This window comes from Saimiri boliviensis, chromosome 14 (genome assembly GCF_048565385.1).
Source record: "Saimiri boliviensis isolate mSaiBol1 chromosome 14, mSaiBol1.pri, whole genome shotgun sequence".
Classification (NCBI taxonomy): domain Eukaryota; kingdom Metazoa; phylum Chordata; class Mammalia; order Primates; family Cebidae; genus Saimiri; species Saimiri boliviensis.
The window spans coordinates 79,406,993-79,551,171 of record NC_133462.1 but is presented as its reverse complement, the minus strand read 5'-3'; the positions used below and the strand labels follow the sequence as shown (position 1 = coordinate 79,551,171).

General features: G+C 46.1%; 1 protein-coding gene across 1 annotated transcript; it reads left to right on the top strand.

Moving 5' to 3' along the window:
* Positions 1-50,494: 50,494 nt before the first annotated feature.
* PGBD5 (piggyBac transposable element derived 5) lies at positions 50,495-143,690 on the top strand. The gene is made up of 7 exons (XM_039464321.2): positions 50,495-50,882; positions 105,237-105,664; positions 110,025-110,159; positions 126,561-126,741; positions 130,873-131,070; positions 139,937-140,042; positions 141,710-143,690. The coding sequence occupies exons 1-7, from the start codon at positions 50,552-50,554 to the stop codon at positions 141,903-141,905; spliced, it is 1,575 nt and encodes a 524-aa protein (XP_039320255.1). The 5' UTR covers positions 50,495-50,551; the 3' UTR covers positions 141,906-143,690.
* Positions 143,691-144,179: the final 489 nt, after the last annotated feature.

Sequence of the window (144,179 nt, the reverse complement as noted above, 5' to 3'; positions counted from 1 at the left end):
ACACATGTATGCACACACACACTGTATTAGTGTGCTAGGGCTGCCATAATGAAGCCCAGCGGGCTACGTGGCTTAGACCAAAGAATTGACTCTCGGATTCTGGAGGCTGGAAGTCTGAGGTCAAGGTGTCACAGGATTGGCTTCCCCTGAGGCCCCTGTGCTTGTCTGGTAGGTGGCCAGCTCCTCCATGTGTCCTCACACGGTCTTCCCTCTGTGTGCGTCTGTGTCCACAGTTCATCTTATAAGAATACCAGTCATATTGGATGAAGGCCTATCCAAATGACCTCATTTTAACTTAATTACCACTTGAAGGACATTATCTGTGAATACAGTCACACTCTCCAGTACTAGGAGTTAGGACTTCAGCATACGAATTTTATTCAGCCTGTCACACACACACATACACATGCTCACACACACACATACACATTCACTTTCACACACACGCACACACACACACACACACACACACACACAGAACTTCTTTCCTCCAGGATTTTGATACGGCTGACCCCATGGGGAAAAAAGCAATTTCCAACCTCCAGCTTCTCTGCAGCATTACTTTAGTGTATACTCAGGGGGTTGCAAAATTGCTCCTGACCTCCGTTAAACTCAGAACCTAGCTCTGGTTCTTGACAGGCTATTTTTATGTTTTCTGCCGTTGTGAGTCTAAGATCCTGAAGAACAGGGCAGGGCAGCTGTGAGCTGTGCCACCTGGGTCTAGGGCAGTATCTCTCACAGAAAGGCCTGGGCTGCCTGTCTCGGGATCGCCACAGATGCGTGTCAGAAATGCATTGTGAATGTTCCCAATATAAAGAGAAGATAAGTGTTTGCAGTGATGAATATCCCGATTGCCTTGATTTGATCATTACACATTGTACGCAGGTATCCAAAAAGTCACATGTATCCCCAAAATTGGTAAAACTATTATGTGTCAATAAAACGGACTTCCAACACCTAGAGATAACCAGTATTAACACTTTGAAAGGAAAAAATGCATTCTTTTGACAGCAATAAAAGTGAATTGTTGCTGTACTTAACCATGTACTGAATCCCACCAGGATAACATTGAGCAAAAGAAGCCATCACACAATACACATTTGGTGTGATTCCACTTTTAGTCGATACTTCAAAACAAGGCACAATTAATCTGTAATGCTGGAAGGGTATGGACATGACTGGGAGGAGGGCCATGCTCTGGTTGGATGGTGGTTACATAAACATTTCCCAAACATTTCTCTATAGACTATGGATGACTTATCTATAGTCTATTTGGATGGCAGTTACATAAACATTTCTCAAACCATAGACTTTGCCTCATGCAATTTTCCGTGAGCATGTTATTCTTGACTTTTAAAAGTGTATATAGGAAAATGTCCCCAGCGTTTCCCTTAGATTTTCCAAGCCACCATTTCTCTTCCTTTGAATTCTACTATTATGAAGAGACGGGCCAATAGGTTCTCTTTCCCTTTAGTAGATTGAAATCTCCTGAAATTTTCCTAAAGAATTTTACCAAGGACTACGGCATGCCAAATAAATATCAAAAATGAACATTTTAAAGGGAAAAAGTGGCTTATTTAGAACACTGGCTTTTAACACACTTTGAAAGTCTTCTGGCCCTTTTATTTAACCAGCTATGAGAGGGAAAGCAGAGGGAAGGGAGAAGGGAATAGTTCTGTAAAGTAGAAGATTTCTCTATCCTGATACACATTTCCCTTTTTAAAGTAGGATCCTTCAAACAAAGCATGCTTGCGTACATACCTCGTTGAATATGCGCTGGATTGTAGGGACAGATTCACTTCAGAGGAGCATTCCTCTTTTTTGTTAGTCTCTGAAATTCCTGGTTTTCTTTAAGTTTAGTGAGATCCTGCATTTTGGAGGCCCGTTGTGGAACACCTGCTGAGGAGCCCAGGGCTCTAAGGGTGTGTCCAGTGGGAACAGCTCAGCCTAGTCTGCTGAAGGCAGCAGGTGCTGCGGCAGGACAGAGTCCAGGGAGGAGATGTTACCTGAGCACGCAGCTCCTACCTCTCCAAGTTCTGTCCCCAGAGAGTGCAGCCCAGACCAAGCTGGGATTCTAAATTCTTTTAGCTACAGGGGTGAGGTGGTCAAATGTGACAGATTTCTTTGTCCCCCAGATAACCTGTATGCATCACCCCAAAGCAGCTAGTCATCTTGAGAAAATGTCATAGGTTCTGTGTAACTGAACTGAATGAATTTGCAAAGAGGATGCATCCACACATACAAACCTGCTGTCCTCCCCTGAAGAGGGTGATACTGAGAAAGATACTAAAAATTGCTAAAGAATTGTTTTGTTTTTAGAAATAGGGTCTTATAATTTCTCAGGCTGGAGTGATTGATCATAGCTCACTACAGCCTCGAAGTCCAGGGTTCAAGCCGTCCTCCTGCCTCAGCCTCCCAAGTAGCTGGGACTGCAGGCATACCACCATGCCCCACAATTTTCTGTAAACTTTCATCCAGCTAAAACACAAAAGTTCACTCTTTACTTATTAAACTGCATCAGAATCTCATGCCTCAGCAGCAGCAGCATCAGGACATCCTATATCATTTTAAAACTATATCTTCTTTTTAAAAACATCTATTGAATTACAATATACATATAGAAATTTACATAGAGCATAAGTATACAGCTTGATAAATTTCATCAACAGACTTGCCTTTGTAGCCAGCACCTACATCAAGAAGCCAAGAAGCAGAAGTCCACCCGGGTGCCCCCCAACCCACAGTCACCAGCGCCTTTCCCAGCAAGGGTAGCGTTGCTTCATCCTGCCTTCTAACACCCTGGGTTGGTCTCACCCACTTTTCGTCTTTATATGACTCTTGTGTGTGGCTTTCTGGCTCAATATTGTGTTTGTAAGGGTCAGTCCTGCTGCCGGTGGGTGCAGTTTGTTGTCCTTGACGCTGGGCAGTGCTCTGTGGGACTGCACCACAGGTGACTTATCTATTCTACTGCGGATGCACATTTAAGTAGTTTTCAGGTCTGCACCGTTACGAACAATGTTGCTTTGAACGTTCTTATACATGCATTTTGATGCACATTTGTATGCATTTCTGTTGGGTCTGTACCTACAAATGGAACTTCTGGCTCATAGAGATGTAGAAATTCAGCTTTAGTAACCAGTTGTATTAGTCTGTATTCTGTTGCTTGTATAAGAATACATGAAACCGGATCCACCTGCCTTGGCCTTCCAAAGTGCTGGGATTACAGGCATGTGCCACTGCGCCCGGCCACCCTCCATATATTGATTTATGATTTTGCCTGTAACTTCTGCCTCCCTAAAATGTGTAAAACCAAACTGTAATCTCACCACCACAAGAACCACTTACTGAAGGCTTCTCGGGATTGTGTTTTCACTGGGTCATGGTCACTCATATTGGCTCAGAATCAAACACTTCACAGAGTTTGTTTTTCCTGTTAACAGAGCTACACATGATCTCTCTGAGCTTTAGCTTCCTCAAACATAAAAAGACAGGCTTGGATGATATAAAGTTTAGGGTACTGCTAACTATAAAATTTCATAAATTATATACTGATTCTAGTTTTAAAAAATTTTAAAAACTATTGCAGCCACTGATGATTCATTTATACACAAAATGACAGAACCCACACAACATATGCCTTCACATGAGTTTGGAATCTTACTAACAACAAAAAATGTGTTTATATTCAGTAATGGTCATTTAACCAAATGGCTTCATAAAAATGTCCTGCCTCCACCCATTCTGCATCTGAACAGCAGTCCCGGACAAATCACAGCCGGCTGCGCTGAACGTGGCTGGCTGAGAGGGCACGCGGGCCTCAGGAGAGGGGCCACCCTCGTTGCCTAGGGAGGCCAACACAGCGGCTGAGCCATGACTTCACTCTGGCCACACTCTTTCTGTCGTTTCCTCTCTGCCAGCTTTCTCCAGGATTTCTCCTTACCGCTCCTAAACAAAATTCTGCAGTCTCATCGTAGTAACCGCATCTTTTATTTTCTTTATTCTGAGGCTTTGACATCTTAGGACCTTGTGGACCTGGAGCGACTGCTCTTCCCAGATTAACCAATTCCTAGAGAGAGTAAAGGACCAACTGCAAGTGTCTTTCATATGCAAAGCAACCCATCCAGAGCCCCCACCAGCCTGTCTGCCCTGAGAGCTGTCATGGTCTGGCCGCTATCCACCTGCCTCTCCATGCCCCAGAGCATGCTGAAATTATTCAAACCAGCCAAGCCTAAACTTTTTTGCCCTGCCTTGCCAGTTCCTTCCTATAGAAACCACAATAAAGGTTCTTGCTCACAGGCCCCCCCAGCCCTCTGCTCCTGACCAACCCCAGTGCTTCCCCAGGTGGCACGGCACAGAATGCTCTCTCTTCTTGGATCTATGAGAGACCAACTATCTTTTCAATAGCAGATGTTTCCCCATCTGTTGGCTTTACTATATCTAAATAATAATCATACAACCTATATTTAAAAAGCTACAGTGCACTAATTCCCTGAACGCGGTCTCCAACTTTGGCCCCAAGCTCTTTGTGCCACCTATCACGGCACCATGAACTGCTTTTGCATGCTACTTCCTTTCTGTCCCCAGACTGGCCTTTGGAAAATGAACACCAGAGGTTTGCTTCATCCCCACATCTCTTCTGGCTCTGACAATGGCACTTCTCATTACGTCTGCAGGGGCTACTGAAGCCGTGAACTCAGATTGGCTACAACTTTGCAACTACCATCCTGAGCGGCAGTGGCCATCAACCCACCTACTCATCTCTTCCTGGAATTGAATTCCATCATTTGTGCTTGTGCAGAAAGGTCAGAGCTCCTTTTTGATTCTTGGGTAGAATTTTGCCGCTCGTGTCTTGAAGGGAGGAGGCGACTCCTCCACCCTCTTCACCTCTGCACTTGGCCTCTTGGGTTTGCAGCTCTGGACTTCCCATATGAGCGGCAAATCTCCACACACACCCCTCTCACAGCCCCACATCCTGTTTCCTCACAGCCCTGGCCATCTGCTCCATGGCCTGGCAGACAGCGTCTGGCATCCAGAGTGGTAATGTGGAAAAGCCCCACAGGTGCGGTGAGTCCCATCTCAAGACCAGCAAGACTATGGACTCCACCTGTTAGGCCACTGGTGGGTGAATACTCCTACCAGAAACTCAGCACCAAGCACAGTGCTGGATTACTCGACCCCCAACAATTTCAGGACTTGCTCTCCATTTCCACGGCCAAAAACATCGACACTCACCTTGAGTCCTAAGTCAGCCTCTGGCTCACCCCTGGGTGATGCCGCACTGCAGTTGAAATGGCTTTTTCCTAGTTCCTGGAGTCAATGCACAGAGCTGCTAAAATTCCACCTTAATGTGTCCAGCCTTTTACAGTTCGCAGGCTTCACCTGTATAGTGTCTTATTTCAACTATGTGAAACCAGAGAACAGTTGGGCAGTAATACAAAGCAATGGTAGATAACACAATTATAAAGTTTAGTTTTCTAGATGAATTGGGCGGAAAAGAATGAGGAAGAGAAGGAAGAGAAAAGAGTTCCAGTTAATTCATAGTATAAAGGTGTTTTTTTTTCTCAAGATCAAGAGTAGTGAGATCTTTAGAGAATAATAATTATTATATACACTTATATAATGAGTTATATTTTTTGTTTTGTTTTGTTTTTGAAACAGGAGGCTCACTCTGTTGCCCAGGCTGTATTGCAGTGGTACGATCTCAGCTCATTGCAGCCTTTACCTCCCAGATTCAAATGATTCCCCTGCCTCAGCCTCCCAAGTAGCTGGGACTACAGGCATATGCCACCACACCCAGCTAATTTTTATATTTTTTAGTAGAGACGGGATTTTTACCTTGTTAGCCAGGCTGGTCTCAAACTCCTGGACTCAAGTGATCTACCCGCCTCAGCCTCCCAAAGTGCTGAGATTACAGGTGAGAGTCATGGTACCCGGCCACATAATGAGTTATAGTTTATAAAATATTTCTGAGTCTATTCTCTTATTTAATTATCACTACAAAGCTAATGAAAGATTGATGCTTCATCCCTATTTTATTGATGAGGAAACTGAGGCTCAGAAAATTAAATTTAGAAAGCATTCTCAGTTGAGTATTCATTATCAAATGAATTAAAGTAGCAATTTTAACACGTTGAAATGAAAACAAGCTCATTTATGGCTTCTTCACAAAGTTCTAGCTCTGCCTTTCTGTCCTTTTTCTTTTCGTTACTTCTCTGACTCTGGTAAGTTCTGTCCCTAAACCCATTTCCACACCACGGTGGATCCTGCACTAGGTTGCCATGCTCTGAGAGGATGGAGGTGCAACCCAGGCAGGCTGGGGGTCGGAAAGAAGTGGAACACAGAGAAATATTGATTGGGGGTCGAAGGATGGAGATGTGGGCTTAGGCAGCAGGGGTGTCATTTACAAAGTGTTCACTCATGGAAGCGCAGACCTTTGGGAAACACCATACAGTGAATACACAAAGCAAACTTAAGCTCGGCAGCAAAGTTGGATGAGAAAATACCTCTCGTCCCATTCCATGTGGGTATTCTTAGAGTATATCTGTTGTTTCTCTGGGTAAGGGCTTGTAGAGTAAATCATTTGTTCATTCACTCATTTGAGACACAGCAGGGACCCCTCTTAGAGACCATATGTCCCTGAATTGCTTTTTAGAAACCCAGACCCCAAACAAATGGAGCTGCTGGCATGTAGACCTCAGATAAGAGAAAACAGAGGATTGAATTCTGATGGCTTTTCTTTTTTCTAAATTTCTTCCTGAGGGCTCTAACATTGTTTTCTGCTGATCTCAAAAAAAAAAAAAAGTTTTTTATAAGAGACAGAGTCTTGTTCTGTTGCCCAGGCTGGAGTGCAGTGATGCAATCACACCTCACTGCAGCCTCAAACTCCTGGTTCAAGCAATCTTCCTTCTTCAGCTTCCCAAGTAGTTAGGACTGCAGGCATGTACCACCATGCCTGGCTAGTGCGTGAAAATATTTTTCATAGAGATTGTGTCTCACTATATTGCCCAGGCTGGTCTTGAACTCCTGACCTCAAGTGATCCCCCCACCTTGGCCTCCCAACATTCTGGGATTATAGGAGTGAGCCACTGCACCCAGGCTAATCCCAAATTTTTAGACAAAGCTTTGCTTCCTTAACCAATCACAAATCAAAAAATCTTTCAATCCACCTTTGACCTGTGGGCTCCCACTTCGAGATGTCCTGCTTTTTTAGGTCAGAGTGATGTATAGATTTATGACTTTGCCTGTAACCTCTACCTCCTCGCCATTAAAAGCCCTTACTTGTAAGCCATCTGGGAGTTTGGGTTTTAAGTGCCAGCTCCCTGATTCTCCTTGCTTGGCACCCTGCAATAATTGTCTCCCCTTCTTTGACTGCAATCTCAATGTCAGTGTTTGGCTTTGCTGTTCTGAGCAAGTGGACGCCAGTTCAGTTCAAAAACACATTCACTCATTCAGTGAATGCTGTGTTGCCAGCAGCATGCCAAGGACACAGAATGACACCACAGCCTTCCTCCCCTGAGGCGACAGTGAGTAGGGGCGGCAGACATCTATAGTGACCCCTGGGAAGGAAAACCATCCTTCTTATGCCCTGAAAGGAAGTGACCCTCCAGAGCAGGGATCAAAGTGAATGGTCAGGGCTACAGTGACTTCCTGGAGGCCCAATAGTCTTTCCCTTTCCAGAATTCCTCTAAGTTCATTGTTTGCGAAGATTTTGTGTCTTGTCTTATGTCAACTTACCAGCTGAGACCATTTCAATAGGTAGGTGGGCCTTAAGGCATTTATGCAGTAATATTTGTTCTCTCCACACCATAGGGCAACTCCAGTCCCCTCTGTGCCTATGGCCACACAGGAAACTGGGTGCTTAGAGGAATGAAGCCCAGACTGAATGGGAGAGTAAAATTAATCAAAAGTTTACATCCTCCCAGGCGAAGAAAACCTAAAACTGGGACCTCTTATAAGGCTAATTTTATGCCCCACACACAGCCTGAGGCCATGGGGGAATGTGATTAGAAGAGAAATAAATCACAACACAGTTAGAACTGGGTGGATTCCCTCCTCCTCCCCGCCTCCCTACCAGCTAAAGGAGAGCAGCTGAGCCTTTGGAAGCAACAACACCCTAGAGATAAAATTTCACACATATGTTCTGCAGATTTTCACAAGATGAAATAATAAAGTACTTGTGATAGCACATAGCCTTCCTTGTATTATTTTTCAAAGACTGCTAGATTTAACCCCTTCTGGCTTGTAAGCTGCCCAAGTGAGTTCATAAACAGTATTATTCTAATGCCTTAAGAGGCCATGGACCACTCTTTGCAGTAAGGTTACAAAAAGTACTCATCACTGAGGTTGAGGGCCTTAAGGATTCCTGGCTCAATTTAAATCTAAATGATTAAAACAATTCTATAATACAAACTGTATTAGATATCTAGGGCTGCTATAACCAAGTATCATGGACTGGTGGCTTAAACAACAGACTTTATTTTCTCAGTGTTGGAGGCTGGAAGTCCATGATCAAGGTGTTGGCAGGGCTGGCTTCCTCCAGGGTCTTTCTCTTGGGCTTGCAGATGGCTGTCTTCTCCCTGTGTCTTCACATGGGCCTCCTTCTGTGTGTGTCTGTGTCCTAATCTCTTCTTCTTGTAAGGATACCAGTCATATTGGATTAGGGCCCACCCTAGTGACCTCATTTTTAACTTACTTTTATCTTTAAAGACCCTATCTCCAAATACTCTGAGGAGCTGGAGGTCAGGGCCTCAGCATATGTATTTTTGAGGAATGCAGTTGAGCCCAAAACGCCAACCAAAAGCTACTCTTCACACAAAATCAATGATTCATGTGTTTCTCTTTCTGTATAGACATAGGCCTATGTAGAATTCTGTGTTCTGGTTTTTTCATCAACACTCTTCTGTATTCCTTTTTTTTTTTTTTTTTTTTTTTGCATCAAGGCCTTCATATTTATCTTTCACAGCACAACTGCCTTGTATCATACAAGTGGTATATCATGGACAATATGGGAAAAGTAGACACTGTGGACTACCAGAGAGTGGAGGGAGCGGGGATGGGCTAATGAAACTGCCTATCAGTTACTATACTTACTACCAGGGTGACGGGATCTATATTCCAAACCTCAGCATCATGCAGTATTCCCATGTTCTTGTTCATTAACACCTTTGTGCGTAGAATTTATCTATGATTCTTCAGTGTACCACCAAAATTCCCTCTACCTCCAAAAACACTGAGTCAATTTATATTATTATTGCCCAAGCAGCTGCACCTTGAGGCCTGTCCTAGTTATTATTGCTATGCAGCAGGTCATCCCAAAATATAGTGTTGCCAAACACCAGTTCCTAATGCTCACTGATACTGTGAGTTTGGAATGTAAACAGGTGTGAGAATAAATAATTCAGACTTCGTGACTATGTTAAATATATTCCTTTAAGTTAGAAAATAAATGAAAGCAAGCCAAACAGAAAAGAAAACAAATTATAAATTGTTAGAACTCATAAGCTAGGCTTGTATAAAAAAATGTCTTAATCCTGTTAAATTTCTTTGTTTTCCTCCTGCATATGCAGGATCTTAACTTTTGACTTCAGAGCACTAACTCCATTTCTGTGGAATACTTGTTTTCCGAATGGAAAACATTTTTCCAGCTTTTTGCTTGAATAAACTCTTTAAAGCAGATTCCAATCCTTTCACTTATTTCAGGTTGACACAGGGCATGAGGATGGCTTGTCTCTGCTCCTGATGTCTGGGCCTCAGCTGAGAAGAATTCATTGGCACGGGCCGAAGGCTTCCCTGCTGGAAACTTCCCCACATCTGGTACCCAGGCTGAGTAGACTAAAAAGCCCAGCTCAGTGAGGGCTGTTGACAGGGGCACCTAGACAGGGACTTCCTGGGGGGCCTGGGCTTCCAAGGCATGCTCTGATCACAGGTGAAAACCAGCACAAGCCCATCCAACTCCTAGAGAAGGCACATAGACCCCACTCCTCCATGAAGGAGTGCCAGAGGACTTGCAGTCATTTTAATAAACCACCGCAAGCCCCTTTGGTGGATGAAGCAGTCACGGGCCAGGAAACAGGGAGGGCTGAGCTGCCACCTTCTCTGTTTTAGGGAGGGGGAAAGGAGAGCACATGGATGTTAACAATTTTTGCCCTGTTCGATTGGGAACTAAATATATATTTTATTCCTTCTAAACATAGGCAGGAATTCTCATCATTCTGGGCCTCTGTTTCCCCCTCTGTAAAATGAAGAAGTTGGAATGGATGATCTTTTAAAGTCTATTTAGACTTTTTAAATCTAAGGTTCCACTGAGCCCACATCCCTGTGATTTGTTCGATGAAAATACCTAGTGGATTGTTCTTAAAGACCCCCAGAGCTGGACCCACAGTGCTCCCACCTGCCTCCCAGGGTGCTTCTCAGCAGAGCAGGAGCATCAGCATCTTGGACAAGCTCCTCATTCTAAAGGTTTACCTTAATCAAAAACTGCCTAAATCCAAAGGGCATCAGCCTAATGGCTAAGGTCCACATGACCTTAAGCCACAAATAACATCTCCAACCAGAAACATTTCAGACTCCTCCCTGACCAGAGACATGCTAGCCCTGAGATAACCCCACTCCAGCTGGGAAGACACCATCCCTAAGATAACACCCCTCCAGCTGGAAAGATGTCATCCCCAAGATAACCTCTCCTCCTACTGCAGACATTCCAATCCTACCATAAAACTTCTCCTTCACAAAGAAATATTCCAAGCTTGCAATAAGCCCCCTTACCCTAAAACTAACATGTACTCTTAGTCTGTAATAGCAAGCACTCCTGACCGAAATTGGCTAGAATCCCCTCTCAGGTTTATTTTCTCTAAAATAAATCTGTCTTTAACTGTCAAGCCACATTTCATGTTTCTTTCCTTTCTTTAACTCTTACATTTCTCAGACTGAAGGTCCTTTCGAGAGCACCTGTTGCAGTGCCCTCTGCTACAAGACTTTCCTTATACTGACTCCCATGTTGCCCTCTCTCAATTCCATCAGAACTGGGTCTCCCTGAGGCTCTGCTTCCAAATGCCAGCTCAGCTCAGTTCAGCTCTTCACAAAAGCTCTCTGTTCAGGTCTTTCAGGTCTTTCACGTCCACCATGACCATCCCTCCTGGATGCATCTAAACAAAAAGATATTATAGGAAGCTTGGAAACATTATGCTGAGTAAAAGAAGCTAGTCACCCAAAAGGGCACTTATTGTATGATGCCATTTAAACAAAATGTCTAGAAATCTATAGAGACAAAAAAGCCAATTAGTGGTTGCCTAGGGCTGGGGTGGAGACGGCAGTGTTCAGGGAAAATGGGGAGTTGTTGCTCTAGAATATTGGATTTCTCTGGAAGATTGTGAAAATGTTTTAAAATTGGTTTTGGTAATAATTGTACAACTCTGTGACTATACTAAAAGTCAATGGATTATACACTTTTAAAAAAAGCTTTTTTTGGTGGTAAAACCCACTCTTCCAACCTCCTCACCACCACAGCAAGTGAGTGACAGGTGTCAGAACTATAGGTGCTAGACTCTGCTCCCACCTCTGCCCACTCTCCCCATGCTCCTCCCAGTGCTAATCACCAAGTGCCACCCCAGGAAAAATGGAAGGCAATTTAGCAATGTTCTAAAAAGCACCTCAGATAATATAGTTTCTATTACTACACAGGTGAGGGAAAATGCATATTCGTAGCATATTTTATTATTTGATTCCATCATTATGTTTTATCTGTTTGTGTCATACTGTCAAACACAAGATTCTAAAATGCCAATCTGTCATACTTATTCTGAGAAGGAAATTCCAGGAAGTTGTTCAGGTGTGTTTTCCCCCTGAAACAGTGCTGCCTGTAAGCACCTTATCATAAGCACAAAGACCCTCCCTGCATCCTAAGTGCTGTCACTTAGAATCCCAAGTGTTATCCTCTGAGAATAGTCTGGGGAGGGCCAGGCATTATAGCTTATACAACTTTGTACTCTTTTTCCTCTCTCTCAGTGATCCTCTCACCCTGCCGTTAGCATCTCATTTCAAGAAGGAGATAGACAGCCTTGGGCTGGATGATGCTGAAGCATCTCCCTCCTCCTAGAGCCTGCATCCCTATCCCTCCTGTCCTGCATCCTCTCCTCCCTTGAGGCCTTTCCAGCCCTACCTCACCTTATCTCATGGATCTCAGGGTGCTGATGGCTGGGATCCAATTCCAGGACCCCAGCTCTCATTTGAAGAGGGAATGAGAGGGAGGACATGGGTTACTTACCCTGTGGCCCCACAGTGTCCCTTGCCACTGTCTCAGGGCTTCTCTTGCTCCCTGGGCACTCCTGTTAGTACAAGATAACATAGTCAAACCTCTTTTGGGCAGGATTCCAACACAATCTCCGTAATTCCTCCAGTTCCCAATATGGATTCATGTTGCTTGGTTGAACATATCCGTTTAAAGTAAAAGCCTCATTAATATCCAGGGTTGTAAGCCCATTTTGTTTGGATAACTGCTTGCCTTATTGTTTTATTTGATTTATTCCTCTGCCAAACTCACATCATAAGGTCTCCTCTCCACTTAATTTAGCATCCAAACAAAACATGCCTGTCTCACCAGACCCGTGCAGTCCTCAGGAGTGCAAAATCAGGCGAAGATCTCACTCTCACTCTTTCCAGCAGTCAAATTTCCCCCTTTCTTTCCCCGGGAAGAGGGTCTCCATGATATTTCAACTCTGGGAAGATGAGGACAACAAAAAGCAAAACACAAAACAATAAATGAAGCCTCGTTTTCTGCATGAGACTTGAGAGAAATTGGCTTAAATCCATTAAATTCAAGTTTAATTCTGTTCTGGACCAACCCCACTGCCGGGAACCTTCACTGACAGGCTTCTGGGATCCTAGGAGTGATATTCCCAGGAAGAATTGGGAGGATGATGATGGTGGTGGTGGTGATAATGGACGTATACTAGTCCTATTCAAATTGATGGAATTATCCCTCCAGGGTCATAACTAACACATGGTCACCTTGGGCAGGTTGCAGTGTTCCCTTCCACCTCCTCCTAGATGGCTAACAGTCTTTTTTTTTTTGTAATGTGAGGCAGAGTCTTGCTCTGGTGCCCAGGCTTGAGTCCAGTGGCGTGATCTTGGCTCGTTGCAACCTCCACCTCCTGGGTTCAAGTAATTCTCCTGCCTGAGCCTCCCCAGGAGCTGGGACTACTGGTGCCACCACCACCCACAGCTAATTTTTCTTTTATTATTATTTTTTTTATTTTTAGTAGAGACGGGGTTTCACCATGTTGGCCAGGCTGGTCTCAAACTCCTGGCCTTATGTGATCTGCCTGCCTCTCAAAGTACTGGGATTACAGGCGTGAGCCCCTGCACCCAGCCTAGCAGTCTTGAACTTCTGTAAAAAAACACTCTATGCTGGGCACCATCCTGGCTGACATCCTCCGCATAGTCCTGGACTTCACAGTTTTCCAGACAGTAGCACAGGTGGAAAAAAAATATCACTCTGGAGCTGACCCCTGCTAGTCCCTAGAGCAGGACTCCGATAATTATGGGGCAGGAGGGAGTGGACTGTGTGGTCTCTATTACACATAACATTCTTCCCCTACCTTCTTGCTAGAAGAAGATTCTGATCCTCCTTCCCCAGGGAGAGCTCCCTCCCCTCCCACCTCCACCTCCTGAGAGAATAACCATGTGGGGGTAGTTCCAGGAAGAGCTCCTGTCTCCGAGTGTGTTGAGAGCCCATGGAGGGCTTTGAAGGGGATGTGAGTGCCTGTGCCGAGGGGCGTGTCTCCACCCTTCTCCCTTATGCTCTCTAGACGCTGGGGGAAATGTGTAGGAAGCTGATGTCCACACCTCGATTCTTCTGACACAAATATTGAGGCAGGTGCCAAAAGTCAACATTCTAAAGGAAGGGGTGGAACACAAAAACAGACACCTCTTATGCCTACCAATCAATGCTGCACACATCTGGAGATTACCAGGAGCCCCTTATCCATCCCTTTCAACAGCGTTAAGTTGTGGTATGGAAGCTGAGGACAGAACAGTCGACTCAGGGTGCTCCAAAGAATCGCAGGGCTGGCAGCAGGTGTTAGCCAGGAGGTGGAGGAGCTGCGGGGGTGCCGTGATTTATCCGTCCTCGGGAAGATGTGTGGATGCATTCACGCTGCAAAACAACTTGAGTTGATTGGAGATTAGCACAAGATGAATTCATGCCAACTTACCTGCATTCAAAATACATCCTGAGTGGGAAGGAAGGGTTGTTACGGCAGAGTACACTCAGGGGCCTCCACCCCATGCTGAGGGGCTATTTCCTTTTCTGAGGACAATTATTTCCTCACACAATGTTTTTGGCTGTGCCGTCAAAATAAGTGCATACATGGAATCCTGTCAAGCATGTGGACTTCATCCATCATGTGTGATGTGGCCGGGAAGAAAAATGAAGAGATTCATTGGTCTGGGTAATTTCCAAAGGCCCCCTTCTGATCTGCAATTGAGAAGATTGTGGCTGCCTGCCTTGGGGAGTGCTGGAGAGCGGAGCAGGGGCTTTCCACTCAGTCTCACTTACACAGACGGGTTTAAAGCCAAAACAAAGGGAAGCCGTCCTTCATCTCTCACACACACATTGCTTCTGAAAAGCACCCACAAGCTGCCTAAAATGGCTTTCTGGCAGTGAGGAGGAAAGAACACTAAAATGGGAGTTGAAATGGTCAGCGATACCAAGACGCAGGCCTGGGCTGTACCAGAGACAGTGCAGTCCATTGTCTATGGAGCGAGTGGGCTAAGCTGCGTCTTATTTGCACTTCACGTTAAGATTAACGTCAGTTGTCCACACTACTAGTGGATGCTGACACCTTGCCTCCAACCGTTAAAGTAACCAATGGCTAAATTCCTGGGCTTACAGGGCAGCAGATAGGAAACAACTTGCTGAAAAGCTGAAACGGAAACTGTGCCCCAAAGAGTAAGAAACCAGGAGCTTACAGAAATTCTCGTGTTTGCAGGATAGCAGATAAGAAAAAAGCCAACTTGCTGAAACACTGAAACTCCCTCCACTTGTGAGATCAAGAAAAGCCAGCTGAACTCAGTTGGAACCAAGGTGGCCAACTGGAGCTTTTGCAAAACGAGGTTGCTGACGTCAGAGCTTGAATTTCCACCGCATGTTCAGTTCTAACTCCCACTGAATTTGCACGTGGGACTCATGAGGTAAGAGGGAGACGTTACTGCGCATGCCCAAGACTTCTCAGCCCTCCCCTTTCCTTCCACCAATCCCTGTCTAATCCCAGAATCCGCCCCCTGAACCTTTTCTAATAAAATACTGCCTTGAAGTCAGCCTGGGGAAACAGACTTGAGCTTGACTCTTGCCTCCTTGTGAGTTGACTTTTGACATAAAGCTTTTCTTTTCTTAAAACCCTGGTGTCATAGTACTGGCTTCCAGCACATTGGGCAGCCAGTTCCTTTTGCTGGATAACAGTGCTGATGGATGATGGGGAAGCCAGACCCCACAAGCTATACCTGGGTGCCCAGTGCTAACTTGACCAAGGTCTGACTCCAAAGTCAGCGGGCAATTTGGGATTCTTTTCTTAGTGCCCCCCATAGGATGTCACATTAAACTTTAGCCTAATGCTGAGGGAATGTGGGAATTTGCCCAATAGTAATGATGAGCCCAGTGGGCTGTGAGAAATCCTATGTTCCTCCTGCCGGATTACCCTCTGCCCACACCTTCGCACCCTCTGCCTTGCACATCCAGTGGCTGCCAGTGTATCCCACCTAATCCAACACCTTCCTGCAATCCTGAACGGGCTTCTGGACTGGCCTCCATCACTAAACCAACAGGAATACTCCTCTACGAACCAGCAAGATCCCGTGTTGTTGTTGCTATGGTGACAGTTACCCATGAGTACATTAAGAGAAAAATAGCCACGTTTTAGCAGGTGCACAGTCCTAGCACAACACACTGGTACTGGCTCATAAAGTTTTCTAGTTTTCCCTAAGACTTTTAAAATTAGGAACCAATGTGTAACCGTTCAGAACACAATTTCCCTAGCAACCAGAGAATGCCAGTCCCTCCTGTAAGAGAGGTTAAAAATAACATTGCATGTGCCCCTGTAACCAACTGGAATCTCCAAATTCCCTTCTGTAACAGCCCTCCGGTCACAGCAGATGTCCAACTCCCCATATTTCATCTATCATCAAGGTAGCCTTTCCAAGGCACGAATGTAATTCACCTTCATGGAATAACTCAGGTCTTCTCTCTGCCTGCAGAAAAAAAAAAATGAAAAGTCATAGTCAGCTTGATCTGTATAAGCAAGGGCTGGCCTCCTTTCCTACCCCTTTCCCACACAGCACCCATGTTCTAGGCATAAGCATTTCCTCAAAACTCTTTAACCAGACTATATGCCTGCCTTCCTTCTTTCATTCCTTCTCTTCCTTCCTTTTCTTTTTTTTTCTTTCCTTCCTTATTCTTTCCTTTCTTCCTCCTTCCCTCTCTCCTTTTTTCCCTTCTTTCTTTTCCTCCTTCTTTCCTCCCTCCCTCTCTCCCTTTTTCCTTCCTTCCTCCCTTTCTTCCTTTCAACATGATTAGCATACAAAAACATAAAAAGGTCTTAAGGGATCACTTCAATGAGTTCTGACAATTGTGTATGCAAGGCAAAAACACAGAACATTTCCACCACTCTAGAAAGTTCTCTCGTTCACCTTTTCAGTCCGTTTACCACCCTTCGACCCAAAGGCAACCGTTTTCTGACATCCATTGCCATAGTTTAGTTTTGTCTGTTTTTAAACTTCATAAATGGAATCAAACAGAATGTATTCATTTGTTTATTCTAGTGTGTGACTATGCCACAATTTAAAAATCTATTCTTCTGTTGATGAACATTTGGTCTGTTTCCAGTTTAGGATTATTTTCAATAAGGCTCTTATGAATATTTTTGTGCTAGACTTTTTTGTTTTTATGTCTCTTGGGCAAATACCTAGGAGTGGAATTGCTAGGGCACAAGGTAGTTTGGTTAAATTTATTAGAAACCAGCCAGGTGTGGTGGCTCACACCTGTAATCCAAGCACTTTGGAGGGCAAGGCAGGTGGATCACCTGAGGTCGGGAGTTCAAGACCAGCCTGACCAACATGGTGAAACCTCATCTTTAAATTTACTAGAAACCACCACACAGTTCTCCAAAGTGGTTATGCCTTTTGACTTTTTCATCATCATCTATGATAATTCCCATTGTTCCACATCCTGACTAAAATTTAGTATTGTCTTTTTTTGTTTTTAATTTTAGCCTCTAGTGTGTGAATAGTAGAATCTCATGGTGGCTTTGATTTGCATTTTCTTGATAACTAATAATGTGAGCATATTTCCTTGTGTTTGTTGTACATTTACACATGTTCTTTTGGGAAGTATCTGCTCATCTTTTGTTCATTTAAAAATTGAATTATCTTTTTATTATTTTATTAATAACATATTCTGAATATAAACTTTTTTCCAGATATGTGCTCTACAAATAGTTTTCCCTGTTTGTGGTTTCTATATTCATTTTCTTAATGGCATATTTGAATAGGCAGAAAGTTTTAATTGTAGTGAAGTCCAATTTACCAGTTATTTTTCTTTTATGGTTAGTCCTTTCTGTATCTTGTCTCAAGCATCTATGATTAACTCAAATTTGCAAAGAATCTTTCATAGAAAGATTTCATGGAAGGCATTTTATGATCATCTTTAGACACTAAGAACCCAAATACATATGACATCTCCTTCTCAAAAGTCAATTGCAATGAATGTAGGTAGCAAATAGAAAATATCAATAATTAGAGGAGGCATCACCTGAGTGCTTAATTGTCTCTCAGATCCTCCTTTTTCTTCTCCTGGCTATCAGCTGAGGGCTCCTCCAGTATGAACCTTGCCTTATACCTCTGTGCCTTAGAACCCCCAAGGGCATCAGTTCTAGTCAATGAGTGAACACATCAGTCATCCAGTCAATCAGCTGACAGACTTTCTAACCCCCCACCCACTACAGCACACAATGTTGCCTATGTGGACACAGAGTTTCTAGAGGAGGGAAGAAGATCTGGTCCTTCAAAGCACAAGGATTGAGAGGTCCCTATTTCTGCATAGCCTCCTTGAATGCAGAGAGAAATCCACTCTTGCACATTCAGGAAGAGTGCCAGCTGGGCAGTCTTGCAGTTCACTCTCCCACAACCCTGAAAGACCAAGGTGAGGAAACAAACTCTCCCTAAGCCAAGGAGCCAGGGAGCGAGCTCTCTTCTAGCCAAATAGTCAATGTAGTCTGACCTGGACACCCTCTTTCTACTGATTCATAGATGCAAGCAGTTCTTGTCTCTCTAATATCCAAATCCCACGATTCTACATTTCTCTCCTTTTTATTTCATGTGTATCCATTTAAAAATGTTTAAGGCTCACAGCAGCTATATTAGTCCCTTTTCACACTACTATAAAGATCTACCCGAGACTGGGTAATTTATGAGGAAAGGTTTAATTGGCTCACAGGTCCACAGGCTTAACCAGCATGACTGGGAGGCCTCAGGAAACTTACAATTGTGACGGAAGGCGATGGAGAAACAAGCACATCTCACCTTGGAGGAGCAGGAGAGAGAGAGAGGACAGGAGGGAAGTGCCACACCATTTAAACAAACAGATCTCATGAGAACTCTGTCATGAGACAGCACTATGGAATGGTGCTAAACCATTAGAAACCACCCCCATGATCCAATCATATCCTGTCAGGCCCCACCTCCAACACATAGGGATTACAATTCGACATGAGATTTGGGTAGGGACACAGAGCCAAACCATATCAGCAGCATTATTCACAATACCCAAAAGCTAGAACCAACCTGGATGTCTATCTACAGGTGAATGAATGAACTGCAGTTTTTCCAAATTATAAAATATTATTCACGTTAAAAAGAAAGGAAATTTTGATACATGTTATAACATGGACTTACCGAGGATATTATGCTAAACGAAATAAGCCAGACCCAAAGGGACAAATATTATATGGTTCTAGTCATCTGAGACAAGTGGAATTCAAATTCATAGAGTAGACACGTAACCTCAAATTCATAGAAGTGGAAAGTAAAATAGTGGTTGCCAGGGGCTATGGGAAGAGGGCATTGGGAGTTATTGTTTCATTAGTAGAGTTTCATTTCAGGATAATTTAAAAGGTCTGAAGATAGATGGTGGTGATGATTGCACAACAATGTGAATGTACTTAATACCACTTAACTGTACAATTCAAATATTCAGTATGGTCAGTTTTATGTTATGTATATTTTACCATAATTTCTTAAGTTAAAATATTACAAGGGAAAGACATAGCAGATGAGACCAACAGGCATTAATGTGTTTGCTTATTGAAAACAAATCTGATTGCACTGCAGGAGGTCATCAATTGGCTGATCCACACCAGCCTCTCCAAGGATGTGAAACGATTAGCCAGGTAGACAAGGTGGAGGGAAGCTCTGCTCTGACCATTGGCCCCACTGCCACCCACTAGAACAATCTGGTCTTGGAAGTGTAGATGGAGCCTAGAGCATTCACAACTTGTTTCTTAAATTCGTATAAAACTGGATGGGTGGATGGATGATAGAACTTTCTGGAAAGACCAGGATTATTGAGGAAGTATGGTAGTTTTCCAGTAAGAAAGATGGTAGAGGACCTCAGATATTGACAGCTCATCCCTAAATAGTCCGCTGGACACAAACATCGTGATACTTGCTAGAGGAAACCCAGGGAATGATCTGACTCAGTGCTCTCATTAGACAGATGAGGCAACTGCGATCAGAGAGGTTAAGTGATTCTCCTAAGGCTATGCAGATCAGATGACCCATGACCTCCTTTCTACTCTTCAGCAAACTAACCCACATTCTGAGGGGGACTCGTCCACCCTGAAATCTTTGTCATAGAGGACAGATGCCACAAATCATTCCAGAACACCTGCAGCTGCCACAGTTTACTTTTCCCTTCCAGCATCTTTCAAAGTTCCAGTTTGTTCTGGCCATGCAAGTTTTTTTCTGCCCTTGCCTGAGTAAACCTCAGCCCTGGAAAATCAGTTCCATCGTGTGTAATCTACGGCCCTCTCCTGAGTGGTTGATCTCTGCTGGAAAATATCTCGGGCCCATGCATACCAGATCCATTGCAAAGCGCATCCTCAGGGAGGCCTGCAGGGCTGCTCTGTGCTCTCTCTATTTGTTTTCAGCCATTCTTTCTCAGTTCCCTCTCAATGACAGCTCTGAATGTCCCCCTCCCCTTAAGCTCCCTGGTGAGTTCTCACTTTACTATTTGTCACTGACTTCATCCAGAAAGTTGAGGCCAGTGATTCTAAATTTCTTCTATGCTGCCCATACCCTGACTGACCAGCTTATGTCTGTCCCTGTCCACCCTCTCTCCTCCCCCCAGGTCAGAGCACTAGGGTCCTTCCTCCTGCCCCAGACCAGTGAGCTGCTCCTGATTTCCAGATCCTTCTTTCCAACCACCACTGGGTTCTCCACCCATAAATAATCCCCTCTCTCCATCTTCAGCCACCTCTTAACTAAGTCCTTCCTCTCAAATTAAAGCCTTCTTCAAAGATGTACCCACTTGATCCTTCAAATTCTCACTTCCCATTCACATCGCTGATTCCTTGGCTGCCTCCATCACTTGACAAGAACTGCACTGGCCAGAGCCACACATGGTCCAATCCAGTGGGGGTGCTTAGGTGTGTTTCGCCTTTGCACTGCCTTGTCTCTGCAGCATTTGACTCTGCTGACTGCTGGCATCTTATGGAAATCCCCTCCTTCTCTCCCATTGCTTCTCCAACTATTCCTTGTTAGTTTCTTTCACAGCTTTCTCTTCCTCCTCTCAAACATTGGTCTGTAGAGAGAAATGGCTTGGCTCTCTGTTTTCCTTTGCCCTGAGCAATTGCACCCCCCCTTTTCGTCTCCACCCCTCATCTCCTACACTGGAATCTAGCCTCTGACCTCTACATAATACAATCCAAACTCTATCATTAAGCATATATAGAGTTTGATAAACCTTCGATTTGGGTTATATTAAATCAATCGTTTAGTATACTATTTAACAATATTGTAAAAGCCCACATTGTTTTAAAGGGTAAAATCATGACTCTCCTACCAATATAAAATGAACACGTATCAAAGAGTTTATTTTGCTATTTAATCTGAGAAACAGTAACACGTTACAACCAATTAAAGGAAAACCTCAACAGCAGACACATGCAGAGGCGATCAGCAATGTTAATATAAATTTGCTCAATAGATGCAAACCTGGCTTCTTCTGTGGTGAGGAAAAGAAATTAATTGTACTTCCGTTGGACAAAATTAATTTTCACGTCTGTGGTCAAGAGTCATTTGTGTTGACAACTAGGCCAGCTGGTGTATGCCTGTAGTCCCAGCTATTCATGAGGCTAAGAAGGGAAGACTGCCTGAGCCCAGGAGTGCAAGTCCAGCCTGGGCAACATAGCAAGATCCCATCTCAGAAAAAAAAAAGGAATCCAGTTAACTACCTAGTGTGAACTAGCTCAAGATGATGAAAGTTAGAGAAGGGTATACTAGATAGGGCACTAATTTTTCCTACATTTCAAAGTCATTCACAGTTTTTCCTGGTTGGCTATTTCTCTCCCCTCCTTAATCTGTAATCATAGTAATCTCAAAAAACTGTATTTTTGATCACATAAAAAGGCTGGTCTCCTTACATTTGGTCTAATTATTACCATGGGGCAGCAAAATTGTTACTTAACCATAGATCCTTTCTTGAGTTTGCTTTTGCATATCTTGAACTTTATATTACTAAATAACTACTGAGGCCACAAATTAATGTCTGCCTTAAAGTTTTCTTAAGTGATTTCAGACTTTTTAAAATTTTCTGTTACTTGCCATCCTGAGGCTAGGAAACCAAATTTTGGAAACTCTTGCACTCAGGTTTCCTCTGCAGTAATGTCAAGTTTGCTCAGGGTGTTGGTCCATTTCACATCTGTAAACCAGGTGCCAGCCAGTTTTCCTGGGAGAGCTTTCTAGGTATTGATTGGCACCCTAAACAAAGTTAACTTGTGTTACCTAAAGTGACTTGTCACGCTGGATTCAATAAGAATCCTTCTCTAACATGACAACTCCAGATGAGACCCTAAGCGCACCATCAATTTTCCCAACTGTATCTTGTTTAAGAAAATGAGAAAAGAGAAGGAAATAGAGGAAACAGTTTCTTACTGAATCTATAATGTTATGGGGAGGAAGGAGACTCAGTAAAAGTTTCTGATCTCTAAGGAAAAAGGTATCAGAATAATCAGATATCAATGAAGTCAGTTAACATTACTTATGATTAAAATAAATTAATAAGTCAAATAACATAATTTTATAAATTAATAAACTAGTGAATTAGAAAGCAGTGAGTTTTAAAAATTGAGTTAAAATGTTTCTCATTCTTTTCTTAAACTCACCAAAAGAAGCTTATTCTTTGTGTTTTTTTAATGAAAAGATTTTATTTCTTAAAACACTTTTAAATTTACAAAGAAATTAAGCAGACAGTACAGAGTTTCCATGTACCACACCCTCTTCCCTTCCACAGCCTCTCCTTGTAAGGGAAGAAAAATATGTTTTCCTTTCCTATTGCTAGGTTCATGGTTGAGGCCCCTAGAACAAAAGATAGACAGATAATTACTGTAAGTATGATGGGATGAAAAAGTATGATCTAATGGTAATAAACCGGATGAACTCAGTAAGGCCTGTTTGTTCAGATTCCTCTCCATGTTCCTGTATCTTGAGAGATAAGGATATCCTTTTTCTCCAGTACAGGGAGGGTGCCTATTTAATGATGATCTTGTGACACACTTCATGAGAAGGTCAAAAAAATCCTTCTTAGGTGTGACATGATTTTAAATACATATTTATGTTGGTTTTCATCTATGATTCCTGACTCAGAACTCCCATTTCCCTTGTTATTTCTCCCCAAGGCAGGTCATAGAAACTAAAATATACTCTAATCTTCCCCCACCCTTCTGTCTGAGAGCTGGCCATAAAGAAATTCTCAGGCCTACCTTGTCTGACTGCAGGCCATAAGACCCAGGTTTTCAAAGGGACCTTGCCTCATGATCCAGGGGAAGGATCACTGCACGGGGAAGCCAAGAGCAGTCAGAACAGACAGGCCTTGCTGGGTTTGGCCACTCCATCTCTTAGTATTCGATCATACCCTTTTTGGCCAATCACATTTCTTTTTTTATTTTTATTTTTGAGGGGGAACCTCTCTCTGCTGCCCAGGCTAGAGTAAAGTGGTGTGATCTGGGCTCACTGCAACCTCTGCCTCCTGGGTTCAAGTGATTCTCCTGCCTCAGCTTCCTGAGTAGCTGGGACTACAGGCACTCACTGCCACACCTGGCTAATTCTTGTATTTTTGGTAAAGACGGTTTTGCCATGTTGGCCAGGCTGCTCTTGAACTCCTGATCTCAGGCGATCCGGCCGCCTAGGCCTTCCAAAGTGCTGGGATTACAGGTGTGAGCCTCCATGCCCGGCCCCAATCACATTTCTACATGGGTGTTTATAATTCAGTAAAGCCTGTCCTATGAAGTCTCCATGAAAAGCCCATGGAACAGGGTATGGAGAGCTTCCAGATAGCTGAACACATGGAGGTTCCTGGAGGGTTGCATGCTCACAGAGGGCATGGAAGCTCTGTGCCCCTTCCCCCATACCTCATTCTATCCATCCCTTCATCTTTGTAATACCCTTTGTCATAAACCAGTAAACGTAAGTAAGTGTTTCCTGAGTTCTGTAGGGCCAACAAATTAATCAAACTCATGGAGGGAGTCTTGGGAGCCCTGATTTGCAGCCAGTAGTTGAGAAGCACAAGCAAAACAACCTTGAACTTGCCACTGGCAACAAAAGTGGGGGACAGTCTCATGGGAATGAGCTCTCAGTCTGCTAGATCTGCTGCCATCTCCAGGTAGATAGTGTTGGAACTATATTGGAGGACATCCCGCTGGTGTCTGCTGCAAAATCACTTGCTTGCTGGTGGGGAGAAATCCATACATATTTGGGGATCACAAAAATCTTCTACGTTAATTGTTGTGATGTGAAAACAGAAAAAAAAAAAAACCAATTTGAGTGTTTTCTGCTGACATTCTTTTACGGCGTGCTCCGGGGAGAAGGGCGGAGGGAAGGTGAGTGTGACCTTCCAGTTCCTGCCATTTTCTCAAATGCCAAGGTGCCATATTTTGCAGTAGTGTGTCCTGAGCCCCATCATCCTGTTATTAACATTTTATATTAGCTTGATAAATTTCTTAGGATCGCTGAACCAATCATATATTGCTATTAACTGAAGTCCATAGTTTATACAGATTTTCCTAATTCTCCCCCAATGTCCTTTCTCCATTTAGTCATCATAATATTGACATTTATTCCTTTTTTATTATTGAATAATTCCATTGTTTGGATGTACCACAGTTTGTACATCTGTTTTGAAGGGTATCTTGGTCTTGGTTGCTTCCAGTTTTTAGCCATTATGAAAAAAGTTACTGTAAACACTCACGTACAGGTTTCTGTGTGGACATAAGTTTTCAAGTCAGTTACTTAGGAGTGAGATTTCTGAGTTGTACAGTAAAATGACTTAGCTTTGTAAGAAACTGCCGACCTGTCTTCCAAAGTGACTGTATCGTTTTGCATGCCCACGAGCAGTGCCTGGAAGTTGCTATTGCCCCACATCCTTCTGGCATTCGGTGCTGTCAGTGTTCTGGATTTAGGCCATTCACATAGGTGTGTGGTGTTATCTCGTTGTTTTAATCTGCATTTCTGTAATGACATAGAATGTTGAACATCTTTTGGTGTGCTTTTTTGTCATTTGTACATCTTTGGTGAAGTGTCTGCTCAAGTCTTATTTATTTATTTTTATTTATTTATGCATTTATTTTTTTAGACCAGGTCTCACTCTGTTGCTCAGACTGGAGTGCAGTGGCACAATCTCAGCTCACTGCTTCCTGGGCTCAAGTGATCCTCCTACCTCAGCCTCCTGAGTAGCTGGGACCACAGGCACATGCTACCATGCCCAGCTGTTTTTTTCTATTTTTGGTAGAGATGGGGTTTCACCATGTTGCCCAGGCTGGTCTCGAACTCCAGCAATCCTCCCACCTCGGCCTCCCAAAGTGCTGGGATTACAGTATGAGCCACCGTGCCCAATCTTTTTCTTCCATAATTCAGATGATTTCGGTCATGTCGAAGGTCAGTATGCAGACATTATAAGCAATTTCTACACAATTCTTAATGCACATACCAAAAATTTAAGAAGCCGTGTAGTTATTAATTCTTTTCTAAATGATCAGTTTGGTGACTTTCTAAGAAATTAATCCAGGAAAAGTTAAATCTAAAAAAATTACAGTCAAAATGATGTTGAGTACCAATATCTTCAAAGGTTGATAAGCTGTTACATTGTGAGTCTCAGTAATTCACATGCTAATGTCACACATCATATATACTCAAATTTTCAAGCTCTTACAGCAAATTATTAAGAACTATGTTATTAGGAAAAGCAGAATACTGCAACCAAAAGTTTTGCTACCACCAAATGCTACAACCAAAAGCACACATCCTGATAGTGAGCACCAAGATCAGGGGCCGGTTTTCTTTAAAACATGATTCTAAAAACAGCATGGGAATAGAAGGAATTGAAAATGTTCAAGGCAGATGCACCATTCAGGATCAGCAACAGTTTTCGCAGCTTGCCAGCAGCCTTGGGGACATCACAGTCCTCCATTGTTCGTCTCTGGTTCCTTCATGTTGTGAATCAGCTCCTCTCTTTCATTGTCCTATCGCTCCTGCTGCTGCCTATAAATACACTTTTCTTGTGTCTGTTTCACATTCAAACCCCTTGAGAGAGGATATGAGTGATTCACTTCGTGTCCATCATCCAAGTGGCATTGAGTTGCCTGACTCTCCTAACCTTGTAGATGACAAGCTAGCCTATAAATTAGCTAGTTCTGGGAAAGGCACCCACCCGTAGTTCAATTACCTGTGAGCAGGTGGTGGGGGTCGCATGTGTCAGGCATGGAGTCCATAAGGTAGGGCCCTTGACTTTAAGGTGTGCCCTCCGACTGTCAGAGGGGCACAGTGCTTGTACAGGCTAGTTCAGGCTTTTCTTGGGCAAAATTGGTCATAAGGTTTCTTCCATTAGTGACCCTCCCTCATCATCATCCTTGCTAATAAATATCCACCCAAGAATACTCTAACTTTAATTAGAGGAATCCCTAAAGCACAAGGGCACTGAATCTAAATGAGTTTCTGGCTTGAGGACCTGTTTCCACCTCAAATGCCATAATCCCTTCCAGGATTCTTTACTCCTGCTGAGCAAAGACCTCAACGCTGTTGTCTTCTCACTTTTATCATGTCAGAGCATGGACGTTGTAACTTGCAGGATGTGTCAGTAGGATAAAGATTAAAAGAGGAACCGGTGCAGAGGCTCATGCCCATAATCTCAGCGCTTTGAGAGACCAAGGCAGGAGGATGGCTTGAGGTCAAGAGTTCAAGATCAGCTTGGGCAACATAGCGAGAACCAGTCTCTACAGAAAAATTTAAAAACTAGCTGGGTGTGGTAGCATGTAGCTTTAGTCCCAGTTACTAAGGAAGCAGAAGCAAGAGGGTGACTTGAGTCCAGGAGTTTGATGCTGCAGTGAGTCATGATCACACCATTGCCCTCCAGCCAGAGCAACGTAGCTAGATCCTGTCTCTAAAAAAAAAAAAAAAAAAAAAAGTAAAGATGAGGTTAGTGCATTTTGGGTCTATGTATTCCAGGCATGGGATTTCTCCTATTCTACATGCTACGTTCCGTTTCTAAAACTCACTTAGCCATGAGAGATGACAGATAAATCAATGGGTAGTGCTTTATGCCTAATGATAATCTTGACCGACATTAGTGTAGGTCTTATTTTTACATGCACGCTGCCTTACAGTTCATAATACAGGTATCATTATCGCCATTATGTAGAGAAGTGAACTGACAAGGAGAAAAGTTAAGTAATAATTTGTCCAAGACATCACAACTGGTAGGTGAACCCCAAATTTTCAACCCCAAGAATTTGAACTCCGTCTTTCCACTATGCTATGAAAAGGCCCAGGAAAAGTGATGCTATCATTGCCTCCTGAAGATATCTCTAACAGTAATATTGTGTGGGCATGTGTGTGCATCTCAGAAATGACCTCCAATGAGTGTGCAAGGTGAAATGCAGTATGTGTGTGGGTATATTTAAGATAAGATGGTGTGACATCATCTCTCTGGCACCTCATTTAAGTAGACCGTGTTTCCCAAAAAGGGGATGTGGCTTTGTCACTTAAGCGAATGCTTTTTTCCTTGTGTCTCTAAGAATCCTTCAGAAATATTCACCAGTTTCCTTTACTTTACTTTTAGTGGGAGACCGTCTACAGGACAATTAACCTTTCCCCTTCTCCTTCCTCAATATGTAGTGAGGGACGTACCTTCATGGGGTCCAAAGCAAGATATTTATCAAACAAGACAAAAAAATGTGATGTCAGCCGAGTTTATCCCTGGGACATTTCTCCCTTTTTCTTTACGTGTACTTTAAAACTTACTTCAATCCAGGACCAAAACATTCCCCTGCTGTTGTGCCCAGATTTTTCTCATCTCTGTTTGATGGCTTGTGCTTCACAGCAAAAATCACAGGGGCAATTGTAATTAGAGTGCAGTCACATCTGCATTTCAAATGAGCTCAATCCATTTTGGTTCTCGTAATTTTGAGGGCTGAATAAATCGTGCTCTTCCAGTTGTGAATGGCTGCCATGCGCAGCCTCAAGAGAGAGGGAAACTGTAGGATTCAACATGCTCTGAACTATTCCTGGCAGCCGCAGTGCTGCTCTGAAGGCTCATTATAAACCTGGATATTATTCTCTTTGGAACATTTTGAAATGGTCCTGAAGAGTTCATCTTTAAGCTGAAGCAGTTTTATCCGGTTATCTTAACCTTCACACCACAGTAAACCACTCTTCCCTCAAGAGAATCACTTAGAAAAATATATTCTTCAATTGTGACAGGCAACATACCAGAAATGCCGACATTAGTAATTTACAAAAAAAAAATTGGCAGTTTATTGTTTTGGTTTTTGTGTAAGGCACCTGTCATGGAGGGAGGTAAAGCATGAGTAGTTTTCCAAGGGCCATTGTAGAGTTGCGTGGGTTTAGTCGTTGAGTCACAAAGACCTTCCATCAAAATCAAAGGCTAAATTCTTGTTTCTGTCAGTAAGGCAATTTAGGTGTCCTGAACAACCCTTCGGATTGAAATAACTACATTGTTGAATAAACACTACATTTTTCCTTTAAAATGCATTGCTGAATGGCACCAAGGTAAGAAATCTGCAAAGATACAAAACAAATTTGGGAGTCAGACAAATGCAAAGTTAGCTTTCATCTTGAAGACGCCTGCTGAAAAGTGGAATACCTGAGCTTCTGCTTTGAAGATGATGTAGGCATGAGAGGCAGGATTAAAATCCCAGGGCCCACCCCAGTGAAGAACCTGATGCAAAATACCTGCATAACACTGGGACCCCAAAGGGCTATAATTTAAAAGTTAGGATGAACTAAAAATAAATCCTAGCATGCAAAATGTAAAGCCAGGAAACTTGCTGGAAAAAAAAATTCCTCTGAAAATATACAACTAAATTACAAGAGTTTTTAGTCTAAATTCACAGAACCTCTGCAGCCACCAAAAATCATAAATAGATAAATATATTCAAAGTGGTCCCAGATTGGTAGCACCTCTAGGATGCTGTGAAAAGCTGATGCAAATTCTCTTTGATAGACTTCAATATCAAGCCAGCTTCTAAGAATCCAAGAAAATCCAGCTTCTGCATCCAAGGAAATTAGCCGTTCACAGCACCAATACCAAAACCTGTAAGGAAATAAGGTACTGTGGGTGAGAATCAGCAGTTACAGACAGCTGAAACAAAGCCTCAAAAAGAACTTGAAAATATGAGCTAGGAAATAGATTTTACAAAATTCCCATAAAGATATTTAAAAACCAAATAGAACTGCTAAAATTTTAAAAGCAATAAAGAAAATGAAAACTCAATGGATGGATTAACCAACAGATTAGATAAGGCTAGAGAGAAATGTAATGAACTTGAAGACATCAGTGCCTCAAACTTCTATCTTTCTGTTACTCCATCATCCTTACAGTGAGACTCCCACCATCATGGCTGCAACATTTCCAGATACTGTATCCATGTGTATTCCACATCTAAGAAGGAAGAAGGAAAGGGCCCAATTCTTATGAAGCTTTGTCTGTTTTGAAGCTCTTTTCAGAAACTTCCAATCACAACTCCAGTGGTATTAGGTTTCCTGGAAACCCTAGCTACATGAGGGTCAATGGAGATGGATGTTTATTAACTTGGCACATTCCCTCTTAAAGAACATTGGTGTTTGATTATTTAAGGAGGAGGAGAAAATGAATATTGAGCAGCAGGCTTCCATGGTCTCTGGCAGGGATAAATTTGTATTGTCCTAGTGCCACTGCTTCAACTGTTCAGGCAGAGACATGGCTGGAGTCCAGATCATAGCTTATGGCTTGGAACAGAGGGACATTTCTGACTTTGAAGGAAATCTGAAGCTGTTTTTGCATTAGTACACTATTCTAACCAAAGGAGCTAACCAGTCTTCATGTAATAAGGTTCACAAACACAAACTGTATTCCTCTCTTCCCTAAATTCACAAACACAAACTGTATTCCTCTCTTCCTTAAATTCTGACATCTTTGCCCCAATGCCATGAAACATAAAGAATTGTCATCAACCCTACAAATTTAATTTGCTGCTTTCTACACATTGATACCTCTATTTGGAGGTGTTCTTCACTTTTTAGACATGTCATATAAAAGAATGACATCCTTTTTCTTTCAACTTAAATGTTTCCCCTACTTCAGCAGAGTACTGAGAATGAAATAAAATCACATTATTAATACCATCAAGTCTTAGAATTTATAGTTATTACTAGTCTTCTATCTACACCAGAGAATTAAGCTAAAGTCTAGAAATTCATGTCTTCATATCTCTTCCTATCTTTCTTCTATCATAGAAAAAAAAGAGGATTTTTTTTTCAATTTATATACTTTATTTTTTAAAGCATGTTATGGGTTGAATTGTGTCCTCTCCTCCAAAGATATGTAGAAGTTTCTGGTACCTATGAATGTGACATCACTTGAAAATAAGGTCTTTGTACATGATCAAATTAAGATAAGGGCATTAGGGTAAGCCCTAATTCAGTAATGACTGGTATTCTTTAAAAAGGGTAAATTTGGATCCAGACACAGACATGGGCAGAAGGAAGACAATGGAAAGATAATTCTGTGATGACAGAGCCTAAGAGGACTTACTGATATTCACTTGGGGTGGCTGGCAAAATACTAGCAAAAGCTAAAAATTGTAATCTCAAACCTTTTGGAAGGCCAAAAGGTTTTATTGAGGCATGCTGAAGGCAGCTTCCTCATTCACATTAGCATAGGAAAGAGACAGAGATGATCATAGGTTTTCCCAGCTAAAGTCTATTTACCTCACATCCCTTTGTCTTCACTCTAACTGTTTACTCATGTAAATTTTGTGCTGGGTGGTCCTCTCAGGGGGAGAGCAAAGGAGAATTACCTATTACTAGTATTCACTCTGGTCCAGAACTAAAGCTTTTATCATTTATAAAACCACTCCTAACCATGTTAATTATCCACAAGAGTGTTAACTTAGAACCTCTGTTGCAAAATTCATACTGAATAAATGCAATGATGGAGAGGGAGTCTTGGTCAGTTGGCTGCATTTCGCCCTCTGAAAGCAGCCGACGACTATCCCTAGCCCACTTGAATCACTGTAATGGTGTGAGAGTGCATTCGTTCATCTGTCATTGACTCAGGGTCTGCAGGCTGGACCTCTGCAGGTGGTGACTGAAATCTCAGGTGGTGACCACCACATGCAGAGGTCTGGCCTGCAGACCCTGACTCAATTATGGATGAATGAATGCACTCTCACACAATTACAGTGATTCAAGTGAGCTAGGGATGGTTGTCAGCTGCTAGAACTGATGTAGCTGTCAGTTAAGGAATGTCAAGGACTGTCACCCACCTCCACAAGCTGGGAAGAGGCAAGGAAGGACTCTACCCAGAGTACCTGAGGGACCCTGGCCCTACCAACACCTTGATTTTGGACAGCTAGCCTCCAGAACTGTGAGACAATAAATTTCCATTTGAAGCAATCCAGGTACATGGTTGCGGCAGCTCTAGCAAACTATTAGAGAGCAGTTTTAGGTTAGCAGAAAAACTGAGCAGAAAGTTAAGTGTTACTGTGTACTGCCTTACATACACACTGACCCAGAGTTTCCTCTATTATTTACAACTTGCATTAGTGTGGTTCACTTGTTACAACTGGTAAGTCAATATGGGTATTTACTATTAACTAAGGTTTATGGTTTACAATCGGGTAGGCTCCTTGTGTTGCATATTCTGTTGTTCTTGTGTGGACATGTTTTCAGCTCTTTTAGGTAAATATCAAGGAGCGTGATCCCTGGATTGTATACTAAGAATATGTTTACTTTCTAAGAAAATGCCTGTTTTTCAAAGAGGCTGTATCATTTTGCATTTCCACCAGCAATGAATGAGCATTCCTGCTGTACCACATCCTTGTCAGCATTTGATGCTGTCAGTGTTGTGGATTTTAGCCATTCTAATAGGTGTGTAATTCTGAGAACAAAAACTGTTTCTCTATACTCACACAACATTCACTTCTGACCCCAGATGTTGATTTTTTTTCCCCACAACAATTCAATTCAATCCAATCCTGAAACTATCTACCTGGAGTTAACATCAGACCCACAAGTTAAGGGCTCCATCCCACAGGACCACCCCCACTTCAGAAGCCAACTTCAAGTCCCCAAACCACTTGGCCTTCTGACTGACTAGCTATAAATTCATGGGGTTCCCACAATCCCCTCCTCAGGTTCAATAACCTGCTAGAATGGATTATTTAGTAATTCTAATTTAGAGAAACACTTTGCTTATGTTTACTGCCTTATTATAAAGGATACAATACAGAAATAGCCATAGGGCAAGTTATGGGGTGTGACAGGGGAGGTGTACAGAGCTTCCATGCCCTCTCTAGGCATGGAAGCCTCCTAAGCACCTTGATATATGCACCAACCTGGCAGTTAATCAAATCTCATGTTCAAGAGTTTGTATATAGCCTAATCTCCAGTCACTCCCCTCCCCTTCTCCCCTTGAAACTTCCCAGAAGTCAGAGTATGGGGTTGAAGGTCCTGACCTAATCACTTGGTCTTTCTGGTGACCAGTCCCATCCTGAGGCTATCTAGGGGTCCTACCCTTAGCGATCTCATTATACATGCAGGTATGATCAAAAGGAACTTTGTTTTTTTGAGATAGAGTCTCATTCTTGCTCTCCAGGCTGGAATGCAGTGGCACAATCTTAGCTCACTGCAACCTCTGTCTCCCCTGTTCGAGTGATTCTCCTGCCTCAGCCTCCTGAGTAGTTGGGATTACAGGCACTCACCACCATGCCCAGCTAATTTTTATACTTTTTAAAAATAGTGACAGAGTTTCACCATGTTTGTCAGTCTGGTCTTGAACTTCTGATCCATCCACCTTGTGATCCGCCCACCTCGGCCTACCAAAGTGCTGAGTAGGCATGAGCCACCACACCTGGTCTGGGACTTTTTATAAATAACAAATGACATTTTTATCAATCAAGAATTTCAAGTGTTTTAGAAGCTCTGTGTCAGGAACTGGGGACAAAGACCAAATATATTTCTTTTCATACCACAATAATAGTATCTCATGGTTGCTCTAATTTAAAACTCTCCAATGACATATGATGTTGAAAATCTTTGCATGTGCGTGTTTGCCATCGATACATCTTCTTTGATGAAGTGTCTCTGCGGATCTTTCACTTATTTTTAAAATTGAGTTGATTATTTTCTTACAGTTGAGTTTGTATATTCCGGATATTATTTGTTTTAGATATAAGTGAGGGGTTTTTTGTTTGTTTGTTTGTTTTTTGAGACAGAATCTTGCCCTGTTGCCCAGGCTGGAGTGCAAAGGCGTGATCTCAGCTCACAGCAACCTCCGCCTCCTGGGTTGAAGTTATTCTCATACCTCAGTCTCCCAAATAGCTATGATTATAGGTGTGCACCAAGATACCTGGCTAACTTTTATATTTTTAGTAAAGACAGGGTTTTGCCATGCAGGCTGGTCTCAAACTCCTGGCCTCAAGTGATCTGCCTGCCTCAGCCTCACAAAGTGTTGGGATTACAGGAGTGAGCCACAGATCTGTTTTGAAACTTTTTTTTAGTCTGTAGCATTTTAGTCTGTAGTCTTTCATTTGTTTGATAGTGTCTTCTGCAGCACAAGAGTTTTTAATTTAAAGAACCATTGTATCAATTTTTTTCTTTATCAATTGTGCTTTTCACTCTAAAAAGCCATTGCTACACCCAAAACCAACTACATTTTCTCCTATGCCATCTTCTAGAAGCTTTATAATTTTGTGCCTTGCATTTGCATCTGTGATCCATTTTTAGTTAATTTTTATGAAGCGTGTAAGGCTTGTGTCCAGATTCACTGATTTGCAAGCAGAGGTTCCATTGTTCCAGCACTGTTAGATGAAAAGACTGGCCATTCCCCACTATAGTTGACTCTATTTGTGTGGGTCTATTTCTGAGCTCTCTAGTCTGTTCCACTGCTAGATCTCTTCCAGTGATCTTCTTGTCTGTTCTTTTGCCAGTACCACACTGTCTTGATTACTGTAGCTTTACAAAAAGTCTGGAAGTCAGGGAGTACCTATCCTCAGTTCTTCTTCCTCAGTATCATGTTCACTGACCTGGACCTTTTGTCTTTCCATATAAACTTGAGAATCAGTTTGTCTATATACACCCACTAAATTGCTGAGATTTTGATTGAGATTATATTGAATCTATAGATCAAGTTAGGAAGAACTGACATCTTGACAATGTTGAGTCTTCCTACACATGTACATGAAATCTCTCTTCATTTGCTTAATTGATTTCCTTGATCAGATCTTTGTAGTTTCCCTCATTTAAGTCTTGTGCATATTTTGTTAGATTTATACCTAAGTATTTCTCTCTTCTTTGGTGCTAAGGGAAGAGGATTTTTACAAGAAAATAAAATTAGAAAGCTTGGCAATTACAGAGATGTAAAGTAAAAGAAGAACAATTAAGCTGCATAATTCAAGGCATAATTCCAAATGCAAAATAGCAAAAGAACAGAATACAGTTTGCTAAAAAGGCATAAAGAAAACCCCAAAGGCTTCCTTAGTGAAACAAACATGTGGAAAACAAGCTGAGATTCAGAAGAAGAGCCCAGGAACACAGCTCAGGAATAGAACTGACTTTCTAGAGAGCAGAGTGTGCCAGGCTGTCGGAGACCATTCACACACCTGGCACCACATCCCAGAATGGCCCCAGGCAAGTCCAGGAGAGGGAGGGAAGAGAAAGGTACAAGCGAACCTCCAGGTCTCTCCTGAATGGGTCAGAAAACCATGTGGAGGATCTGAAACATGTTCTGAGAAAGCTTAGAATCTCAAACAGATAATAAGGAAATGCCCATTTCTGACCAAAATTATGCATCTCATTTCACACATGAGGACAACCAGGATGAAAGCACTATCATAGGCCATATGTTGTTGACTAATTTACAACTGCTGTGAAAACTTAACTAGGAGAAGAAATTGTCTTTGTTAACAAGACACTTGGTGGTAGAGTTGGACTCTGAGACGAGATGTGTCCGAAAACAAGAAAACACATGAGACAGTTAAACTGTTCTCTGGAGAAATAAAGATAGATTTTGGCATGAGGGAATTTTGAGAATAGACGAGAGGAGAGAAAAAGGGAGAAAAAAAGCTAAGATGGCTGAGCAGTATGGCATGGTATCAGAAGGAGTGGGCTATGGTGGAAAATACCTGATTTCATGGTGTTTCGACAATTTCAAGGTCTTTTAGGTGCTATCAAATAAACCGAACCATTCTTCATCTTCCTCACCTGTTGCCCAATGGCTTGGTGTGAAATCAAGATTTTGGGTAAAAATCAAGGAAAGAGAGGTGAATTCCACATCTGGATCAGCAAGAGAGAACTCACAGGAAATAAAACATGATTGATCTAAAAAGGGTCTTGCAGTAATTCAAAGCCAAGTGTGTGACCATGAGAATGTAAATTTCAGAGAATACTCAGACATCTTGGGCTATGAGGATCAAGTACTCAACTAGGTCACATAAAAAACCAAACCCAAGTCTGTCTTTCTAAAAATAATGACAACTAATGTTAACTGAGTGTTTATTAGGCTTTGTGCCAAGCAATTTACACACATTATCTTCCTTTGAACTTATAGCCCTAGGAGGTTAGGATTCTTATCTTTATTTGAAAATAACAAAATTGAGACTGAGATCAGGTAATAACTTGCCCAACGGCACTCTCTAAGTGACCAAGCCACAATTTGAGCCCAGACTGCCTGACTCCAAAGTGCCACACTTACCTGTGACGGTTTACAGCTGGTTTTTGTGTCAGCTGCCAAGAATGACTTGCAACCAATTAAGAGGTCATGTGATTCACTAAAACTCTAAAACTCTTCTTGTTGAGGTCACCAAACCATTTCCCCATTGTGAAATCCAATGAGCTGACTTCAGGGTAACAAAAGAAGCAGGATCCAGTTTCTTCTTTAAAAAAAAGAAAAGATAATAGCTAATGTTAATCATGCAAAAAGCACATAAGCACTTATCACCACCCGACAGTCCCTATTTAACTTGCTGATTTGTCTGTGTGTCTTCCCCAAGTAGCTGTCCCTTACAGCAGAGATTTTTGTTGTGTTTAACTTACTGCTGTCACTTGTAGCAGTGTCTGGGAAATGATAGGTTCCTGATAAATATTTGTTAGGATGAGCCTTAATATTTAACAAAAACAGTACAGTAATTTTGAGATGTGTTAGAAGTTCTTTAAGAAGTTAAACCAGCATCTGTCCTTTGGCCCAGCAATTCCACTCCTAAGTATTCACCTGAAAGAAATGAACATGTGTCCAATGCTGTGCTGAGATTACTCTGAGGAAAGAGATGGACCAGCTGACTTTGCTGTCACACCTGTGCCTCCATCTGCAGTCCCACATCTTGAAAGGCCAGTTTTGCCCAGTGTTTGCAAACATAGGCACTGGAATCGGAATAGGTAGAGATTCCAGCTGGCCTCTTAATAGCTCCAGGCCCTTGGGAGAGTTGTGTGACTTCTCACCAAGGCTTACTGCTCTACCATAACACGAAGACGAAAATAGTGCGTCCCCAGTGGGCTGTCCTGAGAATGATGAGATAATGCCAGTGGGAGCTCAGTAGCTTTCAATAAGCAGAGCTGTTCTTAACAGTAGCTACTGAGATTACAGCTATTGTTCATAATAATGGAACCCATGGTTTGAGATGACTTTAAAGCAGTCTCTTTTCCTGGATATTCAAGATTAACCTGCTTTAAAATGGTTCTGCTCTATGTGAAGAATGATTCAGCTAGCTGCCAGTGGGTTTCTTTGGAACCCTTTCTGAGCTGTTAGGATTCTCCCTGGAGAAACTTTCTCAAGGAAGACAAAGTAGAGATACACTTTCTCTTAAAAGGAAATGGCAAAATGGCTAAATTTACCAATTAATAGTGCGTTGGGCATAGAAGGTGCTCAACAAGTGTCTTTTATTTGATAAATTATGGATTCTGAATGAAGCCTATCTCTTATATCTAAAAGTACCATAAATAGTAACAAAAATAAGAGAGACACACTGGTGGCCATGACGTGTAATTAACCTTCTCTCTGCTCTATGAAGCCAAGAACTTAATTAGGTTTGAACGATTGAATAGAGTATGATTAAAAACAAACACCAACGAGATGCCCAAATGCTCAATTCCTCTTCCTGTTGATTTTCTGCTAGAACGAAACAAAAGCCCCAGGGAGGTTTATGTTGCCACTGAACATAAAGGGGTGAAATCCCACACTAGGAAGCCTTGGGAGTTGTCCTGATCGTGGATATGTGGAGTTACATGGAAGTGCAAAGAATAGCTCTTCTTAAGTTTGCAAATATATCTCAGTCTATCTGCTAAAGTGCACAAAAATATAATTTTAGTTTCTTGAAATGTGTCTAAATTTCTGTTTCAAATGCAATTTTGCCTATTATGGGGTGCACTGTGTCCCCTCAAAATTTATATGTTGAAGTCCTAACCCCTAGGACCTCAGAATGTAACTATATTGGGAGATAGGGTCATTAAGGAAGTAAATTCAATTTTAAAAAGTGTCATTAGGGTGGGCACTAATCCAATGTGACCTGTGTCTTTATGAAAAGAGGCAATTAGGACACAGATACCCACAGAGCTGCGACCATATGAAGGCACAGGGAGAAGACAGTGCTTTGCAGGCCAAGAGAGGACTCAGAAGAAATCAACACAGAGGCTGGGTCTGGTGGCTCACGCCTGTAATCCCTCCCAGCACTTTGGGAGGCCGAGGCAGGTGGAACACCTGAGGTCAGGCATTTGAGACAACCTTGGCCAATATGGCAAAACCCTGTCTCTACTAAAAATACAAAAGTTAGCCAGACATGGTGGCAGGCACCTGTAATCCCAGCTACTCAGGAGGCTGTGGCAGGAGAATTGTTTGAACTCAGGAGGCAGAGGTTGCAGTGAGCTGAGATCACACCTCTGCATTGCAGCCCAGGCGACAGAGTGAGACTCCATCTCAAAAAAAAAAAAAAGAAAGAAAGAAGGAAAAGAAATGAAAAAAAGAAATCAACCCATTTAACACCTTAATTTTGGATTTCCAGACTCCTGGGCTGTGAGAAAATAAAGTTCTGTTGTCTGAGCCACCCAGGCTATGATACTCTGGGATGGCAGCCCTTCTTTACTGAGTGGCAGATGTCACTCACTTTACTTGTATTCGCTGCCCTCCCTCACATTGTCCCAGGTAATGCTGGACTCACAGGCTCCCTGAACGCTCCACGCAGATGAGGAGGCTGGAAGTGCAGGACCCAGCCATGGTCCTACCTCCTGTGCTCAGAAACATGCTCCTCTGTCCCACCAACTTCACTCACAAAACACAAGTTCAAAGATAAAATCCCTAAAAATCTCAACCCATCCACCGCAGAGCACAAGACTGAGCTCCAGGCCCTCCTGATGGCAGATCTCTGTGTCTACATGTTTCCAGCCTGAAGTCAGCCCCACCTGTCCCTCCACTCCCTCTCTCCAGTGACCTTCAGGCTTGGAGACTAGAGTCAAAACTAAAGGAAAGCATCCAGTTGTTTTATGACTGCTGTGGATGGTATGTTTTTAAGATCAATTGACTGGTTGTTCTCAGCATGTTTCAACCCCCTCCCAATCCCTAGGTTTTGCTTTTATTTACTTGATTTAACTGCACAAGATATAATATTTTGTGTTCAAGGACTGAGGGAATAGAGGTCAGGGGAGAGAGCAGAGAAACCTCATTCTCAATTTTTAAGTTTCCAAAGGCTCTTCAGTAAATGAAAAAGAGCTGTGGAGATCTGGCAGAAAGCGTGGTGATAAAAAAAAAATTGTCTTGTTGGGTGTGGTGAGACATCCCTATAGCACCTGCTACTCTGGAGGCTGAGTTAGGATAATCGCCCAGGCCCAGGAGTTCAAGTCCAGTCAGGACAACATAGCAAGATCCCCCTTCTCTACATAAAAAAATATAATCAGTCAAGACTGGAAAACAATTCCCAGGCAGAGGGAGGATGAGGATTTGGTGGGGAACCCACAGAAGGCAGCCATCAGAAATTTCCCTGGACATAGGCCTTAATCAAGTCCCTAAATCCCAGGGCTGAGCCTTGGGAAATAATGAGATAGGTCAAAGATGATTTTATGTACACCACAAAACCACAGTTGTATAAGAAAAGTCATAAATGTGACAGATTGAAATTATATTTAAGATAGAAGCATATTTTAAATATACATTCTTTCATCAAAACAACCCAGAATACAGAGAAAATTCTAAAATACTACATAATGACCCTCTAGAGTATCTACATCCTAATCCCTGGAACCTGTGAACATGACCTTACATAGCAAAGTGAACTTTGTGGATGTGATTAAGAATCTTGAGATGGGGGATGATCCTGGATTATCTTTGTGGGCCATAAATATGATAATAATCCTTATAAGAAGGAGACAGAGGAATATTTGAATACCGAAGGGGAAATGGTGATGTGGTAAGGGAGCAGAGATTGAGTGATGCACTTTGAAGATACAGGAAGGGGCCACAAGTTAAGGAATGCAGGTGGCCACCAGGAGCTGGAAATAGCAAGGAAATGGATTCTCCCCTAGAGCCTCCATAGGGAACCAGCCCTGTGGACACCTTGATGTTAATGCAGGGAACCTGATGTGGGACTGCTGACCTCCAGAACTGTAAGGGCAGTGACAATGATGAAACAGAGTAGCTTTGTTCTCCATTCTCAGATTTACCTTTAGTTTACTCTTGCTTTGATCCTTGGGAAGTCTCTGGGACAAACAGATTTAGGAATGCATAGATCTTTATCTTTTAAAAATTTTTTTTAAACAGAGTCTCACTCTGTTGCCCAGGCTGGAGTGCAGGGGCACAATCTCAGCTCACTGCAACCTCTGCCTCCCGGGTTCCACGGATTTTCCTGCCTCAGCCTCCAAGTAGCTGGGATTATAGGTGCATGCCACCATGCCCAACTACTTTTTTGTATTTTTAGTAGAGATGGGGTTTCCCCATGTTGGCCAGGCTGGTTTCTAACTCCTGACCTCAAGTGATCCACCTACTTCAGCCTCCCAAATTACTGGGATTATAGGCATGAGCCACCGGCTGAGTCTAAATTGGTCTTCTTGGGCAAAAAGAACGTTCTTTAGAAAAAGTCCTGTCACCCAGAGGGGGAGGCATCCCACTGGTCCGGAGTGGGCAGGAGTCTGAGAGCAAAACTCTTCAAATTGTGGCGTGGGGGTGGGTGCTCCTGTGAAATGCTTGGCCAGTAGGGAGCACTGGTTTCTCTATTCTACAAATGTCATAGGCTGTCTCTCACCTGATAACTTTCTGCCCACTTGTCATTCCCCTTAAAGAGGGTTCTCAGGAAGAGGCCTGCCTGACATGTGCATTCAAACTGTAGAAAATCTGCAAACAGCATACTGCATTGACTCATGCCTGGAACTGTTGATTATTATGAGGATGCAAGTAACCCTAAGAGAAATGAACACATTTTGGGCACCAGCAAAATGACTCCAAGAGTAATGTAAAAGCTGGCTATCATTATTAAACCAGAAATATTTCTGGGAGTTGCTCTTAACATCCCCGCTTCATTCTTTCTTCTCGTCTGCAAGTGAATATTACGATGTTTAGGTTTCCTGAAAGGAATATGGATGACAGTAAACAGTATGTGACCCCTGCAGCTTAATTCATCCTTGAACAACAATTAATACTAATGACTTGAGGGATGGATATTTTCCTGGGCAGAGGAAAAAGCTGAAGCAGAATATATGAGTAAGCCCTTCCACCCTGGGTATAAATTATTAAAGCCAGCAGTTACCCCTCATGCATAGCCACTGTGATTTAGAGATTGCTGATAGGCCCTAAGTGGCAGTGGGATGGGGAGCAGATGACAGTCAGAAAGCTACAGGTAGCCTCCATTAAGAGCTCAGCTTAGAGCTTGACTACCTATGTTCTTTTATTTTTCCTTTTTTGTGACAAGGTCTCTTCTATTGCTCAGCTGGAGAGCAGTGGAGCTAACAGAACTCACTGCAGCCTTGACCTCCTGGGCTCAAGGAAGCCTCCAGCCTGGGTCTTCCAAAGAGCTGGGATTACAGGCTAGAGCCACTTTGCCTGATCTGAATTCTAATTCTGACTTCATTGTCTACGAGTTGTACAACATTGAAAAATTGACTTCACCTCTCTAAGTGTAAGCATTGTCATCTACAAAATGAGGGTCATGAGCATACTGATCTTGTAGGGTTTGTTGTGAGGGTTAAACCAGATACTCCATGCAAACCACTGAGACAAATTTTTGGCATACAGAAAGCATGCAGAAAATTTGACTTTTTTTTTTTATTAGAGACAAGGTCTCACTATGTTGTCCAGGCTCACTTTGAACCCCTGGCCTCAACAGACCTTCCCACCTTGGCCTCCCAAAGCCCTGGGTTTACAGGCACAAGCTACTGTGCCCAACAAAAGTTGACTATTATGTTTATGGACCTCCATTTTTTAGCCTTCAGTAAAGAACCAAATGTTGTTTCTAAAAAATACCCACTACTGGCCAGGCACAGTGGCTCACTCCTGTAATCCCAGCACTCTGGGAGGCAGAGGCAGGCAGATCACCTGAGGTCAGGAGTTCAAAACCAGCCTGGCCAACATGGTGGAAACTCCATCTCAATACAAAAATTAGCCAGGCATGATGGTGGGTGTCTGTAATCTCAGCTACTAGGGAGGCTGAGGCAGGAGAATTGGCTGAACCCAGGAGGTAGAGGATGCAGTGAACCCAGATCAAGCCACTGCACTCCAGCCTGGGTGACAGACCAAGACTCTGTCTCAAACATACACAAACACACACACACACAGACACACACACACACACACACACACCCCACTACTTAGACTGTTATGAGAAAGAGGTATTTGTGTTGACCTTATTAGAATGAAGTGAGATACCGTTTTTGTTTAAACCTTGATGAAAATCTCCTTACCTCTGTTGATCAGTATTGCTGCTTTAGCAATTAGAACAAACATTAGAGAGCAATGTTTTTCTGATAATTGAGTTGCTCATTGTGACCAGGGGCATTATTAATCCCAACATTAATGCCTACAAAAAACAATTACTGAGGTATTTCTCAGTAATAGAGAAATGGTTGAAGGTTGCACTAGATTTGATGAAATCCCTGATAGGAGTGTTTTTCCTTGTGGCTCTATCCTCTCTGTCCTATAAAAAATGCAGTTGTGTTCCACCTAGGTGATGGCTCAGGTTTGCTACATGCATCGTGTAGATGTCTAGCCTTTTGACGATGATTTTGTAGGTGCCATTCTTCAGTATTCTGACAATAAGAAACCTGAGGGACAGATGTGACTTTATATTAAGTCTACAATATGTCAGTTCAAACCCCAGTGTCAGCCAGGCATGGTGGCTCACACCTATAATCCCAGCACTTTGGGTGGCCAAGGTGGGTGGATCACTTGAGGTCAGGAGTTTGAGATCAGCCTGGCCAACATGGTGAAACCCTGTCTCTACTAAAAATACAAAAAAAAAAAAAAAAAATTAGCCGGGCATGGTGGCGCACGCCTGTAATCCCAGCTACTCAGGAGGCTGAGGCAAGAGAATTGCTTGAACCTGGGAGGCAGAGTTTGCAGTGAGATCACACCACTGCACTCCAGCCTGGGCAATAGAGCAAGACTTTGTCTCAAAAAAAAACAAAAAACAACCAACCAAACAAAAAAACAACACCCTAGTGTTGACCTCAAGTTGCATTTGTGCCATCTATCCATGGGTTTGTGAATTCAGCAGTGTTATGAAAGGCTCCCAGCAAGGAGTATCCCTCTCTGCTTCTTAGAATACCTGAGATCCTACTGCTAAGCATTTTGTTCATTTGTGTTCAGTACCAACCTACAATTTTTCCTTTAAAGGCTAATGCACCTCAGGATGGCACTTGTATCAGAGTCCTTTATTTTGCTGGAGAACAAGTAGAGTGGGGGTCGGGTGTGTTTCAAGTGGGATGATGTAGCCCGAGAGGCAGGGAAGAGACACAAGACAAACTTACAAAACTGCAGAAAGGGCTTTGGAGTCACACTGGCTCACTAAATTATCCCATTATCTAAGAATAGGAAGATTCGTAATAACTTCCAAAATGTATTTATTTTCTTCACTCCAAATGTCTCATGACGTTTGCTTGTTGAAAAAAAAATTAATTTCAAACCCTGGGAAAAAAGGTAGGTTGAAACATTAATCAGAGTTATTTGTGCTGCTTTGCAGGGGTCTAGCTGCCATAAATTACTTTGTGAAAATGTTAATTATCTAAACAACTTAAAAGAGAAAAAAAGAAACTCAGGATAAGAAGCCATTTATCCATCTCCCACCTCCCACCTCCTTTTTTTTTTTTTTTTTTTTTTGAGGCGGGGTCTGGGTCTGTCATCCATGCTAAAAGGCTGGAGTGCAGTGGTGAAATCACGGCTTACTGCAATCTCTGTCTCCTGAGTTCAAGCCATCCTCCCACCTCAGACTCCTGAGTAGATGGGACTACAGGGATGTGTCACTGTGCCTGGCTAATTTTTGTCTTTTGTTTGTTTGTTTTTGGTAGACATGGGGTTTCAGCACTTTGCCCAGGCTGGTCTCAAACTCCTTGATTCAAGTGATCTGCCCATCCTGGCCTCCCAAAGTGCTAGGATTATAGGCATGCACCACCATACCCACCTCCATTTTAATGTACTTTAGTTCTTTCCCCAAGTCCTCACTTGCTTCCTTTGCTGGCACAGATTCCATGCCCATCATTAGGATCACTCTCTCAAACTCTCCTGCTCTGCCATATATATGTGTCAAAATCCCACTTTGCCAAAACCCAACCCTTTGTCAACCTTGTTTCTGACCCTGGCAACTGAGTGTAGTTGGAGAAAAACACAACAATGCTGGCCCTTTTCACGTTAAATTATCAACCACAAATCCAGATATGTTTCTCTCTAGTTCATTGAGCCTTGAACTCTCCTGGATACCTATTTTGACTATTCCATACCTTCTTTTCTCAGACTCCTAGCCCAGGGATCCTCAGTTCTCACTGCTCTGTTGAGTCGTCTGGAAACTTTATAACACACCAATGCCCAGGTCCCACCTCCAGAGAATCTAATTTACTTGGTGTGACCAGGTATGGTGGCTTATGCCTATAATCCCAGCGCTCTGGGAGGCAGAAGCAGGTGGATCACCTGAGGTCAGGAGTTTGAGACCAGCCTGGCCAACATGGTGAAACCCTGTCTCTATTAAAAATACAAAAATTAGCCACGTGTAGTGGTGGGTGCCTGTAATCCCAGCTACTCAGAAGCTGAAGAAGGAGAATTGTTTGAACTCAGGAGACAGAGTTTGCAGTAAGCCGAGATCATGCCATTGCACTCCAGCCTGGGTGACAGAGTGAAACTGTATCTCAGAAATAATAGTAGTAATAATAATTTACTTTGTGTAGATATAAGTGTGCTTTTGAAACTACCCATGTGATCTTAATGTACAGCCAGGTATAAAAGCTAAACTCCTCGCCCTCGCTTCATCATGACCTCTCTTCCCACTTCACTGAAAAAATCAAATCAGTAAGGAAAGAACACCACAGCCAACTTCCACTAAATCTAGGAATGTGCCTGCATGGAGTCTTTACTCCACTCCCTTCTGCAAGAAGAACAAAACTTCCACTTGTGCATTCCATCTCACCACCATTCAATTGATCAAGGATTTTGCTTTGGCAACATCCTTTCTCTCCAGCATCTTTCCCATATCCTTTCTACTTAATCATTCCCACAATCATTCAAACATCTGATTTTTTAAAAAATCCCCCCCTCAATTACTTAGCCCTCTTTGGCCCCTCCCCTTTCTGCCTCCCTTTCAGCAAAACTCCTCGAACTTTATATTTACTCATTATCCCCATTTCTTCTCCCATTCTCAGATCTACTCCAATCATAGTTTTGTCTGCTCACTGAGAAACCCAGAGGTTAATTCTCAGCCCTCTTCCTACATCTCTCAGCAGCATTTGATAGTTATTTGAAAGTATTCCTCCTTGAAATACTTTCTTAGCCACCAGGACTTTACTTTATCTCAATGCTCCAGCCTTCTCAGTCTCTTTGAGTGATTCATCTGCCTCATGTTTAGACATCATGTGCTTCTGGGAATCACCCTCAGGTCCACCTCTCCCTATTTCTGCTCAGTCCCTGGTGAGTTCACCCAAGATTTATCTACAGCCAGTGCAGTTGCTCATGCTTGTAATCTCAGCACTTTGGGAGGCCAAGACGGGTGGATCACTTGAGGTCAGAAGTTTGAGACCAGCTGGTCAACAAGGTGAAACCCCATCTCTACTAAAAATACAAAAATTAGCCCAGCGTGGTGGCAGATGCCTGTAATCACAGCTACTCAAGAGGTTAAGGCAAGAGAATTGCTTGAACCTGGGAGGCAGAGGTTGCAGTGAGCTGAGATGGCACCACTGCACTCCAGCCTGGGCGACAGAGTGAGACTGTCTCAAAACAACAACAACAGCAACAAACAAGATGTATCTACCATCTCTCTGCTGATGGCATTCACAATTTTATCTCCAGCCTAGACCTGATTGAACGCTAGGTTTCTGTTTTCAACTACCTGCTTTCCAGACCCACTCAGATGTGTAAAACACTACATGCTGAAAACCAAGCTATTGTTCCTCCCCTTTAATCCTGCTGCTCTTGCAGTAACTCATGCAAACAATGACAGCAAAGCCCAAACCATGGAGTCCTTCTCAACTCATGTCTTTCTCTCACTGTCCACATTTAATTCTTTCATGAAAGTTGTGTGTTCTACCTTCAAGACATATGCTGATCTGACCAATTCTCATCACTTCCTTCATTACCAGTCTGGTCCTAAACACCCTGTTTTATGGCCTGGACTATTGCAATAGTATCCTAACTGGTCTTTCTGATTCCAGTTTTCCTCTGTTCCAGTCTATTTGCCTCTAAGCAGCTAAAGTGAGGCCCGTAAAAATGCAAGTCGGATCTTACTTCTCTGCTTTGTGCTCTCCAGTGGCTACCCATTTCACCCAAAATAAAACCCAAAGTCTTGCAAAATTTAACACCCAAATTTTGGATTTCATCTGCTGCCATTTCTCTCTCATCTCTGTCTCAACCACGTCTGCCTCCTCAGTGCTGACTGACCACAGCCAGCGTGCTCCTGCTTTGGGTGCTTTGCACTTGTTTCTGGTCCTTGAATGCATATGGCTTGCGTCTTTAATCCATTCAAGATTCTCCCAAATGTCATGTTATCAGAGCAACTTCTCCCAACCAATGTATACAAGCTTGTGCATGCACACACACGCACACACACACACACACACACACACACCACAATCACAACAACCATCGGTCTCTGTCCCTCTACTTTTTATCCCTTATCAACAACAGGTATATACATATTTACTGGGTTGTATATTTTTTGTCTCTTCTCTCCCTCCCCATTTGAACATAAGTGCTACAGAAACAGAGTCTTCATTCTTTTTCTCTAATTTATTCCCAGTGCCTAGAAGAGAACCTGTAACTTAATAGGACTCAGTACATATTTGTTCAATGAGTGAGTGAATGAATGAATGAGTCAATGAAAAAGTTAGATTATCTCAATCTGAACACAAGGGAATCTTCTCGAGAGTCTTCCACAGGAAGACTCTATTTCCTATTTCCTTCTTTCTGCCTCTCTGTGTTGGATCCTGGATAAATTTACACATAAAAGCACTGTGAGAGAGGTTGGACCCTTAAGTCCCTGTGTTAGATATGACCGCAAATGTCACCCTATGCCATGTATATTCTCCTGTGACCTCCTTCCCCACATGTGGCCCACCGTCCAGCAGCTGTACTCTTTCTCCCCCTACCCTCTCAGTCCCAGGAGCTTCTCCTTAGTTGTAGCCCCCTCCTTTTTTGTGATGAAGACAACATGGGGAGAAGCAGAAGCTTCACTAACTCCATCCCTGCCTTCTCCATCTATAGTGATCTGCAACATGCAGACTTCCCAAGCCTCATCTGGCCTGTGCAGTCTGGGGCTGGCCAAGGCACTCTCTGCACATTAGCATTCATGTTCATTTCTGTGTCCTGCAACAGCTTGATTATTTGCAAAATTAAGACTTGTAAAACTACCAAGGAAAAATATATACTGTATTCTATGGCTTCTAAGATGCCCTATTCCTTTTTTTCACATTTTACATCTCTAACATCAGGAATGTCTTATAGTTGGTGCTGGGAAAGTGAAAATCCCTATGCACTTAACAGAGCCTGAGCCTATGCCAACTTCATTGCTATTCCTAGGACATGCCTGACCTCATATATCCCTTGCTGTGCCAGGCCACAGGCCTTCTGAGAACCACTGGAAGGAGGAAATTAAATCTAGTTATAGTATGAAAAGCTTGGATTAGGGAAAACAAAACAAAACAAACAAAACACCAGCATCAAGATCTTATTTCTCTGCTCTATGCTGTCCAGTGGCTCCCCATATCACTCCAAATAAAATTCAAAGTCTTGCAAGATTTAACACCCACCCAACTTCCTCTTTGATTTCGTCTGCTACCACTTCTCTCTCAGCTCTCTCATCTGCCTCCTCAGTGCTGACTGACCATAGCTGCTGTGCTCCTGCTTTGGGGACACATAGAATGGGAGGCCAGTAGCTTGGAGGAGTTAGGAGCACTTATATAAGAAATGCAGCATACCACATGCTCTGAGTGACTTGGAGGAGCATGTTGTGGAGAAAACCTGGGCATTGACAACTCTAAGTTAGAAAGTAAGCAAGGATAGTGAGATTCTGAATGTGAAATTAGGGAAACTTTAACCAGTTAATTTGTATTTTATCTTTATGCATGCATTAGAGTAATATATAACAAAAATCTGTCCAAAAATTATTATCAAGTAGCTTTATCAATAAGTTTAAATTAAAATTAGAACAGAAAAGAAACCATTGTATCATGGTTTCCTATGGCAGCACTTTTTTGTTTTTTAGTGATACATAAAACAATGGTGCACTGTGCCGTGAAAGGAAGTTTATTTAGACTTAATGAAATCTGGTGATTAGCCCTAGTTACATAAAAGCATGAACCATTGGTCTAGCAAAACCTAAGGACTCGACTACACAAATGAATTGCTTTTTACTACCTTGAGCTCTTTGGGAAAACCATAAAACCAAAAGCTCAATATTCATCTAAAATTAATTATATTTCATAATTAAATTATTTGGAAGACGTTTTCAAATGACTCAAAGTTAAAAGTTCTCAGCATGATGTTGATACTATATTCTCACAAATAATGTTACTAATAAAAGTTAATGATGTAGAATCATAACGTAATTATCAAGTAGGAGGATGCCAGCCAGAGGAGAAAGGTTTTTTGTTTTCCAATTGTTTTGTCCCCTCACCCCCCCACCCCCATCACAGTGAGAAGCAGTCACCTGTTTTCAAAGGTTGGAATATTGTTTTCTTGTTTGGAAACACTGGCTTTCTAAATTGAAACACTGATCTAATTTTTATTGGACAAGCTTTGAAATAACAATTTGATTTCTCAGTGTTTCTTTTGTAACCAACTCTCCTCATTGTTGCATGCCGTGTAAGCTACAAGCATTTGTGAGCCTAGGAATCACAAGTCCCCAAGATTTTCTGGGGATTAGCACCATGCAAACGCAAATTAGGGAGACTGGAAGACTTCGTTCATCCTTGTAACTGCTGTTACTTTGTTCCTTGCTTCCTTATGGGTAGCAAAGCAATTCATTGTTTTTAAAACGCACACCTTAGCTGTTGACTTTTTCATTGGCTAGCTGGAGAAGGAATGAAGGAACTCTTTCCAACAGATTTTAACTCTCTGGATCCCATTCCATTATTTTTTCCATTCAACTATTTTAAATAGATAACATGAAATCTTGTAGGGGCCTCACACAATTTCTAATTCCAGACTTTTGAGCTATGGAGTCTTATTCTGCTTCTTGCATCTTCAACCTATGCTTTACTATAACCTTTTTTGGTAAGTCTGATTACCTGTACCCTCTTCGAAATCTTTCAGCTGGTTACCACAGTATATAGGTATGTTGGAAACCAGATATTTTTTGTGGCATAATTCTTCCAAGGAAGTCGAAATGCCTTGCAAGCACTTCCTCATTTTTCAGCCAATCCACATAGCAAGCAATGTTCCATGAATCCTTTCCTTTTTATATAGTGTCCGTTGGTGATTATCATGAATCCATGCCTGTGCAGAGCCCCTGATTTGGAAGGAGGAACCACAGGGGCTGGGGAGGGGAGGGCTTGAGTGAAGGTTCCTGCTCGACACTAGGTCTGACCCCACTTGGCAGCAAAATGGTCCTTCATCCGTTATGCATTCGTAGGAATCGCAACATGCCTTTCTGTTTCGTGTAACCATAATTTAGTTAATGCACATTAGGATTTGTAAGCCCTTCACATCTTCGAGGATTTATTTTATTTCAGAGTGAAAGTGACTTCATGGCCCATTTACCATTAGCGTGAGTATTGCAATATTCGAGGGAGGAAGAGGAGAGCAAGAAGACAAGGCAATCTCCGTTACGTGTATCGCCATCAACAGGATGATCACTACACATCCCTGGAAAGGAAGAGGGGCGGATGCAACCTTTCGATGCTATTGTTTATGAGAGCACTGAAGCCAGGGTGATCTTGCAATATTTTACTAGATGAGTGTTTCAAGTGTATGTGTGAAGGAGATGTTCAAATAGAGGTGTGAGAGTAATCGATATTTGGAAGTAATGGATATTTTGAGTTCAAAAGATGCCACACGTTAAAGATGATGACGAATGACTACCTACTTAACTCCAGGGCTGGCACCCTTAAATTACAGGGATAGTGAAGCGAGATGGAGTTAGCATCCGACCCCAGCAGTGGATCCGCAAGACCGGCTCCTAATTAGAACGAGATTCCCGGAAGTTGGACAGCCCCTGTATTTATGGGAGCATGCGGAGCAGCTGGCAGTGACCCATGGCAAGCTTCGGCAGCAGCCGCCGCAGGAGTGATGACTTCGGGCCCGCAGCCTACCTGGAGCGTTTCAGCAGCGCCTGGTTCAGAACCGCCGGGGTGGACAGCTCCCTGGCGCCAGGCGCTGACAGCGGAAGGGGACAGTGAGCGGGTGGGTCAGCGTTCCAGCCGCAGACCTGGACCGCTGAAAGCGCCCGGGCGCCTCCCCTCCTGTCCCCCGGCCCCGCCCTCCCCACCCCACCCCACACCGCGCGTGGCGGTCTCGGGCTGCGCGTCCCTGCAGGAGGAGACCCGCCAGGCTGCCGGCGGCCCTCCCCCTTCCCGCCAGCCCCGGCCGCGCGCCCCGCCCCGCCCCGCCCCGCGAGGAGGGTGGAGGCGTTAACGTGCCGGGCCCGCCCAGCACCCCCGCGGCCGTCCGGACCGAGCTCCCCATTGGCCGGCGGGCGGGAGGTGCGAGGAGGCGGGGCCCGCCTCTGGCGGCTCGCGCCGGGTAAGGTCGGCAGCGGAGCGGGCTGCGGGGAAGGCGCGCAGGGACGCGGTGAGCGCCGAGGAGACGCAGCGGCAGCTGTGGTGGCGGCGGCGGCTCCAGGTCTCGGCCGCAGCCTCTGCGTCCCGCCCGCGCTGGGTCGCCCCTGCCACCCCCGCGCGCGGCTCGCCTCCCGCCGCGGCCCGCAGCCTGCGGTGCCCAAGCTCCGAGGGCGCTTCCCCGGGCGCTGGGCCCGAGGCGGCCAAGACGGCGGGCAGGCCGGGCGCCGGGCGGCGGGCGCTGTGCTGCGGGCTGCGCTGGTGGGGGGCGGCGGGCCGCGGCGCGGGCCCGGGGCCCGGCGCGTGCGGCTGGGAGGCGCTGTGGGGAGCGGGCGCGCGGGCGGCGGCCGGGGCCATGGCCGAGGGCGGCGGGGGCGCGCGGAGGAGGGCGCCGGCGCTGCTCGAGGCTGCCCGCGCGCGCTACGAGAGCCTGCACATCTCGGACGATGTGTTCGGCGAGTCCGGCCCGGACAGCGGCGGGAACCCCTTCTACAGCACGTCGGCCGCTTCGCGCTCCTCCTCGGCCGCCTCCTCGGACGACGAGCGCGAGCCCCCGGGACCCGCTGGGGCCGCCCCGCCGCCGCCCTGCGCCCCGGACGCGCAAGAGCCGGAGGAGGACGAGGCCGGCGCAGGCTGGAGCGGTGCGCTGCGGGATCGCCCGCCCCCGCACTTCGAGGACACCGGCGGTAAGGGGCGGCCGGCGGGTGGGTGTCGGGGGCGGCGCTGGAACCTGGCCCGGGGGAGGCGTGGGTGCTGGGGCGGGCAAGTCCAGACGCTCCGTGGGCTGGCTTGTTCGTGTCTCTCCGGAAACAAACGAAGCTGCAGGAGCGAGGATTGTTCTGACTGCGCCTGGGGGCTCCGAACCTGTGGGTGGAGAGGGCGAGGCGGAGGCCGTGGCTAGCACTTTTCAGTAACAGCGACGTCGGAGACCTTTTCCTTCACTTCCTGGGAGTACGCTACCCCTGCACGGGAAGCCCGTCACACCTGTAGGTCGGACTTTAGGGGTGCATTGAAGTTAGGATTTCGTAGTTGCGGGGCGGGAGGGGGGTGCTTTTCTGAAAGCCCGGCGTGGCTGATGGTGGCAGGGGGAGACGTTTTTCACTGATAGCTGAAGAGTGAGCTTTACAACAGGTGACAGGGGCGAGGCAGGTAGCAGCTGGCCCAGTGAGAGCTGAGGGAGAGGCCACCCGCGGCGTCTTGACACGGCTGTTTTCTCCCTAATCTAGAAACTTTCCCTGACCGCGCCATTCCAGATTTCTTGTTAAGAATGGGGAGGCGTGAAGGGCCCGATCGGGCAGCGTTAAGGTGCCTGCTTTTCCCCAGAAGGTACTTTCAGGTGTGTCCTGCCTACCGCTGTGGTCACAGGCAAGCCCTGAGTACCTGGAGGCGGTGGCTGAAGTGCTGGCAGCTGCGGCTGCCCCACTCCTCTTCGCTGCCTGTGTTTGTGGGAGTTGGCTGATGAAATCGTACTTCTTCCTCTGCAGAAGCTCCGCAGCCTCTGCCTTTGAAAACTACAGACCAGCCGTTTCCAGCCGTCCTCTCATGCTGGTATTTCTTGTTCCATGGCCTTCCATAGCAGGCCCGTGTTTCTGCACGCTATGCTCTTCCGTAGAAGTGCGCGCCACCGGTGTTGATGAGGGCCAGGGAGTGGCCACAGTGGGCATGATGCGGCTTTTCTTGTGGCCTTCTCTGCTTATTGTTCAATCCGTCAGGAACACGGCATATGGGGAAGGCAGGCCCAAGGGACCTCCTGCTGGGGCCTGGACTTGGATATGGGCATCGTGCTGCGGCCTACTAGGAGGCCGGTAGGGTTAGCTGGACTCTCTCAGAAGGGAGTGGTCTGCAGACCTCTGGCAGACTGTGTTGTGAATGCCCGGAGCTAAAGCTTGGCTTGCAAAGTCAGTTAGCTGTGTTTTAAAGCATGCGCATTTTGGGCTGTAGTTAAGAACTGGGGAATTTCCAAAATCATTCATTCCGTATAGTCCTTTTATACTGTGCTATATTTTCCAGGATGTCATTAACAAGAATTAAAAAGCCACCCAGCCCTAGACAGCTGTTTTCCATATTGGCTCTTTAAGAACTGTATCAGTCTACGGACCTGGTTTTGCAGACTTTATGCCGTGAGCATCTGTGATCTAATTTCGGTCTCGGAACATTTGAGATACAGGTCCACCTAGGAGAGCACAGCAGGTCTCTCTCCGCGTCTAAGGGCAAGATAGAGAACTTGTGCTAGGTCAAGCCCAGTTACGAATAAGAATCCTGAATGTGCTGGCGTGAGAATGGTGAGCACATTGAAATAAATTTTAAGTCAATCTTATATTTCTTAATAACCTTGAAGTGGGAGAAGTTCTGCAGCAGAGCCATTTAATCTAGCCACCGCAGCACTTATGGTCATGAAGAGCAAGATTGTGTGTCATTTAGCGTTAGGTTCAAATTCTGCTTCCTGCGATGTCCATAGAGTTCACACCTGACTGAAGAATCACAGTCCCTTTAAACGAAGACATTAGTAGTTATAACCCCGTTTTGTTTTTCTGTCATGTGTGGGAGCTTGCCTTTTAACTCCCTGAGGGAAATTTAGAGTGGTTGGGGGTGGAGAGATGAGGTTTATGGCTTGTTAAACTTGAATTCAGATTTTCCCAAAACAATGGAATGTGATTTATGAGGGCTGAACATAGATGCAGAAGCGTGGGTTTGGTCAGAGAAAATGCTTGCGCCTACCAGTGAGGAGGAAGATAGATGTGTTTATTAAGAGTCTGAGAGCTGCACCCCAGCCACTCTGAAAGCAAAGAGGATCAGCCTGCTAGGGTTTACCAGAGCACAGTACCTAAAATGCTCCGACAAGTGTGCGCTCCCTCTTGCAAAGAATGCAGCTTGGATCTCTCTTCCATCTTTGTTTCCCCATTTATTAACAAATCTCACTGGGTGGATAGAGTGGGGTGGGGAGGAAAGCAAGCAGGTGGCATTTTGATCTCTAATCAGGCTTTATAATGGAGAATTTATAATCCAAATAGCTTTTGCTGCTGGAATCAGATGAGGAAAGCACAGAATTCTAGATTTGATAGAGGCTGCCTGCCTTGCACCTACTGTAAAAACAGGTATATGTATATGTACAGAAATGTGTATTTTGTGAAAAGGTGCAGATATGTAGATGTGTGTGTGTAACTGGGTATTGTATGCAACTATGTATTGCTTATGCTAGGGTTTTTTGTTTTTTTTTTTTTAATCAGAAAGAGATAACTCTGATGACCTAGAAACCTTTTTAGATTCCCTGTGTGTAAGGGAGGTAGACACTCGGGACCATTAAGAGTTGTATTCCAAGTTGCCACATCCCCCCAGCACCACCACAAGGGGAGTGGACGCAGTAGGAGATATTTGGTGTCCAGCTGAGAGGAGGAGGAGGGAAAGGGATGGAGCAGTGCTAAATCCTGTGCCAGCCCTAAAAGCAACAATTCTGTAGTTAAGGATGGAAATCCTAGCCATTCTTCAGGCTGTTCTAGTCTTACCAGCCCCTTCCTTCCGTTTTTCAGTGTATTTAGCTTCCTGGATCAGCCTCTCTGGAAGCGCAGCCAGTAGTAATGGGTGGAGAGGGCCCTCTCCCACTCCTCTGTCTCCTCTCTCACCTCCCCTAGGTTCTGGCTGAGTGTTGAGGTGTGGGATCCCCTCGGGATGAGTTAAATGCAAACGCTGTGCTTGCAGGGCTAGCGCTGGGCTCTTAACCCCTGTGGGGATGCGTGTTCTGCCTGGGAGCTGAAATGCCTACTGGGAGTACAGAGCCTAGGGCCCTCTCTAAACCAGACTTGCAGCATATATCCCCTCAAAATAGCCCCCTCAAACTGTCAGCCTGCCTGCCCACTGTGCAGAAAACCAACACAGTATGAGAGCTCACTCTTTGAAAACAGCATGCAGTTCAGGCCTGGATGCTTTCTGAGCCTCTGCCCTTTTGGTTTCTTATTCTAAGCAGTCTTGTGATTCGTTTCTCGGAGGAGGCAGAGGAACAGGCAGATTTCACAGATGCTCAAGGGCTCCTGTCTGTTTGGTTTGTCAGTCCTTTGTCATGGCTGGCTGGGATCTGAACTGTTCGCTCTTTCTATTAGAGGTTGGACTTCATATGACAGAGAGAGAGAGAGAGAGAAAGAGAGAGAGAGAGAGCACGAGAGAGTGTGTATGTGTGTGTGTTCCCCCCATGTACCATATCAGCAACCCTCTAATCATTCAGTGGGGAGGTATGACCTTGAGCAGCTGGAGAGATACATATGGCATTGAAAATTAACATTGTTGAATGTTTTATCTTTAGAGTTTGTTGTTGGTTTAAAGCCTTTTTACCAAACAAGAAAAGAAAAATCTTTCTCTTAAAACCAGAGTTAAACTGAGACCCTTGGCTCTAAGTGGATTTGTGCACTCAGAGACCTGGAACCCTTTCTATGGTGTTAAGTGTAATTTAGCTGCTCCTACCTTTAGCTCTGTACGAGATTCTGTGGCTCCAGGAGAAACTTTGAATCTTGGTGAGCTGCAAGATAATCTTAGGCAAAGCTACATGGTAATCAAATGCAAGACTGTGTGTCATCTTGCAGTGGCTGCATAGAATTCAGAGAAGGGAGCTTCCTGGGGGAGCTGTTTTGCTCTTTTCGCAGGAGTCTGTTCATGTAGGGGGTGAAACGAGCTGCTACTGCCCACAGTTCTCATTTGTCAGTTGCATTTTCATGCAGCATTATCACATTCAGTCTTCACAAGGACTCTGTGGCTGAGAAGTTGCTACTGCCATGTGACCGAGGAAGGAAGTTGCTGCCTCCACTTTCCTGGGGGTGAGATTACCAGGTTAAGTGATCACTATCTAATCCAGGTGTCCCCAAACTACAGCCCCCGAGGCCATTTATCTGCCCTGCCCCCCCCACCGCACTTCAGGAAGGGGCACCTGTTTCATTGGTGGTCAGTGAGAGGAGCACAGTATGTGGCGGCCCTCCAACGGTCTGAGGGACAGTGAACTGGCCCCCTGTGTAAAAAGTTTGGGGATGCCTGATCTAATCAGTCAGACTCAATAACTTAGGAAAGGTAGTACCTTTTTTTCTTTTGCTAGAACTTTTTTCAGTAAAAAATATTAACGTTTATAGTTATACATGAATTGTCCATGTGTACCCAATGTTTAACTCTCATTTCTAAGTGACAAAATGCAGTATTTGGTTTTCTGTTCCTGCATTAGTTCACTCAGGATAATGCCCTCCAGCTGCATCCATGTCACTGTCAAGGACGTGATTTCCTCCTTTTTCATAACTGCATAGTGTTCCATGGCGTATATGAACCACATTTCTTTATTCAGTCCACCACTGATAGGCACCTGGGTTGATTCTATGTCTTTGCTGTCGTCATAGCACTGTAATGAACATAGGGGTGCATGTGTCTTTTTGGTAGAACAACTTATTTTCCCTTGGGTATATACCCAGTAATGGAATGGCTGGGTTAAATTATTCAATTCTCTGTTCTTTGAGAAATCTCCAAATTTCTGTCCACAGTGGCTGCATTAATTTATATTCCCACCAACAGTGGAATGATGAAGTGTTCTAGAGGATTATTTTATATAATGAGGCTTGTGTGTGTCATGGTGCGCATAGAATGCATGAGACATGAGTGCCTAGCACAGTGCATTCTTATATGGGTATACCTATGTCACTATCACCCAGATCAAGATAAAGAATGTTCCTAATGCCAGATGTGGTGGCTCATGTCTAGCTTGTAATCGTGGCCACTTGGGAGCTGACCTGGGTGAATTGTTTGAGACCAGGAGTTCAAGACCAGCCTGGGAAACACAGAGAGATCCCCCTCCCTAAAAAATATTTTTTAATATTAGCCAAGTGTGGTGGTGCATGCCTGTAGTCCCCGCTACCCTAAAGACTGAAGAGGGTGAGGCTGCAGTGAGCTGCGTTCCTACCACTTCACTCCAGACTGTGGTACAAGCTGATAGAGTGAGACCCCATCTCAAAAAACAAACAAACAAACAAACAAAAAAACATTTTTAGCACCCTGAAGATTCCTACGTGCCCCTTCCCCATCAGTACCCGCATGTCCCGAGAGGTAGCCACTATTCTGAGTTGATCACTGTGGCTTAATTTTGCCCATTACATTGTTTCATCTGTAAGATTCATCCATATTGCATAGAACAGTCCTGTCTTTATACTGCTGTGTAGTATGCCACTGTAAAAATATACTACAATTTATCTATCTGGTGTCCTATCAGTAGACTTCAGTTTGTTTCCAAACTCGAAAGCTGCTACAAACCTTCTTGCATGTTTTCTTGATGTTTGTATACATCACTTCCTTGGGCAGCATCTATACCTAGCAGTGGGATTGCTAGGCCATAGATTCAGTGTATATTTGCCCTTAGGACAAGGTCTTTCAACTTGGACCAGCTAATTCTTTGTTGGTGGGGGACTGTCCTGAGCACTGCAGGATGTTTAGCAGCATCCCAGGCCTCTCTCCCCACTGAGTGCTTTTAAGCACCCCTCCTCCACGGTTGTAGCAGCCAGACGGGTCCCCAGACATTGCCAAATGTCCCCAGGTGGGGCAAAGCACCAGGTACTGAGAACTACTGCTTTAGGAAGTGCTGCCAAGCAGTTTTCCAATTTACACTCTCACCAGCAGTGGATGGGATGTGCCTCATATTAATTCAGCCAGCACACTGAGCCCTGCTGGGATGAAACGATAAGTTAGACATGTCTCCTGGGGTCCAGTAGGCGAGACAGTGAAGAAAAAGAGATAAGGGTCTCTGGTGAATGCTGTGATCAGGGTAAACATGAATTTCCACGGGATTCCAGAGGTGCTTCACTTCCTCCAGCTGGGCTGGAGAAGAGGCGGGCTTTCTAGAGGAGGTGGCCCCTCCCCTGAGCTGCACCTTGAAGAACAAAAGTCAAATGATGGGGAAGGAGAAGTGTCTCAAACAAGAGAGCCATTTGAGCAAAGGGGAGAGAAGGCATGCAGTGTTGCCCACGGGCAGTTCCGTTGGCCCCTAAACTGAACTTCGCTACTTGAGACTCTTTTAGTGAAAATACCTTAAAATGTAACACCTGTAATTGTTACTATTGCGAGTAACTGTAGCTGGAATCCAAACTCCAGGTTCAGGCATGGATGTAGATTTACTTAGCAAATCCTGGATCCCACAGGGAGGGGGAATTGCCAAGCATGGTGAGAAATGAGTCATTAGGGCAGAATCCGTGGAGAAGTGCTGGGGTCCTTCCTTTACGGAAGGAGGAGGGGAAATGACAGCAGAAGGGCATGGGATAAAACCTGTATTGGTGACAGAGCAAATACAGCATGATCTTGGGGGCAGAGGACTACTAGAATACCTGAAATATCTGACTGTAGAGAAGGAATGCTTTCCTATCCTCCCACAGGATAAAAAGAGCTTTCCTCCCCTTCATTTGTGCTTTGCAGGAAGAATTATTACAGAGGAATGAAAAACTGGCCACATTTAGGTATATATTTAAGAAATTACTTTCATGAGTTGGGCACAGTGGCTCATGCCTGTAATCCCAGCACTTTGGAAGGCCAAGGCAGGTAGATCACTTGAGGTCAGGAGTTCAAGACCAGCCTGGCCAACATGGCGAAACCTCGTCTCTACTAAAAATACAAAAATTAGCCAGGTGTGATGGCAGGCACCTGTAATCCCAGCTACTTGGGAGGCTAAGGCAGGAGAATTACTTAAACTGGGAGGTGGAGGTTGCAGTGAGCCAAGATTGCACCATTGCTTGCACTCCATCCTGGGCAAAGAAGTGAGACTCTGTCTCAAAAAAAAAAAAAAAAAATTACTTTCATGAAAAAGTTTAGAACTACAAATCCTTTCACTTCTTATATTATTGCCATTGCTGCCAACTTTAGCCAAGAGAGTATCACCCCTTGACCAGGCTGGTGGGGCTTTCATCCACTTGGATTCTCAGCCTCCAGTTGACTGCCCCGCCCTCATTTCACTTTCCCCAGACTGTGCTGGAAAAGTGATGTTTTGCAAACATGAGTTCGTATACTCACTTCTCTGCTTAAACTCCTCCAGTAACTTCCCATCCAATCAGAAGGGAAATCCAGATTCCTTAGAGTGGCCTCCAGGTCTGCAGGTCTGCCCTGGTCTTCTCCAGTGTCACTTTGTGGGACGTGTCCTAATGTTGTCTCCAGCCACACAGTCTTCTCTCTGCCGGGCCTTACGCTGTATTTTCTTCCTGACTTTGAGCGGCAGCCCTTGCTTGCTGGTCTGGTCTTGGTTCCAACATCACTGTCTTGACCCGTCTAAAATCACCACCTTCCCTCTGGTCTCTCCTAGCACTCATTGCCACTTGTGTAAGGGAATTATGTATCATGTGGGTGGAGACCTTGGACACTGGGGTCACTGTATATGGTGAAAATTTTTTTTGTTGAATGACTGAATGAACATAAGACAGATGCAAAAGTAGATTTTTAAATGGGCATGGGGTTCGGAGCCAGTAAAAAATGTTCACAAGATGAGCATTTTCAATATCCAAAATAGTGGAAGAGCTGATGGGGCAGCTCCATGAAGGAGTGAGTTGCTTACCCCGAAGGCACCAATGTGTTTATGAGGATTTCTGTCCTGGATGGAAGACCAAACTTGATGGCTATGAGAAATCTCATACAAGCTTGGGCTTCTACAACTTGCTCACTTCCTAATGGCCCAGAGACACCCAAGACAGGAATCTATTAAGGATTTACAGGGAAGCCAGCTGCTTGGACCCCTTTATTCATTTAACAAATGCTTATATATCATTTACTATGTGCCAGATGCTGTTCTAAGCACTTTCTAACTTATGTAATCCTCATAACCATCCTGTCAAGTGAATACTGTCATTATCCCTATTTTTTAAATGAGGAAGTGGAGCCACAGAGTGCTCAGGAGTAGACTGGACCCTTTCTTAGGGGACTAGGAAGAATCATATTAGAGCAGTAAGTGTGGAACCTGGTCTATGTGGGTCAGATCAACTAATTTATAACTAGTCCCTTGTGAAAGACTCTGAACTGAGGATGATCATTGCACAGCAAGCCTGTCTTCCCCCATTGCCTCGTGTCCCAGGCAATGGCTGCACCTGTACCTCTTGCAGTGAGGTGGGACTGCTGCCTGGTTTCTGAACAGTGCAATGTAAGCAGAAATTCTTACCAGGATCTGTCATCTGCCTGTCTGTGGAAGAAGAGAGACCCACATGGGCAGATGACAGGCCTCAGTGGGAAGCGGTCACTGCACTCATCTCTGCCAGGCAGTGGACAGGAAGCCAGTAGATAAATTCCGTTTTGATGTTTCCAAGCCTCCGGCAAGATTCCCTGGCAGAAGCAACTGCAATCTGTCACCTTAGGAGTAACCGCAGGGGGAAGAAGAAGAGACTTATTTTCTCAAGTTTGGGAAACAGGGTTACAAAGAATATAAATGATCAGGATACAGGAAGATTTTCTGGGAAGAAAGACTGTCAACAAGTAGAATCACCCAGAGAGTGGTGAGTGGGTATCTTTCTTATTTAAGCACTTTTTTTTTTTTTTTGAGATGGTCTCGTTCTATCACCGAGGCTGGAGTGTAGTGGTGTGATCACAGTTCACTGCAGCCTTGAACCCCTGGGCTCCCGCAGTCCTCCCACCTCAGTCTAAGACTTCAGTTTCAAAAATAACAAAACTAGGTGAGCATGGTGGCGCAAGACTATAGGTATGTGCCACCATGCTCGCCTAGTTTTGTTATTTTTTGTAAAGACGGTCTCCCTATGTTTTTCAGGCTGGTCTCGAACTCCTGGCTCAAGCCATCCTCCCACCTCAGCCTCCCAAAGCGCTAGGATTACGTACATGAGCCACTGCACCTGGCTTATTTGAGCACTTTATACGTTTGGGGAAGGTGACATCTTCTACCAGTGCCATCTTAAATAAGTGTTCCCAGGAATTCCACTGCTGAGTTTGTGGGGGTGGCTCCCATGAAGATGTGAGGTTCTGTGAGTAGACATTTGCTTCAGAACGCACATGCAAAGCAGTCTCCATCTTTTTCCTTACCTGATGTAATGACACTTGCTTTCTTCTGGTCCCGGCACTGAAGGTAAATACAAATGTCCTATTTGGTTTGCTCTTTAGTGCTGGTATTTCAGCCAAATTTCCTGTGTTTTCTCCTTGGCTGCATTTTCTTAGGCTAGCTGGGGTGTTGAGCACAGCATCTTAGGGAGGCGTGCATTCAGAATGCCAGTGAAAACCTGGAACGGAACCTCATTGGAAATTGAGACCGCGGTTGCTTTTCTTTAAGATTGGAAGAGGTAAATTGTAGGTAAATAATAGCAAGGGTGAACGTGCACCTTGTATTACAAATGTATAGACTCAGTGTCTTCCAAAAGTGTAGCAGGGTAAAAATACAAACATTTTGGAAAAGCTTAAGTAAATTTAGGAATAAAGCAAATTACATTGGGAAAATTGGAATAGTTGAAAGAGTACAGCCCCTGTTTCAGAAGGTAGTGTGTGGGATGCTTTGCTGGGAAGGAGGGAAGGTCTGCAGCTGTCTTTGATTCTGCCTCTCAGAAAGGCATTGTGATGTGCACAAAGCTTTGGAGGCACACAGACACTGGTCCCAGGTCTGCCTCTAGATTGCCGTTTCCCCAGAGGTGACTCCAGGCACCAGGTGGGATCATATAGAGCCCTACACAGGAGGCACTCAGCTACGTACCCTTTACACTATCTCTGTTGGGCTCCCAAGAGTGATTAATGTCTGTGATCCCAAAGGACAAACCTAAGTCACATGCACCTTGGGGTTTGCCAATGTTCCTTCACCCCATCAGTTTATCAGTGGCAGAGGTAGAAACTTTAACATGAATTTGCCTGGGAAGCTAAAGTAGAACAGCCCCAAAAAGGAAAGTTTTTTAGTGTAGGCTTCATATCTTCTTTCAGATACATTTCATGCATTTGGCAGATATTTATAGAATGCCTACTGTGCACCGGGCACTATGTTAAAAACTGAGGATTGATGAGAAGAGCTTCTAGCCCTCAAACAGCATACCTCCTGGTGGTGAAGACAAACAGCTGATCCACAAATAATTGTGATGTGGTGTGAGAGATGCTGTCATGAGCAGGTCGTCCTAGGTCCTAAGGGAACACCCAGGAGGAGACAGCGCGAAGGCATCTTTAGAGCCACAGAAAACGTGGTAGATGCAGATGATACCAAGGGAAACCGAAGGATGGTTTGCTCAAAATTCTGCTGCTTAACAGCTCCAGAATATCTCTCTTTGAGACAGAATAGGGAGGTTGGCAAGCCAGGAGTCTGGCTTTGTATGGCAGTGTGGATAAATGTGCCTGAGTTCTGACCTGCCACCAGTAGTCTGATTCATATTTCCATTAGGGAGTGCAACTAAGGGTAATACTTACTGTATGGTAAGTCCTCACTTAATATCATCTGTAGGTTCTTTGCAACATTAAGCAAAACAATGTATAACAAGCTCTTGAATAATGTCTTTTTGTTATAATGTTGATGAGAAAAAATAAATTATTTTGCTTAAAGTCACAATTTCCCAGAACCTGTTGATGACTTAGTGTGTGTTACCCTGAAACTTGGACTGGGAAGGTGGTGGTGGTTGCGGAGTTAAAAACAAAAGGAGGACTTTTATTAGCCGTTTTAGTATTGCATGCAGTCTTTTAAAAATTATGCATGCAAAAATATATACAGTTGAATTTTGAGCAACACAGGTTTACACTGTGTGGGTCCACTTATACACAGATTTTCTTCCACCCCTGCCACCCCTGAGACAGCAAAACCACCCCCTCCTTTTCCTCCTCAGGCTACTCAATGTGAAGATGATGAGGATAAAGACTTTAGGATGATCCATTTCCACTTAATGAATAGTAAATACATTTGTTCTGCCTTATGATTTTTTAAATAGCATTCGGCAGTAGATTATTCGTAGTTGAGTTTGGGGCAATTAGAAATTATACATGGATTTTCAACTGTGCTAGGGGTCAGCACCTCAACCCCTGCATTGTTCAAGGGCCAACTGTAATTTTATTGATAAGCATTAATATAACATTGTGCATGGTTCTTGACTGCAGTCCTTTTACCCTTTTCTCTTTTTTGTTGGAATTTTTCTCCCTTCTCTATCTCTGTCCAAATAACCCATGTAGAAAACTCAGTGTCATACATGAACACATTTTTGCATACATGTATATGTTTAGGGATTTTTTTTGGTGGGGAGTTCATTGTTTAACAAATATGGGCTCATTTTATATACCTTTTGTCAAGCTCTTCTCATGAATAACTACCTTCCATTTTACTTCATCTTTTAAAACTTTTCATTAAATGCCTTTTTAGCATTTATTGCTATTATTGCTCTGGTCCTATAGTTTTTTCCATATTTCATTTATTGATGAAGTGAATTATATTGATTTTCTTGTACTGAGATACCGTTATGTTCCTGGGATTAACCCAGGCTGGTCTCAGTATGCAGATCTCTTTGATACGCAGCTGAATTCCGTTGTTTGCTAATATAAGTTCAGAGTTTCCGTAACAAATCAATCATAAGCCAGATTTGTTAATAATTTCTCATCTCTCAAGTTTGGGAATTAAAATTATGCTTGGCTTCACTAATGAATTGGCTTATTATTTCTTAATTGCCTTTTGCCATTTAATAGTAGAATTATGGGTTAGATAAAACTCAGCTGTGAACCGCTCTGGTCATGGTGCCTTTTTCTGATTTTTTCCGCTTACCGAATCAGTTGGATGTTTCATATTTTCTTAGGAAATCATATGTTTCTTCCAAGGTTTTCAAATTTGTTGACATGAAGTTCCATGCAGTTCCATCATTTTTTAAATGATTTAAAAAATCTCCATTGCATTTGCTTTTTTATACTTACTCTCAATCATAATCTTGTCTGTTTTTGCACATTCTCCCTCTCTTACCCTCCCCGCCCTTTTCTGAGATGGGATCTGTGTTCTGTTGCCCAGGTTGGAGTGCAATAGCGCAATCACAGCCCACTGCAGCCTCTACTTCACAGGCCCAGGCATTCCTCCCACCTCAGTCTCCTGAGTAGCTGGGACTACAGGTGTGTGCCACCATACCTGACTGATTTTTTTTCCTTCATTTTTTTGTAGAGACAGGGTCTTGCTGTTGCCTAGGCTGGTCTTGAGCTCCTGGGCTCAAGCAGTCTTCCCACTTCATTCCCACTTCAGCCTCCCAAAGTGATGGGATTGCAGGTAGCTGAGCCAGTGTACCTGGCCTCTCCCCCTTTTCCTTTACTCTTTCCTCTACCTTTCCTCTCTTCACTCCCACCACTCACCTTTTCTATCTTACTCTTCACTGGGCATGTGAGGGGTTTTTCTATTTTATTGGTCTCTTCAAAGAACCAGCTTTGAGCTTATATGTCCTCTTTTATTTTTTATTAGTTTGAACTTTTATCTTTTTTTTTAATATAAAATCTTCCTTTTGAAGTAGAACCTGTCCTTTTCTAATTGCTTAAGATTAGTGCAAAGTTCCTTTTTATTTGTAAAATACATTAATATTAAAGGCATTTGACAGTAAAGGCTCCGCAGAGTAAAACTTCTGGTGTGTTCTATAAATTTTGGTATGAAGTACTCTCTTTTCCATTGCTTTCAAGATATCTGCTAGTTCCTCTTTTGATTTCTTCTTTGATCTAACGGTATGTTTCTTAATTTCTAAGTAGTTAATTTTTTTGATTATTTGATTATTTAATCCTAATTTTATTGGATTGTGATCAAAGAAGTATCCTTTAAATCCTTAATTTGAAAGGTTTGCAAGGTTTTCTTTGTTGCCAAATATGCAGTTAACCTTTAAAAATGTGGCATAGGCATAAGAAAAAATATATTTTTTTCTTTGAGGGAAGCCAGAGTACCTGTTGATCTGTTTGTCTTCTTTAGGTCATTATTGTTTTCTCTCTGGGAGAGATTCTCATTTGAGAAATAACTTTTTGCCATGTTCTTGCATTTTGAGAGGTTTAGCTGCTATATTGTTCGGTACACACACACATCTACCTTTTATATTTCTTCCAAAACCATGCGTTTAGTAATATCACTCTCCATCAGTGCCTTTAAGCTCAAGTCCAGCTTGTCTCCTGTTAATTTCACCATCCCTGCCTTCTCCTTTGCATTTGCCTGCTAGCTCCTTGTTTTGTGTGTTATTTTCAACCCTATTTGTTCTTTTAGGTATGTCTCTTGAACAGCACATAGATTTATGTATCTTTTTTAACACAACCTTATAGGCCCTTTAGTTGGGTAAATCAATCTGTATACATTTAAAGTAATGACAAACAGGTTTGATTTTATTTCTTCCGTCTTATTTTATTGATTCAGGTTTTCTTCTCTTTTCCCCAATTTTGATGTTTTCATCAAGTTGTTCATCTTCTTTTTTTTTTTTTTTTTTTTAGCTATTTTAATAACTGTCCCTTTCTCTTCAACTGCTTCACAATAAAATTTGTATTGCTCTACTGTCATTTGAAAACAGTATGCTGTTTCCCCAGGTAAGACTACTTTCCCCTGAAAACTACCTTCTATATTAGGAATTGCTGTTTAACTTGTATTGTATTCAGTCCCAGAGACTGACTGCTATTATTTTACATTACATGCATACATATACACAAGATACATCAAATATACATTTTGTCCAAATGGCTAAATGTTTGCTTAAGTCAAGATGCAGCCAATTGTGGAAGGAATTTCTAGGATACAAGATTACTGCCTGAACTTTTGTTTTAAAAAATTTACACTGTATTAAATTTAAAATTAAAAAGCTTGACAATGTAGTACAGATATAATAACCTCTCATACTGTTAGTGGCTTGATTTTACCTGTAGTCATACTGCCACACATTTGTGAAAATAAAGAGAGATTCAGTTGGGACTGGGGGCTGGGCAAGGCATGTTGGGCTGTAGCTGTGAACATAGCTACAGACTTCTGCCAGTGAAGTCTCCACCCCTCCTCCCTAGCAGTCGCTCTCCGAGGTAAAGACTTACCTTTCTTTTCATCTCCTAGACTTGAGGATTTGACCAATCTACAGGATGATGCAGTTTCATGGACACAAACCCATGAACGGATCCTTGGTTCACTGCTTAAAGGTGTTCCTTGAATATTTTTAGGAGTGAATTTCAGATGTTGCCCTCACTATAATTTTTATTTGTGATATTTCTGCATGCAATTGTTTCTTGTCACAATTGCTTGAGGAAAACTAGGAATGTGGCAGTGGAACAATATGTATCTTTCTCTCAAGATAACAAAATCATTTTTGTACTTCTGTCTGCATCTCAGACTTTTTTTTTTTCTGTGAACATCAGTTTTGGTGTCTTCCCTGAGGAGACAATAGATATTATTTAAGAAACACTTGCAGTCTCATAACACATCAGTTTGGTTACCCAGAATTCCGTGGGCCAGCCTTCCAGAGAGGGAGGGAGAAACATGGCTGATTTCCTCATTAATCCAGCAAGCAGGCTTTCAGACTCAAAGGTTTGGATGTGTTTGCACAGCCTTTGTCTGCTGTACAAGACACAGAAGGAGCACATTAATTCAGGGAAAAGTGTTTTTTTTTTTTTTTTTTTTTTTTTTTTGGTAACATGGTTTCCAGGAGGAACTTAATAATCAGGATTCATAGTTTAGGCAAATCTCAGCAATTCTTCATCTTTTAACTACTGAAAATGATAATTTGTTCATGATAATCATTTTAAAAGCCATTTTGAGTGTCACTTTAGTCTTTATAGACTTAAAACTACAAGGAATTGTCTTAAAACATTCTTAAAAGGTCTATTATTGAAAACAAAAATTATTCTGTAACTCTTTTCCTCAAGCTCTATATAGTATTTTTTAGTTCCAGATTGAAAGTTACTTATTCTGGGTTGGGCACAGTGGCCCACGCCTGTAATACCAGCACTTGGGGTGACTAAGGCAGGTCGATCACCTGAGGTCGGGGGTTCGAGACCAGCCTGGCCAATGTGGTGAAACCCCATCTCTACTAAAAATACAAAACTTAGCTGGGCATGGTGGTGCACGCCTGTAATTCTGGCTACTTGGGAGGGTGAGGCAGGAGAATCTTTTGACTGTGGGAGGCGGAGGTTGCAGTGAGCCAAGATTGTGCCATTGCACTCCAGCCTGGGCAACAAGAGCAAAACTCTGTCTCAAAAAAAAAAAAAAAAAAAAAGCGATGTTGTCAAACTTAATTGTGAAATTTTTATTCCTGGATTTTTAAAGTGGCATAGTTCAGTTTTTACTTTTAATTCATCATCACTAGATAAAGAATTCCCAAATAGAAATGTTTCTTGAAATAGTTACAGCCTGAATAAAATTAAATGACTATAAAATTACACTAAGTTCTTAAGGGCTATTTAGTATTATGAAAGCTAATACATGAAATAATTCTCCAAAGATTATAATTAAGGCATAATCTAAACTCTATTATTCTGTCTTGTGTTATTACTTAAATATTATAACTGTCATTTCTAAAGGGATAAATATTCTTTCTAAACTTATCAAGACAACATACTCATAATATTTCTGTTAACTGTCATTCTGTTTCTCAATTTATATACTTGAAAGCTCTTAATTTTTTAATATTCTTTGCCTATAAAATTAGCAGCTGTTACAATCTTTAATTATTGCAACATTTTACTCTTGTAATAATAACGAAACATTTCTACTTTAACAGCATTTCAACCTGTAAAACACCTTAGTATAGTTTTAGTCTGATTGCATCTTAGAATTATCTGTAAAAGTAAATACCTTGGCACTAATTTAAAAACTGGATTGCATGTCTTGTGCATATCACTGAGATGCGTTATACTGCTTGGGCATGATGGGAATCTATGTGATTAAATGACGCTGATCACCCATCAAATCAAGAGTGTCAAAAACAACATTGAAATAGGCATCAACTGTTCACCCTGGGAAGACCCAAGACTCATTGGTCATCAGTCCTTTCTCCTCTTTTCTCACCGTAGGGTCTTGGTTCTGGTCCATTCATTTTTAGAGACTTTTTTTAGTGTTGTCCTTAGCCATGGGGGCTGTTGGTAGCTCTTGAACAGCACAAGGGAGCTGACCTCCCACAGAGCCAAAAATCTGTGTGTAACTTTTGACTCCCTCAAAACTTAATAATAGCCTACTGTTGACTGGAAGCTTTGCTAATAATATAAATGGTTAATTAACAAATATTTTGTGTGTTATATGTATTATATACTGTATTCTTACAGTGAAGTAAGCTAGAGAAAAAATGTTATTAAGAAAAGTCATAAGAAAGAGTAAATATATTTACTGTTCATTGAGTGGAAGTGGATCATCCATGCCTTCTTCATGTTGCGTAGGCCGAGGGGAGAAGGATGAGGAGGGGCTGGTCTTGCTATCTCACGGGTGGCAGAGGAGGAAGGAAATCCAGGAATAAGTGGACCCACACAGGTCAAACTCCTGTTGTTCAAGGGTCACCTGCACTCTGAATTTTTTTCTTCAAATATCTTTAAAAAAAAAATCTTGATAGCTCAGTGATACCTTGTCTCGGGAAGCCATTCTTAAGTTCTCATGGTACCCAAAGGTTGCCTCACTGTCTACTACTGCTTCCCTGATGGTGCCCGCAGCCAGTCTCCATCCATTTCCTTTTTAGCTATGAGTTTATTCTGCTTGAAAGGTTGTCTTCATTTCCTTTATTCTTAGATTCGGAGCCTTTACTAGTGATGCTAGAGCCTTTACTGGTATCTTTTTAATTATTTTAGTGACGAGGTCTTGCTGTTCCAGGCTGGAATGCAGTGGCGTGATCTTAGCTCGCTGCAGCCTTGAACTTCTGGGCCCAAGCGATCCTTTTGTCTCAGCCTCCCAAGTAGCTGTGACTAAGCCACACCACCATGCCCACATAATTTTTTCTTTTTTTGTGAGTTAAGAAAAATGTATATTTTTTGAGACAAGATCTCACTTTGTCTCACCCGGGTTAGAGTACAGTGGCACAGTCGCAGCTCACTGCAGCCTCAACCTCCTGTGCCCAAGTGGTCCTATCCCACCTCAGCCTCCCAGGTAGCTGGGACCACAGGTGTGCATGCCACACCTGGCTAATTTTTAAAATTATCTGTAGAGATGGGAGCCCAGGCTGGTCTCAAACTCCTAGGTTCAAACAGTTTTTCCACCTCAGCCTCCCAAGTAGCTGAGACCATAAGCATCTGCCACCACACCTGGCTAATTTTTAAAATTATTTGTAGAGATGGAGTCTCCCTGTGTTGTCCAGGCTGGTGTTGCGCTCCTAAGCTCCAGCACTTCTCCTACCTCAGCCCCTGTGGAGCTGGTGTGCATGTTTTCTTATGGCATGTATGTAGAGCTTGGTGCCTTCCTTGCCCCTCTTCATCCATCCCTTTTCCTCCCAGGTCTTAGGGTTCAGCCTCACAGTCTCATAGCCTGATGCCTTCTACCCTGCGTCTTCCACTCCATTATTTCCTGGTCTCGATCTTCTGATTGAGTACCTCAAGAATCCTATGTGCCCACCTTCCTCTTCTCTTTGAAGAGTTGTTTAGTTGGGAAATCATGTTTTCTAGTTATAGGAAATCTTTTTTTCCCTCCTGTGTATGTTGCAGTAGAATCCCCTTGAGCACTATAATTATTTTAATTAAAATTCAAGTTGTCTGTATCCTCCAATAACTCCCTCTTTCTCTTTCTTCTGGGCGGTCCTCCTTGTGTGTTGCTGGGACTCTTGGAAGGGGTTATCGCTCTTTGTAGGCTCAGGGGACCTGGGTCTGGTGGAGCACTGGTGGCATTGGCAGGCCTGCTGTGGTGGGAGAGAAGGCAGCTCTTTGCCTGTCCAGAGCGGACACCGCATGACCTTCCCTTTGCCTGTGGGCTCCGGGACCGGCAGCTCCATCTCCTGCGCAGCTGCTGCTTTGCTCCTGGAGCGGGGAATCCAGGCACAGCACTCGGGGTGGGGCTGGTTTTCTTCCAGGGTCCACAGGTCTCCCCAAGCCAGTCTTACCTGAAGCCTTTGGCTCTAAGAACCTCATCCCAAGGCTCTGGGGCTGGCCCCTCCAGCTTGAGAGGGAGGAAGCTGTACACGCCACCTCTCCACTGGGAGCCACGCTGTGTGCACCCAGCCACTTCTCTTTCTCAGTGATGTAGAGACCGAACGGGGGCAAGTGCAGCGTGAGGGGTGATGTTGGGGTCAACTGTCTTCACTCAGATATGTGAAAGGCTTGATCTCAAGGAAAAGAGTAAACACTGACAGGGCAGCACTCTTATTTAAATTACTTTATTTCATACTTAGGTAGAAGTATCGTTATCACCATTATACAAATGAAACAGTAGTTGGGAGATTAAGAAACTTGGTAAGTGTTAGTGGTGGCCTCAGGAATCGAACCAGGTGTGCTTTGGTCAGACTCTCATGCGCTTTTGCAGCCACCCATGTTTCTGTTAGACAAGAGGCCTGGAGGTGTGCCTGCCGTACAGTAGGCACTTGGTGCTGGCTGTTCTTGTCTGGTAGGACTCTAACCACCTCACAATTACACACCGATGGGCAGCTGGGAAGAAAATGATGGAGTGATGTGTGCTTTACAAAGACTTGATCTTGTAATGCTTGGATGAGACAACAATCCATTAAAAGCAGAAGTCTCCCTAACAAACGTTGCTCTGGAACATCAAGTTCAATGGCCACATAAGCTGTTGCTCAGAGCTACCATATCATTGGCAGAGAGTCACATGTGTTCTACCAGACAAATATGTCTCATGAGACATCTTAAAATGTTGCTGGCTGGCCACTGTGGCTCATGCCTATAATCCCAGTGCTTTGGAAGGCCAAGGTGGAAGGACTGCTTGAGCCTAGGCGTTTGAGACCAACCTAGGCAACATAGCGAGACTCCATCTCTACAAAAAATGTTAAAAATTAGCCAGGAATGGTGGCATGTACCTGAAGTCCTATCTACATGGGAGGCTGAGGCAGCAGGATCGCTTAAGCCCAGGAGTGTGAGGCTAGACTCAAAGGCAAAGTCCCCTCTCCCAACAGGGAGCTCTTAGCACCACTGCAGTCCAGCTTCAGTGACAGAGCAAGACCCCATCTATAAAAAAAAAACAGTTAAAATGTCGCTATTGCTATCATTAAAAGCATTTTGTTTTGGTCTTTAGCGATAGCTTCTCACTTTCTACCTGGAGAACTGTTCCTGGACCTTCCTTGAGGGTGGCGAGGAGAGGCATTAGGCCACGTGGACTTCTGCAGGCCTGCTTAGGCAGTGAGCTCCCAGGCTCACTCCCTGTAGGGTGATGACGGATGTCGGTTTCATTTAGAATCAACTCACATGGAATCTGTATCTCACAAGAAATGTGGTCACAGAATATGCTTAGTAATGCTTGGCATGATCATTTAAAAAAAATTTTTTTAAGGAATGACTGGAAAAATCTGAGCTTAAAAGGGTTCATCTGGACTCAAAGGCAAAATTCCCTTCCCTCCCACTCCCCTTCACCCACCACTTCCTGGCAGTGGCTTTGGCATCTGGGGCTGCTGCTGTCTTACAGTGTTCATCTGGACTCAAAGGCAAAACTCCCTTGCCCTCTCCCTCCCCACAGCTCCCGTTCCCATCCAGAGCCCATCCAGCTCTCCAAGGGCAGCAGCCTTGTCTCTCCCAGGTCGTGCCTGGGATCAGCGGATGTCAACGCCCCCATTTGCTCTCGGTTTGCCAGCAGGTGTGTTGTGTGGGGAAGTGAGCATCGCCCCTGCCTGTGTTGCCAGGGCACCTCTAAGCACACATGCAGAATAAAACCAACCCCAGGAAAGGAAGCCCAGTGACTAGAGGTCAGTGAATGTGGCCGGAGGCCTGAGGGCTCTGATGTGGGGAAAGCCTGGGCAGCAGAAACCCTGAAAAGTTATGAAAGGTAAAAAAACCTGATTACTTACTGAGGCCAGTGTGTTTTCAGTGTTTCTTTAATCCTCTGGAATTCAGAGGTGAGTGAAAATTTCGTACAAGAATTATTTTTTCCTTCTGGGTCTTGCTGCCTTTTGAACTTGGCGTAGGACAAGGATTTGCTTGAGGCTCCTTTCTCTGATCTTGCCTTAGCGCTGTTTGCTATTCACGCTTCTCCCTTGCCCCAAGCAACAGGCAAGATCAGGCCCTCATGTGACAAGTCAGGAGTTCCCCATGAGAAGAGCTACCTCAGCGGGGCTGGGCAGTCACGGAGCACCTGCTGCCTGCTGGAGGCTGTGTTACACACGTGTGCATGTGCTGGCTAGCCGTGAGTGTCACCTGTGCCCAGTGTGCATTGTCTGTGCCCTACAGCAGGTGAGGGGTGGGGCCAGCATGTGCTCCTGTGACCCAAAAGAGCCTGTGACCCGGGTGCCAGGGCCAGCATCCTTAACTCCCACCATGCGGCTCTCCTAATGGTGAATGCAGCCTAGTTCCTGTCCTGACAGTCTGCAGAGGGCTGCCCCTTCTGGTAAATGTTAGGTATCAGGTGGGAGGGACAGTGAATGAGAAAGGGTACAAGGATACTTTCTAGGTAACTGTAGATAATATGTGTGTTTCTCAGGGTGGTGATAGAATCTCATGGGCTTTAGTATCTAGGTTAGAATTCTGATCTGTTAGTTTGTAGCTGTATGTCCTCTGAGTCAGTTTTCTCATTTATAAAGTAGAGAAACTTCAACCTGACTTCCTACAAGGTGGTTGTGAACATTGAGTTGTGCAGCCTTTTTCTTAGAGATGGGATCTTGCTATGTTGCCCAGGCTAGAGTGCAGTGGCTATTCACAAGGGCAGTCATAGCACACACTACAGCCTACAACTTCTGGCCACCCTCCTGAGCCTCCCAGTAGCTAGGACTGCTGGCACATGCCACCATGTCCAGTGTAAATTGTGCAGCATTTATAAAATCTCTTTGTTAGTATCTGGCACGTGAGAAGTACTCAATAAGTGTTGGCACATCTCTTGCTGTTGTTCATTTGTGACCACGCAGTGGATGGTGAAGCACACAGGTTTTAAGTCTTTACTGAGCACCCATTATGTCTCAAGCACTGTTTGGGGCTCTTAGTATACATCAGTGAACCAAATAGATTCCGGCCCGCATGAAGCACCCATTCTTGAGAGGGTAACACAGAATAAGCAGTGACCCAATAAGCAGACGGCCTGTTAGAAAGGAAATGTTGTGGGAGGAAGGAACAGTAGACAGATTTAGGGGCAGGGCAGTAAGGCATCAATTGCGGAATTAAATAGGATGGGCAGGCCTGATTCAGAAGCTAAGATCTGAGCAAAGACTTCCAGGTGGTGAAGGTGTTGGCCCAGTGCATTTCTGGAAAGTGGCGATCCCTCCCATCCAGGTGGGGCCCCTGGCAGTGTGAGGCTGGAGGTGGGAGTGTGCCTGGCAGGCAAGGGGTGGAGGAAGGAGGTCAGAAAACTGCAGGGTGGAGGCAGGGCACAGAGGGCCTCACAGGCCATGGGAAGAACTGGCTTACACTTTAAATGAGAGGGGAGCCTTTGGTGGATTTTTAGCAAAGAGATAAAGTTTTAGAGAGATGCTGTGAGTGCCAGGTGGAGAACAGACCCCAAGAGGACAAGCGTGGGATCTGGCTCCTGCCATAACCTGGCAAGAGTTGGTGGAGGCGGTGAGACACATTCAGATTCCTGATGTGTTTTGAAGCTAGGACCAGCTGGCTGCCCTGATGGATTGCGTGTTTCGACCATGGGGAACCGAGCGTTGGAAGGATCTCCAGGAACGTGGGCAGGAGAAATAGACGTCGTTCTGTGAGTTTGGGTTGAGTACCATGTGCCCTCAGCAGTGTCTGCCGAACTGCAAGGATCTTTCAGTCACTTGACCCTGTACCCACTGCACGTTAGTATTCCTGTGGTCGCGACTGGCGACGGTGGGAGCAGCTCTGGTAGCAGATGTTTGAGAGAGGACCACAGAAGGCTGGCTCTGCACTGTCCATGATGGCTGAGTTCAGGGGTGTCGAGGAGATGACATGTACCTGCTTTCACCTGTACATTAGACATGTGGGTAACCAGACCCAGGGGAGGGCTCTGGAAGAGGTTGGGGCCACAGTGAGGGGTTAGCTCTGCAGGTAGCCCCCTCCTGCAGGGATCAGCTTCCCCAGGAAATCCCTGGCCTGGGTCTCCTGCTCTGAGCAGTTGGCTCCGTGGGAGAACGGGCTCCCTGAGGAGAAATCAAGTGTCTATCAGCAAAATGGGGGGCTGTTCTCATGGAGTAGGGTTGCCAGACACGATACAGGACATCAGTAGTAAGCTTGCTGGTCGTACATGGGCTGTATTTAACATTTGAAAAAATTACATGTTGTTTATTTGAAATCCACATAGCACTAGAGATCCTGTATTTTAATTTGCTGAGTCAGGCTACTGTGTTGGTATGTTCTTCCTCGCTGATGAGCTGCACTTGAGACTTAGCTGGCCCCTTAGTAACCTGTGAGGGTTGCCAAGAAACAAGACTTTGACAGGGCCATTGAATTTTGTGGGGAAAAGGTTCTGCCGGGCTCCTGGGTCTGCCTCTCCCTGTTATCGCAGCCTGGCCCCAAGCTCATTGGAGCCCTCTGCATCCAGCCCTTCCAATTCTGTTTCAGACCAGCTGCTCCAGGGACTCCATGGTGGTCCATGGCTGGGTTTTGAATCTTACCGGCTGTGGCAGCGCAGCCCTGAGGGAGGCAGTGCTGAGGACTGAGGGCAGTGTACTGATGCTCAAGGTCTGCAGTCCCTAAAACCCGTTTCTGGGACCTGTGGGGTGGGATCATGCCAGGAGCCCAGAGGTCTTGTTTGGGCCCTCCCTACTGAGGGCTTATGGTCTGGTCTGCTGGGGCGATGGCCTTGCCTGAGACCCCTGTTTCTAGTTCTATCCTGAGCATCTAGTCTGCTAAACAGCACCTCCCATCTGTCACGGGCTGAATTGTGTCCACCCCAAATTCATTTCAAAATGTGACTTTTGGATATGAGGTCTTCAAAGAGGGTAATTCAGGTAAAATAAATCGTATGAGTGGACCCCAATCCAATCTGATTGGTGTCCCAGTAAGAAGAGATGAGGACACAGACACATGGGGGAGCCCATGCGAGCACATGGAGAGAAGACGGCCCTGTGCAAGCCAGGAGGGAGGCCTCAACAGGAACCAAGCCTGCCAGCACCTTGACTTCGCACTTCCCGCCTCCAGCACTGTGAGATAATAACGATCTGCTGTTTAAGCCACCGTTCTGTGGTACTCTGTTACAGTAGCTTAGCACACCGATGTACCATCCTACAAGGTGAGACTTGAAAGGCTAGATGGGAAAGCAAGGCAAAGAGGCTGGATTCTGGGGGTTCAGATGGAGCAGTCTCAGCTCTGTGCCGCCCAGCCTTTTGCCAACTGGGAGTGTCTCAGGGTCCCGTGGGAGTTCCCTCATGCCAGATGTGCCATGTTGGACTGGAAGATAATCCGTTAAAGCTGGCCTTGCAGATCTGTGAGAGGGGAATGACTCCTTCTCCAGGGCACAGCCATCAGTTGGGCGGTGATGGCTCCTGAGCACGAGGAGCCTGAGTGCCCTTGTAGGGGATGCCGCCCCCAAAGCCAGCTCTGTGCTCTCACGTAGGGCTGGATTCTTCCCGGCAGCATCCTGTGGTTAAGCTCTAGAGAAGGCAAGGCACATAAGGACAATGTCACCTGGTTCAGAAGCTCTGGGGCTGCTGATCTTCCTTGAAGAGGTCTAACTTCTCTGTGTGTTTGAGCTGTAACATGCCTCTAAAAGAGGTCACCATCTTAAGTCACAGCCCCACGATTTTTGCATCTGTGTATGCCCAGGCATTCCTTGAGGAGATTTGGGGAAAAATATCCCGGAGCTATTTTTATGGTAGTGACATCTTTGGGTAATTAAGATTATTTTTATATCATTGTTCTTAGGCATGAACTTGATAAATATTCTTAAATCTCCTCTGTTGCTTGGATTAATCTGCCATTTAAAGATTCATCTTTATAAAAATGTCACTTTAAAATGTCAAAAACTAGGAATTAGAAGACTGGGTAGATTTAAGGAAACGAGCGAAGCGTGATTCTGGATTATTGGTTTTGTTATGCTTTAGAACATCAAATTATAAAAGTCTTACTTTTGCTACTGGAATGGCATGGTGGTATTTTTGCTTTGAATTCCATAGTTAGGGAGACAATTGGAAAATGTAGCCAGTGAGGTGAGCAAAGCCAGGGTAGTATTTCCACGTGATAAGTCAGTACAGCTTGCAAGGTGGGCATCCAGATTTCTGAGCAGGAACAGTGGGAAGGAATTCATCCAGAGTGGCCGGGGTGACGGTGTGGTGTGAGCATGCAGGCGTGTGTGTGGGTAGGCCATGAGAGGCCTCAGTGGAATCTTGATTCCCAGCTCTTGGAATCCGATCACAGAGAGCTGAGGATTTGGCATAAACCAAGGTGAACTCTCTCTTCAGTGGCACTTGTGCCCCTCCCAGCTGTCTTTAGAAAGGACCCCTGGGGTGTGACTCCAGACCCCTGGAAAGGGCCCACAGGTATGGGACATTTCCAGGAGTTCTCTGACTTCCCGCATGATTTTAAATGTGAGAGGGCATTTCACATGGCACCTTGCCAACGCTCTTGTCATGCTCATTGGTCTGCGCACACATCCCATGGGCAAGGTATCTCCCCACCAGTGTCTGTGCCTGGTTTTATGTGCAAGGACACGGAGGCTCTGAGAGCAGAGTGGCCTCCCAGGCTCTCATGTCAGTATATGGTGTTTCAGGCGGACACCACTGTTTTGTGACTCCACAGCCCAGACCCTTCCTGTGATGCCCCATGTGTGCCATCCTCAGGCGCCTCAGGATAGGTGCATCTCTGGGTTAAGTGTGGTCTCATCTTCAGTAGCTTGTGGTCCATTCAAGATGGATTGGGGGCGCCAAAATGTTCCTTAGCTGCCAAGGGGACCAGAAGGAGAACCTGACAGGATGGGTGGGTGGAGGGGGGCCCTGGCTGCAGAAGTAGGGGCAATGGAAGGGAAGGAGGATAGAGAGTGAAAGGGAGGAGGCTGGGGATGGAGAGGAGCATAGGGTGGGGGGTAAAAGGGAGGAGTGGGGGTAAAAGGAGTGGGGGGTAAAAGGGAAGACAGTGAAGGGTGGAGCAGAAGGGGGAGCAGAAAGAGAAGCGAAAGGAGGATGGAGAGTAAAGTGGAGCCTGAGGTTGGGGAGGAGGTTGGGGGGTAAAAGGGAGGAGCTCAGGGATAGGGAGAAGCATGAGGAGAGGAGGGTGGGAGTGAGGAGCTCGAGATGGGGAGGAGTGTGAGGAGGGGAGGACGGTGGGAGTGAGAGGAGCTGGGGGATGGGGAGGACCGTGAGAAGCATGGCAGGAAGAACTCGGAGGACCCTGGCCAGCTGTGGGGAGGAGCAGCACAGGGAGGGGTTTGGGGGGAAGCGTGTGGACAGCAAGAGAGGAGCACCGTCATCAGTGCTGGACAGTGAGCAGGTCCTAGGAGCGGGCTCCCCCTCCTCACACTCGCCACTCCTGTAGCGCAATAGAACAGGGCAGAGTCAGAGTTGGTCCCCGTGGAGGTTTTTGGGGAAACAAAAAGGGAGTTCTTGAGGGTACCGGGCAGCGTGTACCTAGCATGCTTGGCCCCGGTCCTCAGGCCTGCGACAGGAGGGAGCGCCCTCGCTGGCCCTGTGGGATGATCCCACGCAGGAGTGGCTGATCTCCAGGGAGATACCGTGGGCCTGGTTTGTGGAATATGGGTGCGGGATGTGGGGCAGTGTTCTCTGAGGAGCCGCAGGTAGAATTTGGATAAAAGAAGTCCTCGTTTCTGTGAGATTCGTAGCCCAGTCAGAGGCGGGACGAGCCAGAAGAGCCAGTGAGTTGGAAGCCTGCGGAGGACTCAGGGGCGGGAGCCAGTGAGGGAGACGCCCTTGCAGAGACACCTGTTTCGAAGCCGGCTGTGACTGGCACCCAGGCCTGTCATCTTCTTTTCTGTGCTCCTTCTGAGGCTGTTAGAGCCGACGCTGCCTTTGAGTGGCAGCCTCTGGCAGCAGAGACCCTCCTGTGTCCTGTGAATCCATGAGCCACCTCCTTAAGGGTGGGGTGGGGAGTGTCCGAGGGTGAACCTCCTGGAGTCTGCCTCCTCTCCTGGTCCTCTCATCCCTGCCAGGGGTCTCCTGTGTTCACCGGCCCCCAACACAGCACGCCCCTTCCCCTCCTCGTTCCCTCCTCTTCCTTCCGCCTTCACCTGGCCCTTCCCGATTCCTTCCGCCTCCGTCTCCGCCTTCCCCTTCTCTTCCCCTTTTCCTTCCTCCTCCCCTACGCTCTCCCTTCCTCTTCTTTCCTCTCCGTCTTCCTCCTCCCCTTCCCTTTCCCTTCTTGTTCCCCTTTCCTCCCTCCTCTTCCTCCTTCCCCTTCCTATTCCCCTCCTCTTTTCCTTCCTTTCTCCCTCTATCCCCATTTCTTTTTCCCTCACCCCCCCCCAGCTCTCTCCCTTTCCTCCCCTTCCTCTACCTCTCCCTCCAGTTCCTCTTCCCTCGAAGCTGGGCCGGGAGAGCTGTCTCCGGCTGCTGCTCCAGGCTCTGGGGCTGAGCCCAGTGGGGTGTGCTGTCAGCCAGGCCTGCCTTCGGGCCGGTGGGCTGAACTTCCTCTGTCTCAGCCCCTGCTTCCCAGGCCAGAGAGCCAAGCGCTGAGGGGCTTGCATCTCCAACGTGGGGTGGACCCTGAGGTCCTCACGGGGGATCCCCTTGGGTGAGAGCAGGCTGCTGCCGAGGAGCGGGCATGGAGCGCAGTTTTGGTGCTGGGAAGGACACGCTTCCAAGAGGCCCCAGGAGAACTGGCAGGTGGAGGCAAGGGCTGAGCAGCCTCAGTGTTCCAAAGCAGCTGCCCTCCCAGGGCTCCTGCGAGCCAGAGATAAAATCACAAAGCTTGGGTGCTTTGTAACTCAGCTTTGGAGGGGAGAAGAGCTGCCTGGGATGAAGTGACATCTGATGCCTTCCTGTCAAGCAGGCCTGTCATCAAAGCCTAGGGCTCATCAGCCAGGCCTCGGGCTCTGGCCTTCCCCAGCTTGACTCTCACCCAGTGGGCTGGAAGGAGGGGAGACGCAGAGGCACGTGGGGCACAGGCATCCTCTTATCCTGAAGGTATGCCCCTGCGGGGCCAGGGGTCAGTGCTGGGACCCCTGACTTTCCCCACGCCTCTCAGGGCAGCTCCTGTGTGGGATTCGGCCAGGAAGCACTGAGGTTATCCAAAGCTGGTGGCAGCTGGGGATCAGCCCCATGACACATGACCAAGGCACTCTTAGGAAAAAAAAATCAAAGCAAGTAGGATTTTCGTTTGGAGATCTGAAAGTGAAGCTTCACAGTCCTGGTAAGCCTCGGTCCAGCCTTTTCCTATAAAAAGTTCATTTCATCTCTGTTCCTTTCTAACCACATCATTAAAATGAGCAAACACCCAGCAGGATGCCTGTGTCTGGCTCCCTTTAGGGGAGAAGGGCAGCTTGGCCCCCTTCTCTGGGGCAGGCTTGGGCCGCTGCTGAGCATGGAAGAAAGACGTGCAGTGTGGGGCTCGTTTTTTATTGAATCTAATAAAGATCGGTGCCAGGCATTTGGGGCTGCTTAATAATTATAAAACCTCTTCTATTTATTGGCTACTGGAAATGATGAGGAAGACATTTATTTCTCTGGAAATAACACATTTTTGTAAGTGCACCAAAATACAGTAGGAGCTGTTTTATAGATGATCAAATACAGCTCTCTGTCTTCTTAGTACCTCACAGTTTGGTCTTAGAAATTGTTTTACTACAGGAAGCAAAAGCTTATCACAGGTCTTAAGTTGTGAGGAGGATGGAGAGGAGGACGTGGGGAGGGGTGAGGAGAAAGGGTTTCATTTGACATTTGCATTGTGTGTTATACTTTTCCCTGACTCTGGGAAATTCACGAATAAGGTGCACCTTAGCATATACCGTTTTATAATGATGCAATTTGAGAAATTCTCTATCCATAAAACCTCTATTACATCCCTGCAGGGAAAGAGAGAGCAAACTCATATTTTTTCCCAGGGAAGAAAATAAGGGGGCGAAATCAGAAAATCGCTAAGTTATAGTCCCGTATGCAATTTCTGAGTCTTTCCTAAATGTTTTGATGACCAAAAAGAGGGTGAGTCGGGACCATGTCACGGGCCCTCGGAGATGTTACCGTGAAGTCCCTGTCTGCTTTGTTGCAGATGTCAGTGATGGTGACGGGCTGATAGCCGCTCCCTCCCGCCCCGCCCCCCACGCTCAGGCAAAGTGTCCTGCCTTGACGACATGCCCTGCTGCTTTCCTGATGGACTGAGCTCAGTCACTATGACCAGCCAGTGTGAAACAGAGGTGGATTTAAAAAAAAAAAAGCAATGAGGCTGAGTGTGGTCGCTCGCACCTGTAATCCCAGCACTGTGGGAGGCCAAGGCATGCGGATCACTTGAAGTCAGGAGTTTGAAATCCACCTGGTCAACATGGTGAAACCCCATCTCCACTAGAAATACAAAAATTAGCTGGGTGTGGTGTAATCCCAGCTATTCGGGAGGCTGAGACAGGAGAATCATTTGAACCAGGGAGGCAGAGGTTGCAGTGAGCTGAGATCATGTCACTGCACTCTTAGCCTTTTTTTGAGACTTCATCTCAGGAAAAAAAAAAAAAAAAAACCTGGCAATGAGCCTCTGCTAAAACACACACCCAACGAGTGGGCTTCTTGAGCTGTCCCAGCAAGCCTTCCCTGGCCCCATGATTCTGAGCTGCAGGAGCAAGCCAGGCTCCCTGGAGTGGGCAGGTAGGGATGGGCAGGGCTTGGAGATGCTGCAGATGTTCTGATACCGCCTCCACCCTCTGGGTGACATACTCAACCTTAGACTTGGGTTTGCCCTCACCCTTTGAAAGCCCACTGGGAAAGACCACCAGTAGTAACACAGCTATTGTCAAACAAATGTAGGCTGATTTTGTTTGCTGCAGGCAGAGAGGATGCACCCCAGAAGAGGGGTGGGATGTTGAGGTGAGGTGAGGTGAGAGAGTCTGGGAGGAGCCAAGAATGGGGTTTGGGCTCTGCTGGTGATTCTAAGAAGGGTGTGAGGAAGCTGAGGCCAGCTCTGACTGAAGGCTGTGTGGACCCAGGGGCATAGGTGGGTGAGAGAGAAACTGGGTCCCTTTCATTTGGAAGATAGAGGCTCACCATGGAACTGGGTTGGCAGCAGTAAAGAAGCAGTGGTCACTCACTTAGGGTGGGCACAGCCAGAGGTGTTGAGTTGGTCACCCAGTTATGGTGGGCAGAGCCACGGGTGTTGAGCTGTCCTTCTGGTTTCAGGGTTCCCCTCTTTGCTGTGTCCTGTCAAGTCACGGAGCAGCCTCGCCTGATGATTGGTACAATCTAGGGCCTATCCCAATCTAACTGTCAGCCTCTAACTCCAGAGCTGTGTCCTGTTTTCTCATCCTCCCGCCTTCTGGCTGTGTGATTCAGGCAAGTCACTTATCTTCTGGGTCTCGGTTTTCTCCTTTATAAAACGGAGCAGGGTGCAGATGATACCTTTTCTGCCCTGGGCATTGTCACTTTGGGACGGGGTAATGTCCTCAGGTCCCATCCCAGATCATTGCAGATTCCATTCTTCCACCTCCTACACCACCTATACATTCTAAATAGTGTATGAGTTGAGTTGCTGTTGACCAGTGGCATAAGGCTAAACTTTATTTATTTTAATGAAACATTTACTAATGGGATTTTTCAACCTACTTTTTATATTATGGAGTTAATAAAACCTTATTCTAGGCTTGAACATTTCCACAGCTCTTCTAAACTTTATTTTCTGGGTACTGTGCCCACAGTGTCTAAGGAGTAGAAAAGCCCTGCTTCTCTGCTGCAGACATCCTGAAGGTTGTGAGATCTTACAAGTCCAGGGTTAAGGTTTGAGTGTCCTAGGAGCCCTTCATATTTTATGGAAAGTTTTACATATACACGCGCATATATGTTTATAAGAAAGATGTCATCACGTGCATAGAACCTCCAGGGATTTTCCATCATAGCAGAGATTTGCATCGAAGGCTTGTGAGACATGGAGCTTGAGGGAAGATGGTCAGTGGGAGGGCTAGGCCCACACACCTTGTCTCCTTCCAGCAGCAATCTGAGCCCAAGGCAGTCTTCTCAGTCTTCCTCCCAGTCTTCCCAGGGCACTGGGGCCAGACGTGGGTATAGGAGAGAGCCTACTCGACCAGAGGGTCCCCCTGACTCCTGACCTTTCCTGTCTCCAGCGCAGGAGGCCCCTCCTCCTTTCCCCATTTCTGTGGCCTGAGTCAACCAGGGCCCAAGACACTAGCAGCTCCTCTGCAGCTTTTCAGGGTCATGGCCACCCTGAGAGGTAACACACGTGGCTCCCAAAGAAAGCAGCTCCCAGCCTCACCCTCTCTGCAGTTCATTCTTGGGCATTTAAAAATGTGGCCAACAAGGGGAAGTGGCGGCGGCTGTCATGTGCAGCCCGGAGAAGGATTCAGTGCACACTGGAGTGAGGGAGCAGGGCTCATCCCACTCAAGCCCCATCACTGCTTGGCTTGCAGGAGGCCAGGGTCCTGCTCTCAGCCTGGTTGGAAGTCCATGCGCCCTGGCTGGCAAAGCGTGTCCACTCTTATCCTTTCCAAGCCACCTTCTGTGTCAAATCTCCCTAAGTCTGTGATCTTGTAAAACTAGTTACCGTCTTGGCCATCCTCAGGCACTGCCCTTCAGTGGCTCTCCATTGCAGTGGAGCAGGGATGCACGTTTCAGCTTTGGGCCAATGTGAATTGGTCGAGGAAGCTGCTGGAAGCAGTAGAGAGAGCTCCACACTGAGTTATGTACAGCGTCGGGGGCAGTGGGGAACAGCCCCTCCGTGGCACGCATTTGTTCTCGCCGGCCTGTGTTGAAATATACAGCTCCTCCTTTGCTGCCACATCTCTCCATGTAACTTCCCCTCCAATTATGTAACCCTACCGCCGATTCCTGAAAATGTTCTTCACCATCTGATCTGCTTGGCCAATACCTCTTTACCTTTTGGAATGCAATTGCAGGCTTGAGCCTTACCCTAGCAGCTTGTCGAAACATTCACAGTGAGGGTGTTGGACACTTCAGGCTTAAAAGTGATGATGAAGGTGCCACTGGGACCATGACTATTCCACTTCTTTCCTGTGGGCTGTGGACCTCCCTGACCCAATTCACCACCCTTCTGCAAGCCATGGCCTCTCTGTGTCTCTGAATAGATGTAAAGTATTGCAGAGGACAGGGCCCAGCCAACTACCTGCCAAGAAACAAAGCGAGTCTCTTTTTCTCCCACCAGGCCCTGATTCTATCACCTGACCTAAGCGCTGGCCGAGCCTCCCGCAGGCCTGGCCTCCTGGCTGCTGGGTATGCACACAGACAGTTCAGTGAGACCACAGGCACTTCCCCAAGCCCACGGGCTGTTTGGGGCCACCTTGTATTCTGCCCACTTTGTCCTTTATTCTGATTCTAAATCTAAACCATGCTGACTCCTTAATAAGTAGTTGAATCAGGGTCAAGAGAGAAAGGTACTATCAGTAAGCCTAATTTATTATTGGCTCAGAAATAATGAATCCTGGAAATGAGGTTATGAGGAAGGCCATTTAGAAACACGAAAAGCTTTAAAGCGCATCTCTTGTTATGTCTCTGCCTGCTTGCCATTTAGAAAGTTAAAATTTTATGTAAGTGACACTCTACATACCACTTTCTATCTGCTAGACTATAAGGCTTATGAAAAAGAAGTGCTTCCAGCTCCATGCTCTAAAACAATCTAGCATCTAAAAATAGAAGGAAATGGAGAATGCTCCTTTTCAGAGCTCAGCGAGGCTCTTTTGGGCCGCTAAAGTGGCAGGGACACGTCATCTCAGTTTGGAGACATTAGGTTAGGAACTTGAACTCACTTCCACAAGCAGTGCTATTTATGTGGGTGGAAGGAGGAAGATGGCGATGGTGCACATATTCCACTAGCTCAGGCTTCCTTTTCCAAAATCCTTTCCTGCCATTGAAACATAGCCCAGTGCTGGGCAGAACACCATGTCTGAAATCAGGGCTATATTTATAACATTTCAAAGAGATAATGTCTAATAGCTAGAGATGTCTTACCAAATGAAGAAGAAAACTGACAGTCACCTCCAAGGCAAAACCAAACAATTTGTTTGATCCAAACAAAAGGTCAATAAATAAATGAATTTATGTTTAACCACACTAATATTCAGATAAGTTAGCCAACGGTGATGAAGTACTGTTTCTTTCTATCAAACTATCAAGGATTGATAGAGACAAATAACTGCTAGTATTTGTATAGAAAATGGGCGCTCCTGCTACTGACAAGAGTGAAATTTGGCAACTTCCATCACCTCTCTTAAGCAGAGCATCTTCTGCTAATGTGCTCTAGGCAGATAACCAGACAGGGAAACAGAGACATTTGGTATAAGAATCCACATCACGGCCGGGCACGGTGGCTCACGCCTGTAATCCCAGCACTTTGGGAGGCCAAGGCGGGTGGATCACGAGGTCAAGAGATTGAGACCATTCTGGTCGACGTGGTGAAACTCCGTCTCTACTAAAAATACAAAAATTAGCTGGGCATGGTGGCACATGCCTGTAGTCCCAGCTACTCGGGAGGCTGAAGCAGGAGAATTGTTTGAACCCAGGAGGCGGAGGTTATGGTGAGCCGAGATCGCGCCATAGCACTCCAGCCTGGGTAACAAGAGCGAAACTCCATCTCAAAAAAAAAAAAAAAAAAAAATACACATCACAGTACTAATTAGAAAAGTGAAACTTGGATATTCACATCATAAGAGGTTGGTTGTCTAAATTATAGTGCTTTTTTTTTTTTTGAGATAGGGTCTTGCTCTTTCACCCAGGCTGGAGTGCAGTGGCACAATCATAGCTCATCACTGCCTCAACCTCCTAGGCTGAAGCTGGGACTACAGGCATGTACCACCACACCTGCCTAACTTTTTGTAGAGATGGGTTCTCACTTTGTTGCCCAGGTCAGTCTCAAAGTCCTGAGCTCAAGCGATCCTCCAGCCTTGGCCTCCCAAAGTGCTGGGACTGTAGGCATGAGCCACTGTGTGTAGCCATAGCATATTTATAACATGAAATATTCAGTACTTCTTAAACTCTAAAGTGCATACAAGTCACTGGGGAGCTTGTTAAAATGCTGTTTCAGATTCAGCAGGCCTAGGGTGGGGCCTGGGAATCTGCATGTCCAGCAAGCTCCCAGGTGATGCTGCTGCTCTGGGGACCACACTGAGCACAGTCAGGACGGAGAGAAGATGTGCATTTACTGACAAAGCACTGTGTACTATGTGATGTTAAATGGGGGCAAAATCAGGTTATAAACAAGAGGGCTGGGCGTGGTGGCTCACGCCTGTAATCCCAGCACTTTTGGAGGCTGAGGTGGGTGGATTGCCTGAGGTCAGGTGTTTGAGACCAGCCTGGCCAATATAGTGAAACCCCGTCTGTACTGAAAATACAAAAAAAATTAGCTAGGCTTGGTGGTGGGCACCTATAATCCCAGCTACTAGGAAGGCTGAGGGAGGAGAATCGCTTGAACCCAGGAGGCGAAGGTTGTAGTGAGCCGAGATTGCGCCGTTGCACTCCAGCCCCTGAGCCACAAGAGCAAAACTCCCCCATCTCAAGCAAAAGCGGTGGGGTGCGGGGTCGGCGGCAAAAGTACAGCTTGTCTTTAAATGTAAAATATACACACACTCTTCTTCATTTTATCTGGACAGATATTTACCAAAATGCAAATAGCACATAACTCAGAGTGGTGGGGATTTATGGTATTTTCCTTTTTCTTATTTGTGTTTTCTAATTTTCCCTACAGTAAATGAGTCACCTTCGTGTGCTCTAAAAGGAGTTGAGGCAGCTATCAGCCTTGACTCAGCACAGCTGCGACACCTGGTGCCCGTCCAGACAGGCTGTTCTTATCTTGCCTTCATTTCAGTGGAATCTCAGACGTGGGTCCTTCTCTAAAATCCTTTTTGCATTAGGAAGGGAGGTGGAAGTACTTTAAGGGCTTATTTCATTTTTCCTGTCACGTAAAAGCTGTGGGTCTGGCTCTTTAAAATACTGCTCAAAATTCTCCCTTAAAAAACAAGGCAATTACTTGCCAATCCCCCACTGTAGGAAGGAAACCTTGTAATTACCAGGCATCTGTCTCTGGATTCAAAGTCAAGGCCCCACAGCCAGAAGACACTGTGATTCAGCAAACAAGAGGACAGAGTGAGTTATGGGGTAATCTACATCGAAATCCTAAAATAGCATGCACGCAAGACTGAAATTTCAGCCCTAACGTTGGGCGTGAATGTATCATGAGGGAAAAAAACCACCTCTTCCATGTGGCATGCTGGGCTGACTGGCAAAATAAAAGGCAGCAATTTTAACTGTCACCTTCGCTGAAAGCAAAGTTGAGTTCAATGATTAAAGACGTATTTACTTAAATAGTCCTGTAACCAGGGTCCTTGCTACAGCTCCAGGAAAAGTGAACAAACCACAGCAGCTCAGAAGTCAGCAGGCCCTGGACCAACACCAGTATTTCTGGAAACAGCTTTTGAGAGCAATGGTTAAGCACTCCTAAAAGGAGGAAAGGAGGTAGAGAAGGGAACTCATAGTTAAGGGAGCACCTGGCTGCAGAGAATTGTGTTCAGGACTTTAACACCCTATTGCTTATGATCACAATACCCGTTTACAGATGAGCACACTGAGGTGAGTCAGACACACCTAGCACTCTGGTTCTGCTCCTCACTGCCTGTGTGGCCTTGGATGAGTTCCTTCTATCCTCTAGGTTTTGTTTATTTGTAAAATGTGGATAATAAAACTGCCTCCCTTACTCCCATAGGGAACCGAGGGCACCTTTGGCTGCTGTCCAGCGCGTGCCCAGTGCACGGTGGGTGCTCAGTAGTTAGGAAGCTCCGTTAGGAGGGATCATATCTTGCCCAAGGCTACCTCATTCAGCCTCACATGCCAGGGGCAGAATTTGAACCTGGCTTGGTCTCTGCCCAGAGGTACTCTCGCTGCACTGTGCTGCACCTGCTAGCCAAGTTTCCACGCGTACAGCCCTCAGATCCCCTCTACCTCCCCTATCTTCCTTCCCTTGCAGTCAAAACCTAAGTTTCATCCAGTGATCCAGAGTCAGAACACTGAAAGTATTGGCAAATGTTCCCTCTTTTTACTACTCTGGTTTCTTGTGTTTGTTAACATGACATTCAGCAGTACTTTTAAATTTAACTAAGTGATTGAAATATATATAGCATCCGATACTTCCCCAGTTGTTCCAACCCTCTTTGCAAAAAGTATTGCCCCAAAGAAATTATAATCTTTCTATCTGTGCAGAAACCCAGCTTGTTTTAAGTCAGGAAGCTTTTTGACTGTGCTCGGATGGACAAAACAAGCACACTGTTTCTCTGGGTTCCACCACCACTGTTGCTTATTCCCCAAGTCACAGGGGATGACCAAGCCAGATCTGCTGTCTTCAGCTGGGCTTCTCTCACCACCAGCTTCGTCCCCTCCTCTCCTCACCCTGCCCACCCACACAGCCTTGTCCAAAGGCATCAGCACAGCGTGTCTTTCACTGAAACAGGTTTTGTTTGGGAAGCCAGAAATAGAGGCAAGAGCCAGGCAAAGCTCATGGGCCTCAGGCCCCTTCAGAACCCACTGCTCCTGGTGCTGTCTGTGCTGCTCTCCAACTTTGAGGCATTGGGAGTCACTCTAGAGACTGTGGGGTCAGCATGGTGGCTCACACATGTAGTCCCAGCACATTGGAAAGCCGAGAGAATGGGGTTGGGTGGGAGGATCACTTGAGCCCGGGAGTTCAAGACCAGCCCGGGCAGTGTAGTGAGACCCTGTCTCTACGAAAATATGAACCATTTAGAAATAAGCCAGGCTTGGTGGTGCACCTAGACTGAGGTAAGAGGATTGCCTGAGCCCGGGATTTCGAGGTTGTAGTGATGTGTGTTCACACTGCTGCACTCCAGCCTGGGTGACAGAGTGAGATCCTGTCTCAAACTTTAAAAAAAAAAATTACTGGGCATGGTGGCCTGTAATCCCAGCGCTTTGCGGTGCCAATTGATTGAGCTCAGTAGTTCAAGACCAGCCCTGGCAACATAGCGAGACCCCATCTCTACAAAAAAAAAATTTTTTTAATTAGCTGGACTATGGTGGCACATGCTTGTGGTCCCAGCTACTCTGGAGACTGAGGTGGGAGGATCGCTTGAGCCTAGGAGGTCAAGGTTGCAGTGAGCTGTGGTTACTCCACTGGACTCCACCCTGGGTGACAGAGCAAGACCTCCACTTAAATACTTACATAATACATACATACATACGTACATAAAATAGAGACAGTGAGATGGCAGGGAACCATTGCCAGAACAACATGACATTTAAAGATCCCTGCCTAAACATTCCTCTTCTCCCCCTCCCATAACCTCTTTTACTAGGATCCATGCCCCTATTCTTTGCGTAACTTCAAGACAGTATGAAAGCTTCTGTTATTCACCGAAATGTTGAGTCTTCATTCTGAAGACTCCCATGTATATACATTAAATAAATGAGTATGGCTTTTTCTCCTATAAAATAAAAACTAAAGATGCGTGAACACCTTGCACATGTTTTCATAACAACTCACCTCCTCTCAGGTGACCACCCTGGTTTACCCTGGTTGCCCTGCTTTCAAAGCTGAAATCTGGGACCTAAGGAAACCCCTTTGTTCTGCGCAAACCTAAACGGCTGGTCACCCTATATCCAGTGGATCAGTGAGCCAGTTCCTTGAGATCAGGGGTGGCCAGAATACAAAAGCCAGAGCTTCCCTTGCCCACCGTCAGTGTGGCCTGTTCAGTGCAGTTCAGGCGCTCACAGTTGGCCAGCTACAGGCCTGGCACTCGATGGCTCTTCTTCTTACATGACTGTGGAAAAGTCCACTAGTGGACATTCCTGAAATTCCATCATTAGGATGTCATGCCTTTACAAGACCCTTGTGTCCTGTTAAAAATTAAAATACTTCAAAATGCTCAGGTAGAGGAACAAATCATTAGTATTTCCATCAGCAACCACAGGTGATTCTGCAGGGAGACCCTCAGGGCTGACTCTGAGTGTGTCTGGGCTCTGTGGTTACATACTGGGCTCCTAACCATGCAGGCTCACAGGGAAGAATCGGGCAGGACTAAAGCTTGCAGTACTAATGTCCAACAGTAGTCCACAGTAGAAAGAAACTTTGCGTGAGAAAGCTGTAAAGTGCTTGAGAATCCAGAGGAAGGAAGGAATCTTTTTATAAGCTGTGGATGACAAAAGTTCATGCAGAGGGTCACAGCTGAGCTAGATTTTGCAAGCTCTGTGAGAGTGGATGTGGATAGGAGAGGGGAAGGAGCCAAGGGCATAGCACGCTGTGACCCCAGCATGCTGGGGTGAAGGGAAGAAAGAAAATGATGAGAGGGGAGGGGTGGCTCACACTGTTCTGAATGCCCAGCTGCAGTGTTGCAAGGGAAGATAACACAGGCGGCAGCTCCGGGAACCTTGGGCATCGAGGGTGGCTGGGATTTGGACTAGGCACAAAAGGGCTCCCCTGCTGAATTCCCCTGCAACAAGGAATTCAGCCAAGTTACCAGTAAGGACACTGACTGGACATAAGAAAGTGGTGGGTGATTTTCTCATCCCACTGTTAAGTGCCTGAGCCAGCCAGGGAGTCTGCTTAGGCAGGGATGGGGGAAGCCCAGACTAGCAGAGGGTCCAGACTCTGAGCAGGGTTGGTGTGCACAACTGGTCCACTGCAGCGTGAGATGTCCAGTGCCAGCCAGTGGCCAAGATGCTGAGACTGAGTGGGAAGTGTAGCTCCATCATGGCAGGCCATCCAGGAAGGAGCCTGCAGAGGTTGGAGCTGCTCCAGAGTATAGGCAGCAGCAACGTGGGCATATTCCCCAGGGACACCCAGAGAGTAGGCTGGTCACATCTGCCTGGGATGCCAGTCTGTTGGTACCAGGATTATACTATACCTGAGTGTGCTCACAACCTGGCAGCAGGATGTGTTGAGAAAGGAAGTGTTCTGGGCATGGAGACAGAGATCTTGGGTTCAGTGCTGGCTCTAACTTCCAAGTCCAGGTACATTTCACAACCTTGTTTGGCTTTCAGTTTTTTTATCTATAACTTGGGCAAAATGATAGACGTTTCAGAGGTTCTCTGGGAGAAGGGCAGGAATGTGTGTGACAGTGGGTTTATAAACTGTAAATGCTGTGCACATGGATGGTGTTTGCATCATTGTCACTCTTCTCTAGGGAGAACACGGCTGCAGACGGCCACCCACTCTCCTGAGCTGGCCTCCCAGAGCCATCTGTGTCCGCAGGGCCTACCACTCTGACTTTCCCCTTTCCCGTTTCTGGGTTGATTTCACCCATTGCCATCTCCTGGGCCACTTCAGCTGCTCCTGTCTTTATTCCACTTAAACTCTCTCTCCCTCGTGACTGATGAGTTCTTTGGTGGGCAGAGCCCTGCCCAAGCTGTGATTGAGCCCGAGACACAGGGTCTTGAAAGCAGAGATTGATTCACCAGGGTTTGAGTACAGGTGTGGGTGCCGACCTGCACAGCTTCCCTTTTCACACAGTGTGCACAGGGTTTTCTTTGGAAACCCTGCAGCCATAACCTGGGCTTGGCATGGATAGTGCCTTGAGTCTCCTTTCTCCTTCCTGCAGATGCACAGATTCTTGGCAACAAGAGTGAGGGGCTGTTGCTTATGTTGACTTGGAGAGCTGGGAGAGGAAGGAGGTGCTGGTTCTGCCCAGTACGATAGTGGTGTGTGTCAGTTTCCTACACAAGTGATCAGACTTTAGGGTGGGCTTCTGGAAGGGACTCTGTAGGGCCCTACTTAGGTGTGCCCTGCCCAGAAGGCCCAGCACAGGGAGGCAGAGTGCCCTGTGGCTGCCAGTGACACTGGTCTGGCATCTGAATTAGTAACTCACAGTAGGATTAATTTATCTTGTAATTAAGTAAAGGAAAATGGTACAAAATACTGCCTGTCTCTTCCACACAGTGCTTGGTTTTCTATCCTGTGATTACAAGAGAAGTCCATTTGACTTAATTAACTTGGTGAGTATCTAGCAGACCCATTCATCTGGGGCTGGCCTCCTATCTGCCCTTGGACAGATGCTTCGCAAACTCCTACCAGGTGTGTGACATTTGCTGAGCTCTGGGTCTACAAATATAAATAGCACATGGCCCCTGCTCTGGAATTGCCCAGCCCTCTCCAGCCCTGTATGATAGATAAACATGAAATGGGTAATTACAATCCAGTATGCTGAGGGTAGCAGTGAAGAAATGAAGTTCAGGAGTCACACTTCCTGAGTTCAAATACAGCCACTTGGGCAAGTCCCTGAATCTCTGACTTCAGTTTTCTTCCTTTGTAAAATGGGGATGATAAGATTTCAGAGGAGAGGATGCAGATTAAATGAGCCAACGTGTGTCAGTGCCTAGAAGAGCACCTGGCACTGTAGAGGATATGCTTGGTAACTGTTGGCTCTGTCTATTAAGTCAGAGGGGTGGATCCATCACTACCAGGGCACAGAGGAATGAGGAACTACCTCTGGGGTGCCAATAGGCTAGTTGGGCTGGATATTGAAGTAAGAATGAGTGTGTGGAAGATGACCAGTTAACAATGCAAGAGCAAGGAGGCCTGAAGGGCACTGCATCCTGGTGAATGTGAGTATTTTAATACAGCTGAAACTGAACAGGTACAGAAAGTGAAGGTAGGCATTGAAGAGCCAATGGGGCATTTCAGTGAGTGGTGTGGTATGATGAGAATTGTGTTTTTGAAAGTGAATTCTAATAATGACAGTGGACACTGGGTCTGATTAGCAGGCTACTACAGTTAGCCTGAGGAGATGCTGAGGGGATCTAGTGGGGAGCTGGCATCCTGGAATGGGCAGATAGGACGTGGAGAGAATAATTTGAACATGGAGCTTATGGATGGGATGTGGAAGAGAAGGTGAGGAGCAGGGGTTGAAGGGAGGTCTCCAGGCTTGTGACCTGAATTACTAAGTGAATGGGGTGCTGTTCACAGAGTGGGAGAGCAGATTGGGCAGGCAGCAGGTGGGTGAGGTTTGGCATGCTGGGTGCAATCTTTCCTCCCCCAGAGTTGGACATCTAGGAGTTGGCTCAGGACAGTGGCTGGACTAGGAGTAAAAATTGGAAGTCATGTGAGTGAGGCCATGGTTGGTGGTGAGGCAGCAGATGGGTTCCCTTAGGGCCCCCCTAGTCCTTGGGGTGGCTTTGTTGATCAGAGAAAGGTCTCCTCAAGGTGGCTGCAGCCCTGCAGGCTTATGACTTGGCCATCAGCTCCTTTCACTTTGTACATACATCACCTTGGAACCTCAGGCAATGGCTAGTCTCTTTGGGTTGACTCATCAGTGTCTTTATGAAGGATGGTAACAGTGACCCTATTCATAGGGTTATTGAGAAGACTGAAGGAGTGAAGGCCTGTGAAAGGGTTTCTTATCTCATCCAGACATTATGGTCTTTGCCCATTTCAGGAAATGCTGGCCAGGCTGAGATCTGCAGGCTGCAAGGGAAGCCTCCATGCTCAGGGCTGTATGGCAGCTCAGAGAAGAGCTTTTACAGAGGCATTTGTCCTTGCAGGGTTTATGGAGAACAGGCAAGAAGCAGATGGTGGTTCAAATAGGTGGAGAGAGAGATGGTACCCTCCTTCAGAGAACTACACACAATCAGGAGAAATCCCAGCTCCCATATCTCCAGGCTGTACCACTGATGCCATTTCTTCCCAGACCCTAAGGCATGCTCAGGTGCTTGTAGGTGAGCATATATGAACTAGCCATGTGGCTCCAGATGACTGGGAGATTTTTGAATACAGAGAGAAAAGGGATTGAGTTATTACCTTAGGGAATGGATAATGGGAGGAGGCTGTTTTATCTTTCTACTCAGCATCAGCTTGACAGCAAATCCTGTTTATGAATGAACCACCTGATGACCATTTTATTATAATCCCTGTAATGGCAGTGATGTGATTTCTTTGTGCTGTGTTATATCCTGTGTCTACCGGAGAGGCCAGGGAAGATGGGCGTAGAAGCAGTTCAATACTGGTTCCCATGTGATAGTTTAAAATCCTCATCAGAACCAGGAGGCATATGAACATCCCCAGAATAACTTCTGCTGCTCTTGATTCCAGAAGTAAAAGTGTGTTTGGTATTTTCTGCTAACCTGTGACATGCTCACCTGCTGAGCTTTCTGTAGTTGGACTCGAAGGAGTAGCCAGAAAGATATATCAATGAGGAGTATATGTTTTCTATTATTAGTCTCTTGTAAATATCACATTCCTCCTCCTCAGGCTCAGATTCAAGCCAGAGGTACATTCTTATTTTGGCCTCATTGGTCTTCAAAAAAGAGCCTGATGACCACGTCTGCATTGGGAGGCACATGCCCGAAATGCTAGCGTTGCATCAGATGGCATTCATACTGATGGCCAGTGCTTATTCCAAATGTTGGATGAGCCAGATGTCGCACTGTGCTGTATGCACAGTGTTTCATTTTATCTCATGATGACTCTTTGAGGTGGGCACTCTAACCTTTGCCATTTCACAGATGGGGAAATAAAGGTTGTGTGGGGTTATGTACCTTGACCTTTGAAGGCACCTGTTCGGTAGGTCAGATATACGTGACTCCAGAACCCAAGCTCTATTCATGCTAAGTGCTCCAGGGGACTCTGCGGGGCCTGAGCTGCAGTTGCTCAGCATAGTGAACCGGCCAGGCTCTGCAGCCGAGCAATCCATTCACAGGCAGAGCTGTCTTAGTGAGGGCCTTCCAGCTCTGGGCAACAGATCTTTTCATCCTTGTGTTATTGGGATCATCATCATCACAGCTTCTGCGTTTGTGAAGGACTTACCCTGTGTTGATGTCAGGATTTCACCTGGATTGCCATTGCTTCTTTGTGCCTGTGACAGTCACTGCTCGCCTCTCCGATTCTGTAAACCACAGTGGCACACAATGTTGGAATCAGGATTAAGTCATCTGTAGGACATCTGTCCTTCCCTGCTGTTGGAGGTAAACCACCATTTCCCCTTATCTCCAGGGATTTGCTTCAAGGGAGTCAAACTCAGCACCTTACACCTGTGCATTTAGGGTGTCATTTATTTAGGAGACTGTTTGCAGTTGGAGTTGGGAAGGGCCTATTTCCTGCACCACGGTGCACTGACCTCTGTTCTGCCCCACAGGCAGGCAGCTCTATGCCCAGAGAAGTGCTCTTTCTATATGAGTGGGCCCTTACTTGCTAGCTGACCATAAATGTAGCTGCTGCTTATTAAGCACTTAGTGCCTGGCACTGCTTAGCTCTTTACAAATACCATCCCGGGCCTCCTCCTGACAGTCTTACAAGCAAGGGAGGATTATCCCCTTCTTACAGAAGGAATAGTAGCAATAAAGTTAGGGCCTGTTTATCACCTAGAGAAAGCAATTAGTTTTTGTTTTTTTGTTTTTTTGGGTTTTTTTTTGAGATGGGGTTTCGCTCTGTCGCCCAGGCTGGAGTGCAGTGGTGCAGTCTCGGCTCACTGCAACCTCTGCCTCCCAAGCAAGCAATTCTCCTCCCTCAGCCTCCTGAGTATCTGGGATTACAGGCATGTGCCACCACCCCTGGCTAATTTTTGTATTTTTAGTAGAGACAGGGTTTCACCATGTTAGCCAGGATGGTCTTGAACTCCAGACCTCGTGATCCACCTGCCTCAGACTCCCAGAGTGCTGAGATTACAGGCGTGAGCCACTGTGCCGGTAGCAATTAGTTTTTTTTAAAGAGCCAGAAAGAACCTTAGACATCCTTAGTCCAACTCCTTTATTCTGTAGAGGAGAAAACTGAGTCATCTGCCTGGCATCTCACTGCTCATGGGAGGTAAAGCTAGACCCCAGCCCTCCTGTCTCCATCTGCTGCTTGTCTTTGTTCTGCTCTGCCCACTTGCTGACTGAGCACACAACTCCACTGCCCAGCCCAGCCCCGCCCCAGCCCTGCCCCAGCCCTCATGTTCTGACCCTGGAGTTGTGTGTTTGCAGTGATTTATTGGGGTACAATAAACATCCGGAACAATGGTGATAGGAGCAGACCACTCAGTGACAGTGACTGCCCTGGGGACAGCTCTGCAGAAAGTAGGAACCATCCAACAAGAAGCCAGAGGCCAGAACCTCAGGTATCTCATGCAGGATACACAGCCAACAAAGGGCAGATTGACACCCCGGCTATTGGTGCCAGAATCTACTCTCAGCCACTCTAGCTGGTGTGGAAGGATCATTCTGAGGTGGTGTTGGATGATAATTCTACTTTCTGTAGAATTCTGGGCTTCCAAATGTGAGAACTCTGGAGGTTGGATAGAGCAGGTCAGGCGGGCTCAGTCCGGGAAAACAGGACTCCTCTGAGACAGGTGAGACAAGCTCCAGGTTTGATAGGAGGCAGGGAGCAGCCTCCTGCCAGATGGAGTCCTCTTCTTAGTGAAATGTGCTAATAAATTACACAGCACACCGGCTGTCTCAAGTATTCCCTTGGAACTGTGCCTGCATAGAAAGGAAGGATTCCACGCATCCCAGCTTGGACACCCTGTGACACTCTGCCCACGCTTGGCTCTCTCTGTTGCTCCCTGTCAAACAAAGAGGGTGTGGGATGACCGTGAAAATAACAACAGTAGGAATAGCTGCTGTTTCCCCGAGCACGTGCTGACATGCGCTCACTCACTTAATCCTTACAGCTCTGCAGGGTAGGCGGACTGATGCATCTCACACAGGATGCACAACCAACAAAGGGCAGATTGACACCCTGGCTGTTGGTGCCAGAATCCACTCTCAGCCACTCTAGCTGGTGTGGGAGGATGGAAGGATTAAAAAAAAAAAAAAACCCTGAAAGTGCTCCCGACAGCCGCTGACAGTGATGCGTGTCTGCGGGAGGGAAGAGAAAAGCCGTCGTCTTCTGTCTGCCAGTGACCTCCAGGCTACTTTCCTCTTTCTTTTGAGGTTCTTCATTTATTCATAAAAAGCCAAATAGCTCAGATGAGCTTGTGGCTTTGAAAAGCCAAAATCTAACCTATCTATTTATTTTGCATATAAGGGATTAGGAGGATGATGGGTTATTTTCCTTTGTACATCTGAAGCATCCAGTGCAGAAGTTTCAACTTGCATTCTGGGTTTAGGACCAACCCACAGCAGATTGGAAGACAAGAGTGCAGTGGAGGAGGGTGTGACTTCCTGTGTCTTTGGCATTTAGCTGCTGTGTCCCCCCCGCCCACCCACTGCCCTACACCCGCAGCTCATCTGTATATGCTCCTCTCCAATCAGGGAACTTGCTTGTGTTTTGCCAATAACTGCTTTTCCTTCCTGGAGACTTGATAGCCAATACCCTGTGTTACAAAGAGGAGCATTTAGAACCCATGGAAAGGGCAGACAAGTATTTGACTACCATATTCACATTTGGGTGATTCTTTTTTTTTTTTTAAACCTGATTAGAAATTCATCTTGTGATTAGAAATTCATCGTTAGAAATGAGAGATCTGTACTGCTTTCAGTCTTCACAAGTGTGGGTGCTTTTGCTTGTCTTCCCTTATTCCTCTTTGGAAATTTAGGTCAGGGGAAGAGGGAAATTCCAAAGAAGAAAGGGTCTGGCATCCGTTGGAAATGTATGAAGAGATTTCACCCGCTGGGCTGGGCACTGGGCTCCTTCCCGCTGAGGGGCTCAAGGAGGGCCACAGCCTGGACCCTTTGCCTGCCCTCTCCTCACAGACTCTGTGGCCTCCTATTTAAGAAATACAAAGCTTATTTCAGGACTAAAAGTTGTTTAAGGAGTATAAGCTGATGCTGAGGCCGGTAAGATGGAATATACAGAATATCAGCCATGAGAGGGATAAAAGCTTCCTGATCCTGCTCTCTGATTTTGCAAATGAAACTGGCCTTTTATCTGGAAAAAAGGTTAGAAGACTGTTGGGACCTCTAGCACCTGTTTCTTTAAAATAGCACCTGTTCTTTTTCTACTCAAAAACACCATATATTTCATTATCTCAATTTCCAGAAATTTTATTGAGAAAAGCATAAAGGACAAACTGGAGATGACCTATAATCCTACCGCAGGAAGGGGATCGTGGCTGATGCTTAGCTTTAGATTCTTTGCTTCATTCCGATTGCATACACGCTTTGTAAAAGTTCGGATCATACTATTCATATCACTCTGTAATCTCTGTAAAGGTATCCTCTGAAAGTTTTTTTTTTTGTATTCTTAAATATCTCTCAAGAACGTTCTGTTTTAACGTAGAGAGAGTTCCATGTCATGGATGTTTCAGGCTTTTTTCTATTCATTCCCAATTTGGGAACATTTCATTTATTTGCACTGTTTTGCTATTATAAAACTCACATGTGACCAGGCATGGGCTGAGGCAAGAAGATTACTTGAGGCTGGGAATTAGATACCAGCCTGGGCAACATAGTGAGACATCCATCTCTACGAAAAATTAAACTAAAAATTATCCGTGTGTGGTGGTGTGTGTCTGTAGTCCAGGCTACTCAGGAGGCTGAGGTGGGAGAATTGCTTGAGCCCAGGAGTTTAAGGCTGTAGTAAGCTATGACTGAGCCACTGTATCCAGCCTGTGTGACAGAGCAAGACATTGAATCAAAAAAGAAAAAACCTCACATGTATCACTGATTATTTCTTTTCGAATAACTTCAAAAAATATGAACATTTTACAAAGTCGTGTTTCGCCTTAAAAATTGAGTACCTGTTTATATTTCCACGAACACAAAGTATGTTTCTTGAGCTCTGAACAAGACTGGGGGCTGTTCTTTTAAGCATGCACAAATGTGTGAGGAGAAACACCGCCTTCATGGCTTGTCTTCCCCCACTAAGCATGGCAGCTCAGCTCCATGGCCCTTGGCACCTTGGTCCCCGTCACCCATGGCAGTCATTGCTCAGCAGTCACAGGCCGCAGGCAGGGCTCCAGAACCCTCGTCAACGGCATGCACAGGCAGCTACTATTAGGGCTGACACAAGAGCCAAAACCTACTTGCCATCTCTGGATCAGGAATTGACACCTACTCCTTAGTGATGTGCAGAGTCCTGCTGTACTCATTCCTGAAGAGGTGAGTGTGTAAGATGCAGGGGTTGCACCTGCACACAGTGGTTTTGGAAACACCCTGAGTGCTACTCCTGTGAGCACCTGAGCAAACGACGAAATCGGTAAATTATAACCTTGCTCTCTGGCATCGTCCATACCTAGCCGTGGCTCACCCTTCCACTGGAGTGATTTAGAAAGCCAGAGCCTTCGATATTCATGAAGCCTTATGAAAACTCCTTTGGGAAGGGACCTGAAGGCTTTATCCACTGTTTCATTCTTCATCAAGATCTTGGCAGAGCTGCAGAGTTAGAGTGGGAGGAGGCCATAGGAGGACCTGTCACAGAGGAAGGCTGGGACAGGGGAAAGGTGGGAGGAAGAAAGTCACCTGCTGCAGGGCCCTGAAATGTCATTGCCCAGCACCTCAGTTGACTACAGCAAGGATCTCTGAAGGGACTCACACATCATTTATGCTGATCACCTTCTGTCGAGGAAGTGAGTCCAGTGCACCATGAGGTGAGTAGAGTGAATAACTTCCGTCACTGTTTCCCTAACAGAGTCTGTTAGCAGAGAAGGTCTCTGAATAAGCTGTGAAATAGTTAGGATTTATATAGAAGTGGGGCAGCCTTTCCCGCTGCACCTATGTCACCTGGAGGGTTTCCACTGGAGAGGAGTATTCTGTGTTCTTGGCATTTATGTGGGGGTGCTCTCCAGGAGCGAGCTCTTTATCAGATCAGAGAGCATTTGTGGGATAATGGTGGGGAGGACGTTTATCTTGCTTGTTGCTAGGTATGGTTTCTCGTGTTCTGCACCTAACAGCTTTCACTTTTGATTTTTCACTCTAGATTGTTTGTCTCTTTGCATGAAGATCAAGAACAGTTGTGTTGTGCTTTGCAATTGACCTGTCTTATGTGGGATTCCCTTTAACAGGAATAGAATACAGAAAAATTCAACAGCAATGAAACTGCTCTGTAAACTTGCTTTCAGTGCAGTCTGACCTGGGTAATTTGATTTGTTGGAAGGTGAAAGCTGAACTGCAGAGCACTCTGCTTTTTCAATCACAAACGCCTGCAGCTTGTTCTTTTCTGGGCTGACAACATTAGAAATGCATTTGCCTTGTGTATCATGGACAGTTCTCTTGGGCATTGCCTAGAAGACCTGCTTGCTATGACTTGTGCAGTATTGGAATGTTTAGATGATATGGGCCACTAAGTGTTGGGTAGGGCTTCCTGTCCATGGGAACCTTTCATGTTCCCATTCTCTCCTCTTTCATTCCCAACTAGCCTCCTCATCCTCTTGGCTCAGGTAGCTTGCCCGCAGGTTTTATTAGCGCTTAAGGTACTGCACTGAGGTGGTGAGCTTCCATAGAAGGGCAGCATCATGGGGGAAGGAATCATGATTGAAACCCAGGCTCTGTCACCCGGTGGATGATGTTGAATGATTTGTGCAAGCTCTGCCTGTTTCCTCACCTGCATAATTTCTCTTGGAAATGTGGTGTTATTCCACTTGAATTCCCAGTGGTGTGGCAGCTCCAAATTAAGGTCACTGTTCCCTTCCCATACTGGACACCTCAACCTCAATTAGTACCTTGTAGAATTAAAGAATATACCTTGGAGGCTCCCTTCCGGAAGGAGTAATCTGACTCTTGTCCAAGTTGAACAAGTCTGTTGGGAACAAAACAACTGCCTCTAGGTTTCTGCTCTTCTGGTTTTTTGGTGGTGTTTGTGTTTTTGAGATGGAGTCTCGCTCTGTCACTAGCCTGGAGTGCAGTGGTGCAATCTCGGCTCACTGCCGCCTCCGCCTCCTGGGTTCAAGTGATTGTCCTGCCTCAGCCTTCCAAGTAGCTGGGACTACAGGCACCTGCCACCACACCGGCTATTTTTTTGTGTTTTAGTAGAGACAGGGTGTCACCATGTTGGCCAGGATGGTCTCGATCTTCTGACCGTGTGATCCGCCCACCTTGGCCTCCCCAAAGTGCTGGGATTACAGGCGTGAGCCACCGCGCTCAGCCTCTTCTGTTATTTTAAGCAGTGAAATCCTTGTGTCCAGGAGCCAAATGGCAGTAACCTTTGTGTCTTCAATTCTTCTGAGAATAGGTGTTTCTTAATATCCCAGACTGAATTAGAACTTAAGTCCCAGCTGGTTGTCTTCCACTGGCCAGAAGCTGGCTCCTGGAACTGGCTCAGTGGCCTGGCCTGTCTCAAGAAAGCTGCCCCTCCTGCCTAGCCGCTGGGCCTCATCCGAGGGCACTTTGTCTCATTGCTGCTTTCCTCTTTGTGACAACCCCATCCTGAAACTGCATAATTTAAAGCTTAGGAAAAAAAAAAATAGAATGTCCATAAGATGGGCAATCAGAATAGCTTTAGTGTTTGGAAGCTAAGACTAGTTTTAAGTATGCACAGACAACTGTCTGGTCTTGTTCTCTTACAAACAGAAGTCTTGGCGAGCTTCGATGAGTTTAGACAAATAATAACCAATGTCCCTTTTGAAGTGAGCAGGAACTGTGCCTCTGGGGAGGGTCTGTGAGTACCACAGTCCTGTCCAGACTCAGAAAAGGAGGCCCCGAGGGCACGCCAGGAAATGTGATTCAGCCAACCATGGTGTTTCGAGCGCCTACTCTGTCTGTGCCCAAAGGCTTACATATTATCTAATATGTGGGACAGATCATGGACGGGCAGCGTCAAGAGGCATCTGTGAATGCTATAGGGGCTCTTGGCTTTCCATGTCATTTCCATAGCGTTCTCCTTCAGTTCTTAGCCACATGCATGAGGGCTGTGAGGGCATTGGAACAGCACAGTCTCCCGATAAGATCACAGTGTGGTGGTCAGGGGCAGAGATTCCAGAGCTGGATCATCTCAGCTAGTTCTAGTGCTACCACTTCCTAGTTCTGTGACCTTGTTAGAGGCTAAGGGTTCAGGCATATCCCTTAACCTTTCTGTGACTCAGTTTCCTCTTTGGATAAATGGGGGTTAAGAATAGTACAGATCTTATAGGTTTGTCATAGAGAATAAGTAAATCAAGTTATCATGTGTAAAGCAGACAGAACGCAAGCCTGCACATAAACACATAGAGGCATATGCATATATGTTACACAAAATACATACAGGTGATTTGTTTCTATTTACTGATAAATAGGATGTTTCCTTTGGCAACACTTCTGGAGCTGGGCTCTGGAAGCATGACCTTGAGAAAGGAGAGGGGACAGTGGGGCCTGGGGGCCGGAGTCCCCACAGCTCACAAACTGCAGTGCTGACCTTTCCCTTGCTCCACCGTGAAATGAAGAGGATGGAGCCAATTGCCTGCAGGTCTCAATGGGACTAGCAGTGGCAGGGCAAAAGGCAGGTAGCGCCCAGCCCCATCTCGGCTGCAGTGGCTGGAGGGGAACGCAGAGCATCTTTCCTGCTCCCCTGCAGCTCCATCCCGGTCCTTTCCGTCTGGTCTCCTTCTCCATGCTATGTTCTGCATCTGCAGAGGCTTCCATCTCTGTTGTCAGCCCAACTCTCCTTGTGAGACAAGGAATCCGAGGCCTGTGCCTTTGTTACTTATTTGCCCTTGGGTGGGCTGCTGGGGTGCGTTACCTTCCCATCATCCTGGTATCTGTGTCTCCATCCTAGCTACGCTTTTTCTTACCTCTTCCTTTTCTCTCATCCTCCTCTCTCTCTCCCATCCTGGTGTGGGTGGGTATGCAGGGAATTATAGGGATATAATTAGTAGCCAGGGAGAAAGCAACTCCAGCCTGCCTTCGTTTTTTCTTGGACCAGTTGTGCTGAGATAGGACCAGAACTGTCTGTCCATGGGATGCCATGAGTACCCCAGGGGTTGTAGAAACAGATCAGGATTCTGCCCATGGACCCTCCATACTGCCTCTTACCCCAGATATGCTGTGACACACCCCCTCCCTGTCCCCAACACACACATAGACACTCAGAGTAAGCACAGAGGGCCAGATAGGGGAAGAGAAGCAGCCAGGTGCGGGGTTAAGCAGAGTTGGGCTGCATAACTTCAGCAAGTGACTGGCATGCCTATAAAAGCAGGTAACAGATTGCACTGGTTGATTCCAGTCCTGTGCAGTGTGTTTCTCAGGGTGATGCACCAGCCAGGCACAGCAAGCTGCCCAGGCTGGGGAGGGGACCCTGTGACCTGGCCCATGCCCCAGGTCTTGGAGGGGTGAGCAGAGGACAGGCAGTCTCCCTGACTCCTGAGCCTGTTTTACAGGCATGGCTCCATGTGGATTTTGTTGGCGTCTTCATCATCGTCCTAATGTATAGCCTTGACATTTCTCACAAGGAGCTGCTTCTAAGCAGGATTCCTGTCCTAGGGTGGAAGTCTTCAGGTCTGTCCTCCACGTCCACAATCTGGGTTCACCTTGTGATGTGACTGTTACCTTTTCATTTGGGTTGGAAAGAGCCAGACCCTTTGGGGCCCTGCAATCTTCTGGTTTCACCCAAGACTCTCATTCTCTCTGGCCTGTGGCCAAGGCCTTCCAGAGGTCAAGACAGGGCCTGTGCCACTTCCTTTTTATTTATTTGTTTCTTTGGGCTCCCAATATTTTGTCGATGCTAAGACAGGTTTACAAAAATGGTAGCACATTTTTTTTATGTCTAACCAATCTGTGTATCCCTGAGACTATGTGTTGAAGCTCACTTGTGTATAAAAACAAAGGTCTACATTCCATGATCTTGGGCATCAAGAGGCCTGGGCTAAGTGCACACCCTCCCTCTGCACGTGCACACTCACACACACATCCTTGCGCCCTCACCAGGGTAGGACCTTCCTGTACCTCAGGCTACCAGAAGGGGCTTCTAACCCTAGACCTGGCCCAGGTGTGACAGATCCTGTCCCTCTGTCTTTTTCTTCTCTCCCTCGTCATTTTCTAGCAAGCACCTTCATGCCTTTGACCTTCTCTGTGTGCTGCAGAGATGCTGCTGCCTACCCTCAAGCCCTGAAGAGTCATTATCCTCCTGTGTGATTTCATTTCCCCACTCATTCACTCACTCACTCAGCAAGAAGCGCCCCATGGGCCAGACACTGATCTAAGCCCTGAAGATACGGCCAGGAACAGCACAGACAATGTGGACCTTACACACACTTTTTCTTTTAACCCCTCCCTAGGGATTCATCATAAATGACAAAATCTCTACTGACTTCCTCTAAAAATACTCAGAATTTCATGTTTGCACTTTAGTAATCAGACTTCTCGGTCCTGCCCTCCCAGGCCCCACACTCTTCCCTGTTGCTTTTGGGGGAAGGGCCACTTGGCCTCAGCAGCCCGTATTTCTAAGAATTTATTTTAGGCATGAAAAGAATCCCAAGCCCACGTATATTTAAGTGGTCAGCTTTCAGCTTTTTTCCATCTCCCCAAGCCTTTTCTCCCCTCCGTCTTACTCCTCCCCAGCAGCCACCACCTCACCCCCACCATCTGTGTGGTCAGACTTTGAGCACATCTGTGGAAAATCAGAAGCAACTACAGAGCTAGAAAGACCCAGCCTTCTGGGGAGTTTGTTCCTGCCTATGTGGGGTGTAGCGTGGTACAGGGAGGAGAACCCCTAGCTTCTTGGTGTGCCAGCTTGCGTGACCCTGAGCAAGGTCTCTTCCCCAAGCCTCTGCATTCACCTACAGAGCAGGAGTCCAGTAGCCCTGTGCTTGGCTGTTGTGAGAATGAAACTGGACCCAAGAATGCTCTTTGTAGTGATTGATACAATGAAGAGCCTCCATGGGGTACGCCGGAGTGTTTCTCTTCTTGTGCACATTATCTCTCTAAATTTTTCTGCAGAAAACTTGCTTTTCAGAAACTCTGTAAATCATTAGTAAAGGAAGGTTGGAGAGAGTGATAATTAAAATCTGAAGAATGAGAACAACTTTTATTAGAAATTGATATACAGGCTGGACGTGGTGGCTCATGCCTGTAATCCTAGCAGTTTGGGAAGCTGAAGTGGGCTGGCTGATCACTTGAGATCAGAAGTTTGAGACCAGCCTAGCCAGAGATAGGTGAAACCCTGTCTCTACTAAAAATACAAAAATTAGCTGGGCTTGGTGGCAGGTACCAGCAATCCCAGCTACTTGGGAGGCTGAGGCAGGAGAATCTCTTGAACCTGGGAGGTGGAGGTTGCACTGAGCTGAGATTGTGCCACTGCACTCCAGCCTGGATGGCAGAGTCTCCATCTAAAAAAAAAAAAATCAATATACAGATGCAATAGAAGCAAATTTTGTCTCCTACAAATCTCTACATATATTTAGCCTACCTTAGGTTAGTACATAGAATTGTAAGCCATAGCTCTTTAAAAATTTATATGTGTGTACACACACACACACACACACACGAGTGAGTCATGCTTCACTTACATTCTGAGAAAGGCATCATTAGGTAATTTTGTTGTTGTGCAGACATCATGGGTATACTTATACAAACCTACGTAGCATAGCCTCCTACACACCTAGGATATATGGCATAGCCTGTTGCTCCTAGACTACAAACCTGTGCAGCATGTGACTGTACTGAATACAGGACAGTAGACAAATGTGACATCATGATAAGTAATTGTGCATCCAAACATACTAAACATAGAAAAGGTACAGAAAGAATACAGTATTGTATGAGACCACCATCCTATATGCAGTTCATTGTTGACTGAAGCATCCTGTAGTTCATGACTCTGTGTGTGTGTGTGTGTGTGTGTGTGTGTGTGTGTATTCAAAGGGCTGCAATTGTCAAAAATTGTGAGGTTTTATCCTATTGGTGAAATTGTCTAAATAAGCCCCCTCAGATTTAGTCCCTAGTCACTTTAAAGTTATTACATAGGGAATGCTTAATGAAAATTGCTTTTTCCTAGGTGAGATTTTTCAGTCCCCAAGTGGTGGAAGCGTTTTACTTACGAAACCACCTCAAGCTACCGGCAAAGTCAGAAAGCCATAGCCTTGGCCCAGTGTTAGAAACTCTATCTGTCTTTGCATCTCCTCCCTCCCCTTATGTGGCCTTTTCTCTTCAGATCAGTATTTACCGAATGTGCCAGGTTTCTAAGAACTTACATTCTGCCCTCCATTCCCAGGGAAAGGGTGAGGCCTTTAGAGGAGGGAGGAGCCCCGTATGTGTTGGCATGGTGGGAGACAGGAAGGGCTGTGCACTGCTGCCGGGGCAGGGGCGGAGGGGAGTGTTGGATTGCCTTTTGTTTTCATTCATATATATATATATATATATATATATATGTATGTGTGTGTGTATAGTTATAAACATTTATACATTGATATATTTGTATGTAATATCTGTATTTATTTTTAAATGTATATGTGTATATGTGTGTGCCTTTATATGTGTGTGCATGTATGTGTATACATGTACATATATGTATGTGTCTGTATGTATATATATGTATTTTGTGTATGTGTGTATGTATGTATATATGTGTATATATGTGTGTATATACGTGTGTGTGTATGTGTGTATACATATGTATGCGTATGTATGTATATGCATGCTTTCTTCCTTGTACAGAAAAATACCCCAGACTGGCAGATGGTACTTGTAATTTATATGTACAAATATGCATAGTTTAATTTTAAAACTCATATATGGATGTATACATTTATATGATATGTATCCCTAAATATATACACTTATATGTGTGTGTGTACATCTCTAGTGAAAACTTGGCTTGTGCCCCAAGTGTGTGAAACTCCCCGGACTGACACACTGTGCCACACTGGTTCTGGAGAGCTGGGATTCCACAAGACCATGCCCCCAGTGCTGTCCTCTGGTCTAGTGGGGAGGTGCAGGCTGCCTTGCACTGGGGTGTCAGGGCCGATCATTCCTGTGGTGTCTGGGAGGAGCTGCGCTCCCACACTGAGAGAACTGGAGAGCTGGCTGTTTTGGAGCAAAGGGGGATACAAAAGCCATGGGAGCCGGCAGTGTCAGGTGGTTGCAGCAGCTTCTGGAAGGTTGGAAGGTAAGTGGGTAGCACTGGAGGCAGTGGGGGCACCGGGCAAGGACCCAGGGATTGGAAATGCAGCCATTCTCATGGTGAGCCAGGGTGTGGTGGCTGCCCCAGTGAGCACTCCGCCTGTTTTTGGGTTTCAGGTCCCACCCGAAAGATGCCCCCCAGCGCCAGTGCCGTGGACTTCTTCCAGCTCTTTGTCCCAGACAACGTCCTCAAGAACATGGTGGTGCAGACAAACATGTACGCCAAGAAGTTCCAGGAGCGGTTTGGGAGCGACGGAGCCTGGGTGGAGGTGACGCTGACGGAGATGAAGGCATTCCTGGGCTACATGATCTCCACCAGCATCTCCCACTGCGAGTCCGTCCTCAGCATCTGGAGCGGCGGCTTCTACAGCAACCGCAGCCTCGCCCTCGTCATGAGCCAGGCCCGCTTCGAGAAGATCCTCAAGTACTTCCACGTCGTGGCCTTCCGCTCCAGCCAGACCACCCACGGGCTCTACAAGGTCCAGCCCTTCCTCGACTCCCTGCAGAGCAGCTTCGACTCTGCCTTCAGGCCTTCCCAAACCCAGGTGAGGCCAGCCTCGCACTCTCGGCCTAGGCTTGTCTGGCGGCCAGGCTTTGGGATGCCCTGCCTGCCCTGCCTGCCCTGCCTGCCCTCTGAGTTCACTTCAAGGCCACCTCTGCTATCCTTCCATTCCGTTAATCCACATAATCCCAATTAGATCGAGGGGAGTAATAATACTAGCTCTAACCCACAGACAGGTCAGAATTCAGTCTTTTGTCCTGAGAGGCAGTTTTCCTTCTCTTTTCTCCCCATTTATCCTTTTCTTTAATTATACTTTCCAAATAATGTTTTTCTCAGGCAAATATTAATTTTCTGGTCACATTTTCTGAGTATGATGTTGGTGATGAAAGGAGGCTTAGAAGACTTCTGGGTGGTGGAGGGAGTGAGCCTGGAATTGCAGCCATTCTTCGGATCCTCGGGGGTTATTCTGGCCACGCAGAACACACCCAGAGCTGTTGAGTGAGGGTTTGGCAGAGCTCCAGCATCACTGGTCTGATTCCCTAATACCTTCCCCAGCCAGTTTCCAGACAAAAATGTTCTGCCTACTCTCAGCTCCCGAGCCCCTCCCTGCCTTCTGCTGGTATCCATTTGCACCTGGCCCTGGGAAGACAGAACTCCAGAATCTTCCTCAAAATTTGCCCTGCTGGTCTGGCAAACTAATGAGATGGCTAATTTCTTCCTCTTTTTTATTTTCTAGACAATGTCTTGCTCTGTCACCCAGGCTAGAGTGCAGTGGAATGATCTCGGCTCACTGCAACCTCTGCCTCCTGGGTTCAAGCCGTTCTCCTGCCCCAGCCTTCCAAGTAACTGTGATTACAGGCACCCGCCACTACACCCGGCTAATTTTTGTATTTTTAGTAGAGATGGGGTTTCACCATGTTAGCCGGGCTGGTCTTAAACTCCTGACCTCGTTATCTGCCCGCCTCAGCCTCCCAGAGTGCTGGGATTATAGGCATGAGCCACTGCACCCAGCTGAGACGGCTGATTTCTAGAGATGTCTGTAACCCGAACCAGGAAGTTCTTGGCCCATGTGAGCCCCATTCCCTTTGTCTTGGTTTGTGTGGCAACAGCAGTTCAGTTCAATTATATATGTGTGTGTGTATATATATATATATATATATAGAAAGACCCGTTGCACATCTCTGTCCTGTGCTGCTTCTAAGGCTCTTCTAAATAAACCTCCAATTCTTATTGACATTCCCCTCTAGGTCCTTTCTGTAACTCTGTATAGGATGCCTACCCACCCAACACAGCTGAAAAATCACAGGGCTTTTGTGGGGAAGGTAGTGTCCTATTTCATGTCTGCGGGAGCCTTACATTCGCTGGATTTTTCTCCCCACTGTCTGGTGAACACATCAGGCTTGTTATGATTTCCCAGTGTTTGCAGCATGCCTTTTGGGCCCTGGAACGCTTTGCCTTCTCTCTACTTTGCCAATGCATCCAGTCTCCAAGGCCAGTGTAAGGCCCGCAGTCCTTGTGGATTCCCTGTTACCCGAATTCCCCCCACTACCAATGGGTTAGTCACATGCCACTGTACCTTATCCTCCAGTGTGTCACTTACCTTCCTAACAAGAAGTAGAGACTTACGGGGACATGAGCCCTGCCTTATGACAGGTCCTGTGGTACCAAGGACAGGTTTGAGCACTATCTTTTCTTTCACTAAATACTTGCTTGGTTGAAAATGAAACAAATGAGAGACAGTTGCCTGGATGCAAGGGAAAAATAAACAACACATTCAGACCCTGCTGGGGGTCAGACATTTGGAGAGGTGCTGCAGAAGGCTCAAGAGGCATCTGCAATGTAAGTCCAGGGAAGTGCCCAGCCTCTCTGGCACACTAGATTTGTGGGTCACCTCTCTGCAGCCTCCTGGGGAAACCTGGCAGCGTTGCTGAGCCCAGCTGAGCAGGCAGTGGCTGGATCTTAGAGCCTTCAGAGGACTCCCAGAATCCAGCAGTAACCACAGCAGCTGGGGTGGGTGGGTGGTGTGTGTGTGTGTGTGTGTGTGTGTGTGTGTCTGTCTGTCTGTCTGTGTGTTTCTACACAAATACAAAATGGGGAGACACTGCATCTCCTCATAACTGGAGCCAGATTAATTAGAGAAATATTTTCTGGGAGGGATTATGCAAATCAATAAATGGATGTTTTGTCTTTCCCCTACCATACATACCACTCTCCACATCTCAAAACGAGCTCGTCATGCACAGGAGGAGGCTCAGGAGATACAGTTGTGTAACGGAGAAATGCTGACCGATCTGCAGCCTGGAGGAGGAGAAAGTGGTTTTTCTGTCAGGCAAAGTTTTCGGAGCTTTGGGGAGCATGCTGTTATGTGCTGCATTTAGAAATGACATATTCATAATTCATTTAATGATGATAGAAAGGGAAAACGATCATGGAGGGTCAGAAATTCTTGCTGGCCCTTTTGCTTTGATGAGGCATGTGATTAAATATAAATTTGCAACGGATCATATGTTCAATGCAAGTGGAACAGAGATGCACTTTCTTTCTGAAGAGAATGAGAGAGGGCAATTTTCATTCATTGTGGCTTCAGAAGATGAAGAGTAGGATGCAGGTCTTTGGCAAGGCTCACTGGGCAGGGAGAGGGCACATAGAGGGCTTCTTTATGCCATCTTTTCCCTTCTTCATCTGCTCCCATTCTTCCACTGTAGAAGGTCGGGGGTGGAGGGGACTTGTCCATTGCACTGGAGCAGTTCCAAATGGGGCTTTGAATGTTTTACGAGCTACAAAGAGCCAGCAAGTGCAAGAAGCCAGGCGTGAGGGCCAGGGGAGACACTGCAGCCAGGATAGCCTCCCAGCCTTCCCCTTCACAAGACAGGGGAGACCACACATGATGTCCCCATGGGTCCCTTAATAGAAAAACCGAGTAGACAGGTATGTACTGATAAGACTGGACAATGAAAGGCTGTCACTTTTCGAAAATTGAATTCAAGGTAACCTCCCTAGAAGAATGGAAGGATACTGTCCGCATCACACGTGGTAAGTGTTATCCTCCATTCTGTCCTTGGGAGAACCTTTTTCTGACATCAACCTGGGAGCTTGTTGGGAATGCACAGTCTCAGGCCCGGCCTCACTGAATCACAGTCCACATTTTAGCAGGATCCTCAGGTGACTAGTTTGTTCAAACTTTTTCTGTAAATAGCCACATGGTTAGTATTTTAGACTTCGTGTGGGTTGTGTGGTTTCTGTTCCATGTTGTCAGCGCTGCTGTTGTAGCCCCAAAGCAGCCCCAGACAATATGTAATTATGCCACGCATGAGCATGGCAGTATTCCAAAACAACTTTAGTTGCAGAAATAGACATGGGCCAGACCAGGCAGTAACGTGCTGACCCCTGATCTAGGGCATCATGCAGAGTTCTGGAGATCATTGCCTGCACTCATTTCATTTTTCTGCAGGTACACACTCTAATTCATGATTAAGCTTGGGTTAGGATCAGGGAGGGAAGTGTAGCACATTCCTAAAATAGACCTTAAAGCCTCCCAAAAGAGCTTTACCTTGAAGAAGCAGATCCGTAGCCACTCCTCGGAGCCTATTTTTGTTATGCCGTTTTTTTTTTCTTTATTGTCTTATCATTGGGAAAAGTCCTATGATCATGTTATCAAAAAGTTGAAATAGATGAAATAAGTTTAAAAAAAACCTTGGGAATCTTGTCAGAAAGGATATGACAACCTAGAGGACAGCCAGAGGCTGTGTGTTGCAGCGGGCCCACAGGGAGCTGGGTCATCTCATGAATGATTTATAAAAAGAGGAGGTTCAACCTAGAGGAAGGAGATTGTGGGCTGACACGAGGGCTGTCTTGAAAATTAAAAAAAGAAAAACAAAATATTTTTTTCTTTGTTTCTTGCTGGACAGAAGCCACATCCCTAGGTTTAAGTTAAATATAGGTAAATTGTGGATCAGTGGAAGACTTTTTTAGCAGCTGGAACTTTCCATGAGTAAAAGGGACATCCCTGAAAAGAAGTGGATTCCCACTATCAGGCATGTCCAGCCAGAGGCCACAGGACCCGTGTCAGGGATCCCTCAACCACGTGAGAGTTCGGACTAGGGACCTTAGGCCAATAATAACAACAACAATAATAAATTCCATTGATGAAATAGCTACTGTGTGTCAGGGCCGGTGCTAAGTATTTTGCATACAGTTTCTTACTGAATCTTTTCTAGAAACAGTAGTATAGATCATGATACTACCTTCCTGTAGGTAAGAAGGGTCAGGATCAGAGAGGTAAAGTAACTTTGCTAAGGCCACACAGCTGCTCAAAGGCAGAGGCTGAATTTGAGCTCCAATCTGATGAGCCCCCAAGTTCATGCTGCCTTCCATGAGAGACTCTGCTTTTTCCCTCCTGGCAGGTGCTACATGAACCCCTGATCGATGAGGATCCTGTATTCATTGCCACATGCACAGAGCGGGAGCTGCGCAAGAGGAAAAAGCGGAAATTCAGCCTCTGGGTCAGGCAGTGTTCTTCCACTGGCTTCATCATACAGGTAAACCCTGGGCTGAGCCCAGGGAGGGTCGGCAAAGAGGGTTGGGGAAGAAAATCGGCGGGACTTGGGCTCATCTCATAACCAAGAACTTGTTCACATACCCTTTTCACTGTGTGTCCAAGTCCACCCGATGCCCCTGCAGAGGCCAAGGCTGGGCTGTTCCCTTCTCACCGGGCCAGCAGGTAACCAGCCCTGGAGAGGCTGCTGCTACACCTGGCCCTCTTCCCTGCACATTCTTCCTCCAGACTCCAGCCCATCTGGGTAAATGACTCATCAAGGTTCAGGCCCTAGCAATGTTGGCCAGAAGTGTCACCCAGATGGTGGGTCATATGAAGTGACTACCATCGCCCTGCAGACTGTCCCTCAAGACTTATGGACTTATGGCTTTGAAACTCAAGGCTGTCCCAGAAGGCCTCCCCACTCCCACCAGGCATCTGCCTATCCTTCCTGTTTCCAGGATGCCTCCTTTACAGACCACCACCAATAGCCCACGGGTGAAACTATGAATAACCTTCACCGGGAACATGTGCCCAAGTCAGCAGCCCTTGGACCCCGCGTGGCTGACATGGGTGCATGTTTTACAAGAGGTGGCTGAGCTCTGCTCCAGGCAAAGCATATGAGGTTGAGCTGCCAGGAGCAGTAGTGTACACAGAGGGAGATGGTGGGGACCGATAAACACCAGAATGTGGCGCCTAGATGATGTCTCCCTGCCTAGTCTAGTTTCTCATGTGTGCTGCACAGCAACACCTCCTCTCATCAGACAGGCAGGCCAGCCCTGCGGTGACAGCTGACCGCATGCTCACTCACTGCCCTCGCTTGACCGCATTCCCAGGCCCCAAGACACAGGGGTTTTGAACTTCCATCTTTCCCTGAACTAGAGCAGGATTCATAGGAAGATTCCACTGAACCTCTCCTGTCCACACCCACTCCAGAACCACAGTGAGGAAAGTGTGCTTGCTCCAGGTGAGTGTCTTCCCTCCTTCTCTTCAAAGCACCAGCCTGGCTCCTTCTGCAGGTCTGAGGGCCCTTCAGGTTGAGCTGGGGCCAGGATCTCCAGTCAGACCGGGGACTCTGCTTGTACAGATGCACTGTTTGGGGTCTTGCCAGACTGGACCTATCCCAGAGCAGAATTCCCTCACTCCTGGAGGTGGAGCCTCAGCTCCTTGTCCCCTCACATTCTCCAGAGTCCTCTGCCATCTCCATAGTGCCTTTTGTGATGATACTCCCGTAGAGTACAGGTGCATCAGGTTCATTTTATTTAAACCTTCCCAAGGGACATTCGTTGATTCTTTCAGTAAATATTTTTTGAGCATCTGCTACGTGCACACATTATACCAGGCATTGGGATATGCAAACATGGCCCTGCCATCCTTGAGATATGCCTAGGTAGCTTTTTTTTTTTTTTGAGACAGGGTCTCACTCTTCCGCTCAGGCTGAAGTAAAGCAGCATGATCATAGCTTACTTCACCCTCAACCTCCCAGGCTCAAATGATCCTGTCACCTCCGCCTCCCAGGTAGCTGGGACTATGGATGTGTGACACCATTCCCAGCTCATTTATTTTTATTTTCATTTTGGTAGAGGTGGAGTCTCACCATGTTGCCCAGGCTCATCTTGAACTCCTGGGCTCAAGTGATCATCTGCCTCAGCCTCCCAAAATTCTGGGATTACAGGTGTGAGCCACTGCACCAGCCCTGTGTAGCTTTTGAATAAATGTTTACATGCGGATCCTATGTGCATCTGGCACCATTTCCTTCTTCCTCTATAGTTAGTGAGGAGCTAGAAATCAAATCATCACAAGGCAAGGACACTGATCTCTCTCCCTCCTCCCCCCGTTAATTCAGATTCTTTGCCACTTTTTTAAATAAAATCTATAAAATCCATATCTATAATATAAGATAAGTTTGGGTTGGTACCTTGAAGTTTCCTTTCATTTCTAAAAGTCTTGATTCTAGGAGGTTTCGCAGCAGCTTGAAGGTTTGTTTTTAGAAGCCAGAACTGAAGCTGACAACTGTCAGTCAAAAGCAGCATAGCTTCCACCATTGCCAGGGGCAGCCTTCAGAACATGCTCACAGTGCGTAGCAGAGGGGGCAGTTCCCCTGCAGTTACCGGCTGTGCTGTGACAGGGCTGGCGAGAGAACTTTCTCAGCCCTCACAGTCCCTCTCTTTGTTCCCAGCTCCAGCTGAAGGTGCCTGTGGCAGGCACAGAGCAGGGAAAGGACATCTCTGCCTGTGAGGAGCCTGGAGATACAGAGGAGGAGCCACATGGCGTGGGGACAGTTGGTTTTTTAGTGTCATGCCCCTTTTCTTGGTTCTCCAGGTGCTGATCTTGATTTGACAGGTTTTGAAGGTCAGCAGCCTGGGCGAATGCAGCCCTGGGGCAGAACAATGCCCTACACTATAAGAGCTTTCACAGCTGCACTTCCCTGACTCCCCACAGCCCTATAAGACATAGAGAGCAGGCGGTATTGATCCCATTTCTTACATGAAGTCACTTCGGCTTGTAGGGGTTACCTGCTGGGCAGCTGGGCAGCCCAAAGCCGGCTTCTCCCTTGGGCCTCAACCTGCCTCTTCCCTCCTGCATTCCCAAGGCATCAGCAACCCCTGCTCTTGCATTTACCTCCCACGCAAACTAAGCTGCTCAGTCATTTCTCTGGAATATGGAGTCCTTATCTAGAAACTAAAGGGATGGGATTAGGTAACCAGCGAGGTCCCTTCTACTGCAAGTCTGTGACTCTTCTTTGTAAATGTCGTATGTGGGGTTCTGTACAGAGGACATTTTCTTCATTGTAGTTCCTCAGATGCAGTGAGCTCTCCTGAATGCCTTCTCAGCAGAGAAGCCCCATTGCGGCTGGCCATATTAAGCGCCCTCTGCCATTGTGCTGTGCTGCTTGCTCAGGCAGTATCTGCCTCATGCCCTCCTATTTCTGAGGTTAGCTTTGGCGCATAGGATGCAGGCAGCTGTGGTGCATGAAGAGATTGGAAGGAGCAAGTACATACCTCTCCTTTTTTGGCTTCTCTGCCCTGGCCATGAAAAAATGACCAGGATAGATCACCTGGGTTCTGAAAACCTGGGAGCTTAGTACACATTTATTATGGCCTGGTGTAGTGGCTCACACCTGTAATCCCAGCACTTTGGGAGGCCGAGGTGAGCAGATCACCTGAGGTCAGGAGTTCGAGACCAGCCTGACCAACATGGAGAAACCCTGTCTCTACTAAAAAAAATAACAAAATTAGTCAGACGTGGTGGCATATTCCTGTAATTCCAGCTACTCGGGAGGCTGAGGTAGGAGAATTGCTTGAACCTGGGAGGCGGAGGTTGGGGTGAGCCAAGATCGCACCGTTTCACTACAGCCTGGGAAACGAGCAAAACTCCAAAAAGAAAAGAAAAGAAAAACGTTTATTATATGCCCCATCTATTTTGTGGTGGTTTGATACCCACCATAATTTACCAGGAGCCTATCAATTAGGTCTGCACAGCTGACCAGAGAACTGTCTTCCAGTTACTCTCGATTGTGGACCAAGATGAGGTGTTGAAGGGACAGTGGGTGTTCAGGTATGTTCCAGGAGAGCCCAAGTTGTGCATAGGCATTGTTGCCTCAGTTGTGTAGTTTCATCCTGCCAAGACCCTGAGCCTTTGACTGGCTCGACTAGACTGCATTCTTCTGACAGGCAGGGCAACTGCAGGATGAGCTCCACTTGAAAGATTCTAGATCAAGAAGTGAGTGAAAAAAAAAAAAGTTCCAAATTGGCCAGTGGTCCCAGAAAAGGTCCATGGGAAAGCTGAATGGGAACTCAGTACAGCCAGCTTAGATCATCTGGGCCTCAGGTGTGGTCAGTTTATCCCCATAAAGGCATTTGGATGAGAAGAAACTAACAGTTGGACAAAAAAAAAAATAATGTGTATTTAGAAGGGCTCCAATAGATTCCTGTGCTTTTGTAGGTATAATGCTCTTGAATTCATTTGAAGGAAAGTCTTTGAGAAAAGTAGCTTAAAATCTGAAGTAATTTAAGGGAATGTGTGGTATGTGGTAGGATGGACATGAGAGGAAAAGATTAAATTAACTATCGTTCAAAAAATTAAGGCCCTAATAGCCTGCACTGCTGAGAATGCAAGAAGCAAAGAGCAAGAAGTTTCGAGGAGAAATAAATAATCAGATGAGAAGCAGACACCGCTTTACTGCAGAGTGTGAGACCACCCGTGAATGCCATCCCGGGCTGAAACGTGGTCCTGCTTGTCCGTCCTCACTTTTCCTCTTTTCAGTCTTCTTCCAGCAATCTCTGAAATGAGGCACTGGTTCACATGGGTGGGCTTCATCTCCCACTTGACATTTGTAGGGCTGTCCTACAGAATTGCTTACCTCAAAAGTCCTTGGATCCAGAATGTGCGTCTTGGTGTTTCACCAAGCATCGAGCACATGGAAAGGAGTCAGGAAGCAAAGATGCTAACCTGCGGTGCTCCAGGCCAATGGAAACTGTCAGAAGAGGCCGTTCCCACTGTTCTGTGAAGTAGATTACCACAGGTGGCTCTTTGGGTCTTTGGTAATTTGGTCAACTTTAGTATGGGAATGGCAAGAAATGAAATATATGTTGTGGGGGATAAAACGAGAGGAATGATTCTGTTATCAACAAGCGTAGCTTTTTGTGATGGTAAAATGCAGATAGCATACAATTTTCCCTTTTCACCACTGTTAAGTGTATGACTCAGTGGCACTAAGTACATTTGGTGTTGTGTAGCGGTCACCATCATCCCCTCTAAGACTTCTCCATTATCGCAGCAGATGAGGGCACATCTCTTAGCTGCATAACTGACCCCTAGAAGTGGTGGATCTCCCATGAGCCAAGGCGCCTTCCAGATGCTGTCAGTGCTTTGGGAGCTCAGAGGAAGGGTCGTGGTCTAGTTGAAGGCTCTACTCTGTCTCCCTTGAAGGTTGTCGCACTTCCCCAGGTTAGACTGACCACAATCTCCAGCTCTCCCAGGGCTGTGCCTGGGGCTCCCAGGGAGAAACACATGAGTGGCTGAGACAGCCTACGTACTTCCTGGCCCTCAGCCCTGTCACCATCTGTCTACATTCCATGTAGGGGCAGTACTTGCTGTCATTGACTTGTAGTGTTGTTGAGCCAGTCTGTCACCCAGCGTCTCCATGGGGCGCGGAGATGCCTGGGAGTGCCTGTTCTTTACTTCCTGCCTGAGCCGGCTTTCTAGCTTTACCCCTGATATCAGCCAGACTTGGGGGTGTGATGGTTACTTTGATGTCTCTGGTCTTTGGCTGGACCATGGTACCCAGCTATTTGGTCAAATAGTAGTCTAGATGTTGCTGGGAAGGTATGCTGTTTAGATGAGATTAAATTTTAAATGAGTTACCTTTGAGGAAACCACATTAGCATCCATAATGTAGGTGGGCCTCAGCCAATCAGTTGAAGCCCTTAAGAAAATGATTGCTGGCTGGTCGCGGTGGCTCACGCCTGTAATCCCAGCACTTTAGGAGCCCAAGGCGGGTGGATCACCTGAGGTCAGCCTGACCAATATGGTGAAATCGAGTCTCTACTAAAAATACAAAAAAATTATTCAGACGTGGTGGCATATGCCTGTAATCCCAGTTACTTGGGAAGCTGAGGCAGGAGAATCACTTGAACCTGGGAGGCGGAGGTTGCAGTGAGTCAAGATCACACCATTGCCTCCAGCCTGGATGATCAGAGCAAAAATCTGTCTCAAAAAAAAAAAAAAAAAACTAAAATGATTGCTGTACCCCAAGAAAGGAAATTATGCCACCAAAGGGCCTTAGAGCTTCAGCAGCAGCCTGTCCCTGGTGGGCTTCCCTGATTTTGGTCTTGTCAGCCTATTTAATTGCATGAGCCAGTTCCTTAAGATAAATACCTCTGCCTCTTCCTCGCGCTCTCGCCTCCCATACATATTTGTGTTTATATACACACACATTGCTTCTCTGTCTCGGGAGAATCCTGACTATTACGGGGGGCTTCCCCTGGTCCACCGGGCATATTCAGGCCTGTTTGCTTCTCTGGTTCTCACGGCTGTTGGTCCCCTGGGAGTCTGACCTGGAGGGCTGGGCAGTGCTTTCTTCAGTGTTGCTTTTCTAGAGCCTGAGAATCTTTCTGTATTTTTTTTTTTAAGAGTTGGACAGATCCCTCTTTCCAACAAGTTTTACAATAGAGGCGTGGGAAGATAAGACCTGCACCAATGCAAATCTAGGCATGGACTGTTTGGTTAACCACACCACCATAGAGTGAGCTTTGTGCTTGGCATCTAAGAACTGGAGATAGAGGGAGCCCTCACTTCCTCTCTAGTAGAAGAGATGGACATATTAAAAATATTCATTGACATAGTGTGACAAGTGCAGTACTGGAGGTGTGTCTGAACATCGCAGGGCTACAGGAAGGCACCTGTAGGGGTAAGAAACGCCCCCAGAGGCATATACAGTAGATTGTGTGGTGTGGCAAAGAAGAGAGTAGCCAGGTATCCTTGCCACAGACCAAGCACCAAGACACCTAGCGTTTTAACAGCAGCACATAAGGAGAGAATAAGCAAGCAGAGAATTATATGTAAGGTAGAGCTCAGGAAATCTGGAGATATGCTTGCTCCATGCTAGTCCATGCCTAGATTTGCATTGGTGCAGATCTTATCTTCCCATGTCTTTATTGTAAAACTTTTTGAAAACAGGGATCTGTCCAATTATTACAAAACACACACACACACACGCACACACGCACACACACACACATACACAGAAAGATTCTCAGTCTCTAGAAAAGCAGCACTGAAGAAAGCATTGCCCGGCTCTCCAGGTCAGACTCCCGAGGGCCAACAGCCATGAGAACCAGAGAAGCAAATAGGCCTGAATAAGCCAGGTGGACCAGGGAAAGGCCCCCGTAGTAGTCAGGATTCTCCCGAGACACAGAAGCAATAGTGTGTATATATAAACACTTGGGTGCAGAATGCTGGGTACTATATGAGGCCACAGCCAATGCCTTCTTTTTCGGCTTTTTCTACTGCTAGTTACCCAGGCTGGTCTGATCCCACTGCTAGTTACCATGGTGCACTCAAGACAGCATACACAGAAGCTCCTGAACTTATAATGGGGTTGCATCCCTGTGATAAACCCCTTTAAATTGAAAATATCCAGTCAGGTTAAGCACAGTGGCTCACACCTATAATCCCAGCACTTTGGGAGCCCAAGGAAGGCAAATCACTTGAGCCAAGGAGTTCAAGACCAGCCTGGGCAACATGGCAAAACCCCATCCCCACAAAAAAAAAATATGAAAATTAGCTGAGTGTGGTGGCACACACTTGTAGACCCAGCTACTTGGGTGGCTGAGGTGGAAGGATCCCTTGAGCCTGGGAGACCAAGGCTGCAGTGAGCCATTACTGCACCACTGCACTTCACCTGGGTGTCAGAGTGAGACCCTGTCTCAAGAAAAAGAAAACATCTTAAGTCAAAAATACGTTTAGAGCTGGGTGCAGTGGACGAGTTCCTGTAGTGTCAGCAATGTGGGAGGCTAGGGGAGGAGACCACTTGAGGTCAGGAGTTTGAGATCAGCCTGAACAACATAGTGAGACCCCCCATCTCTAAAAAAAAAAAAAAAAAATGCTTTTAATACACCTAACCTACCAAACAGCATAGTTTAGCCTTGTCTACCTTAAACATGCCCAGGACACTTACATTAGCTTGCAGTTGGGCAAAATTAACACAAAGCTGCTTTTATAATAAAGTGTTGAATATCTCATGATTGTTTACCCTTGTGATCGCCTGGCCGACCGGGAGCTGCAGGTCACTGCTGCCACCCAGCATCACCACCCAGCATTGCACGGTGTGTCACTAGCTGAGGAAAAGGTCAAAATTTGAAGGAGTTTCTACTGAATGCCTATTGCTTTCACATGATCATGAAGTCAGACATCATAAATCGAACCAGTATAAACTGGAGACTGTATTTATTCTGTGTCACAGGCCTGCTAAGGACTGACCTAGGCCCCAAAACACCCTCCAGCCCTGCCCTGTTTGCAGAAGGGGTGTGAGCATGGGAGCTAGCCAAGGTTTGGGGTTCTTCAACCCAAGACATTGAGGCTGCTCACCCTGGAAGTCTGTGCCCTCTCTGTGAGTGGAAAGAGAACTCTCCAGCAGTTCTCTAGACTAGAGACTGCTGTTTAGGCTCCATAATGTCAAAAAGATTGAGGATCCAGTGGGAAAAATTGGCCAACAGATTAACATTCTATCGACCTTTACTGATTAGTGGAGCCCCAAGATTCTTTGGAGGAGAATAAAAAAGGTTTACTAATTGTTTTTAATGGTATAGTCTAAAAGAGCAGATTTCTCCTGTTAGAACATGTTGGCCAGGCACCTGCCTTTGCAGCATGAGACCAGTGTTCCCATGTTGACAGGTGGATGAACACCGAGGCGGGGCCAAGGAGCAGATGCCTGGGAGGCGTCCTGAGTGGGGCTTTGAGGGACATAGGGAGGTGTCATCTGAAGAAGGCAGGACATCTTCAGAGGGCTGGGTGGCTGTCATGTCAAGGAGGCAATTCTGAATGACAGCTCTGCTCAGGAGGCAGGGCTTCAGGTACACTCTGGGCATTGACATGCCCTGGAAGTAGATGGGCTTGATAAGCCAGAATTCAAGATGGTAACCCCCAAGCAAAAGGACCCCAGCTTGCTGCCCTCTGCACACATCATGGATTATGTCTAGGCAGAGCCCTGATGACATCTGTGAGAGATGCTGCGAATGAGGTCCGTGTGCCCCGTGCTGCTAAGCGAGCTGACCTGGAAGCCCCTTTCCTCCCTCAGTCTCATCTGTGGATTCTGGCAGCTGCTTCTGGGGTTGAGGAAAGAATGATGAACATTTACAGAGTGTGTACTGTGGGCCAGGCTCTGTGCTTGAACACTTAACATGCAGCATTCATTTTTTTCACAAGGGCTTTATGAGGCAGGTAATGTCACTGCCATGCTTTCTTGATTAGGAAACTGAGGCACAGAGAGATTTGCTACCTTGCCTAAAATTACATCTATAAAGTGGTAGACCTGGGATTAAACCCAGTTATTCTGAACCTAGATCCCACCTTCTTAACCACTAGGCTGTGTTGTCTCCCTCAAGGAGAGACCTTTTCCCGATTTAGACAAATCCAAGTATCTTTCTTATCCAACTTGATTGTTGGTAGAATAGTGTGGTCTAGCATCCATGTCACTAATTTCTCTTATTTCAAGACATACTATCTATGTTAAAAGAATTTAAGGAAGGTAGACTAAATGTTTTTCTTTTCCCTTATTTGACTCTTAATCTTTTTATATATTAAGTGAAAGAAATGTTTTGCTGTTGACCTATAACTAATTGAATTGGCTCTAAAAGTGAGGGCCACCATGGAATTCATTGGCTAGAGTGAATTTTGTTTGTGGATTCAGAAGCTGGGCAGGGCAGGACATGTGTCCATTTGTTTAATTGTGCAGTGAGGAGGATCGTTGTGCAGTGAGGAGATCCTGTCCAGGTTGGATGTGGGTAAGTTGAGGTAGGAGACATCACCATAGACCTCTTTGCGTCCTTCAGCAAGTAGCTGAGAACAACCTTCTTTCTCCACCTTTTGAATGAAGTTAATCTGCCCAGACCTCTTTACAATATAGGACTTCAAAGATGAAAATAAAATATTTATTAAGTGCCAGATACGTGCACCAGGTACTGTGTGGATCAGATTCAGCCCTCTCCCTAAAGAACTTAGAATCTTCAACTGCACAGACATGAGTATGTACAAAGAGCCCACATGCTGATACATGTCCCTCCTCCAACCTGTCACTTTGAAAGAGCCACCTCTGGCTTTGAGCTTTGGGATGAGATGAAGGCAAGGGTCTCAAGGGGGTCAGTAGTGCTGAAGGTACAGGCAGAGAGGAGAAGGACCAAGAACAAACTCAGCACATGAGCTCTTCCTGGGCATGGTCGTGGTGAGAGACATCAGAGGGAAACTGGGCGATGAGAGATGAAAGTCATCAGTATGGTGATGGCTTAGAGACTTTGCTGGAAGCCCCAGCTAATACATGCAGATGGCACAAGCAGCATCGACCAGTGGGACTCTCTGCAGTGATGGAAATGTTTCATATCTGTGCTCTCCGTGACAGCAGTTCCTAGCCTCATAGGACTGTTGACTATTTGCTTTGTGAGCACTGTGGCCACGGGACTGAATTTTTCATTTTAGTTAATTTAAATGTAAATGAAAGCAGCCACATGTGGCTGAAGGCAACCACATTGGAAGCATAGTCAGAGAGCTTTGTTATATTAAAAAATCACTCCGTGTGCACAACTTTCACTTAAAGACAATGGCCTTGCAAGGTGCATATGGTGGTGTTATCCTTATAGATAAGGAAACCAAGGCTCAGAGCAATTAAGTAACTTGCCCCAAAGCCCACAAGCCAGTGAATGACAGAGCCCATGCCCATGTATCCTGGCACTCACCCTCCCTGCCTCTAGTTCCTCTCCTGACAAGTGACTGTCATGGACATTTTACAGCTCTCGCAAGTGGCTGTCCCATGCAGATGTCCCAGGTGACAGCCACACACACCCTGTGATCTCATTCTGCATCTTCAGTGAGTGCAGATTGTGTGCTCCTGTGCTGTTTCCCCACAGCTAAATTACTTACACCTTCATGGCTCCGTGCACACTAGCGATTAAAGACTAAAGCAAAGGATCACCAGTCCCTAAGATGTGATACCCTTCCTCTAAATATGCTCTTCATTGAGAAAACGGATTCTCTTCTGTTCTGAAAGAGAAGTAGGGTCATTCATTGGTCAAGACCAGTATAGCTGAACCGGGCTTTCTCTAGTTCTTTATGTTAGAGAGGCAGGAGGGTGCCCCGCTCCCAGCAACAGCTTAGTGGAACTATCAGCTGGTGAGTCAGCAGCTACTGCCACTAACCTTACTGTTCTTTGAGGGAAAAGATGAACTAGATCCTGCCTCTGGAGGTTGTGGGGGCATTTCAGGAGAGCTAAGATAAATGCCATGTGCTGTATGTGTCCCCCAGGGTATTAACTGCTATAATCCAGATTTCCTAAGATCCTTTTTGTTGTAATGTCAGTATAAAATATGCAACATTAGTGATAATGCCATATAGTAATAAACTTCCAAACCTACTTTCCTAAATATGTGTATTTAAAAATAAGTAAATTATAGGAGCAAAAAAAAAAAAAAACTTTTCAGGAAAAGTGAAAAGCTTGGCAACCAAAAGGTGCATTTTCCTGCCCAAAAGGTACTTGTCAAACAGTCTTGTAGCTCAGAAGTTATCTATAGCAGGCTGCAGTTTGCCCAGCGATAGGAGGCCACCTATGTCTCCACACGTTGGTAGGACGTATTAGTATGATGGTGCTTTCTCTAGCTATGTCTAGGGAGATATCTGACTTTTTGAAAAGCAGACCAGGAAGCAGTCATGCATCTGAGTGAATGGTATTTCCTTCCGTGTCCTGTCTGGGGAGCTCTTATAAAAAGTACCCAACCCAGCATCTGAATACATATGTGGGTTCCCAGTGATTCTGCCGTTTCTCAGATTACTGACAGGATTTTTTAAGATAGTCTTTCAAACCTAGACACCGTCTTTAGCATAGCTTGTATAGCTTCAGCATTTGTAGCAATGGGGTGTGGTTGGGATGAGACTTCATTGGAGTTTACTCATCCAGCTAAAGGAAACAAGTTACTACCTTAGAATGCTGACATTATTCTGTCAGAGCAAACCAGGACCAGCTGGGTACTGGACCTGCCTAGCCATCAGATCTAGCAGTACCTCTTGCACTGAGCCTTTTCTTTTTTCTTTTTCTTTTATTTTGAGATGGAGTCTCCCTCTGGCACCCAGGCTGGAATGCAATGGAGAGATCTTGGCTCACTGCAACCTCTGCCTCCCAGGTTCAAGTGAATCTTCTGTCTCAGCCTCCCGCGTAGCTAGCATTAAAGGCACCTGCCATCATGCTCAGCTAATTTTTGTATTTTTAGTAGATACAGGGTTTCACCATGTTGGTCAGGCTTGTCTTGATTTCCTGACCTGATCCACCTGCCTCAGCCTCCCAAAGTGCTGAGATTACAAAGGTATGAGCCACCATACCTGTCTGGGCTGAGTCTTTTCTTGGCCAGATTTTGACTGCCTTGCCCATAGTTCTTTCTAAATCATGTCCTTAGCTGAGACTTTCAAGGTTACCATTTTTTGTATTATTTATTTAAATGAAAGGCCTGTTTTATATTCACTTTGAAAAACTCATTATTTTATAGTAATGAGTGCCACACATTTGGGACTCTCTGTAGACTCTCAATGGTGCTACTTTTTGGCCTCATCCTTCTTCCAGATTTTCTAATAAGAAATATTTGACCTTTGGTTCTGTGCCTTTGGCTCAGTGCCTGTCCACTTCTCCTGTGACATCCCAGTCAAGTGTCCACTTCTTCAGAAGAGACGGGCTGGAGTCTGGAAAAATGCCAGTTTTCAGAGGTGCATTTCTGGATGCATGAGGCTGAGTAATTTCAAGACAGTCCTGCAAGAGGGCTGCCTTCCATACTCTGCCCAAGGGTTGTAAACTCTCCGCTGCACATCACTGGCTTTTGGGAAAATGTGTTAAGCCCTGGAGAGCAAGAGGCTGACCTGGTTCTCATCATCATCATTGTCATCTCCAGGTGTGGAGATGATGCACAACAGACCCTACAGATACATATTCCAAATACATGGTTTACTCAGACCCTGTAGATACTGCAAATTCCAAATCCTCCTGTGCTTGGGTAAGCCTGATAAGGAAGTTATTTTATAATTATTTTTAGTGGGTCTGATTAAGTTGTATTACATGTTTCATCAAAAACATTGCAAGCCCAGCATGTCTGTCATTCTAATAAATGCTTTTTGTACAGAAATAGCCCTTTGAGTATATAGTCAACATATCTATGTAAACACACACACACATACACATACACACATTTGCACTATTTTATAATCTGGCTACTTACAAGGATATTGTGAACATGTTCTATGTTACTAAACATTTTTCTACATGGTGATTTTTTAAAGTGTATCACATTTCGTTATACCTACATATGTAATTTTAACCAGTCTCCTTTCATGTGAGATAATTAGGTCATTGTTAATTTTTTTTTTACCATTATTAAAAAGTCTAAGATGGACATGGTATTTTATGTATAAATCTCTTAACACATTTCTGATTATTACCGTGGATTGAATTCCTAAAAGTGAAACTCATGAGTAAAATAGCATGAATATTTTTAAGGTTTTACAAAATTTATTTTTTAATTGGCAAATAAGAATCGTATATCTTTATTATGTACAACATATTTTGAAATATATAGACACTGAAGTGGCTGAATCAAGCTAATTAACATATGCATTAGATCACACAGTTACCATTTTTTATGGTGAGAACACTTGAAATTGACCATCTTGAAATTGACCAACACTGGAAACTGACCATCTTGACCAACTTGAAATTGACCAATTTTCAAGAACATATAGTTAGTAGCTGTAGTCACCACGTGGTGCCATAGCTCTCTTGAACTTATTCCTCTATCTAACTGAAAGTTTGTATTCTTTGACCGACATCTCCCCACTCACATTTCCAGCCCCTGGTAACCACCATTCCACTCTCTCCTATCAGTTCAGCTTTAAGTTCACATGTAAGTGAGATCATACAGTATTTGTCTTTCTGTGCTTGGCTTATTTCACTTAGCTTCATGTCCTCCAGGTCCATGTTGTGGCAAATGGCAATTTTCCTCCTTTTTAAAGGCTGAATAGTATTTCATTGTGTGTATATGCCACATTTTCTTCATCCGCTTATCCACTGATGAACACTTGTGTTTCCTAATCTTGGCAATTGTGAATAACACAGCAGTGAAAATGGGGGTGCAGGTATCTTTCAGAGAGGCTGATTTCAGTTCCTTTGGGTGTGTACCCAGAAGTAAGATTACTGGATCATGTGATTGTTCATTTTTGAGGAACTTCCATACTGTTTTCCGTAACAGCCATACTTTAAGGTCTTTGATTCCTAGGGCCAAATTTCCCTCCGGAAAGGTTATACGTATTTAGACCAAATCAGCACAGTGCTCCTTTCCTCACATCGTCACTGACACTGAGTGTTTGGACAGGGAAGGTGTTGTTCACTGTTGGTCTTCATGAAAGTACATTCAGTCAGTCTGTTTCCCAGGGAATAAAACTGACATCGTCTCCACTCTGCTGGTTTCAGGAAGGTGGGGAAGCACTCCATTTCTCAGGTATCATGTTTTAGTTCTTCAGATGCATAGAAGTGCCTGGTGTGGAAGCAGTATGCCCCAATATGTGTTAGAACTCTAAGATGTTCACAGGCTTCCTGCCCCCGGTGTGCACACGCCTCACGGTTATTCACTCAAACACTAATGTGGGTGTTGATGAGAAGGAATTTGGATTTTGCAAATGTATTGTGGTCCTAAATCTGTTAAAGAGAAATTATCCTGCCTGGGCCCAACCTAACCATGTAAGCCCTGAAAAGGAACCAGGTTCTTCCTGACAGAAGAGAGTGCAAGCACAAGAGGGATGCAGCCTCAGGAAGAGCCCCCACTGCTGGCTTTTTTTTTTTTTTTTTTTTTTTTGAGGCGGAGTCTCGCTCTGTCTCCCAGGCTGAAGCGCAGTGGAACGATCTCAGCTCACTGCAACCTCCGCCTCCTGGGTTCAAGCGACTCTTCTCCCTCAGCCTCCTGAGTAGCTGGAACTACAGGCATGCGCCACCATGTCCAGCTAATTTGTGTATTTTTTAGTAGAGGGGGGTTTCATAATACTGGCCATGCTGGTCTTGAACTCCTGAATTTGTGATCCTCCTGCCTCAGCCTCCCAAAGTGCTGGGATTACAGGCGTGAGCCACTGTACCCTGCTTTTTTTTTTTTTTTTTTTTTGGCAGAGTTTTGAGTTTTGCTCTTGTCACCCAGGCTAGAGTGCAATGGCACAATCTCAGCTCATTGCAACCTCTGCCTGCCGGTTCAAGCAATTCTCCTGCCTCAGCCTCCTGAGTAGCTGGGATTATAGGCATGCACTACCACACCCAGCTAATGTTTTGTGTTTTCAGTAGAGACAGGGTTTTGCCACATTGGTCAAGCTGGTCTTGAACTCTTAACCTCCTGCCTCAGCCTCCCAACGTGCTGGGATTACAGGTGTGAACCACCTAGCCTGGCCGACCATTGCTGGCTTTGACAATGGGAGGGGTCACATGGCAAGGACTACATGTTGCCTCCAGGAGCTGAGAGCAGTCCCTGACTAATGGTCAGCAGGGACAGAGGACTTCAGTCCTGCAGCCATAAGGAAACAATGACAATGCACATGAAGGCAGATCCCAAACACCAGATGAGAACCCACCAGTCAACCGTTTGATCGCAGCCTTGTGCTGAGCAGAAAAACTAACCATGTCCTGCTTAGACTCCCAGCCTAGAACTGTGAGCTCACAAACCGACACAGTTGAAGCCACTGAGTTTTTGGTCATTTGTGATGCAGCAATTAAAACAACATAATACACAGCATTTAAAAATTTGAGTGTAGAAATCTGTGTAGAAACCCCAGCCAGCATGCAGCTGTGTGTGCTAATGTAGAAATAAGCTGTGCAGGCTCAGATCCCATGAACTTCTTGAGCCATTCTGGTTTGCAGTGAGTTACTGTCATCCAACACCACATTTTGTGTTGTGTTCTGTTTTCTTTGTTTAAGGTTTTCTTGCTAAGTCACATTTCTTGCACCTGCACTGGAAGCAGTTGATTTTTTGAACATGTTCTTGAATCCGTTAACTCTCCTGCCTCTAGCCGTTTGATGATGTTCATGGAAGCAGCATGAGACACGTTTAAAAATTGCTCCCTGTGTCCCACACATCCTCTTTGCTGGCCCTGGGCTCTTGGGTGAATATTTAGCCCTCAGTCCTGTCTTCTCTGTGCTTTGAGGGGAATTGTACCTATTCTGCCTGCCTGATGGCAGTTACTGAAAAGAACCAGTAAAACAGTGATTATAAATATACCTTGTAAGTTAAAAAGCTGTATTCAAGTGGAAAGTGCACAGATACATGTATTCCTAACAGGTGAGGTTGCCTTTAATTTTATTTATAGTGAATTTAAGTCATTGCTGTGTTTCAGAGCTGGGCAGTGTGTTTGCATTTGTCTTCACTGCTGGGTTCATTACCTGCAGGTGCTTGTTCTTTTCCTCCTTCGCCTTGACCTTTCCAAACTGAAGCATCTGGGGCTGAGTCACCAGCCTCAGGGCCGGGGTGTGCTTGGGGGTGACCTGGGGCCCCTGTGAGCTGAAAAGATGATGGGGGCTTTTCCACAAGCTCTCAGCCTCATGACTGAGACTCATGCTTGCTGAATTCTCGGGCTCCCAGCCTCATGCTGCTGTGAGCACACTGACCTCTGTGTGTTTATGTTAAAGATTTACGTCCACCTGAAGGAAGGCGGGGGCCCAGATGGCCTGGATGCACTGAAGAATAAGCCCCAGCTCCACAGCATGGTGGCCAGAAGCCTGTGCCGGAACGCGGCAGGCAAGAACTACATCATCTTCACGGGGCCCAGCATCACCAGCCTGACCCTGTTTGAAGAGTTTGAGAAGCAAGGTTAGTCAAGGGGGGAGCCAGTGGGGACACAGCCCTGCCTCCCCCGGGAAAGTGCTTGGGGAGGTCCAGGTGGGGGTACAGGTGCGCGGTGACCAGACCAGCACAGACCACAGAATCCCAGGTGATGAGGCCCTTCCTTGAGGAAACAGATGCACCAGCCGCCTGTGTACCTGGACCCTGCTGGGCACTAGAGATTGCAGGGTGAGTGAGCCACAGGCTCAAGGTCTAGAGGACACGTTGGTGCAAAGCTCTGCCCAGTCTTCAGGGCATTTCTTTGTGTGTCCTATGTTGGAAACCCGCAGCCCTCAAAGGTCTGTGTCGCCTGGGCGCAGGTCCCAGTAAGACTCTAGGAAGTCTCTGGAACTCACCCACCATCTATAATGTAACCCCTTCCCAGGAGACAGACAAGAGTTGTATGAAGACAGGGAACAGTACAACGGGCCTCAGAAAAATTTTAGGTACCCTGGGTGCTAAGATGCTTGGTGCATGCATGGCAAAGAGTGACCAAGCCTTCCTTGGCTCTGAATGAAACAGGGGCTATAGAAAAAGATGTGGACCAGTTCAGGAAGCCCTGTGGCAAGCTGCATTGGCCTTTGTTTTATCCTACCTTTGGGGATTTAGAGCCAGTCCGCTCAGGAGAAGCACAAAAACTGCTGTCTCCCCTGCAGCAGCCAGTAGACTGGAATTGCAGGCCTTTTGCTCAGCAACAATCAGACATCTGACCTTCAAACTAGACCCTCTTAAGTAATGAGGTGTAGAAAGCTGACATCCCGGAGCCCTGGCAGCTGCAGTGAGGCAGCAGCCCTGGACTTCACTTTCTTCTGGCCTTGGCTACATCTTACTCTTCTGCAAAGCCCAGGTCTCAATAGTTCCTTGTTGGAAGAATCAAGGGTAGAGAGATCAGATGATGTGAAGTGGGGCTGTGAAAGTAAAGTGAGAGAAAATTGGCCCTGCAGCACAGTACCCACCTACTTTGGAAGAATGGTGGATCCTCTCTTCAAGCACAGGGTGAGAACCAGGACTGCCATCTCTCCTCCCAGCTTGTGCAAGGCCAAGTGCGGGTACCGCGAGTGTGTTGTTATGTGTGTTCCAGGGCCTGTTCCCTGCCTCATACCATCAACCTGGACTAAGAGGAGGGGGGAGAGGTGTGTGTTTCTGTGTGTGTGTGGGGGGGTCTGTGTGTGTATATGTTTGTGTGTCTATGTCTGTGTCTTTGTGTGTGTGTATCTGTGTGAGTCTGTGTATATCTTTATGTGTGTCTCTGAGTGTTGGTGTGTGTCTGTGTCAGTGTGCGTCTGTGTGTGTGCATCTGTGTGTGTGTATGTGCAACTGTGCCCATGTGTGCATCTGTGTGTGTCTGCCTGTGTCTTTGTGTGTCTGCCTGTGTCTTTGTGTGTATCTGTCTTTGTGGGCGCATCTATGTTTACATCTGTGTTTATGTCTGTGCGTTTGTATCTGTGTACCTGTATGTTAACTGTGTGTCTGTGTGTGTACTTGTGTGTCAGTGTGTGCATCTGTGTTTGTGTCTGTGTGCATCTGTGTGTGTTTCTGTGTATGTGTGTGTGTCTGTGTGTGCAAGTCTGTGTCTGAGTGTGTGCGAGTGTATGTGTCTGTGTTTCTGTCTGTGTGTGTGTGTCTGTGTCGAGTGGGCTGGATGCTGTGCAGACAAAGTAGAGTGGGGATGCCAGAGGAATATCCTGGGTCATCAATATGGTTCCCAAAGAGCTGGGTGTGCTGCTCCTGTGATTCTGAGAAGGGGATGCCTCTTGCCTCAGAGAATTAGAAGAAGGATGGGAAAAGAAACTTCTAGCTGGAAGAAAATATTTAGATAGGGAATTTGGATTTTTTTCAAGAGGTTAGGTAAGAGATAAAAAAAGATCTCCTTGCCTATTTTTAGAAGCGTTTAAACTGACTGAGCTCTTCACCCAGGGCGTCATCATGTACCTCCTCTGCTGTGACTGAGGGCAGTGTCCTCCAGCGTGTCCACAGGGATGGTTGCTAGTGGCTGCACCCCACCTCCCCAGGACGCAGATCACATGGGTCTGGGCCGGTGTCCCCTGACCCTTGGGGATTCTCACAGGCAGCCAAGTTTGAGGAGAAGAATTGCAGCAGAGAGTCTGGCTGTCCCTCCTAGGGCCACACAGACCAGGTTGTAAAATAAAAGCCGGAAAGGACATTCCTGGAATAATTTCTGTGTTTATAAAGGGATAGATTCATGGAAATGTGGGTGCTACTGGATGTTCTTCTTTCCCTCTTGTGAACATGCAGCTTCTCTTTGGCTGGTAGTATAGATTGAGCCCCAGATGGGGGATTTTGGACATCCTTACCCTTGTTCATGTCATCCTCCTCCCTGTTTTTAAGAACAGATTTTTCTTTTTAAATCTCAAGATGAGGGGCCAGGCGCAGTGATTTACACCTGTAATCCCAGCACTTTGGGAGGCCGAGGTGGGTGGATCACCTGAGGTCGTGGGTTCAAGACCAGCCTGACCAACATGGAGAAACCCTGTCTCTACTAAAAATACAAAAAATTAGCCAGGCATGGTGGCACATGCCTGTAATCCCAGCTACTTGGGAGGCTGAGGCAGGAGAATCACTTGAACCCAGGAGGCGGAGGTTGCAGTGAGCTGAGATCGTGCCATTGCACTCCAGCCTGCACAACAAAAGTGAAACTCTGTCTCAAAACAAAACAAACCAAAATCTCAAGATGAGAGTAGCTTGAGTGGTCACATCTGTTGCTAAGAACGAAGCTGCGAGCAGCAGACCCCTCCTCTTTTCAGCAGCAAGACTCGAAAGCAGCTCTGGGTGCATCTTCCTCCCCACGGCCACAAGGAAAGGAATCTGGAAGAGGGAAAGATTCATTCAGCTGTCTTTCTTCCAGAGCAGAGTGGGATGCGGGGATGAGGAAAGCAGAGGCATGGGATATGGCATGTGTTCAGGTGACCCATGGCACTGTCGGTTCTCCTGGGGCAAAGTAAAGGCCGAGACTGCTCCCAGGGTCTCTGCGCCCCTCCAGGCTGCTGGGGAGCAGCTGAGTGCTTGTTGCCTCCTGGCCCAGTAGGGTGGGGTGGGTCCATGAAATGGAAGGACCTGAAAGGCCTTGGGTCCAGGGTGGAAGTGAGCAAGTCCTCGGTGGGCGTTTGTTCATACTGGTCTCTACCGCCCACCAGCCACCCCATGAGAATTTTCCAGGCCTGAGAGACCAAGGGCAAGCTGCTTCTTACTCAGGAGGCTCTCCACGCACTCATGGAACGACACTTGGTTTAGTCCACGTTCTTGGATGCATCTTTCTTTTGCATTGAACGTAGCTCCCCATTGAACGTCAACTCCCCAGGAGTTGACCTGGAGAATTGTATTTTGGTTTTTAGAGTTCTTTAGGGTGGACTTTTCCTTCTCTAATACTTTATTGCCGTATTACATTAAGCTGGTAGATTGATTAGACCAATTTAAAAAGTCAGAGTCATGTCGGTAGTTATTAAGTAGATGTTTACTGAATCTCAGGTTCTACGTAGCCCCAAGGAGATGGGGGCTCCATTTGACAGCTTCCTGGGGTGCGGTGTGGACTGGCTCAGTGCTGGGCTCACGGCCAGCCATGTCTTGGCGAGACCATCAGGATGACGTAACCATGGTTGGGTTTGGACGCTGGACAGTCCTGGGCTTCACGCCTGTCTGCCCTGCCAGCTGTGAGCCTGGGGGCCTCGCCCTTGTCAGGCCTCTGTTCTTCTTCTCTAATGTGCGTGCCATCACCTGTAGAGTGTAGAAATTTCCGGACGTAGGTGGGATGAGGAGTGCACGTGTGCAGCGCTGTGCTGGACACTGAGGGTCCAGGTGGCAGTTCCTGCTGCTGCTGCTGCCCATCTGTTGCTCGTGCTATGGCCCTACATGTCATCTTAGCATATTGTGTGTTATTAGGGAAGAACCTAGGGACACTGTCACGGGGGGAGACCACACTGCTGAAGTTTTGAGGGATATGACACCTCAAAACTTCAGCAGTGTCTTCTAGATGGTCTGACTTCCAAGCATCAGCCTAAGAACCTGGCAGTCCTGTTCTTTCCTTGGGGGTGCACAGGGCGGAGGAGCCACTGGCATCTCCCATGATGGTGGGTGTGTGATTCTTTATCCCTCTCCCCCCAGGGATTTACTGCTGTGGATTGCTCAGCGCCCGGAAGAGTGACTGCACCGGCCTCCCACTATCCATGCTGACCAACCCAGCCACCCCTCCGGCCCGGGGCCAATACCAAATCAAGATGAAGGGGAATATGTCCTTGATCTGCTGGTACAACAAAGGACACTTCCGCTTCCTGACCAACGCCTACTCCCCAGTGCAGCAAGGTGAGTACGGGCCCGCCATCAGCAAAGCAGGGCATGGGGTGACGGAATGAGCTTGGCCCTGCAGGGCGTGGGTGGTTGGATGAGCCTGGGCAAGCCCAGCAGCTGCGGTGCACGTGGTGTCCACTGTGGGCTGTGCTGCTCTGGGCTGCGACTACCCTCGGTTATTCCCCAGCGTCTGGGGCCATGCTTCTAACTGTGGCAGCTGCAGGAAGCAGTGCGTAAGCGGTGAGGAAAGAGCTCCCTGTTGAGCAGTGCCAGACTGATGGGGTTTGCAGGGGACTCAGGCAGCCCCTGGAAGCCCCCAGGTTGTACACAGGGTGTGATAATGGGCTGCATTTGAATGGCATTTCACTTTATCGTCTGGGATTCTGTGAAAAATCTGTTCTGATGGGAGGGAGAAATCCAGTTCTTATCTTTTAGTGTCTTCTTAGATGTTAATCAGGTGCGCCATCAGGTTCATCAGCTGTTCCCTGATTTCTTCATTGATTTTATTCGGGATTTAAAATTCCATTTATAACAAAGGGAATTACTTAGCAAGGAGTCTATGCTTACAGTAACGTACAGTGAAATCATCACTAAGCCGTTGAAAAGAACATTGACAGGACAAAGGGGCCCTTCACAAAAGCATTCCCGGCGGTGCAGTGCGTGGGGGCAGCGTCCCCTGCCTTCACATGGAGGCTTTCCTCAAGACAAATGACAGTGAATGGAGAAAGACCTCTTTCCCCTGCACTCGTCAAGGAACACTGCCAAGGAGCCCAGGTGTCAGTGTGCGTATTTGTACTCTCACATGTATGTGCGTGTGGTGTGTAAACTTGCCTGGCATGTTGTGTGTGGTGTAGATGTGTGATGTGGAGTGTGTAGTGACATGCATGTATGGTATGGTGGGTGTGGTGTGTGTGGGTATATGTTGGTGTAGTGTGGTGTGTTGTGTGTGGTGTGGGGCATGTGATATGTTTGTGTGATATGTGTGGTGTGTGTATATGTTTGTGTGGTATGGAGTGTGTATGTGATAGTATTTGTGATATGGCATGTGTGATATGTATGTATATGTTGGTGTGTTGTGTGCAGTGTGGAGTGATGTGTATGTTTGTGTGATATGGTATGCGTGGTGTGTGTGTATATGTATGTATGGTGTGGAGTGTATATGTGATGTATTTGTGGTATGGTGGGTGTGGTGTCTGTGTATATGTTGGTGGTGTGCTGTGCTGTGGAGTGTGTATGTGGTATGGTATGTGTGGTATGGTGGGTGTGGTATGTGTATATGTTTATGTTGTGTGTGTGGTGTAAAGTATGCATGTTACATGTATGTGTGATTGGTGCGTGTGATGTGTAAATTTGCATGGTATGTGCGTGTGGTCTGTATGTTGGTGTGGTGCAGTGTGTACAGATGTGCATGTCTGTGTTACGAGTGTGGTGTATGTGGCGTGCATGTGTTGTGTGTGTGTGTTGTATGTATATCTGTGGTACAGTTTGTCCGTCCATGTTTAATGTGTGTTGTTAGTTTTTTACCATCTTTCCCGTCCTGCTAGCTTAAGTTGAATCACACCTCAGTGGAGACTGTCATCGAGGGACCCCAGCAGATGGGTGTCAGTACTCGATTTGGGTGTGGAGGACTGCAGGGAGCTGTGCTCTTGAGTGCTGTGTCCAGGATCAATTGAAAAAAGGCTTGCGCCAGGCATGGTGGCACCCAGCTGTAGTCCCAGCTACTTAAGGGGCTGTGGCAGGACATTGCTTGAGCTCAGGAGTTCAAGGCCAGCCTGGGCAACATAGCAAGACCCTCATCTATTTAAAAAAAAGGAGGAGGAGGAGGAAGAAGAAGAAAGAGGAAGAGAAAGTAGAGGAAGAAGAATGGAGATGAAGAAGATACAGAAAGGCTTGGAACTGGCCTTGCAAGCTGAAGGCTAGAGTTTGAGTTGGACTTCCAGACCCCAGTGGTTAGGGTCTTGGTGCAGGATGAGGGAATTTCCAGGGAACATGTTAGAGAGTCAGGGGCAGAAACTGCTTCCCACCAAATTATTTTGTTTATTTATTTATTCTGGGGATAGCGTATTGCTCCATCATCCAGGCTGGAGTGCAGTGGTAGTATCACAGCAGCCTTGAATTCCTGAGCACAAGCAAACCTCCCACCTCAGCCTCCCAAGTAGCTGGGACTCCAGGTGCATACCACTGCACCCGGCTAATTTTTTTTGTACAGATAGACTCTCACTGTGTTGCCCAGGCTGGTCTCAAACTCCTGGCCTCAAGCGATCCTCTAGCTTCAGCCTCCCAAAGTGCTGGGTTTATAGACATGAGCCACAGTGCCCGGCCCCACCGATTTACTTTAAGTCATAGCCTCTGAAAAGGTATCTCAAGGCAGGACATCATGTTCCTCTGAGCTTAGTGAAAGGAGATAATGAAGAGAAAAGAAAAGAATCTTAAATCCTGGGAAGGATTTAAGATGACAAATGTTAAAAGCCTAATTTTAAGGGTTGGTGCTTCAAACAGGGTTTAAGGGTTGGTGTCTCCAAAGCAGACACCAAAGGAACATGTAAGGAGGATATCGATGAAGAAATTGATTTTTAAATCTGTTGAAATTTAGTGTTCCTGTTTAATGTCGTTACAATTTCTGAATGCAGAGTGCTCTACTTTACATCATAAAGTTCAGAATCCTGTTGTCTCTTAAAAATCCCAAGGAGTAGCTGGGCATGCTGGCTTACGCCTGTAATCCCACCACTTTGAGAGGCCGAGGCAGGTGGATCATCTGAGATCAGGAGTTTGAGACCAGCCTGACCAACATGGTGAAATCCCATCTCTACTAAAAGTATGAAGTTTGGTGGGTGTGGTGGCGCATACCTGTAATCCCAGGTACTCAGGAGGTTGAGGCAGGAGAATCGCTTGAACCCGAGAGGTGGAGGTTGTGGTGAGCCAAGATCACACTATTGCACTCCTGCCTGGGCAACAAGAGCAAAACTCCACCTCAAAAAAAAAAAAAAGAAAAAAGAAAAAGAAAAAAAGAAATCCCAAGGAGTATGATCAAGCATCACTGCAGCCTCCCTCCCCACCTCCAGGGCCCTGGTCCCCTCCCCCAGTACCTCTAGAAAGCACTCCCAGGGAAGTTCACACTTGCTCAGTGAGCACTTCCGGTGGCTGCTTGAGGTGGGCACAGACCTGGGTGCAGCTGGAATGAGCAGGAACCTACCCAGGGGAAGGTCAGGTCCCTAGCCATTTCTCCCCAGGAAATCTGTTTTGTGGTTCACATCTTAGAGTTCTTTTTCTCATGAAGAGAGATCGTTTTCTGTGCCTCATATTCCTTCCTTCTCTTTGGATGTGCCATAATTTCTTCAGCCAGTGCCCCTATCAATGATCCATTTTTTTTTCCAAGATGGAGTCTCACTCTGTCATCCAGGCTGGAGTGCAGGGACACGATCTTGGCTCACTGCAACCTCTGTCTTCCAGGTTCAAGGGATTCTCCTGCCTCAGCCTCCTGAGTAGCTGGGACTACAGGCATTCACCACCACGCCTGGCTAATTTTTGTATTTTTTGGTAGAAATGGGTTTTCACCATATTGGACAGGCTGGTCTCGAACTCCTGACCTCATGATCCTCCTACCTTGGCCTCCCAAAGTGCTGGGATTACAGGCGTGAGCCACCATGCCTGGCCAGTGATCCACTTTTTCACAGTGTTAATGATGATATGGTGATGTCTTCATACATAAACACTGGGCACATCTTTTATCATTTCCTCAGGATAAATCCAAATGTGGAAGTGCAGGCTTGAAGGGTGGGATCAGTGGAAAGGTTTCTGGTGATGTGTCGTCACAGGCTGTACTTCTGCACTGTCACAGTGGGCACAGGGGACCAGTGTGCCTCCAGCTTTACCAACACTTTTTATTTTTTATTTTTTATTTGTCATTCTGACAGGTGAAGTTGCCCCCAGATTTTAAATATCAATCGTTCTGACTGTGGGAGAGGTTGCACATCTCTCCATGTGTTGATGGGCCAGTTTCAAGTGGTTTGTGTTCCTTATAGTTTTTCTTTTGAGATGTTTGTCATGTTCTCATTAACTTGAAGTTTTCTGCCTACAGCCCGTTGTTTTCTATATTTCATTTCCATTTGTCTTTATGATTCGTATTTCGTAGTGTGAAAAAGTTTTCATTTCTCCATAGGTGGATGTATTGAGAGCTTCTCTGATATCTTCTCTGCTCTCATGTTTTAGGTTTCTCTTCTGTCCCAAGGCTAGATAAGTTTAGTTCACCTGCCTGTTTTATGGTGCAATGTCGTGCTCTTTACCATAATCCATTTCAAATTTATTTTGCTGCGTGGCATCAAGTGGGCCTCTCTTATTTTGTTATTGTTGTTAAGTGAGCAGGGTGAGTTGACCCAGCAGCTACACCTCCATGCCTAAACCATTTATTGAATAATTCATCTTTTCCCTATTTATTTTAAATCTCACTCAGGGCCAGGCGCCATGGCCCACACTTATAATCCCAGCTACTCGGGAGTATGAAGCAGAGGATCACTTGAACCCGGGAGGCGGAGGTTGCAGTGAGCCGAGATAGTGCCTTTGTACTCCAGCCTGGGCAATAGAGCAAGACTCTGTTGAGAGAGAGAGAGAGAGAGAGAGAGAGAGAGAGAGAGAGAGCGAGCGCGCGCGCGCATGCATAAATCTCAGATGATAAACTGAAACATTGTAAATTCTAAAGACTGCTTCTTAGCTCTGTTACATTCTGTTCTGTTATGACCATATATACTCTCATTGAAGTTGAGCAGCATTTCCAATTTTAGGAAATATATAACTAAGTATGAACATTATAGGAATTGATTTATTAATTTTTACTCCAGATTCTAAGGAAACATGAAACTTTTTGTCACACAGTATGAGCATATGCGCAGGCTTTTCAGAAATGTAAACACAGGCTGGTGCAGTGGCTCACACCTATAATCCCAGCACTCTGGGAGGCCAGCGTGGGAGGATCACTTGATTCCAGGAGTTTGAGTCCAGTCTGGGCAATGTGGCAGAACCCCATCTTTACAAAAAATGCCCTCTCCTGAAAAAATTAGCTGAACATGGCATAGCTATAGTAGTCCCAGCTGCTGGGGGGTTGAGGGACGCTGGGGCAGGAGGATTGCTTGAGCCCAGGAGGTAGAGGCTATAGTGAGCCAAGATCATGACACTGTACTTCAGTCTGAGCAACAGAGCGAGACTTTGTCTCAAGAAAAAAATTTTTTTAATGCTGTCATATGTCAAAGGATATTCCCATTGTGAGCCAAACCCTTTTGCTTTTCTTAGAAATCCACCTTGGGTCTGTCATCTTCATCCTGTAGTCTGCCCATTTAGGATTCAGATTCACTAAGACTAATAAGAATGGAGAATATCTGCATATGAAAATGAATCAGGTCTTGATTCATTCACTTAAATTTGCAGAAGGGTAGCAGGAGTGTCAGTGAAGCCACTAACAGCCAAGGAAGGTGTTAGAACAGCTGTTAGAATGGGAAGACAGGCCCGTGTCAATCTTGGGCGTCACAGAGACAGACATGGAGAAGATAGCCGTGTGCAGATTCCCACAGAGCTCTCAATACAGCGTCCACCACGAGCCTGGGCATGATGTGCACGGCATTCTCAGTGATTAACGCAGCCAAGACAGTAACTACAGATTTCTCTTGCTAATATTGCCAACGTTAGCAATCAGAAGATGTCACAGGATGGCTGCCTTACCTTTTTCAGCTGGGGTACTGTCTCAGAATCCAAAATATCATGGGGAGAGGAGAGTGGTCTGGTTTATAAACTGGGGAAATGTTCAAAGAGAGGAGGATGCAGGTCTGGTGTGGAAACAGCTCTGTTTCAAGCTGAAACCCCCATGTCAAATTTACAATTATGAAAAAGGATGGAAAAGAAATGAAGAGTTAAAGAAGGTCTCCCATGGCGAGGTAGATTGGGACATTGGCAGGCCAGGAGCCTCTGCCCTTGTTGGGCTGGAAACAGTAGGTGAAATGCTGGAAACGGTCAGTAGCTACGGGGATGGGCTGTGGGAAACCCCGAGATCTTCACAGAGCAGCCCTGACTCACCAGAGACACTAATGATTTAAAGCGGGCATCCTGAAGTTCCAGGAAAGGAACTGACGGGATTTCCCTTTCTTTATAGGGATGGTCTCACCTGCTCACATTCACTTGGAACCCTAAAGGGGCCAGAGCCTCCTGAAACCCAGGGAAGGTTGTCATTGGAGGTCAGGCAAATCAGAACATAGCTGGAGATGGGAAGCCTCCATGGGCCACGTGCTGGGACCCCAAGTGTTAAACAGGGTTCCTCCTACTCGGTCTTGGGGGCAGGGCGGCTGAGATAAGGGACCAGGGACAGGAACCCTCAGGAGGGACGTTGGAGAGAGACTGCAGTCCTTGGGGCACTGCAGGCCCAAACGCCCTCCCTCGGGCCTGGTGAGCTGCACCCTGGAGAGCGCCTGTGCCCTGCAGGCCCCCGACAGCTGAACTTCTCTCAGGAGGTGGGCTCCATAAGCAAGTGAAGGCGCCCACAGTCTTCTGGCCAGGAGGAAGCCCCCAGTATGTATGTGGGGGGAGGGCAGGGAACACCATGGTTTTCTGGCCCTTGGAGAACTTTAGGGAATTTGTTGCCTGGGCCCCTCCCCGGTCCTGCATCTCTAGGGCAGGCCTTGGCAGCTAAATTTCCCACAAGCTGTCCAGTGTTTCTTCCATGGGAAGTGCTACTATTTCTGAGGAAAGAAGGAAAGAGCCTGGCTCAGTCTGTATAAGCAGATCTGGGTGACCGTGGTGTCAGCCACAGTCCCTCACTGAGAGTTGTGGGGGTGGGAGGTGGCTGGCCTCAGACGAAGCTCCCTTGGGCCTGCAAAGGACATGCCCATTTCACTTTGACCTTGTCCATTTCAGTATTGCTGAAATTTCACAATCCTGTGAGTTAATCCCTTAAAAAAAAATACAGAAAAATGGCACTGTGCCCAAATCCCTTGCTGCAGTGAGGGAAGGTCAGTTCGAGGAAACATAAACTCCAGCCATGCTTGAATGTCCACGGCTACTTGGAAGAACGTGTCCTCCCCCTCTTCCATGTTGTCTGCAGTGGGTGGAACATGAGGCAGGCCTGGGAGGAAGCCAGAAGGGCCAGCAGGGGCTGGGCAGTGGGGCAGGAGGGCTCATGGTTTCTGCTTCTCAGGCCGTGCCAGTGAGATTTGTTAATCTTGCCATGACCTTCGCAGTGCCCCTGGATACATTCCCAGTTGTACTTAGTAGAGGAAAAGGTGTTTGAGGGTCTAGGGCCCCCGAAGTTCTAGGAAGCACAAAAGGATGGAGCCTGGGAGATGGGAGGGTTGAAAAGGGCAGCTTCCTCTTTCTTCTCTGAGCCCCTGATTCCTTTTGGCTGAGCGTGGAGGCTCGAACTTGTAATCCGAGAGTTTTGGGAGGCCCGGGTGGAGGACCACTTGAGCCAGGAGTTTGAGAGCAGCCTAGGCAACATGGGGAGACCTAGGCAACATGGGGAGACGTAGGCAATATGGGGAGTCTCTATTTAAAAAACTATTTTAATTAGCCAGGCGTGGTGGCATGCACCTGTGGTCCCAGCTACCCAGGTGGCTGAGGTGGGAGTATCTCTTGAGCCCAGGAGTTTGAGGCTGCAGTGAGCTGTGATCATACCACACTTCAGCCTGAGTGACAGAGCAAGACCTCATACCCCCCCAAAAAGAGATAATAATTCCACACTTTTGCTTTTTTATTTTTTTAATTTATTTTGAGATTTTTATTTTACTTATTTTTATTTTTCAAACATTTTATTTGTTTATTTTTATTTTTGAGTTTTTCTCCTGTTCCCAGGCTGGAGTGCAATGCCAGTGATCTCAGCAAACTGCAACCTCTGCCTCCCAGATTCAAGCGATTCTTCTGCCTCAGTCTTCTGAGTAGCTGGAATTACAGGCGCCTGCCACCATGCCCAGCTAATTTTTGTGTTTTTAGTAGAGATGAGGTTTTGCCACATTGGCCAGGCTGGTCTCGAACTCCTGACCTCAGGTCATCCACCTTCGGCCTCCCAAAGTGCTGTTATTACAGGCGTGAGCTACTGCGCCCAGCCACCTTGAGAGGGGCGTTCAGCAAGCAGGGAAGCTGGAGGGGCTGGCAGACGCCTCTCCACTCTGAGGCTTCCTTTTGCTTTTTTAAATTGACAAACAGTAATTGCCCATTTTCATGGGGCACATAGTGATATTTTGATACATATAATGTATGGTGATCAGATCAGGGTAATTAGCATATCCATTATCTCAAACACATACCGGAAGATTTGTTAAAGGATGCAAGATCACAGCTTAGATGGGAGGAGTGAGGTCTAGTGCTCTATGCAGGGTGACTGCATAGTCACCCTATGTAGGGTGACTGGAGTTGCCAGCACGCTTTTGCTTTGATGAAGGTAGGTGGAAAGGGCTCCAGGGTGCTTGCGGACCTCAGACACCACCTCTTCCCAGCATCCCTCGCCTAGCCTGGCAGAAGGGGACGGAGGGAAGAGTGAGTCCTGTCCCTGTTTTCACTTTTTTCAAGGCCCAGTTGGGTGCAGCACCCTGCTCTGTGCTACTTAGAGTCCCTTCAGACCTGCCAGGGTCCTGCACCTCTGTGAAGCCCCTGTGACCTGGGGCGCTGTGTCTGGGCTGGGACTTACCATCACACTCATCTGACTCTGATGTTTTCCTCAACTCCTCTGGAGCATCTGGTGGTTGGTGCTGATTGTTTTTCTTCACTCTCCCTCTCCTCTTCCTCCTTTTCCTCCTCCTCTGCTCATTATTAAGTTGGGGCAACTAAGCTGAATGAAGATAGACACATTTGTAAACTGGCGTTTGGAGGAGGTGTGCAGGAAGGGGCTTACCTTGTCTCTCGCCTTCAGGAGTCATCATCAAGAGGAAGAGTGGGGAGATCCCATGCCCCTTGGCCGTGGAGGCGTTTGCTGCTCACCTGAGCTACATCTGCAGATACGATGACAAATACAGCAAGTAAGTGAACGGGCTCCTCCACCACAGAAGAGATCGGGTCGTTGAGCCATCACAGAATAGGTATATTGGCAGATGATCACGAGTTTCCCCAGTGTAAGAACTGCAGGACGAAGACCCTGGGAGGTAAGATCCTGCCCTCGGCCTGGACTTCTGGGCCTCACCCATGCACACCTGGCCGCACCTGGAAGTCCTCTACCCAGGTACTCTGCGCCCCTACTCTCCCAATGGCGGGTTCACGTTCCCTGTGCCCTAAGGCGCCCTTCCCTTTGCTTACCTGAACCCAGCTGTCCCTCGGCAGCGAGCTCAGACCCCAGCCCTTGGCATCGCTTGTCCTATTCCTCTGTCCTGGATTGCTGTCTTACTCCCCGACCCTCCTAACACACTGGGCATCAGCTTGGGCACCTTTATCCTGAGTCACATGTGTTCTAGCACTGGTGATTTAATTTTCTCAAATATGGATGCCCGTTTAGATCACCAGGTATGGTCTCATGTTAAATATACACATAGTATGCATAGTTTACACACAGCATAGACAAGATCCACGAGGTGTGGACATCCAAACCCCTCGATGCCACCCCAGTCTCGTGCCATAATAACCACTGTGATGGGAACTCAAAAATGACTCCTGGTGAACCTGAGACTATTAAATCACTGGAATCGAGCCTTACCACTTAGAACAGGATTGGACTACCTCAAAATTGGATATAAACTGAACCCTCTTTGAGGGTAATCTACATTTCCTGGCCTTTTCATGATGAAGAGGGAAAAACAAGGACCTGGTTCTCTCTGGAAAACTCAGCCTGTGTGAAGCGTAGCCCCACTCCTTAGAGATTCATTGAACAGGTCTTATTGAACACCTACTGTGTGCCCAGCACCATGCTAAATTCCATGAGGTGGTTACAAAGACACTGACATTTAGTTCACTGAGCACCTACTATGTACCAGCACCTTAGTGCATTCTATGAGGTTGTTCTAAAGCAGTTGGCATTTGCAGAGTAGATGTCTGTGGTGCCTGCTGTGTGCTGGGCACTTCAGTCATATTGAGATATTGAGGATAGGGATCCTCCCATGCTTTACAGTCAGGGTGCAGAGGCAAACTCAGAAATGGAGAAGACAGTACAGTAAGTCCTGAGGCTGGTGCCCTGAAGGCCAGTGTCCTCAGGGTCTGGGTGGGCTTCCCAGAGGGGCGACCTCTGTACCTTCATCTGCAGGGATGGCAGGGATGGCAAAGATATGCTTGGGAACAGGAGAATTCCTTGCAGGGGCCTGGAGCTGAGAAAGAGCTTGGCCTTGGGGGAGTGTCCGCTGCACAGCACACACAACACAGCCTTCGAGGGGCATTCAGCAAGGAGGGAAGCTGGAAGGGCTGGAGGTGTCTGTCACTCCAGGGCTGCACACCACCCCAGCACACCTGGCACCAGGCACTCAGGGTCTCTCCTCCAGCAATCCTGATGTTTTCACTTCCTTGGTCTTAAATGAAGTTCACTGTGACAAAGCCCCCAGCTAGAGCTCACCTAACGTCCCAAGCCTGGTTCCTGCCCCCGAAGCCCTCCTGCCTCTGTCGGGGTTGAGCCTGCAGCATCTCATGGGCCAGGGGGGCCTTTGGGATGCATTTGCTGGGTGCCACGAACAATCATCTCACCCGTTCTTACTCCCTGTGTCCTTAGGTATTTCATCTCTCATAAACCAAACAAGACCTGGCAGCAGGTGTTCTGGTTCGCCATCAGCATCGCCATCAACAATGCCTACATCCTGTACAAAATGTCAGATGCCTACCACGTGAAGAGGTACAGCCGGGCGCAGTTTGGGGAGAGACTCGTCAGAGAGCTGCTGGGCTTGGAGGACGCCTCTCCGACCCACTGATGCTGGGAGCGCAGGACTTGGTCAGGGGAGGGGTGAGAGAAGGAGAGCCTGCCATTCAGACCTGCCCACCAGAGACCCGGAGACATCCTGCTGTGTGGCTTGCTGCCTGGGAGGGATGTGCAGGGCCTCTGGAGGGACAGGATGGACTGGGTCAGAGGATGGTTGCTGTCCTCGTTTGCATTCCAAGAAAAGCATGCCCTCCCTCGGGAAAGAGTGCCTCCGGTGTGGTGAGCACCTGCACCCGTGTTCTCAAGGGCAGATTCTCTCATGACACCTGTGGAGCTTGCGAGGTCACGTGGACTGGCGATTGTGAAGGAAGGCCCCCGTGATAGAATGAGCTGGAGCATGCTCTAAGAGATATGCCTGCTTCCTGAAGATCTACAGCAACCTGGGACATGGTTCAAGTTCATAGCTTGAAGGAAGCAAAGACACCCTACATGGTTACAGTGGTTCGGGTGTGGGGGAAGGCCGGAGGGTTTTCCAGCATTTTGCTCATGCGAGCACCTTTGAACGAGTCTCTTAGAAGACATACATCCTGAGTGTGCAGGAGTGAAATGGGGAGTGGGTGCCCATTCTGAAAGATGAGGCATTCCTGCTCATTCCTCTGCTTAGCTGGTAGGCAGGGGTGAAAGGGAAATGCCAAAAAATTGCAGTGAAAGGTGATGCTATTTTTTATTTTTAAAAATATCTTCAGGTTATTTTCTTACTGTTGCTTCAGATCTAATGTAAAAGGCAGACGTTCCCTCCTTTCCACCCCCTACGCTGACCCTGGCCCCAGTCATGGCTCCTTGCATGATCACAGTTCTGTTCTGGCCTGTGGCAAGGCCGGGAAGGGCTGCTGCCTTCCAGAGCAGACGTGGTTGCTCCCCACGAGGCCCACAGGGAGCCCGTGGGCCCTAAGCTTTATCGCAGATGTCATCACTGGCAGAATTACTTGTCTTGAAAAATATGTAGCACTGCTGAAACACACAGCCGAGTTCTCCACGATGGCCATTTGCTCATTGTCTTTCCTCCGTGTGTAGTGAGTGACCCTGGCAGCATTTGCCTTTTCAGAGTGGCCCCTCAGAACAGTAGGCCAGGCCTTGGAAAATCCCCAACACGGGACTGTGGTGACAACCCTGGTCAGGTGTGATCTGACACCATGAGGGCCGGAGGTGGCTGCTCGCCACAGGACTGGAAAGGCTGCGTGCCCAGCACTGGCAGTGAGGCTCACAGGTGCCCCCGGCTGATCTGGGCTCTTTCACAACCCAGGTTTATGCGTCTCCAGGGAGGCTTCGGCGCCAGAGTGGTCGGCAGGTCTGACCGTCCCCACAGACCAGAAACAGGGAATTTCTGGGATGACCCGGTCCCTCTTCAACCCAGTTTATGTAACCACCTCATTTTTTACAAACGCAGAATCTATTCTACTCAGGCTTCGGGACTCTGTCCTTGTCCTCACTCAGTTATCGCGAGTGTTGCTGTCCGCATGCTCCGGGCCCCACGTCGTTCCTGTGCCCCACGTCGTCACGGTGACTCCCCTGCCCTGTGGCTGGAATTCAATGCCATGGATTGCAGGCCAAATTCTAGACGGTGTTTCCAAACACCCTTGCCGTGCCCTTTAATTGGAGTGAAAGCACTTTTACCACATGGAGAAATATATTTTTAATTTGTGATGCTTTTCTACAAGGTCCACTATTTCTGAGTTTAATGTGTTTCCACCACTTAAGGAGACGCTAATGAAAGCCGATGAAGTTTCTTTTCTGTCCAAACAAGTAAAATAAAAATAAAGGTCTATTTAGATGTTGATTCTCTGTTAGTACATGAATTCGTTTAAAAGCCAATGGAACAGGCAGGGCACGGTGGTTCACGCCTGTAATCTCAGCACTTTTGGAGGCTGAGGTGGGCGGATCACTTGAGTCCAGGAGTTTGAGACAGCAATGGAAACGTGGCGAAACCCCATTTCTACAAAAAAATACAAGAATTAGCCAGACTTAGGGGTGCATGCCTATAGTCTCAGCTCTTCAGGAGGCTGAAATGGGAGGCTCTCTGGAGCCTGGGCGGTGGAGATTGCAGTGAGCTGAGACCGGGCCGTTGTACTCCAGCCTGAGTGACAGAGAGCCAGATCCTGTATCAAGAAAAAATAACTTCAAGGAACAAAAATACTGGCTACTCTTTTTAAGACTTGACTTTTTTGTTATATAATCCGGTGTATATGATATTAACTATTCTTGGTGTCTCAAACCACTGAGCAGTTGATGGAAGAGATTTTGTTGTGCTTTGGCTAATAGAAATATG

What these genes read in the sequence shown, in the direction of transcription:
- PGBD5 (XM_039464321.2), top strand. Translation starts at nt 50,552, where the DNA reads ATGGCCGAGGGCGGCGGGGGCGCGCGGAGGAGGGCGCCGGCGCTGCTC. An exon ending in GCACTTCGAGGACACCGGCG is followed by an intron (nt 50,883 to 105,236) that starts GTAAGGGGCGGC and finishes TTTGGGTTTCAG; the next exon opens with GTCCCACCCGAAAGATGCCC. An exon ending in CCACTGGCTTCATCATACAG is followed by an intron (nt 110,160 to 126,560) that starts GTAAACCCTGGG and finishes TTTATGTTAAAG; the next exon opens with ATTTACGTCCACCTGAAGGA.